This window comes from Chelonia mydas, chromosome 1 (assembly GCF_015237465.2).
Source record: "Chelonia mydas isolate rCheMyd1 chromosome 1, rCheMyd1.pri.v2, whole genome shotgun sequence".
Lineage (NCBI taxonomy): Eukaryota > Metazoa > Chordata > Testudines > Cheloniidae > Chelonia > Chelonia mydas.
Window position 1 is genome coordinate 28,618,221 of NC_057849.1, and position 144,179 is coordinate 28,762,399.

Here is a 144,179-nt window from a genome sequence, read left to right on the forward strand (position 1 = left end):
TGCTTCAGCATGGGTGAAACCATGCAGCATAAACTACTCCCCTTTCAGTAGGCTTTAATTTCTCCTCCTGCTTGACTCCTGTGTTGCCTGATAGAGAAATGGGGGGCAGCTCAGAGAGTTAACTCAACGGAGATGGACAAAAGGACTGGAAAAGATAACTTCAGGCAGGTGGTGGACACAGAAGCTCGGAACATTGTATCTATCTAGAAAGAGGACTGGGGACTCAGAAAAGGGAGGGAACAGAGGTGACGTGGGGGGAGATTCGGGGTCACATACCCCCCAGATTTGCTGCTTGCCTTGTACTAGATGGTCTAGATCAGGAGTTCTCAAACTTTAGCAACCCAAGGACCCCCATTTTGATTTAAATTTTTCCGTGGACCCTCAAGCCCCTAGCTCAGCCCCAGCATGCAGGAGGTGCTGGGAGGGAGGGGGAGAAGTTGAAGGAGAGAGGGGGGTCCACGGACTCCAGTTTGAGAAACGCAGGTCTAGCTAATACTTAGTCCTGCTGTGAGTGCAGGGGACTGGACTAGATGACCTCTCAAGGTTCCTTCCAGTCCTATGATTCTATTGAGCATGCTCAGTAACACTGCTGAACCTGGCTCCTCCCCCCCCCTCCGCCCCACTATCAGCAGGCACCGGTCATCTTTGCCTGGGAACCTTCTAAATTCAGATCTTTCACTCAGTGACCAATCAACACATTCCATTCTTTCTTTACAATGAAAAACTAACAGTGGCGAGGGGATGACACACATTTTGAGGCCACTCAATCTTGTATTTGAATGGGTGTATAAACAAGAGCAGACATCTGACAGGACCATAATCCTTTGATTTACACAGCGATTACAGCAGTAATCCAGGTATAGAGACAATTTATATTAAACAGTATCCATTATCTCCTAGACAAATATTCAGCTAGCCTATGTACTGGTGCTATGTCTGTTCTGGCTGTTTATTTTCAGAGGTCGTCCTCGGCCATCTCACTGCGGAGTCTCCCCACAATCTCCCCAAGCAATCTGTTACAGTGTTTAACTACCTTGACCCTTAGAAATTTTTCCTAATGTCCAACCCAAACCTCCCTTGCTGCAATTTAAGACCATTGTTTCTTGTCCTATTCTCCGAGATTAAAGAGAACAATTTTTCACCCTCCTCCTCGTACCTTTTACTTACTTGAAACTATTATCATGTCCCCTCTGCCCCCACCCCAGTCTTCTCTTCTCCAGATTAAACAAACTCACTTTTTTCAATCTCCCCTCATAGGTCATGTTATCTAGTCCTTTAATCATTTTTGTTGCTCTTCTCTGGATTTTCTCCAATTTGTCCACATCTGTCCTGAAATGTGGCGCCCAGAACGGGACACAATACTCCAGTTGAGGCCTTATTAGTGTGTGGTAGAGTGAAAGAATTACCTCATGCAACGCTTCTAGCATCAGAGCAAATTCATTGGCTGGACACATTCTGAGGGCAGGGCACTTACCTGACAACTTCTGAGAGCTGGTTAACCCTTTTGTGAGCATCATACTCAGGTTTTTGGACTTAATTTCACCATAGTAGTGTAAGCAGTGTCAGGATGAGCTCCACCCTGACATCTGGTGGTGAGGTGTGGCAAGTTGTGAAAAAAAAACTTCAGGGGCCGATCTCATTTGCATAGGCACACCCACCCCGCCTAGACTGAGGCCATAGCTGCCCAAATGGTCACTTCGGCTGCTGTGGGATCCCCAGTGTCTCTGTTATTGGGGCAGGAAGAATAAATTGTTATTACCCTGATTATGGGAACTGTGCTTGGAACTGTACTTGGCCTTTTGCTATGATGGAGGGACTCACCATCAACTAAGTAGCACTCGCTAGGCAAGGGTCATGGGTTCCAAAACTGTGTGAATGGAGAGAGACTTGAGACAGGTATTAGTACCTGGTGGTGTGGGCCCCTTTGTGAGGGCCTGAAGCACCAATTGCACCTCTGTCTCTCTCCACTGTAGAATGTCAGAGCTAATTTTGGGTCTATTAAGAGTCTTGCTGCAGGTACTGTGCTGCATTCACTTTGGCCTTATGGTGCACCAGCACTAAGGCCCCCACTACTATGAGCTGAAATCACTGAGAGCTGAAATCACTAAGAGCACTGTGTCAAGTAGTGGGGAGCCAGAAGATCTAGAGTGCAGTGGTGCTGTTCGTGAGACGGCGAGCTGTGCTGAGTGGAGCCGGTCGTGAAACAGCGGCGTGTTCGTGAGACGGCGAGCTGTGCAGAGCGGAGCTGTTCGTGAGACGGCGAGCTGTGCAGAGCGGAGCCAGTCGTGGTGGAGCGGAGCCGTTCGTGAGACAGCGGTGTGTTCGTGAGACGGCGAGCTGAGCAGAGCTGTTCGTGAGACGGCGAGCTGTGCAGAGCGGAGCCGGTCGTGGTGGAGCAGAGCCGTTCGTGAGACAGCGTAGCAGAGCAGAGCCCTGTGGGGCAGTCAGCTTCAGGACACGTAAGGTGCCCCTTACCTCTTTCCCCCACACACAGGCACATTTTAGCCAGACGGGGGAGTAACACTCTGCAGATGAACTTTTGAACTCTGGGGCTGGACTTTTTGGATTTTGGGTGATTTGAGGATTGCTGGACTCAAGAGACGTTTGGGTTCTGGGACTCAAGAACCCGAGGGAAAGGATGTGGCCCAATTTTCTGGGGTGGGTCTTTCCTCATGGTTTGGTTAATGAACACTAGTTGTGGTGTTTCCCCAACATAATGCCACATTGTTTCTCTCTGTTATTAAAAGGCTTTTTGCTACACTCAGACTATGTGCTTGCGAGAGGGGAAGTATTGCCTCTTGGAGGCGCCCAGCGGGGGTGGTATATATTTGTCCCAGGTCACTGGGTGGGGGCTCGAGCCGGTTTGCATTGTGTTATTGGAATGGATCTCCTAGATATTGAACCCGGCCCTTGTTGCTGCCAACTCTGATGGGCAGAAGGGTTACAGTAGGAACAATCAGTTAGGGTGGGGGGAACATTAAGAAATCTATGGCCATCGAGGACTTCAATGTTCATTCTCTACCGCCCAAAATGGTCATTCTAAACTTCATGACAACTGTGGGACTTCAGACCTCTTGCTCGTAAAATCACAGACCTCTGCACTTAAGCTAAAGGAGAATCTCTTTTAGCAGGGTACAGTTTATGACATAGCTGAGGAGCTCTGATTCTACCCCGCAGAGGGCAGCAGTGAACATACGTTATGGTAATTAAAAGACGATCATTCAACGCAGGACAATTGTCAGTGTTTTGTCCTGCCAACAAAGGTCCTGACAAAGGGCTCTTTAAGAGTCTTACCAGCTATCGCTATCTGGGGCATGACGCTGGGTTAAGGAGCAGCAATGCACACACCAAATACCTTGAGTACATCTGTTCATTGTAAGAGGAAACTCACAGGTCTGGCAGTCTTCCAGTCACCCAGCAGCAGCTTGCCAAAGGCCTGCTTCAAGCACTCCTGTAATTTTGCGGAAGGTACCAGGCTTTCTAATACACTTTGCTCTGCGTTACAGAGAGACCACTTGTTCTAGAATGCTGCTAGGTGTCAGCAGAGACAAGCTAGTCAGCTGCTTCAGCGGCAGGAGAAAGATGAAATATTATTGCAAAATAAAGCAGTGGCAGAGGGAGATGTCTGCTGCTTAACCTGCTCTCGGCATGAGGAAGAGAACCAGTGGTACCTGCAGCTATATGCATGTTACGTGCCATTGGCAGGGTGGGATAAAGGCACAGGCAACCTAAGCAGTGGCTTAACCTGAGCTCCAGCTGGTCCGGTTCAGGCACCACTGCAGAAGCTGGCCCCGTGGCAGCAGCGAGGGGGAGCAGCATCGGCTGGCCCACTGCCCACTCAATTTTGGTCCAGTGTCCTCTCTCTCACGATGGGGTGGAGCAGCATGGCCAAAATTAGTGAGAGGCGCTGCATCCTGCTGCATGGGGTTCACAGCGACACTCAGGTTTGGCTTCATGGGCGACTGTCATGGGGAAGAGGAGGGGCCAAACCTGCCTGGCACTGCAACCGCCATGCACTGGATTGCAACGCCACTCCATCAGTTGCGAGCCTGCAGCCCCCTCCATGATGGAGAGGCTGCAAGGCCAAACCTGAGTGGGCAGTGGGGCGGCTAGCACTGCTCCTCCTCGCAGCTTTTGTGGCATGGGGTGTGCCCTGCCTCGCACCGCTTCCAGCAGCCCATGCCCCCTCTACTCTGCCTGCAGGACTCATTCAGCAACAGCCCCAAGACCTGCTACAAGGATGGGGAGCTGGGGTGAGGGCCTGCAACTGGGAGAAGGGCAACAGGGAGCCCAGGGGTGGCGGTGGGGTGGACACAAGGGCCTTCTGCGTAGTGTAAGATAAAAAAGTGTCTATGTAGCCGCCCTGCTAAGTCAAGTGAGGGTGGTTCTGCTGTGCGTTCTGTGTGAAGAATTTCTGGGGCCGCCCCAGAGCAGAACTGCCTTAACTACAGCTGTGCAATGAAATAGCTGTCAAAGCACGCGTCTCACAGAACTGTACGGAAGGTCATTTTCCAAGCCAGATCTTGTCACTAGCACAGTCACTGCGGCCAGTATGGCCAGGGTCCAGGCAATCTAAAATAAACGCAAACAAGTACGCAAGGAGTCACTGGACTCGGTTCTTCCCCAGCAGCTAGCCCAAGACTAAGGACCTGACTTGTGAAGGCAGCTGGAATGGCCACAGATCTCAGCATTCTCAAAAGCCCAGCCCAGTTCCTTCACTCAGCTTTCCTACAACACCCAGGAGAAAGGAAGAGACGACACGCAGAAAGTCCTGCCCTGAATCTAGATGCAATGTTCATGAATAGGACTCGCTCTATGAACCAATTTGGATCTTGCTATCCAAATACTCACAAACTGTGGGGGAGGGTTATGTGACCCCAAAGCCTGGCCCCATCTGCAGCATGTGCAAAGCTTGACTTGACTTTAGCAAAGCTTTTGACACGGTCTCCCACAGCATTCTTGTCAGCAAGTTAAGGAAGTATGGGCTGGATGAATGCACTATAAGGTGGGTAGAAAGCTGGCTAGATTGTCGGGCTTAACGGGTAGTGATCAATGGCTCCATGTCTAGTAGGCAGCCGGTGTCAAGTGGAGTGCCCCAGGGATCGGTCCTGGGGCCGGTTTTGTTCAATATCTTCATAAATGATCTGGAGGATGGTGTGGATTGCACTCTCAGCAAATTTGCGGATGATACTAAACTGGGAGGAGTGGTAGATACGCTGGAGGGGAGGGATAGGATACAGAAGGACCTAGACAAATTGGAGGTTTGGGCCAAAAGAAATCTGATGAGGTTCAATAAGGATAAGTGCAGGGTCCTGCACTTAGGATGGAAGAATCCAATGCACCGCTACAGACTAGGGACTGAATGGCTAGGCAGCAGTTCTGCGGAAAAGGACCTAGGGGTGACAGTGGACGAGAAGCTGGATATGAGTCAGCAGTGTGCCCTTGTTGCCAAGAAGGCCAATGGCATTTTGGGATGTATAAGTAGGGGCATAGCGAGCAGATCGAGGGACGTGATCGTTCCCCTCTATTCGACACTGGTGAGGCCTTATCTGGAGTACTGTGTCCAGTTTTGGGCCCCACACTACAAGAAGGATGTGGATAAATTGGAGAGAGTCCAGCGAAGGGCAACAAAAATGATTAGGGGTCTAGAGCACATGACTTATGAGGAGAGGCTGAGGGAGCTGGGATTGTTTAGTCTGCAGAAGAGAAGAATGAGGGGGGATTTGATAGCTGCTTTCAACTACCTGAAAGGGGGTTCCAGAGAGGATGGCTCTAGACTGTTCTCAATGGTAGCAGATGACAGAACGAGGAGTAATGGTCTCAAGTTGCAATGGGGGAGGTTTAGATTGGATATTAGGAAAAACTTTTTCACTAAGAGGGTGGTGAAACACTGGAATGCGTTGCCTAGGGAGGTGGTAGAATCTCCTTCCTTAGAGGTTTTTAAGGTCAGGCTTGACAAAGCCCTGGCTGGGATGATTTAACTGGGACTTGGTCCTGCTTCGAGCAGGGGGTTGGACTAGGGGGTTGGACCTTCTGGGGTCCCTTCCAACCCTGATATTCTATGATTCTATGATTCTATGTACATTACTATGCCAAGATGTTAGTGTTTTATGGTGTAATCTGCTCTTGACTGAATATTGGACACATGAATACAGAGATTCAGCCTCAGACATATGAATGACCAGGGAACATAGGAAAACCACTGTACCAGATCAGCCCAGCGGGCTGTCCAGCCTACTGTGCTGGCTCTGACAATGGCAAGTACCAGACGCTTCAGAGAAAGGCGCAAGAAATCCAGAAGTGGACAATTATCTTCCTACATGTCACCCTGAAAAGGAAGAAGAGCCAGATGCTCCCTGAAGTCCAATGGAGACTTTGCTACTGCTATAAATTTTACACAGAAGGCCCCAGGTACTGTAGTGATGAGTCACAGTACAAAACCCTAAAATAGATAGCCTGCTATAAATTATGCCCACGGAGGAGGTTTTTGTCCAATCCCCTATATCAGAGGCGGTCTTATGCCCAGAAGGATGAAAGTTTATCACCTTTCCAACCCACCCCTTTCAATATTCATTTTCTCACAGAGTGGAAAGTTCCTTTCAATTCCTTCACCTGCACATGACCATTCATGATTCCATTTTACATGCACATTTCAGGACCGTTTGTATAGCACGTAGCTCCTTGGGGCTCTGATCCCCTACTGCAACCTGCAGGCCCCACTATACAGAACTATACGTAATTTCAAACAATCACCAGTAGTTGCAGGGAGCGAAGCATGAACCTGGCATGAACCGTCAGCATCGAGGAATAACACGGAGCTGCTTTGCCACAGTGGTGTTTTTGACACAGTTGTGATTCAGCTCCACCTCGTACTGTAAATGTCTGATCCCGAACTGACAACGGCTGGACGTTAAGCCTCCTGTCCGGAGTCAGAGTAGATGCTGGTTGCAGTGAAAAAAACAGCAATGTGTGTGCAAGATGCTGTGCGATACAGAGAGATGTAGAATTAAAGCAGCACCAAAAAACAAATGTTGAGTCTGAAAAGAGTAAAGCTCAAGCCAAGAAATGCCAACAATCGGGCAGCCTCTGTCACCTTAATTTGCCCCCCTTGTGGGTATGTATTATGACACAGTCTTTAGTCACCTGACCACATACCATAATTTCTGCCTCATTCAGGACCCTATTACATTAGTATCGGAGTGCCTCACACTCTTTAATGTATTTACCTGCACACCACCGCTGTGAGGCAGGGCAGTGCTATTATCCCCGTTTTACAGATGGGGAACTGAGGCACAGAGAGACTGAGTGCCAGATTTTTAAAGGTATTTAGGCACCTAAAGATGCAGTTGGGCACCTAGTTGGATTGTAATTATTGGGTCTGCTCAGTGCTGGAATACACCAGACCCCTAGGGTGCCAGGTGTACTGCAATTCAGAGGCAAGCAAACTAGCATAGGTGCTTTAGCAGGTAGGCCTTGTACATGCGAGTCCTGGAGGGTCCCAATAAACACTCAGACCCATGGCTAAGTGAAAGGGCATTTTACTAGGACTGGCAGGGAAGGGACAGGTTGCAAATACTTTGGGTATAGAGGCTTAAACAGTTACAGTTCAACATAGAATCAATCACAGAATCATAGGACTGGACAGGACCTCGAGAGGTCATCTAGTCCAGTCCCCTGCATGCAAGGCAGAACTAAATATTATCTAGACCGTCCCTGACAGGTGTTGTCCAACCTGCTCTTAAAAACCTCCAATGATGGAGATTCCACAGCATCCCTAGGCAATTTATTCCAGTGCTTAACCACTCTGACAGTTAGGAAGTTTTTTCTAATGTCCAACCTAAACCTCCCTGTGACACTACGTCCCATATTCTTCATAGAGATATTATTGTGATATGATTATGGCATAACTATGATGTACTTTATTCAAGAGAAGTCATGTGAGATATCATTGAAAAGGTTATGATTTACAGAATATGATTATCCTGCTTGTATGCAGGTATCATTTTTCTATCTGAAGTTAGGAATATTGACTATATATCTGAAGTACAAATGTGTTTATACCTGGGGAATGCCCACTAGGCAGAATGTAGTCAGTCTAGACGGCTGGCTGGGAAGGGCCGTTAGTGAGAACAATAGGTCTTAGAAGATGCTTATCTCCCACTGGGAGCCTTCCTGAGGATGCTACAAACAGCCTCTCACTCATGGCTGTTATGGCCCTTCACAGGTATGTGACCAAGTCACCTGGTACTGGACTCCATCATAGAATACTAGTGTTTTTCCACTGAAAGGGAGGGGAACTAAAGTTGGAGACAAAGGGTTCCCGCCATACGCAAAAGCTATTTAAGGCAGGGGAGGGACGTCATCATGGTTCTTCACTGATTCCCCACCCAAAGAAGACTCTTGGAAACACCTGAGAAACAAGAGGGAGAAGGGCTGAAGCCAGGCTAAAGGGATTTCTAGCCTGTGAAAGGAATACCTGACGTTTTAAGCTGCAAGCAAGTGCAGCTTGCCCTCAAGAATCTCGGCAAACTGCCTAAAACAACATTTAGGGTGAAAATTTGCTACTCATATCCAATCTCTTTAGTATTTTAAGCTTCGATTGCATTTTCGTTTATTTGCTAGGTACTCTGCTTTGATCTGTTTGCTATCCCTTAGAATCACTTAAAATCTATCTTTTGGTTTTTCCTTTATCTAAAACTAGTGTGTGGAAATCATAACTGGGGGCAGAAAGCTGTTGCATAGCTTTCTCTACATTGAGGGAGGGGGTGAATTTCATGAGCTTACACTGTACAGTTCCCTGTGCAGCACAAGACGGTATAAGGGGGTGCATGCCTTAGGAACTGTGAGGTGCCTTAGCTGAGCCTTCCCATGCAGAGCTGATCTCAGCATCCATGTGTAGCTGCAGCTGGGTGTGCCCCTGCCTGTATGTGTGCTGGAGGGGGCTGTACAGTTCAGTGAAAAGGGAGCCCAGGCTGGTGAGTCAGGTGGGCTCAGTGGTATCCCAGTTCCAGGTGGCACCCGTCACATTCCCTTGCTGCAATTTAAGCCCATTGCTTCTTGGCCTATCCTCAGAGGCTAAGAAGAACAATTTTTCTCCCTCCTCTTTGTAACAACCTTTTATGTACTTGAAAACTGTTATGTCCCCTCTCAGTCTTCTCTTTCCCAGAATAAACAAACCCAATTTTTTCAATCTTCCCTCATAGGTCATGTTTTCTAGACCTTTAATTATTTTTATTGTTCTTCTCTGGACTTTATCCAATTTGTCCACATCTTTCCTGAAATGTGGCACCCAGAACTGGACACAATACTCCAGTTGAGGCCTAATCAGCATGGAGTAGAGCGGAAGAATTAATTCTCATGTCTTGCTCACAGCACTCCTGCTAATACAACCCAGAATGATGTTCACTTTTTTTTCGCAACAGTGTTACACTGACGACTCATATTTAGCTTGTGGTCCACTCTGACCCCCAGATCCCTTTCCACAGTACTCCTTCCTAGGCAGTCATTTCCCATTTTATATGTGTGCAACTGATTGTTCCTTCCTAAGTGGAGTACTTTGCATTTGTCCTTATTGAATTTCATCCTATTTACTTCAGACTATTTCTCCAGTTTGTCCAGATCATTTTGAATTTTAATCCTATCCTCCAAAGCACTGGCAACCCCTCCCAGATTCTACCATTTCATGATCACTTTCACCCAAGCTGCCTTCCACTTTCAAATTCTCAACCAGTTCCTGCCTATTTGTCAAAATCAAATCTAGAACAGCCTCTCCCCTAGTAGCTTTTTCCACCTTCTGAAGTAAAATATTGTCTCCAATACATTCCAAGAACTTGGATAATCTGTGCCCTGCTGTGTTATTTTCCCAACAAACGTCTGAGTAGTTGAACTCTGCCATCACCACCAAGTCTTGTGCTTTGGATGATTTTGTTAGTTGTTTAAAAAAAGTCTCATTCACCTCTTCTTCCTGGTTAGGTGGTCTGTTGCAGACCCCTACCATGACATCACCCTGTTTTTTATCCCTTTTATCCTTACCCAGAGACTTTTAACAAGTCTGTCTCCTACCTCCATCTCAACCTCACTCAAAGTGTATATACATTTTTAATATATAAGGCAACACCTCCTCCCTTTTTCCCCTGCCTATCCTTCCTGAACAAACTGTACACTTCTATACCAATGTTCCTGTCATGCATATTATCCCACCAAGTCTCTGTGATGCCAACTATGTCATAATTGTGTTTATTTACTAGCATTTCAGGTTCTTCCTGCTTATTCCCCATACTTCTTGCAGTAGTATACAGACATCTAAGATACTGATTTGATTTTCCTCCCCCAAGTTCTGTCTTGTCTCTCCCTTATCCCTGCTATCACAGCCCATGCTGCCCCCAAATTCAGACCCTTCTCACAGGTCTCCATGTTTTTGACTTACCAACAGGCTTTGGTCACCTGCCCCCTTCAAACCTAGTATAAAACCCTCCTCACTAGGTTAGCCAGTCTGTATCCAAATATGTTCTTCCCCTTCCTCGTTAGGTGGACCCCATTTCTGCTTAGCAGTCCTTCTTCCTGGAACAGCACCCCATGGTCAAGGAAGCCAAAGCCCTCCTGGCGACACCATCCTCAGAGCCAGGCATTCACCTCCAGGATGAATCTGTCTCTGCCTGGGTCCCTAGACTGGAAGGATCGAAGAGAACACCTCCTGAGCTCCAAACTCCTTCATCCTTACTCCCAGAGCCCTATAGTCACTCCTGATCTGCTGAGGGTCATACCTCGCAGTATCATTAGTGCCCACATGGATGAGTAGCATGGGGTAGTAGTCAGAGGGCTGGATGATCCTCAACAATCCCTCCGTAATGTCTCAGATATGGGCCCCTGGCAGGCAGCTTAGCTCCCGGGATGCCATGTCAGTGACAGATGGGTGCCTCTGTCCCCCTCAGAAGAGAGTCACCGATCACTACTACCCTACGTTTCCTCTTGGGAGTGGGGCTATGATCCTTCCAACCTTGGGGGTACATGGCTTCTCCTCCTCCCACTTTGGGGGTGATTCCTCATGACTCATTGCCAGGGCAGCATAATGGTTTTCCATCACCATGGTGGGTGGGTTGGGAGTAGGGGTGGAGCACTGCCTGCTGCCAGAAGTAACCAGCTGCCAGTGTCCTCCCTGTGGTAGAGCCATATCCTCCTCCCCTGGTGGTGTGACAGCAGTCCTCTGTAGCTGGATAACCTCCTCAGCCTTGGGTGTCTCCATGTGAATACTCTCAAGGAATTCCACGAGGGCACGGATGCTCATCAGCCTAGCCACCTCCTGCTGTAGCTCTCCCACCTGCTTCCTGAGAGATTCCACCAGCAGGCACCTCTCACACTGGATGGTCCCCCCAGTCTAGCTTTCTGTGAGTGGGATATGCAGGCCACAGTCTCTGCAAATCCACACCAGGATCAGGGTAGAGGCATCCAGGGTTAGGTTGTCTGTCTGGATATAGGCTCAGGTGGAGGAGCCAGGAGCAGCGTTGGCACTGGCGATGAGGCCCTTCCTAACCATAGCGATTATATTACATCTCTCTCCCTCAAACTCCCGTTTGTAATCCCCTGTTCACTAGCTCCCCTGCGTCACTTAGCCTCTCTCTTTTAAGGCCTTCCCTCCTAGGTCAATCCTACCCCCTCATAGGGCTTGTCCAAAGGCAAAAGAAAGTTTGCGGAAAGCAGGGAACTAAACTCAGGTTTCCCAAGTTCCAGGCTAGCACTAGACCATCCTACCTCTCCCTGGATGTAATTTGGGGGAGTAGATGGGGCTGGCATCACCGACTGCCAAACGGCAAGCCTCAGGCAGGTGTGAAATTTGCCCTCTCCCCCTCCATGCACAGCCCAATTGGCCTGACTGGAGCTGTCCTCCTACATATAGGAGTCAAACGACGCCTAGCCTGCAGGTGCCAGCAACAAGATGAGTCGTGAGCTAGATTGGGGACTGGCTGGGTTTTAAGAAGAAGGCAGAAATCTGGAGGAGGGCCAATGAGCAGGCGGGGGAAGAGAGCTAGAGAAGGATAATCAGACCTGTAAGCTGTCCCTGAAGGGGAGAGAGGCCCAGAGGGGACTGAGAGCTACTGGAGGAGCAGAGGGCTGTCATGGGGGGTGGGGGGGATGTAGAAATGAGACCTCATAGTCAGAGAAAGCGATAAACAAGGGGAGAGACAAATATGGGGGAGTTTAGTAGGACAAAGATGGGGAACTTGAGGAAGAGAGAGGCCAAGCCCGCCCTGCCAGGGGAAGCAGCTCCTCAAGATTCCCATGGAGGTGAATACTGAATGCACCTACTGGCTCATCACTGTGTAACCCAGTAGAAGGCTCCATAATCCCTCCACTACAGAAGGGGAAGTAATAGCCTGAAGTCAGAGAGGAGATGGCTCAGGAAGGAGCCAGAGGCTGCATGAGGGCTGGAGCAGCTGGGAGGGAAGGCCAGGGAGCAAGCAGCCTGGGAGCTGGCACTTGCATTCTGAGAGTTGGACAGAGATTCACCGGCAGAGGCCAGTAGTTGCTTGCAGTGGAGAGCTACAGAACAGCAGCCGGCAGGTTGGACAGGTTCCACAGAGACTCTTACCTTTATACCATCCAACTGAACTGTCCCTGAGGCTGTGCTAGGAACTGTTGGCTTGAGCTTTGGGTTGTAATTTAAAGCAATTGTGCCTTTTATTTCTGGCTGCCCTACTCCAGCAATCCTATTACTCAAATGCATGAGAGTTAATGGGGACCCAGCCAGGGCTAGAGCCTGGGAAGCCTCATGTTGCCCAGAGCACGCTGCTAGCAGCCGTGAGACGGGATAGGTGTAATCCAACACACACGGCCCTGCTCTGCATGGGGGTTGGCTGTCGTATACCCTTAAAGACATGAAAATAAAATCAGCTGTACTTAGGCAGGCTGTGATCTTTGCACCTGTATGCAAATTAGCAGTAAGATTTATGCAAACTAGACCTCAGGCTTTTGGAAGGCACAACATAGGCAGGTTGGACTAGGCTGCTGCCTGCCGTTTCTAGCTCTTCAGCTCAGCACTGACAGGATGGCGTTTCCTTTTCCTGATTGCTCAGGATCACACAGTGCCCTCTCCTGACTAGATGATGAAGTATGGACCTTTCACCTTCCAGGGTGTCTGGTGGCCCAACCCTTTGAGGTTTTTCTCCAAGGGCTACAACCAATACAGAGCCAGCAGGTTCGTTGCCAGGAATTTTCTACTGACATTTAAACACCACATTAGACTTGCTTTGAAACCCAGCTGGCTGTGAATTCTAAAACAAATCTCCACATTTGGAGCATTAAAGTAAAATGTCGCTGTTTGGTTAAGACGGCGAAACCCTGAAAAATAACAAACCAGGGAGAAAACTACTTCCTCTGCTAAAGAAACTCAAGGGCTACAGCTATTCCCTTCATCTGTTTCTCAATATTGTATCACATTTAGTACAACTAATGTCCTCCCGACCCCTGCAACGGTGGCACGGTGGCACATAGGTGAGGGAAACGCTCTCACTCTGAATGTTAGGTTTATGTGAGTTTAAAGTCAATGCTCGATGCAAAGCAGACTTTTGTTTTCCCATCTTTTAATTTTCTTTGAATTTGGTGCCTGCAAACACAAGGGACTAGCACCACCATCAGGAATCAGACAACAGGCAGGCACTAAATAATCTGGCTAAGGCACCTCAATACTGAGCACCAGTGCCCCATTTAATGCCAGTCCTTGAAGTTATTATTATTTGTATTACCATAACACCTAGGAGTCCCAGTCATGGGCCAGGCCCCCTTTCTGCTAGGCACTCTTCAAACACAGGAGAAGATGGCCCAGCACTACAAACCATGCTGAAAGATACTGAATTTGTGAGGTGGTTGGGATGCTGACAACCTAAGACTTAGAGCTGATCAAAATCTTCATTGTTGATATGTGGGGCAAACTCAGTCCTTCTGTTCTTGATCCAGCTCAACCAACCACTCTGGAGCCTGCTGGAAGCTACTTGGTTATGTGATTGGTCACTTAAGTCATGGGGTATTGGGTTTGTTCCCCAGTTGGATGACAAATTTTTTAAACAGTAGAATAATGAGACAGACAAAAAGCAGCACTTGTAGGATGACATTTGGAGATGTAGTATTTGTGCTAAGATCAGTAAAATGTTCTAAGCACCTTAATACCATGGTGATGGGCACTATACTTCACACTGTTATGGAGACTGAGACATCTGCAGATTTACAACAATCTGTATGGCTCTAGCTGCAGAGCCAGCATGTGTATTTGCAAGCATATTAGTGAGTCTCATATTCAGCATTTAACCAGGAAAATTAGTCTCAGTAGATTTGAACCCAGATTTCAATAGATTTCCAATAGTACTCAATATTCTCATACATTCCTCAATAAATATTTGTTTTGTATTTGAGGAAAAGATTGTGATGATGTAGGCACATATAACACACTTTCTATTCCACTAGTATCTCAGGAGGATGGTAAACAGCAGTTACTAAAGTTAGACATTTTTAAATCAGCAGGTCCAGATAACTTGATTCTAAGAGTTTTAAAAGAGCTGGCCGAGGAGCTCACTTAACCATTATTGTTGATTTTCAGTAAGTCTTGGAACACTGGAGAAGTTCAAGATGAGTGAAAGATAGATAATGTTGCGCTAATATTTAAGAAGAGTAAATAGGATGACCTGGGTAATTATAGGCCTGTCAGTCTGACATGATTTTGAGCAAGATAATGAAGTGACTGATACAGGACTGGTTAATAAAGGATAAAAGGAGGGTTATATAATTAATATCAATCAACATGGATTTATGGCAAATAATTTCAAGTTAGTCTGTCAGGATCCGTTTTTGATGAAGTTACAATTACTGGTTGATAAAAGTAATAGTGTTTATACAATATACGTAGACATCTCTGAGGTGCTTGACTTGATACTGCATGAAATTTTGATTACAAAACTAGAATGGTACACATTAAATGGATTAAAAACTGGCTGATAGGTCTTAAAATGTAATTGTAAATGGTGAACCATCATAGAGTGGGTAGAGTCCTGGAGGGATCGGTTCTTGGCCCTACACTATTTAACATTTTTATCAATGACCTGAAAGAAAACGTAACATCTCTGATGAAGTTTGAAGATGACAAAAGTTGAGGGTGTAGTAAATGATGAAGAGGGCAGATTACTGATACTGTCAGCTGGATCACTTGGTAAAACAAGCCCAAGCTAACATTCTGAATTTCAACATGGCTCAGTGTAAATGCATATGTAATCCTACAATCCCTTTACCAGAGAGGGGGAGAAAGTGGACTGTGGAATTTACCGGGGGCCCAACCAGGGCCAAAGATTGCATCCCTGAAGCATTGCTTCTCCATTGCCAGGTGACCCTCCCTTAAGCAGAGAGGAGGTTGGAGGGAGGGAACTAAAGCAGCAGCCCCCACATGTCCCAAAAGAGGGGAGCTCTGATTGCTTCTTTACCACAGAAACAAGATGCCTGTGAGAGAGGAAGTGACCCTGCCCTGCAGGGTATCAGCTGAAAGGGGCGAGAGACCCAGAGAAAGCATCCAGCTGCCCCCATACATGAACTTTCTTCAATTTTCCCCAATCCTTAGTAACTGACTGTTAGCTAAGGCTGTAGAACAAACTCATTAATCTCTCTCTGACAGTCTCTATGCAAAAGAATAAATGGACACAAATCTGACATAAAAAATTATAACATTCAAAAACCAGCCTGAGAACACTTCAATCTCCCTGGACACTCAACAACAGACTTAAAAGTAGCAATTCTTCAACCAAAAGCTTCAAAAACAGACTCCAATGAGAAACTGCAGAACTGGAATTAATTTGCAAACTGGACACCATCAAATTAGGCCTGAATAAAGACTGGGAGTGGATGGGTCACTACAAAAACTAAATTTTCCCCCTGCTGATACTCACACCTTCTTGTCAACTGTTTGAAATGGGCCACCTTGATTACACTGAATTCATTAGCTCTACAAAAGTGATTTTTCCTCCCTTTTTGTCAACTGTTGAGAATAGCCCACTTCCACCTTAATTGAATTGGCTCCTTAGCACTGACCCCCCCACTTGGTAAGGCAACTCCCATCTTTTCATATGCTGTGTATTTATACCTCTCTACTGTATTTTCCACTCCATGCATCTGATGAAGTGGGTTTTAGCCCACGAAAGCTTATGCCCAAATCAATTTGTTAGTCTCTAAGGTGCCACAAGGACCTCTCTCTCTCTAGATGGGACAGAACAACACAGCTAGGAGGTGTGTGGGTTACACCACCACTGGACATTGAAATGCAATATCTGCTCTTTCCTTGAAGTTACTGGTAACAATAAGTAGTGGGCAAAAATTCATTTGTGGCATTGGGAACAAGTGCTGGCTTTATTGTGGTCCATTATTGCAACAAGCCGCCGACAGAATAAGGAGGCGCATGACTGCCTGTACGAGGTGGGGCAAGGCAACAGCATCGTCATCCCTGCACAAGTAATGCCTCCACGCTGCTTAAGGGCCCAATCTAAGTCTCACTGACATCAAGTGGAGTTGGATTAGGCCCCAGCGTAGGGTGGAATAAATCAATTTTAAGGGTTACTTGGTCACCCTCCCTCACAGTGCGTAGTCCCTTACTCCTCAAGTCAGGCCCACTGATAGCAGCAGCACATAAACTGGTCAGTATAAGGGCAGCAGAATCTAGCTCTAGACGAAGTTCCAATGAATTCTGCCGCAGGGGTGGTGTGCTCACTAGCTAGGGGTGATCATCAGTGGAATTAACATGGTGCCAATAGGTTGAGAGAGGCTAAATCACACAGGGAGGTGACTGCAGAAGGCCAACTGAAAAAAATAAATCTCATGGGGGAAGATTAATTGTTGACCCAAGTCATTTGTCATAATTTGAGCTGGGGAAATTTTTGCTAAGGAGCCTGTAACACTTCAGCTTTTAATCAAGTAACTAGTGCAATCATGCAACCTAATCTTTCGGGATGGGGAATCCTGCTTCAGAGAGCATAACTTTTGTACAATCCTTGATCTTTAACTGTTTGCACCTTTGAATCTGTGATGCAGAATGTAAGAACACTAGGCTGCTTGCTAACAGCAACACAGATTGGGAAACTTTTTTTTTAAAAAATTAGGAACCACTATATTCCTTTAAAATAAAGTCTATATAGCTTACCAGGCATGAACATGATAATGCCATTTTAACAATTATGGCAATTTCCTGCAAACCTTATTGAATTAAGTTAGATCTTATTGAATTAAGTTGAGTATCTTTGGAGTCCATTGTATTAAATGAATCATATATCTATCCTTGTGGGCCAGGGATTTATGCAATTCCATGGCGGGGGGGGTGGGAAATCAGGAATTAAGAACAGCAGGAGGTGATTAGACAAATTTGTAACTCCTTCTGTGAGCTCCCACCACCTGGAAAGACTTACATATGCTGGTTCAAACTGGATTCTCCAGGGACCAACAGACAAAGAAAGGAGTTATGGTTAAATAACCTGAAGTTTAAACTGACTCATCAGGACCTTCTTTCTGATCCAGCAAACAAACAAGACCCCTGGTAAACTGAGGTCCCCAATCCTTAGGGAAGGGTTAGGACGACTTTGGTCTACTGAGACTCCATAAGACTGGGCTCTTGTTCTGGGCAAAAGTGTGTTATGAACTTGAAACCACAGGAACACATCCGTGTGGGGTTTTGAAGGACTGCTCAGCTGCCAAAGCCTGTGATGGAGGGTCTTTTTGGTTTGTTTGGGTTTTTTTTTGGGGGGGGGGGGGGGAAGGGGGGGAGAAGAATCTCTAGTAAGCTCGATAGCATATGTGTATACTCTGATTGTTTTTCATGTTTTCTCTAATGCTTTTACCTTAAGAAAAAAATGTGTTTGCTTAGAAAGAGCTGTGTGTAAGTTATACCTGTGGCAATTACACTGTGTACCATCTCTGAAGAGAATGCCAAAGCAGCCTGTCTTTTCCTGTGAGATTTCACAGTACAGGCAGGGGACTGTGCAGCATGGAAATATCCTGGTCAGAAGGGAGACATGCACATCTCCATCCAAGAGAGGCAATGGTGGGGGAGTGGGAAGCCTAGAGTGGGTGCTTTTGCTGGATCAGCATGGAATACAGGTGCGGTTGCTCTGAATTGTGACAGCCATATCAGAAGTGGCAATCATGGTGCTTTCATTATGAGTAATGATAGTGACTTAAGCAATGACCACGTTTACCACGACCTATGTTCAAAGGACTAGGGCACGCATCAATATGATAAACAATGCCAACACATGGCAGTGGAAGAAAACCTACACAACTGATACTGCCTTTCAGAAGGCAGATTTCTGAAGGCAGGCAGGAACATACCTCTGCAACAGAAGTGTTTTCCAAACAGACATTAAATAAAAGACAGAACAGAGCACAGTACAGTTTTGCCAGTTTTATTGAACCAATAAAATTCCTACTGATAACAATGAAAGAAATTTCAGCAAGTATAAATGCAATAGTTTAACAAACCCCATTGTTCCGTACCTATAAATAGAATTTTCAAAACCTCATAAAAAGTGCAGATTTATGAATTGCTGTTAACACGTTAATACACACGATTCCTTTATTTAAAAAGGTGTTTTGTCTCTTAATTCACTAAAAAGTTCCTTCTGCATCTATTCAGATGAATTCAAGTCATAACTAAAAGCTAAAAAAGAATCACACAAAAATGGATCCAGCTAGGTCAGTTTATCCAAAAATCAGCGACACAGAGGGAAAAAAGTTTGCTAAAAGCTCTTGTTGAATCCTGCAATGAACTCCAAACTACTCACTCATCTAATGGGCGTGCCATTTGCAAAAGTGCATGAGCATTCAGGATCAAAGTGAGGCCCAGTGTGCATGATTATCACCTTCTGCCCCGGTAAGATGCACACTTACTCTTTTCTGCTGGCTGCCCATAGCATAAGTTGCAGCACAGGACAGCAAGAAGGCTCTGCAGAACTGCTGTTTCCCTCACACCCTACAGATGGGTGGGCAGAGCTGGGTCCTTGACTCCAGCCCTTCAGCTTGCCTGCCTAGCTGCACTGGTACATTGGGGAGAGTAGGTGGCATAAACCTGGCAGAGTTTACTTCCTCCCTGGAGTATGAGGCCCCAGGAGGGGGATTTGTTTCTTTCCAACTCACAATCTCCCTCCTGGGCTGCTCCACAGGCAGCACAACTCCTTATCGCTCTTTACTCCAAGCAGATGATTAAGTCACAATCTAGTTCCAACTAAATTAGACCCATAACAACCTTTGGAGACCTAATGTCAATTGGAAAGGAACACTATTTTCTCCTGCTGAGCTGGGCTTCTTGGACATCAAATTAAAAGTAATGTTGCTATTTTCATAGTTTAATAAAACATAAAAGGAATCTAGGAATCTCAATAGACTAACTAGAGAAGATAATCTTGACTTGCAGGTCAGCACAAGGCCTAGGCAATACTTAAATCCCCCCATAACCCTGTTTCGAGTGGCTGCATGTGGAATATCGACAGACTCCAGTTGTCGGCAGGCGGGATCAAACCTGGGACCTCTGGAGCTAAATGCATGAGCCTCTAGTGCATGAACTAAAAGCCATATGCCCCTTAGCTAAGGCTGTAGAGCAGATTCATTAATCTCTCTCTAAGTGATCTTGGTGCCACTAGAGGAGACAGAACACCACACCCAGGTGCGTGGGTTACATGTGGAACATATAAATGATAGGGCTGTCAATTAATCGCTGTTAACTCATGTGATTAATTCAAAAAAATTATGAAATATATTTAGATTTTTTCTACATTTTAATATATTGACTTCAATTACAACAGAATACAAAGTATACAGTGCTCACTTTATATTATTTTTATTATAAATATTTGCACTGTAAAACTAATAAATGTTTTTAATTCCCCCCTTACAAGTACAGTAGTACAATCTCTTTATCATGAAAATTGAACTTACAAATGTAGAATTATGCAAACAAAAATGCGTTCAAAAATAAAACAAAGTCCACTCAGTCCTACTTCTTGTTCAGTCAACTGCGAAGACAAACGAGTTTGTTTACATTTATGGGAGATAATGTTGCCGTCTTCTTATTTACAAGGTCATCTGAAAGTGAGAACAGACGTTCACATGGCACTTTTGTAGCCAGCATTGCAAGGTATTTACATGCCAGATATGCTAAACATTTGTATGCCCCTTCATGCTTCGGCCACCATTCCAGAGGACATGCTTCCATGCTGACGATGCTCATTAAAAAAATAATGCGTTAATTAAATTTGTGACTGAATTCCTTGGGGGGAGAACTGTATGCCTCCTGCTCTGTTTTACCCACATTCTGCCATATATTTCATGTTATAGCAGTCTCAGATGATGACCCAGCACATGTTGTTCATTTTAAGACCACTTTCACTGCAGATTTGACAAAGCGCAAAGAAGGTACCAATGTGAGCTTTCTAAAGATAGATACAGCACTTGACCCAAAGTTTAAGAATCGAAGTGACTTCCAAAATCTGAGAGGGACAAGGTGTGAAGCATGCTTTCAGAGGTCTTAAAAGAGCAACACTCAGATGCGGAAACTACAGAATCTGAACCACCAAAATAGAAAATCAACCTTCTGCTGGTGGCATCTGACTCAGATGATGAAAACAAACATGTCGGTCCGCACTGTTTTGGATTGTTATCGAGCAGAACCCATTATCATCATGGACACATGTCACCTGGAATGGTGGTTCAAGCATGAAGGGACATATGAATTTTTAGCACATCTGGCACGTAAATATCTTGCGATGCTGGTGCCATGCGAATGCCTGTTCTCACTTTCTGGTGACACTGGAAACAAGAAGCAGGCAGCATTATCTCCTGAAAATGTAAACAAACTTGTTTGTCTGAAAAATTGGCTGAACATGAAGTAGGACTGAGTGGACTTGTAGGCTCTAAAGTTTTACACTGTTTTATTTTTGAATGCAGTTTTTGTGTGCATAATTCTAAATTTGTAAGTTCAACTTTCATAAAAATGAGAGACTGCACTACAGTACTTGTAATGGGGAACTGAAATACTATTTCTCTTGGGTTTTTTTAGAGTGCAAATATTTGTAATAAAAAATAAATCTGAAGTACAGTTTGTATTCTGTGTTGTAACTGAAATCAATATATTTGAAAATGTAGAAAACATCCAAAAATACTTAAATAAATGGTCATTGTATTATTGTTTAACAGCGCGATTAATTTTTTGTTAACGTGGAGGGTTTACAATGTGCTGTAAACCACAGCTCTTCATGCTAATTGGAAAGATTTGTGATTAAATGAATAGTAGTCTCTTTGCCTGAACTTTAAGCATCTCACTGGAGATTTTTTCATTCATAGAGAGGGACTTTGACCCAACCACAATCTATAGAGAGTCCTCATGACACTACCATTAATCCACTCCTCTACTATGCAGATTTACAGCGGTATTTTATCTACAGCAGGGTCTGTTTCGCAAGAGCAGTTTAAAGTGGCTATGTTTATCAAATTTGCTAGTTTACAAATTAAAACCTATAAATACAAAGACTCTCACATACTGAACATTGTAACTTGTGTGAATCCTAAACTGCATCAATTAACTGTTAAAAGCTTATTCTACTTAAAACCTTACATAATACAAGATTGATAAGTGGCAGTCCTGTAGGATCACACTGCCTGCCTCACATTAGCCCACAGTCATGTGCTTCACAAAAATAGAAATGTTACAGTAACAAAGCACAGGCCCGCAAAGGCATATCACAGCTTCTGATTACATTGGATAAAAGTACCAAAGAACACAAAAAGAATAGGTGTTAATACTGATGAATTAAAGAATAACTATAAAGATCAAACATGTTCACAGCATGCTACATATACTGCTCAACTTAAAATAAGGTGAATACAATGTTGAACAAAAACAAAAGTAGTTGGCAGTGTGATTTTTGAATTGTGTTTCAGATACAAAGACATAGCATATACATTCATGATGTGGCTGTCCAGCAAAAATTGGGGTACAGATTTCAAGTTAAAATCCTATCTTGTAAGCTACAGTTTATAACCAGTTCTGTCATAATCAAGAAAGTATTTTGTGGCTTTGTGTATTTTCTCAGAGTCTCAAGACTGGAGCCCAAGTTTACAAGATCTTAATATTTATCCTACTTTTGGAGGTTTGTTGAGGGGCTCTACCTGTCCTATCAGCATTAGTATATTGTTCCCTGTAATCACACAATACCTTTTCATTTATCACGTGTATTGTTGGGCGGCCCTGTTTGAATCATGGTGACAAAATGAATTAAACATGAAGAGGCACAATGTAAAACTGGATGAGGCAACGTGTAGATTGATTATAGTTTGTTTGGATGAATTTGGTGCCATTTTATCTACATCTTTAAAGATGGACAGGCATCTGATGCTCCATAATTCTTAAAACTTTGCCTTAAAGAAGGTTATAACAACCAGAAAAGGAGATTCAAACACACAGTTTGTTTGTGCTTTCAAAAATTAAAGGCTGGCTCCCCCTACCCCTTTCTACTGCAGGGGTAATGATAAAATGGACAAGATACCACAATTACTCCATTGCAACCAAGCAACTCAAAGCCGTACCTTTTGTAAGGAAATCTCATTGGTAATCTTGGGGAAAAATAAAGTGTTGCCAACATCTCCCCTGCATACAGAAGTACAATCTGTGTATTTTTATCCATTTAATGCTATTTTATTTTAGGGAATAAAAACACTGATTTTCCTCCTAATTTTATTACTTCCTTCCTGTTAAACAGCCTCATATTTGCAGATGCTTAAGCATGTGAGTAACTTTATTCATACAAGTACATTTACTCAGGTAACAGTATTTGCATGGTTAGGCCAATTATTTTATATATTCATCAGTATCATAAGGACGTTATAATGGTATCAGAATAAGGAGCAAAAGCTCCCACTGATTTCAGTTAAAGCAGAATCAGGCCCCCTTAAATGGGGGTAAAAAACCTTCACTGTCTCAAGTAATCATGAGATGTATTTATGCTTAGCAGTTGTCCCACAAGAAGTAAAAAGAAGATAATTTGTTCTAAAGGCCATTATGAAATCTACCCCATTTTAAGGGTTTTTTCCACATAGTCTCAAGTGATTCCCTGTTGAAATTCATTTTAGTCTCTTACTCAGTTGTATAAAAGGTATGTGTGAGAGAACTGAGTGGTCTAGGTTTAAAGCCCTTACATGGGCAAAACTCCCAAAGTCAAAGAAAGTTTTGCCTGAGAAGAGCCTTCATGAGTGGGTCAAGTGTAAGTACTAGTGGACTTCTTTTATTGTAGACACAAGATGGGTGAGATTTTTTTATTGGGCCAACTTCTGTTGGTGAAAGAGACAAGCTTTCAAGCTTGCACAGAGCTCTTCTTTAGGCCTTTTATTGTAAGCACAGAGCCAGAATCTGATCCCAGTTGCCCATACTGAGTAGCACCCCTCCACAAGTGGTCCAGTTGGTTCATATCATAAGGATGGCAGAATGTGACCCTTAGAAATAAAGCTCTGCTCAGCTAGTCTCCCTCCTTGACAGTTAGTGTGATTTCACTATTTAAAATAGGTACTCAGTACTGAATTTTTAGAAGAGATGTAATTTCCCTGGCCAGGAATAAAGGGAACATTTGAAGTCAGTGTTGCTGAAAGTGAGGAACACTGAATATGACCACAGAACTCCAGCTAGCTTCTAGGTGGTTGATATGGGAAATGAATGCAATTTTAAGATCTTGAGCCTGGGAGCTCATCCCTGAAGCATGACATTTAGGCTTTGACAGGTCAGAGACGAGGACTGGGAACTTATCTCAACATTTGGTGGGAGGGAGGAAGAGAGACCTTTTTGTAGGCAGGGTTAGCCATTGAAAAGAGGGGGTCAGAGACCTTGGTGAAAAACAGGAGATTTATACAGCTGGATGGGAGATGGGAATGGGGTGCCTGTGGGGACCGACTGCATGGCCAAGTATAGTTGTCGTAAGGATTAAAATAGCATAGAGCAGGCAGATTCTATTCAAGCATCCGCCCACTGCTCTGCCAATGCATCAGTCCTAATCTGGGACACCTCTGCTATTCTTGTCCTACATGTCTCCCATGCCTAAGGGGTGTGTGATTTTGTGATGTGTACAGCTTGCCAAACTTTCACTTGGGAAATATTTCTTGATTTAAACCTTGCAGAAGTAAAGAAACTAGTGGCTGCACCACTTAGGATGGGGTCTTTCCGTCTAATTTAAAAGCGGATTCTGAAAAATTTGACTCTTTTGGCCAGGTCTTGTGGTTGGCAGCATTTGTATGCCACAAGCAGATCAGCCAGGGCTAAGTTTCATTTACAGATGGTTGATCCATTTCCCTCTCTTATTTATGCACTAAAGTCAACACAAAGTCAGTGGGTTTTGGATCAGGCCCTATGAATATGAAGCCCCGACACAGGCTAAACGCCCACTGAATCCAAAGGGTGCTTCGTGCAAGTGGAGGCTGCGGAATTTACCCCCTAGAAGACAAGAATCTAAACTGGTCAGTCTGAGCACATCTGTTAAATGCATGTACTTACGATGAACAAATGCATAAGCAAGAGAAAGGATGTCAAGATTTTGCTCTACAAGGGTAGCAGCCTACAGATTAGGATCTTTTGAAAAAGTTAATAGAACGTATGTATGTCAATAAACCAATGCAAATCACATTATTACTTTAATATCCAGGGAAACTGATTTCTACCCTATTAAGTTTTGGCAGCTGAATACCTTTAAAAATCTGGTTCAGAGATGGAGATAGGAACCTATTGGGATTTTACAAAGTGCCTAGGTACCTAACATCCATTGAACACAATCGTAGTAGGCACCTAATCTGCGTCTTTAGTTGCCTAAACTCCTTTAAAAATCTGGCCCTTTGTCCTTTTCAATTTAAGCCTCTCTTATTATTAAAAATCTTGTTTTTCTGATTTCTAATCTGCCTTAAATTTACGGTAACCCTAAATATGTAATTTTTAGATTTGTAGCTGATTTTGTAGCTCCCTTTTGCTAAAACATTGAACAAATTAGGTTTTTTTTTTAAATTTGTTTTTTAAAAAAAAGCTGACCGGGGAAAAGCTCTCTGGCCCAATTCTCCATAAATCCCAGCAATATTCATGGAGGCATCCTATACACTAGAACTGCAGCACCATGGATCTTGATGGATATAAGTGAACTATAGAAGCATTTCAAAAATTAGTTCTCATGGGACTCTACAACAGTTTGAATCACCTGCTGTTAGCATAAATTGTTGTTTAAAATGAATCCTGCTATTATATGACTACAATCCCATGATGTTCAATTGCCAGTTTTATATTCCACAGAATACTGAGCTAATGCAAATGGCTTTTCTAATTTGTACTTTCCCCACTTATTACAGACAAGCAATTTCTGAGAGTATTGTTCTGCACCTGACCAGAATACAAAATACTTTTAAAATGCTCTTAAGGTTAATAAGCACTCCAATCTCATAAAAAAAGCGATTCCCTATTACAGCATTTCCTACGATATGTGGTTAGTCATTACCCCAGTGAGCCAATAGTTTCGGCCTTTTCTTCAGCAGACAGGAGATGATGCATTTGTCTTTTTACCTTGGTGAAGATTGGGATTTTGATGACTAAATGTTAATGCTGGTAAATATAAACCCCCAGCAGGGGAAAGCAAAAAGTCAATATCTGTGCATATACTCCCATTAAGGTACATTTCTGACAAAGGAAGTTAACAAGCAATGAAGTTTGAGGATTCACATTCACACGTGCATTTTTTTTTTAAAACAGTTGCACATTTAAGTTTGGCACAAAGTGAGCCTAAGGTGTAGGTAAAAATATACGGTATAATCGTATACCTTTAACACCTGTCCTGAACAAACATCTATATTTTAAAAATATCACATTTTGAGTATAAAAGCTAGGCTATAAATGATTATACAGTAAATTCAATACTCTGAAAAAGTGGAAAACAGCATTGTTACTTTTAAGTTTGCATTTTATATAGAAAAGTTACAGCAAACTAGTTGTCAAATGACATTTCCCAACATGGAATGCCATGCGGGCCATATTAGATTAGATATGACACCTTCTGAAATCAAGTTTTGTTGTTTGTTTTTTTTTAAACTGATTCACTATGAATAGATCAATTCATTTACAGTTTATGTATTTCAAAATCTAATCACATACTTTGCTGAGAAGGCAATTCAGCTGGAAAAGTAAATTCTATAGCGAAAGATTAAAATAAAGGCACTAAAGTTTCCACAACTAACACTCAAGCTACTTTAAAATCCTTATATTTCAGAAGAGGAATTAAGTGGTTATGATAGTTACCTAAAACTAGTTTCACCTTCCTTCCAAAACTTAAACTGTTGTTGAGAAATACCTGGCTTCTCATACCAAAGGAATTTCACTGTACAGTTCCCGTCACTTAAAAGGCAGAGTTACTAACTGAAGAACATCCTTACCAGATATAATTGTTACAAGCAAAAACTCACTAAGTGCAGCCACTATAGTTAAGTTGAAAAAGATTATAACAAGTTAAAGAAGTCAAATCTAAGGTTATGCATATCAACCTCTCACCACTTTGTCTGAATAATCTTTGTAGTTAGCTATATGAGATAAATAAATCTTATTTATGCAATGTTTTATATAGGAGAGATTCTGATGCAGTTTGATGGGTAGTTTCTTATCTTGGCTTAAAAAAATTAGTAATTTCTTTCTCACAAGGCTTTTTATGCAAATAGACTGCCGTCCAAAAGTGCAGAAAAAGTGTATTTAAATGTACAATCATTTAGTTTTCCAATCTGGAACAGACAGCTAAAGCAAAACCTCCCAACATGTGGTGTCATAGCAAGTTATTAAGAGAGGGAAGGAGGAAGAAAAAAAACTAACTTTAGTAGCATACTGGTCCATGTTTGTTTTCCCTCAATGAAAGATGTAAAAATATGACTACTATGTTAAAAAAGCTATTCTGCAGTCTTCAATGGAAAGGCCTTTTTACATCTTCTACAATTCAGAGGAACTTTAAAAAACCTAACCAGTTAGTTTCCATTACATGTAAAAGCAAAATAAAGTCACCCTTCTTACAGTGAAAACAAAAATCAAAACAAAAAGATTTTTAGCAGTGATAGCTGTGTCCTACTGAGAAAGTTTAAGCATCAATTTAGGCACTTCACTGGTTCATTAACACAATCCAAAGTAAAGCTATAAACACTGAAATGTTGGCTCTTAAAATCAGTCTAGTCAAGCAACACAAAATAATGCAAAAATGTGACATTTTTGGCAGCTTATTTCTTCCCTTCCCCAATATTACCAGTTGTCCAAGTAAATTTTATTTTGTGGCTGCTTTGGCACTTAAATATCAGATTGCTCAAGCCATACAAGCTAAAACAAAAATGCTAAGCCTTGGACAATAAAGAAATTGTTTTAAAATTTCTTTATGGTTGTATAAAAAGGGCACTTCAGTAGCGACATACTAGGGAAAAGCTTGCTTTCTTTTTAAATATTGCACTTTTCTTTTGTTCACAAACATTAATGCATAGAAACACAATTTTAGCTTTGAATATTGAAGTGTTCAGACACTATGAATGAAAAAATTCTAGGAAATAAATTTCTATAACCTATTAGGAAAAGAACAGGTATGATAGCCTTCCTTAATTAAAAAATGCACTGGAGAAAGGAGAGTGCAAACATTTTTTTTTGGTCAGTCTCTGTATTACGTTTACAGGCGCCAACTAGGTGAACTTGCAAGAAACACTATGATGCGCATGCATGTTGTAAAGAAGATTGAGGGTGACTGTCAGTAAGACAAGATTATTCATGATTGAACCATAATATGTACAACAAATGGATAATTATGAAACCTCTTCTTTTGGAAAGAGGAAAGGAAAAAAACAACTGAATTTTGCATTTCAGTAGCATTCTGTAGAATTTATCATGATTAATGTCACATTAAAATGTGGACAACGTTGGCATTATATTTCACATCACCTTCAACTGCTGTAGTAAAACAGTGCCTGACAAGTAGTCTCCAGGAGATAAAGAATCCAGTAGCCAGTTCAGTTTAATACATCACATGCTTCTCTCTACTAGCGTTAGGACATTGCATTAAGATCTCTTAGAACATCCAAAAAACCTTTGCTGAATTCCACTAATCTGAAAAATGATTGCTGGAAAACACTTTTTTCCTGTGTTTAAGAACAAAGCGCTAGAGTTGAGTATAACAAAACTAGTTTTAGGATTTTGACCAGTATCCTGAAATCCAACCAGAAAAAGTAGTGCTCCTCAGTGTTATTTTTGCTATCATTAGTAATGTTAAGCATCAAGAAAATAAAACACGTCATTGCACATTACAGCCGCCAAAAACACGGCTAAACTTTGACACTAGAGATTTGAGTAACTTGATGCTACATCACATACAGCTTCTGGTGTGTATCTATTTCAAAAAGGTCTTTACATATCAATTAAACTTCCTTCGCCCCCTCCAAATTGATACTTCAGGTCAAGTGACGAGTTATGGCACGAAGGGCATACAGAAGTTCTGCTTGCATACGGGCTTCCATTAGAAGTAGATTTAAGTGGACCTATTTGAAATTAAAAAAAAAAATTAGCCATTTAGTTCACCATTACATATCAACAAGCAGAGACATTTAATCACTTAATTATCTTACAGATTTAGATTTTTGTGCCAAATGAAAATAGCTGCATCACTTCTCTCTACATTCTAGTGCCACGTACTAGACTGAAGTGTTGCCATTTCTTCTCCAGATGGCTAATATGCCAATTTTATATGACATTCTGGACTCCCAGGTAACAAGCCTTAATTACTGCTTTAAGCAGCGTTCCATCTGCTTTAACAGAAGTCACAGCAAAACAATGCTGTACAGTAATGGAAATCATGACAGAAGACTTACCATTCACCATCACTGTAAGCATTATACTCTGAGGACTAGATTTCTGTTATCAGTATTATTATCAATCCACATGCCACACACCCTATGTACTATCTGAAGTCAACTGTCAAATAAATGCAACCTCAGGGACGGCAAATTATTCCAATGAAGACTGAGGCTGGTTTCAGAATGACATTTACTTAACAACAAGGAACAGAAATGCACATATCACTGCCCACTGCTTTAGCATCTGGCCTTACTGCACAACTGTCTCAGGAACTTCTAGCAGCACGTCTCCTGGTACAATGCTGGGGCATTGGCATGTATCCTACCCAAGTATTGACCAGGTCTGTTCTGGCTTAACTGATGATATGAGACCATAACAGTTATAAATAAAAGGAAGATCAACAATAGCTTTATCCTATCTTATCTATTACAGGTCTTTAAGAAAGCCTGCTTGTATCGAAGATCTAATCATCATGATTGGAGGCATCTACAGTAGTAGTTTAGAGAAAGAACAAATAATGGGCAGTATTGTGTGTCATCTCAGGAGTGCAATTTTTATGTCATTCCTGTTTATTGTATCATGCACAAGACACAGTGGCCACAGGCACAATATGATATTTTGTGTAATATAGAGCATAATTTGTATGCCACTCATACTAAAAAGGCATACAAGTATTATCAATGCTTGGTAGTTAACTTAAAAATAGTGTGTATGTATATACACACACACACACACAGATGTATATATAAACAATGTATTTTACCACTGAAAAGCAGTATAGATACAAGTTAATTTATCTTCTCTATAAGAATCAAGTAGTATCAGAACAGTTGACTACTTCATGATTTCCAAAACTGCCCATTTTTCTATATGCAGATCTATGGATCTAGCTTCATGCAGGAGTCACTAGAGACTGTCCACGGTGTGCTCATTATGAAAATGTTTTGGCAACAGTGACATTTAATATTTATTGAACTAACTTGTAAGGCTCTACTGTACAGTATTTAAGTTAATTCTTTAAGTTTTTTCTTTATTGTTAAGAAGGTTAACTCTAGTATACACACACACACACACACACACCCCTCCACCCTTTTGCAAGCCACCTTATTATTTGCATTGTTTACATAGCACAGGGCCTCTTGTGTAATGTTTGGCTATGAAACACTTACCTTCTCTGAGTGCTTGAACTGACGCCAGTAACTATCGTACATGCGCTTGGTAGTTCTCTCTGGGTAGCAGGTCACTGTCTTAATGTAAACCTTCAGGCTGCGTTCAAGTAACTGATTAACTTCCCCATAATCATAATCATCATACCTAAGCAAAATAAGGCAGACTGAATATTTTGTCTGGACCCACATGGCTTTTTAAATTCTGAAACTACACGTATTTATGAACTGAAATACTAGAAGGAGCGGTTACTTATCTTGTATAGTAACTGGAGTTGTTAGAGATGTGTTACCCTATGGGTGCTCCATGTCAGGACGTGCGCATGCCTGTGCACTTTTGATAAGAGATTTTGCGAGCTATGTCCGTCCGCAAGTCCATGCTTGCACCCCAGACACCCTCATGCTCTGGTACGAGAGCATATGGGGAGGAGGCAGCAGACCCACTGCCAGGCCAGTTCCTTCTCAACCATGGAAGTCCAGTGAAAGACTTTGAGGCAGAGAGGAAGAAGGGTGGGAAGTAGAAAACCCACAGGGACACATCTTGAAGAACTCCAATTAGGCTCCAGGAACTTCTCCTGTTTCGAGTAGCGTCCCTATGGGTGTTCCACATCAGAAAATTCACGAGCAGTACCTCATTTATGGAGGAGGGTGCTGAAAAGGCGGATTCAGTAGAACAGCATCACTGAAGCAACTTCAGCTCTGCAAGTCGATACAAGAGCATAGTGCCGGGAAAACGTGTGTACTGAAGACCAGGTGGCTGCCCTGCAGATGTCAAGGATAGGTATGTTTTTCAGTATGGCTACAAAGGTAGACTGAGCCCTGGTGGAATGAGCAGTGTGTGAGAGAGAGAGTGAGTGTGTGAGTCCCCTAAAGGGCCTGGTCTTATATAGGTAAAAAGCAAGGACTCTTCTTATGTTCAGTGTATGGAGGCTCGTTCCTCCTCTCAAACAGTGAGGCTTGAGATAAACACCAGCAGGTGAATCTCTTAATGTGGAATTCTGGAAAACCTTAGTCGGAAGGGAAGGTGTGGTCATAGTGTCACCTTGTTCAACAGAACACTATATAGTGGAGTCAGCCACCAAGGTTCCAAGCTACCATTACCTCAGTCAGGGGGCAGGACATGAGGAATGAGGTCTTAAGGGATAGATCAATATTTGCCTTAGGTTCGGCTGGGTGTTTTCTCAGCGCATTGAGAGCTAAGTTGAGGTCCCATGATGGAGTTGGTTCCTTGACAGAAGGGAAAAGGTTAAACACGTCCTAGCAGTTGGGAGACATAGTGGTATGGTAGGCCTCCTGTGGCTCTAGAGCAAGAAAATTCCTGGATGGCACTGATGATGAAGAAGCTGTGTGCCTGGAAGAGATTCAACGTCCAAGATGTAACCCTGCAAGCTGATGACTGCAATGGAAGCTCTGATCAGGATGTCGTTCAGGAAAGGGTCCCTGCAACCTGAGTCTGGCTATTATCACCACCACCATCTTTGTAACAACCCTGAGGGCAGAGGACAGGCTAAATGGGAGTGTTTGCTACTGAAAATGTTTTCTGAAGTTTCCCCCAGGATAGGGGTGACACTGTAGAGGACAGGGTCTCCATCCAAAACTTCATTTTCTTCATCCATTTATTGAGCCTTTAGAGGTCAAAAATGATTGATAATCCCCCCACACACATGCCTGTGCTCTTCTGTAGAATGCAAAAAAATGGATTAGAACCCAGAGAATCTTTCTTCTGAGGAAACACACTCCGTCAGTCCCATGTCCAGAAGAGGAGATGTTTTGTTCCAGATCAGATTGTGTTTTATGAGGTCATTGGAGCTGGATGAGTGGATGAAGAACAGATGGGGTGGTGTCTCTGGCTCATTGTTTCCTTGATGCACTTGTTTGTGGTTGATGAAAACCATTTATCTAGGAAATGGGAAATCCTGTCCCTTCACTTCAGCTCTGGGCAGATGCCTATGTGATATTTAACATAAAGGGGATTTGGGGGCTGAGGTCCCTCTGGACTTGTGACTCAGACCTTGATTCCACTGTTTTCCCTTGGGGAATCTGTTGTCCCTTTGCTAGTACCTCTGAGAATGGGGAGAGAAAGGACAGCCTCTGTTTGAAGGTTGACTTATAATTCACTCCTTAGAGAACTTAGTGGGAAGGGACAGTGTGTTTGGATTTGCCACACTCTCAGCCACCATCTTCTCCAATTTTTCTCCAAAAAAAAAAAAAAAAAAAAAAAAAAAAAAAAGGGGAGCCTGTAAGCTTGGCTGAGCATATGACCTGCTTAGATTGAGTATCCATCTTCCAAGGTGGTGTCTGGCTGGAAACCATGGCTCAGGCTGAAAACCTCATTGCATCCATTGAGGCATCTGCTACAAATGCTGTTGCTAGCGAGACTAAGGTGGCATCAAAATCAGGGCGATCTCTGTCCTTAAGGGCTTTGAGATCTTCTAGCCAGGAAAGAGATGCTCTTGCAAAGCAGGTAGCTGCCAGGGATGCTTGGAGGATGGTGGAGGCGGCTTCAAAATTCTTTGAGAGTGGGCTCCATCTTTCTATTTGTGGGTTTTTGTGGTTTCCTTACAGTACAACTCCCCTGATGAGGGACACTACTGCAGCATCAACCTTCAGTATCTCAGCAATAAAGCCTTTTGGTTTTTAATGATATATAGCCTCAGGTAGATCGTATTAATATGCTTGCCTTTATCATGCTTATTCCATTCATCCCTAATCACTTCCTCAAAGAAGAAGTGAAGGGATACTGCAGCACCAGGAGAAGAAGATTCTGAGGGAAGAAATGTACTCTGAGGCTTACTCACAGGGGCTTGCTCAAGTTTCAGAGCCAGACAGTTCACCTTCCTCAGTGGTGATGGAGGATGACTCATATCCTCCTGATTTTTTTGGGATGTTTCCCCCTTCAATCCCCCCCCCCTTTTTTTTAAATTAAACAAAAACCTTTTTTGGATGCTTTAGGAGCATGGACACTCAGCTGTGGCTTTGGTGAGGCCTTTTGTAGCTTGCCTTTCTTAGGGCCTGGTGCTCTCGAGATGTCTGCCTCAGAATCCTCCACCACTGCTTCCTATTCCCCCTGGGAGAAGGGTGGGGACTTGCTGTCAGAACCTCCTGGTCAGCTTGAAAGAGAGAAGAGCTGATTAGAAACCCTGTTTTCTTCCCAGGGTGCTCAGGACCCACTTTATCATGGGGATTGGGGGGCGTGATGGACACTTGTGGTCCACAAGCCTCCCCTCTTTGTTCTGCAGGGGTCCTCCAGGACTTACCCCCCCTAGTCAAATGGTCTGGAACCTCTCTGCTCTACTGCAGGGTTTCTGGTCCAAATTTTCCTTGTTGAAGCTGTGGCTGCCTTGGTGGGCAGGGAACTATACCTGCTTGTCTGACTTGCAGCCTTGGGACCTAATGCAGTTAGGGATGGAAGGCTGGGCATACCTCACCATGTTCTAAGCCTGCGAAGGCTGCCTCACAAATAGAGCACTGCTTGGATTTAACCTGGTGCTTTTTTGGTTGCTCTCCCATGCCTGTAAAGGACAAAGGAGCCAGCAGAGAGACACTACAGCAGAGGCTCAGAGAGAGTTAAGCCCCCAAAAAGTTAACTGATCCAGGGAGGAGAAGGAATGCTGAGGAGGGAGAACACTGCTCCCCACTGCCCAAAAACAGGGCAGAAAAAATTAAAATAGAAGGAAAAGAGGTGAGAGCAAAAGAAACCACCATTGTCTACCTGCTCCTGCAGAGTTAGAGAATCTGGCAGCAAGTAGGAGCAAACTGTACAACGCCAAAATGCTTATCTTCAGAGAGAAATAGGCTTGATGTCCAGAACTGTGGGAGACACCAGGCTGCAGAAGAACCCTTTTCCAATGAATTTTGGTGGAACAGGTTTGATTAACCCCAGTGTTAGGAATTATATTTTCTATCTCAAATGATTCTCATGAGAAGGGTCCCTGAAGAGGGAGGGAGGAAGAAGTTGGGGGTGGATGGGGAGGAGCACACTGGATGGAGTAACCTGTAGAAACTATCTTCAGAATTCACCTGTCTGAGGTGATGAGCTCCCAGGAAGGTAGGAAACGGAAGACAATCCCAATGGGGGGAGTGGTAAGGAGGGGAATACACGCAGTGTAGGATGAGGAGCAGGACAGAGTTTGTAACCCTGGACCAAAGGTTCGAAAACCAGTTCTTTCAAGAATGTTGCTGACTGGAAGGCTATTGTAAGGACATCCCTTTTTCTTCATTATCCTGGCTTCTTTCTTGGGGGCTCGGCCATGCTGGGTAAGACCGTTGAGCCATCTGCAATTTACCGTACTTTCTCTCTTTGCCACAAGCGTACAGATGCCCAGAGATCATAATGTCGCCCAAGAGTCTTTAAGAGAACAAAGAGACCTGGCTTCACTAAACGACTTGGGTCCTTCAAAAGAAGGTCCTTAACTGTGTTTTCTACTTCCTGAGGCAGACCAGAGGATTGCAGCCAAGAAACTTCTGTAGCCATGGAATGTTGCAGCTATATCGGCGGCATTGAGTCAGGCCGGGAAAGATTTCTTGCTGATTGTCTGGCCTTCTGTTAGGAGGGCTTGAAATTGTTCCCTCTGATCATGTGGCAGGAGTTCAATAAAAGATGAAAACTTGCAATAGTTTGTAAAATTGTCTTCTGCTATCAGGGCTTGGTAATTAGCTACTCTGAACTGCAGTGAAGCAGAGTAGCTCTTGTATCCCAGAAGGTCCAGTCTTTTGAGCTCTTTGTTGGATGGTGTTGGGCAGAACCTGTTATCTGTTCCATTTAATAACTGCCTCTATGAACCAAGGAGTTGGGTTCAGAATGGGATGTGAAAAAAATATTCTGACCCTTTGGCTGGGAAGTAGCATTTTCTGTCAGCCCATCATCACATAGGTGGTATAGTAATTGGAGTTTGCCACACAGACGTCAGCTGAACAAGGTGGGCAAGGTAATTTTGCCTGCAGCAGATGTATGAAGAATGTCCAACAGGGAATGTTGGTATTCTGGTGTCTCCTATAATGGAATATGCAGGGTTTCTGCCACAGAAAGGTCCTGAATGGCCTTGAAATCATAAGCATAAGATAGTGGGGGAGGCAAAATAAGAGAAGGGGGTTACACTCCCTCCCCCCGCAAAAAAAGCACAAACAGTGCTAAAAAAACAAAAAGAAAGAATATACGGAGAAAAGAAAGGATTATTGTGAGAGAGGTAGCAAACTGCATAGCTAGCTAACAGACATAGCAATGTTCCACCTCTAGCCATAGGTGGTTGAGAAGGAACTGGAGTGGCAGTGGGTCTGCCTTCGAGCTATATACCCCCATACCAGAGCATGAAAGTGTCTGGGGCGCAGGCATGGATCCATGGACACTGCTGACAAATCACTGATCAACAGCAAATGTGTGTTTGCACCTCCTGTCATGGAGAACCCATAGAGACACAACTCAAAGAAGAACAAAAGTTACTCAGTTCCTAAGAGCCTTTTAAATAGGGTGGCATTTCCTTTTTTCCTGAACTGACAATGTTGTCCATGAGTTCAGAGAAGACATATTTCTGTAAAAATAGCAATCCTAATTTGATTCTGTAATACCAATTCATTTTTTTAAAACAGAGAAATTAAGTTATACTACCACCAGTATTTGTACCAATTTCACTGCAGAAAAATTTAAAAGCCACAGACACCAATTTTTAAACACTGCTTTAGTGTGATAAAAATCTAATGTGTTCCTGTCCCCAAGTAAATATACTTTGCTTACATGCTTCCAAATACACTTATTAGACAGGTCAATTTGTTACATACCTGATTCCAAACATACAGTGAACATAGTTAAATAAAGCTCTTCTCAACATGGTTGTGTCAACATCTTCGTGTGTAGCCATAGTGTTGTAGGTTAGATTGTAGACCATCCGAAACTTCTCATCCAGGAGATGCCCAATATCAGAATAAAGCCTGTTCACAAGGGAGAAGCCATGATTTTCCCAGGTATAGTCCTGTAAGAGCACAAAGAAATACATCAGCGATGCATAAATATGCAAATAGTGCCTTCCCACCTGATCCTCCCTCTGGTTTCTTCCCCAGTTGAAGATCTTGTTCTCTGTTTTGTGTCTCATTCTGCTTTATTAATTCCCCTGCGCGTCCGTCCGTCCCCACCTCCAAATGGGGTATTTTAATCAATAAGTTTTCCCCGGTCAGTTCTGCTTTAGTCCTTAGGTCCTGCAGATTTGGTTCAGACTGGAAAATATTCACACTGATATTATTCAGAGACTGCTGCTTTGGAAAGCTACGAGCCAGAGTGGAAGCACGGGGATGTGCTGTTCCTTAGAGACATGACTTCACTCTTGCACCAAGGACGGAGGAAAAGAGTTAGCAGTTTGAGAAACGCTGCCAGCTGTGCCCACGCAGCAACACTTTCACAGGCTACTACTTCAAACATAACCTCTCTGGGCAGGGATTAGCTTATCCTATGTTCATGAAGTGGCTAGTGCAATGAGGCCTTGCTCCATCACTGGGACCTCTGGATGCTTCTGTAATACAATTGTTACAATAGAAGATATGATTTGGGTAAAAGGTCTCACATTCTACCACCACTCAGCTAGGAAACAGTTAAACAAGTTAGCTATTCTGGAGGAGGTGAAACTTTTGAAGTTGGAAGTCAGTAACTGAAAATCCTTGCCTGTACGCAGAGACATTTCAGTTTCAGTGCAACCTTCCATAAAGCTCTTCTGAAGCAGTGCTGTACATGTCTAACATTGTCTCAAGTCAATGACAATTGTCAGCCTTCTCCCAGAGGAGCCTTCTAAAGTTCATAGAAAGGTCAGCAGTATCTTTGATCTCAGACACAAACTTTGCCTTATCCTTGTCCACAATACACACCCAAGGTGGTGTTTGCGTCACCTTCCAAAACATGGTTTATTGCAGCATGAATTCATCCTGATCAGCACAGACTGTTGTAAATCTAAGGGCTTGTCAACACAGGGAGTTAGTTATTCAAGAATAGCTACTGTGCTTTAAATTCACACCCTACTTTAATCCAAATTAACTTTCAAGTGTAGACTAGCCCTAAGTATGTCTGCTGACAGGAATCGTGACTCCTTTGCTTTACCAAGGAATTTTTTTACACCTATTTTGGTTTGTCTACACCTATTTTGGTTTGTTTGGCTCTGACATGGTTCAAGATTTTCCCATAACTTGCAGTTTATTAATATTAGATTCCCAGGAGATCAAACTGACTTTAGTCAGTGATCTGCTCTAAACACCTAGAGCTGTCCCTATTTTTTTTTTAAATTTGTATTGCAATAGTGCATAGGAGTCCTATTCGTGGATTAGGGCCCCACAGTGCTAGGCACTGCATGGACATAACAAAAAGATGTCCGTTACATACACTTGTTCTGCTAACACAACAGAAGACCTAATACCCCCTGGCCTGAGGTTTACAATTAATAGAGGGTGGGCTAGTCACCCAGCTGAAGCGATGGAAGCCTCTTCATTTGAGATATTTAATAGTTGACTGAACAAAATGCTACAAATATAAAAATATACCATAATGAGCAGTTATCTACCTGGGCTATGTCTACACTTAAAACACGACAGTGGCACAGCTGCAGCACTGCACTTCAGTAGAAACACACTACAGCGACTGGATGGGTTCTCCCATTGCTGTAGGTAATCCACCCCCCTGCAAGGTGGTAGCTAGGTTGAAAGAATTCTTCCATTGATCTAACACTGTCTACACCAGGGGTTAGGCTGGTTTAACTATGTGTCTCAGGGGTGTGGCTTTTTCAACCCCCAAGGAATTTAGCAATGGCAATCTAACTTTTCAGTGTAGACCAGCTCTTGATCCTCTACTTGGACCTGGACATTTAACATGGATGTCCTTCTACTACATCTTATTTTTCCAGTAAAGAGAGACTTAGGGCATGTCTGCATGAACACTTGCTGCAAAGCAAGCTGGGGCATAAACCTACAGTACACCAAAGGGCACTAGGGAACTTTTAGCGTGCAGCAGCACAGTCCACACAGAGTTAGAGCAAGGTATGCTGGTGTGCTATAGATTTGTGCCCCAGCTTTCTGCACAGCAAGTAGTCATGCAGACCTGCCCTTAAAATGTTGGGGTTAATTTATTTTAAAAAGTAAGTGCATTTAAGTACCTGAGCTCGGAATGTTGGCAGATGTTCTTCTCCCCGCCTGGCAAAGTCTTTGTACCCAAAACCAGGATCTTCGATATAGCGGGAGACATCCGACGTGGAAACCATTTCATCATCAAATGCTGAGAAGGACAGCAAAATGCTGTGTTTAAGACAGATAAGTATGGAGGCCGTTGTAGCCTTCTGATCCTCTCCCTCAACAAAGACTACAAGGCGCGCTGAACACAATATTTAAAGTTTGCAACTAATTCTGTGTACAAAGAAGAGGATAACATGTTGGTGTAGGAAGAGTATTAGGAGAATTTCAATCAATTTCCGTTCAGTTTATGATATTACGCTTGTGTACATTTGTCAATGTAATTCATAGTAATTGGCTTGATTTACTTCGCACCAGTGTTTCAATTTTTTATTCTTAATTTTGCAAGTAAATATTTAAATTTATTTTTATACTTCTCCCTTTTTCAGAGATTTTCTAAAACCCTTCATTGAAACAATGGGCAAGATGTTTTTAAACAGATTGCAGGGTGGGATGAGGGAGTGAGGTTAGTAACAAGAAATCCAGAAAAGAGGAAGATTGCAATAGTAAAGGTTTGAGATGACCTGGGAGTGGATCAGTAATTTATTTGTTAGAATAGGGAGGAAAAGTTCAATTTTGGAGACGAAGAAAGAAAGGTTAGGACCTTAGTCATAGCTTGGTTGAGGGGGTAGATATCGAAGATGACCCTAATGCTGCCTAGAGTGTTAGGAAGAATTAAGGTGTGACTCAATTAACGGGGAATGGAGATAGCACAGGGCTTGGGAGAAAAGGCAAGTTCAGTTTTGACTCTACTGAATTTGAGATTACAGCAGGCTATATAAGACTGAAAGGAGTGGTATGTCTTACAGTACTGTTTATAACAAAAAACCGTAAGTTACAACACACAACTGTAGTTCATGTTTTTCTTACTATATACAAACTAGCAAAGTGTTAAGAGAGCACATGCCATATAACAAAACACTTGTGAGCTGTGGTAAGCATTCATACAGACTTAATGAGGGGCAAGGGTCAATTAACTAAACTAACTAACAACACTAACTAAATATAGTAAAGAAAGAAAACACTAAATATGTACATGGACAAGTGTTCTCACAGACAAGTGATGAGCACAAGAGGAACAAGGATTCCGACCATGCAGCAGTAAGAGGGAACTGAAAGGGGCATCATCCCTCACAGCCTCATAACTTTGCCTGCACCACGAGGCTACGTACAATTGCATGTGAGGGCCAATGAACATTGCTGCAAAACCTTCCAGCTCCAGCACATGGCATACATGCACACCCGTGTTTGGAATACATATAGGGACCATCATTCAAAGAAGAACTAAATCATACAAGACTTGGCTTGTAGATACCAATTCAAAACTATATGAAAGCAGTGAATTCTACAGTTCATCAAGATCCAGGCTGAACTTATGCCAAGAGTTACAGTAACTATGCATCTCTGAAGAGCTCCAACAATGTGTTACTAAATGAGGACAGGTTCTCTAGCAGGAATCAATTTATCTCCACTGAACAAACAGGTGGCTTGATTGTGTAACTACCTTTACAGGAGTTGATTACCACATAGCTGACTGCATTTGACCCTGATATTAAATCTTGGCTCACTTCCACATGAACTGACAGAAAAATTGCCAGATGTCCACTGTTCACACTTAAAACAAAAACAGTTCATCTAAGAATCACAGGGATGCTTTATCTTCTTTCTGGCTCATTAACTAATCAAGACATAACTGTGTAGGAAGAAACTTGCATGGCACCTGCCCTTGGTAATCATCCCTGAAGATTATTTCAAGTTAGATTTAATTCTCATTGGTTTACAGTTTGTATTTTCCTATTTGCTGCTTCCTGCAGCTATAAGACTTAAACTCTAGCATTAGAGTGTTTTAGTAAAACTATGGGAGTCTCACAGATCAGTACCTATGAAGTACCCTTTGAAAAAAGAAAAAGCTAAGCTAAGAAGCATAGCATCTCTAGCCGTCTTCTCTTACTACAGTTCCCAAGAAATACCAATACAGTACACCCTTGCCATAATGAACCTCTAGGGATCCAAACCATTTGTTCGTTATAGCCAGCGGTTTGTTATAGTGAAAGAGCCCTGCTGGGGCTGTGGTGGACGGATCCAGAGAACAGGTTCGCTTTAGCCCAAGGTTTGTAATTGTGAAGGGTGTTATAGTGAGCATCTACCGTACCACACTGTGACGATCTGTACCATTATGTTCATCCCTTTTACAGAAACTACAGTGTTAGGATATAGACATTCAGGCCTGTCTGCAAAGGCCTGTACTTTAAGAATTTAGGTGTATTCTTATCACTTGGCTAGTTAGAGGTATAAAAGAAAGAATCAAAATCACTGTCTGCCAGTGTAAGGTCCTTCTCTTACTGTGACAGTCTGAGGCCCTGTTCTTAGGCTAAGGCCTTTGGCTAAGCAACAGAGGCAGCCATAAGCTGGGAAGTGACCGGTCACATCCTCACATTCCAAACTAGTCACATTGAAAGAAGGTGCTACTGGGCTGTTAGGAATACACTCCTGTCCTGATAATGCCTGTCACCTCCAGAGAAAGGGAAGTGCCTAGAAGATGTAAAAGGAAACTTAGTTTGATAGCATCCTGTCTGGCAAGAACTCACTTATCAATAGCTGGGATGTAAAATCCTCACTTCTGTATTGTTTTGTCATTACAGTTCCCACTTTGCTATTGTTTGTCTGTATAATCTCTGTCTGGTTCTGTGATTGTTTCTGTCTGCTGTATAATTAATTTTTGCTGGGTGTAAACTAATTAAGATGGTGGGATATAATTGGTTACATAATCATGTTACAATATGTTAGGATTGGTTAGTTAAATTTCAGGAAAATGATTGGTTAAGGTATAGCTAAGCAGAACTCAAGTTTTACTATATAGTCTGCACTCAATCAGGAAGTGAGTGGGTGGGTGTGGGGAGCGGAAATGGGAACAGGGAATGGGGGTGGGGAAATTGGAATCATGTTAGGCTAAGGGGGGAAATGGGAACAAGGACACAGGTGTAAGGCTCTGTGGTGTCAGAGCTGGGAAGGGGGACACTAAGGAAGGAAACTGGAATCATGCTTGCTGGAAGTTCACCCCAATAAACATCGAATTGTTCGCACCTTTGGACTTCGGGTATTGTTGCTCTCTGTTCGTGTGAGAAGGACCAGGGAAGGAAGTGGGTGAAGGAATAAGCCCCCTAACATACGGGGATGTGAGTGATTGCTGGACACAGACTAGGAAAGAGTCTAGTCTGTAAAAGAAGCTTATTGGAACATCTCTGAGGGTGAGATTTACCTGCATTTAGTTTCCTACTGTATTAGGCTTAGACTTGCGTGTTTTTGTTTTATTTTGCTTAGTAAATTTACTTTGTTCTGTCTGTTATTACTTTGAACTACTTAAATCCTACTTTTTATACTTAATAAAATCACTTTTTGTTTATTAAATTAACCCAGAGCACGTAATTAATACCCGGGGGAGCAAGCAGCTGTGCATCTCTCTCCATCAGTGTTATAGAGGACAAAAATTTATGAGTTTACCGTGTATAAACTTTATACAGAGTAAAACTGATTTATTTGGGGGTTTGGATCCCACTGGGAGCACTTCTTAAGCTGTTTTCAGTTAAGCCTGCAGCTTTTGGGGGACGTGGTTCAGACCTGGGTCTGTGTTTGCAGCAGGCTAGCGTGTCTGGCTCAACAAGACAGGGTACTGAAGTCCCAAGCTGCCAGGGAAAACGGGTTCAGAGGTAGTCTCAGAACTTCAGTTTTGGCAGTTCACAGGGGGGTTTCCATGATCCAACCCATCACAGGTATCATTTGAAAACTCAATTTGCTGATAATTGTCCAAGTAAATTATATGGCAACATTGTAATAAAGTTATAAAATTCTACTGTATGACATTACTGAGGCATATTCCAAAGTTCAGAAAAGCAGGCACAAACCAGTTCCTTAGAGACAAAAGGCAAACTGATGCCTCAGCCAGGTGTGAACAAAATCAAATGGACTATCACCTGGTTAAAGCAGCCATTCTCTGGCAGGAAAAGAGGGTGCGAGCAAGAAATTTACTCCTTGGAAAAGGAACAGCTGGTGGTTCCTACCCACAGACTTTCTGTCTCTTGAACCTCAGCTAGAGATCATTTCTCAAACAGGAGGAAAACGTATGAGAGTGGGAAACAAACACCAAGTGACTCCTCCCTTTCTCTCTGCCCACGGCATTCAGAAGTACAAGGAATGACATATTGGAGTGGGGAGAGGGGTCCTAGCTTGTATTGTGCAAGAGAGCGTTGGGCAATACAAGAAGCACGCTTCTGGGGACAAGTCTACGACTGGGAATTTGCTGCTGTTGCTCTGCAATATAATTCAGGAGTGGCTGGCTACAGCATTCACAATACAGCTGGGAGTAATCTACATGCTGGAGGTTGTGTTGTTAGCAGTCCAGGACTAGTTGCTCTCACAGTGAAGCAGTGTAAAAGGCACCCCAGGTTGGAGAATTGAGGGGACACAGCTGTTCAACAGTCCAGATTGTATGCTGGATAATGTCACACACATGTTATACTCCTCGGGGAATTCTGCACCACTGTGCACATGCATATTTCACGTGCCATGCATATTTTTAATTTTTTCGCAGAAAATAGCTTCTGCTGAAAAATTGATGCAATTCCATCTTTTGCCCACCAGAGGGCACTGTGGCACAGGCAGCTGCTCCTGGCAAGCCCCAACCAGCTAGGGAAGAGAAAGAGCCTGCCTTTTTCCACAGTGCCTGTTGAGCCAGGTCAAGAGACAGGGGATACAGGGAGACAGACAGCATGCGGCTGCTGGGAGGATCACAGACAGGGGCTCATAAGGGCTAGTGGGAGAGGACAGACTGGGGCACGGGCTGAATGGGAATGGAGGCGCAGGGCCACAGAGTGGAGGGAGGTGCAGGGCCACATGGGCATAGTGGAAGAGGTGCAGGGCTACAGGGGGAAAGGGGATGGCTGAGTGGGGGCATGGAGACACATGGGAACAGGGGGTGCACGGACATATGGGGATGGGGTGTTGTCATAAAGGGAAGGGTAAACACCTTTAAAATCCCTCCTGGCCAGAGTAAAAATCCTTCACCTGTAAAGGGTTAAGAAGCTAGGATAACCTCACTGGCACCTGACCAAAATGACCAATGAGGAGACAAGATATTTCCAAACCGGGGGGGGGGGGGGGGGGGGAAGAGAAACAAAGGGTGTGTGTGTGTGTGTGTGTGAGTGAGAGAGAGAGATATATGCATTTGCCGGGAACAGAAAGGAATGGAGTCTTATAACTTAGTAAGTAATCTAGCTAGATATGCATTAGATTCTGTTTGTTTAAATGGCTGAGAAAATAAGCTGTGCTGAATGGAATGGATATTCCTGTTTTTGTGTCATTTTGTAACTTACGGTTTTGCCTAGAGGGATTTTCTATGTTTTGTATCTAATTACCCTGTAAGGTATTTACCATCCTGATTTTACTTTTTCTTCAATTAAAATTCTTCTTTTAAGAACCTGATTGCTTTTCCTTTGTTCTTAAGATCCAAGGGTTTGGGTCTGTGTTCACCTATGCAAATTGGTGAGGATTTTTATCAAGTCTTCCCCAGGAAAGGGGGTGTAGGGTTTGGGGAGGATTTTGGGGGGGGGGAAGACGTTTCCAAGCGGGCTCTTTCCCAGTTATATATCTGTTAGACACTTCGTGGTGGCAGCAATAAAGTCCAAGGGAAAAAGGAAAATAGTTTGTACCTTGGGGAAGTTTTAACCTAAGCTGGTAAAAATAAGCTTAGGATGTTTTCATGCAGGTCCCCACATCTGTATCCTAGAGTTCAGAGTGGGGAAGAAACCTTGACAGGTGTCTGAGTGGGGGTGGAGGGACACATGTGAACAAGGGGTGCAAGGACACATGGGGCACAGAGACACAGGAGCAGATGTGCCTGATTGAATGGGAGAGACTAGGGGTCAGCTAGGGTCTGCACAGGTACACTCCCTAACAATCCTTCCCTGCCCCCTGCAAAAAACCTGTTCCATATTTTTCCCACCCATACACAAACAACCCTTCAAGTTCATACCCAGGCTCCTTCCCAGCAATTACTTCCCTCTCCTTCAGCTCCTCTGTTACCCCTGACTCCCGCAAGCCTCTGCATTGCTTCTGAGAGGTCCAAAAAATATGGTTCTGTTCTGTAGTTTAAATGAATTATTACTTAAAGAGTTCTGTATTAAATATGCCTAGTGAAGGAATCTATTTGTCAAAAAATGTTTCCTGAATCTTTTTTGTTGTCCTTATTGTTACAGCCATACTTACTGACAGGTATTTTGAAATAAAATTACCAAAAAAATTGAAACTGATGTGATTATATTGTGTTATTTTGACAAATAAAATATGTGGAATTTTAAAATTGTGTGCAGAATTTTTAATTTTTTGGTGCAGAATTTTTAGGCGCAGAATTCTCCCATGAGTAATGTGAAACAGACTTCAGCTATTCCTTGTCCACGGATGAAACTATTATTCTCAGGAGTTTAAAAAAAGAGAAACATAGCAAAGCAGACTCCCTAATTCTGAAGTTTGAAGGATAACTTAGAAATAAATTAAAAATGTTTTATGAAACCTTCATCACAATACAGGAAAGGGCTATAGGATAACAAAACAACACCTCAAAAATAGATAATTTCAATCCATCCCCTTCCCCCCTCTCCTTGAGATTGTCCCTTCAGGAGAAGGTTGAAGCTCAATGATGGAGTAATGTAGGGAAGTCTGTGCTTCCACATTCTGTCTTATACTTATTTCTGGAACAGAAAATTTTTCCTTCTAAGACTATTAGCAAGGGACTTTCCAGAAACACTATTTGAAAATGTGACAGAAGTCTGCTATTCAAAAATCTTATTAAGGAATGAACTGGGATTTAAAGATAGGCAGCACTATGAAAAAGCAGTTTCTCCTGAAGTTGTGTGCAAGTTTCTTACTGACAAAAGATGACTAATTTCTAGTAACAATGAGGATTAATATATTTGAGAACCAAGAAATCTGAATGAGACAGGCAGTGACACATGAGCCAGCCTTACTACCCTGTGAAAATCCAGATCAGTATAACTGCTAAAGTCCACTAATTGGATTGGACTGTAGAATTCTAGTTATAATGGAGCAGAGAAAGAAGGGGAGGCAGAGAGGGTTAAGTACCTCCAGTAACTACTAGAAGACTCTCTTTCTTCTCCTTTTCAAAGCGAGTTGCCATTTCTTCCTGTGAGGCCTCCTCTTCCTCCTTTTCTTCTTGCAGCCTCTTCATTCTTTCCATTAAGGCTTCCAGCTCACTCAAAGAATCTGCAATCTGGAAAAAACCAAAAAGAAACCCAAAAACCAATCATGATATTTTGGAAAATTAAAAAGTAAATGGCATCATAGTTGTCTAGGAGTAAAAGCTCAAATTAAATATTCTCAAAAGTTATCTCTATCCTTGAAAACACAGCATATGGTACATATACTTTGAGTACATTATAGGTGATGCATCTTTGAAAGTCTTTCACAAAGGCTATGTCTATGCTGCAATGTAAGCCCAGGGTTAGTGGGACTCGAGTCAGCTGACCCTTGTTAGAGAACCCTGGGCTTGAGCATCTACACTGATTCTAATTGTATATTAAGAATTTTGTAACCTAGGCTCAAAACTGTGGTTCTGATGTCCACACTGCAGCACGCTGATCCAAGTCAAACCAACCAGATTCCAAGTCATTCGCCCAGAATCCCTAGTACCCTCCCAAAACATGGCTGCTCTAGCCCTTTGACTGTGATGCACTGTCAGAAAATTTTATTGCCCATGCTGCACATTAAAGTAAGTTTAAACAGCCTGCCAACATAGCCAGCCAGAGAGACATTTTGATATGTAGGCCCCCAGCTACCAGGGGCAGGGTGGATGTGCCTTTTGAAAAACTTCTTGCTTGCATTTTCACTCCCATGTCAAGAAACAGGCAGAGCTTGTCTGAGGCACTGGTGGACGTTTTAGCAGCTTTTTCTGATCTACCAAAAGTACCTGACAGGTTTCATGATGGAGCAAGTAGGAGGTGGCGGCAGAGAAGTATCCAGGCATGGCAGACGCTGCTCAGTACAAGTCAGCAGAGTCACTGATGCCCCCTACATAATTCGGCGCACGCCCACAAGCAGAGATTGGTGGGATCATGTAGTCATGAAGACCTGAGATGTCAAGCAGTGGGTCCAGAAGTTTTTCATGAAGAAAGCAGCATTTCGGAGCTTTGTGAGCAGCTTACTCTGACTCACCAGCGTAAAGAGACACACAAGGGCACCCTTGCCTATCCAGAAGCAGGTTGCCATAACTGTCCGGAAGCTGGCTACCCCAGACCGCTACAGGTTTGTTCTCAACCAGTTTGGTGTTAGAAAGTCAACTGTGGGTAAAGTGAGCTTTCTGAGGCAATCAGGCACGTGGTTTGCCACAAAGTGGCAGGCATTAAAGCTATTCCGGAGGTAATTGTTAGCTTTGAGAAAATGAGGTTTCCAAACTGTGCTGGGGCCATTGATGGATTCATGTGCCCTTAGTTTGCCCTCCTCAAGGAGCACGATCACCTATGTTGCAAAGGTAGTACTGCAAAGGATACTACTACATTGTTATGCAGGCCCTCATGGACCATGGAGGCTGATTTCATGAATGTCATAAGGGGCTGCACTGGAAAAGTTAATGAAGAAAAGTTTTTCACGGCTCGAGAGTCTACATTCATGGACAGGATGGCACACTATTTCCTAAATGACACTCTATTAAACAGTTATTGTCCACACCGTTATTCTGGGGCACTCTGCGTCTTACCCCCTCCCCCCCCCCACCTTTTGTCTTGGTTTATGAAACCATACCCTGATTTCAGAGGCCCTGGCAAAAGGAGGTTTAGTTACACTCAGCAGGTGCAGAATGGTTGTAGAATGTGGGCAGAACCTGCTTTTGGCAGGTTAAATCCCATTGGAGATCTCTACAGATCTGTTTGGATGCCAGTGTCATCAGTGCTGTCCGCATTACTGTGGCTTGCTATGCTGTTCACAATCTTTGTGAAGCCAGAAGTGAGCCATTTCACCCTGAATGGATCTATGATGGGCTCAGGTGTGGCTTCCGTCTCCTCCAGGTTTGCTGCACGTTTTGCAAAAGGCTTGGTCTGTTGGGCCTCCATTGCAACCATAGAAGGCTCTCTGATGGTGTGTTTGCAGCTCCATGATTAGAAGACAATGGAAGAGTAATGAGGACTCACTGAGCTACTGCTGTATGCTGGGGAGGGTGGCTTCCAGTTTCAACGGAGTCAACTACAGATTGTTGGCAGAGAGAGGATTAAGGAAATTAGCCCATGGGATTGTGGGATACTTCTGGCAGACAACCAGAACAAGAGTTAAGTGAGGCAGCAAAGCAATAGGGCTCGAACCCTGAGTCCCGGTGTGATTTAGGCTTGTTCCCTGAAGCCCTAGGTCTTAGCCCTCGGTTAGTGCGATGTGTGTAGATGAAGGTGTGGGGTTAGACTTGAGCCTGCACTTACACTGCAGTGTAGACATACCTAAAACGTTATAAGGAAAAGCAGTGAAAAGGGACGGACCCGGTAGCACTATTCAAGGCTATCAGACTACTTTATTGCAGCAGGGGTAATTGAGAAATACAGACATTGTTTGAAAGAGGAAACTGTATCCATAATGTATGTTGCAACATTCTGAAGGTTCAGAAAAATTCACTTATCCCTGAATAAACACTGACATGTACTCCGGAAGACAGTTTTAAATATTAAAATTGACTTTTCTGGTTTTACTGCTGCTGACAGCTGTCTTACTAACGAGTCATATTGTCTATGACACCAACAATACAGAAGCCCAACCTAGGAGAGTAAATCAATATTCTATTCTATTTTAATGTTTTATTAACCCAAACTAGTTGCTTATACATATAAAGATAAAAATATTACAAGGAAGAACCGCATATTAGAACTACATCTTGTAGTGACAAAAAAGGATTCAGATATGCATAACCTAAATCTGTTATTCTCTCTCCTTTCAACCTCTTACTTGTGAAAAGTTATTTTATTTTGTTAGCAGTGAACTTAACTACTACTAATTAAATTGCACCAAGGGTCTCCCCACCCCCAAAAAATAGCCTAGCACATCAACCTGTAGTACAATTTAAGGCTTCCTTTTCAAAGCATTGCAATATTAGATTTGTAATAAACCCAGGTTTACACAATATAATTAACTAGAGATCAAAATTCTTTTTGCTGGTTGGTTCAGGGAGGAAAAAAAAAAGGTTGTTTGAAAAAAAGTTTATTGATCCTGGAAGTAAGTACTTGGTGTTAGGATATAGATATTCAGGCCTGTCTGTAAAGGCCTATATGCTAAGAATTTAGGTGCATTCTTATCACTTAGCTAGTTATAGAGGTATAAAAGAAAGAATCAAAATCACTGTCTGCCGGTGTAAGGGCCTTCTCTTACTGTGACAGTGAGGCCTTGTTCTTAGGCAGCCATAAGCTGGGAAGTGAACGGTCACATCCTCACATTCCAACCTAGTCACATTGAAATAAGGTGCTATTGGGCTGTTAGGCATTATCAGAACAGGATTGTATTCCTATCACCTCCAGAGAAAGAAAAGTGCCTAGAAGATGTAAAAGGAAACTTAGTTTGATAGCATCCTGTCTGGCAAGAACTCACTTATCAATAGACAGCTGGGAAACCCTTATGTTTTTATAGATGTAGTTGTGAAATCCTCATTTCTGTGTTGTTCTATCATTGTAGTCCCCATTTCCCTATTGTTTGTCTGTATAATCTGTCTGGTTCTGTTATTGTTTCTGTCTGCTGTATAATTAATTTTGCTGGGTGTAAACTTATTAAGGTGGTGGGATATAATTGGTTAAATAATCATGTTACAATATGTTAGGATTGGTTAGTTAAATTTCAGGAAAATGATTGGTTAAGGTACAGCTAAACAGAACTCAAGTTTTACTATATAGTCTGCAGTTAATCAGGAAGTAAGGGGGGGAAATGGGAACAGGGAATGGGGGTGGGGAAACTGGAATCATGTTTGCTGAGGGGGGGGGGAATGGGAATAGGGACACAGGTGAAAGGCTCTGTGGTGTTAGAGCTGGGAAGTGGGGACTCTAAGAAAGGAAACTGGAATTATGCTTGCTGGAAGTTCACCCCAATAAAACATTGAATTGTTTGCACCTTTGGACTTCGGGTATTGTTGCTCTCTGTTCATGCGAGAAGGACCAGGGAAGGAAGTGGGTGAAGGAATAAGCCCCCTAACAAAAAGTGTTTCAAACATTAGCCTGTTTTGAGATCATTGACTTTAAACAGATCAGAATTCTGATTACCATGTTGCAATTTTTTCCATTTTGATTGCAGCACCCTCTATTTCATGAGCCTCCGGAGCTCAAACAGTGATTTATACTATTTAAAAGTTAGGGCTTCCAGCTTTCTAAGAAAAAGAAGCATTAATCTACCCCAGTAATTCAGGAGATCAGCTATTAAAAATCACTTTGCAACTGAAGCTTGTAATCAGAATTATGTGATTTTGAATCTGATATATTGCAAACTGTCAGGGCTAAAATCTTATATGCCACCAGAACCCTAGCATTCCAACAGTATATACAAAACAAACAAAATTTAGGCTTAAATAGGAAAGAGTGGAAAAAAACCTAATACAAAACAGAAGCAAGCAAAAGAATACTCTTGCAACACTAACCCCAAAGTTGCTGCTTGTGAGGGATGCATTCTCTATGTTGTTGTCGTTGGCAAGATCACAGACACAGAATTTGTTGACTGCTATAAGTCTGAACCCATTAGAGGTATCTGGATCTCTCTCTGGATTAATGCCACTACCAAATACAAAACTTGCCAAGGCATGATAGTGTGCCAATAGGACCACAGCATGTACCAATTCAGGAAGAGACCAATTATTTTCTCCAGTCTTGACAAGTTTCTGAAATGAGAACAAAATAGAGAGTGAGTAAATATGAGCTCTAGAGACCAAGATAGAAAGCGTATGAGAATGTATATGGATGGGATAGCTCTGACTCCGTCTCCAAAAATGATTTTTTTTTCATCCCAAACCACCCCCAACCAAATAAAGGCACATATTCTGTCCTATTTTCTACTTACAATTATTCGTGTTAATTCCCATCTTTGGGGAGGGATACAATTATTTAATATCCTAATATCTTCAGAATGTCTACTAAATATGTAGATTTCTCATTTAATAATGAAATTATAAAACAAAAATATTAAGCCAAAGTAGATTTGCATATTATTTAGCACTTTTCATTAATAAAATTACACTGCTAATCTAGATATATTTTGATGGGTACCTGAATATGTTCTTTTGTGATCAGCCAGGGTCGGTGTGCAAGAAGTTTGTTTATTTCATTCAAATTTTTCAGTCTTTGTGGGATATATTCCAAACCATTCAACCATTCTGCAATCCCTCCAGTCTTCAGAAACTCATCGACATGCATATTTACTATGTAGGAACACTGATGTCTGGCAGCAGCCTAAAGTAGTTAAAACAGTCAGGAAGAGGTATTACAAGGGCAGCGGATTTAGATGTCTATGTAACACCAACAAACCCCAGTCGGCGGTGGGCAGGATTGAACCTCGGACCTCTGGAGCTAAATGCATGAGCCTCTACTGCAGGGGTGGGCAAACTTTTTGGCCTGAGGGCCACATCTGGGTATGGAAATTGTATGGCAGGCCATGAATGCTCACAAAATTGGGGGTTGAGGTGTGGGAGAGGGTGAGGGCTCTGGCTGGGGGTGCGGGCTCTGGGGCCAGAATGAGGAGTTCAGGGTGTGAGAAGGGACTCTGGACTGGGGCAGGGGGTTGGGACGTGCGGGGAGGGAAGTCAGGGGTGCAGGGTTTGGGCAGCGCTTACCTCAAGCAGCTCCCGGAAACAGCAGCATGTTCCCCCCTCCAGCTCCTACGTGGAGGCTCGACCAGGTGGCTCTGTGCACTGCCCCATCCACAGGTACTGCCCCCACAGCTCCCACTGGCCACAGTTCCAATTAGGGCAGGAAATTGGGGTGTGGGGGCAGCGTGCTAAGCCCCCTGGTTGCCCCTATGCATAGGTGTGGGGGGGGGGGGGGGGGGGGGGGGGGGGAGGAAAATGCGCTGCTTCTGGGAGCTGCACGGAGTGGGGCAAGCCCCTGACCCTGCTCCCTGGCAGGGGCTCAAAAGCCAGATTAAAACATCTGGAGGGCCGGATGTGGCCCCTGGGCCATAGTTTGCCCACCCCTGCTCTACTGCATGAGCTAAAAGCCACATGACCCTTAGCTAAGGCTGTAGAGCAGACTCATTAATCTAAGTAGTCTTGGTGCCACTAGATGGGACAGAACACCACACCCAGGAGGTGTGTGGGTTACATCTACACCGCAAAAACACCCCAGCAGCAAGTCTCAGAGTCTGGAGGCCTGTCTACAAGTACAGTTCTGCAGCTATGCCACTGTAGCACTTTAGTGAAGACGCTACTATGCCGACAGGAGAGCTTCTCTTGTCGGTATAGTTAATCCACCTGTGCAAGAGGCAGTGTTATGTTGACAGGAGAACTTCTACATAGTGCTGTCTACATTGGGGACTAGGTCGGTATAACTACATTGCTCAGGAGGTGTGGATTTTTCAAACCCCTGAGCAACGTAGTTATACAAATGTACGTTTGTAGTGCAGACCTGGCCTAAGTGAACTGACTCAGGCTTGCAGAGCTTGCACCATAGAAAGAAAGGAAGCCAAGTTGTTAAGGCAGGTCTACTTATAAACAAGGTTTGGGGTTTCTTTTTTTGGAGGGGCATTAAGGAGATAGGCAGGAAAATGTGTGTTAATGTAAGGATTCTTGGTACATACCATTATAGCAATGTAGTGCCTATAAGGCAAAGGAAGGGGCCCATCCATACGCAACATATAGAACTGGCTGCGGAGGAAAGACTCCAAGTACTGAGTATGTAAACTCATGACCTGTGTGATGTTGTCCAAGCGACCAGATGTTGAGTATTCTTCCACAAGTAGGTTAGTACGTTCATTCAAACCATTTGCTTGCATCACCTTAAGAGCGAAGTAGGCAATGTAAAACAGATAAACTAAGATAGACTTCCCCTCACTCAAGTAACCCCAGATACCTACATAATTCAATTGTGCATGCAAATCCCAACTTCTGTGGACTTTGGGATGTTTGTGCACATATATTTACAGAAAATGCTTAACAAAATTAAAGAATAAGAAGCTGTACACTCAGTTTGTTACTTTGACATGCTTCCATAAAAATGGAGTGAAGTTTTCCATAAATCCTTCTACAGGTCATATTGTCAGTTGGTGAAAGTCAGCATAGCTTCACTGAAGTCAACGTAACTATGCTGATATACCAACTGAGAATTCAGCCCCAAAATGTTACTTCAAAGTTAATATGGGGAGGAGCCGAGTTAGGTAACTAAACCAGAGAATAGGTCTGTCTGCCGCTTCCCAGTTTTATGTTTGTATAATTAAAGAGATCAAAAGCTAGTTTCTTTTAAAAGCTCGCATTATTTAAATACAGGAATTTAATGCTTTCTTTAAACTGTTCTTTACTAACCATTCCAGCCAACCCTGACCTTGGGCTACAAGATGAAATCATGTGGTAGAACGGTAGCTCTTGAAATGCAAGCCTTAACAAAAAGCATTAGCAGCTATTAGAGCAGTGTTTTATCACCAAAGAACAGCCATTCTAAACATGTTCATCTGTGGAAAAAAAGTTACAAGAAAGGGACTAGAATACCAAGAGTTATTCTTTAACTCCCTATAACAGAACATTAGGGTAGCTAGTTTATCATTACAAATACCATGACCTTCTTTTCTACTCCAACTGGTTTACCAGGAATTAAAAGATAAAATCCCTGCAACTATCGAACATAGCTCTGTTGTTGTTGAATTTGATTCCGTGACTACATCACCAACTAAAACAAAAATCTTGAACTGGCAAAGAGAAAAATATTTCTCAACAAATCAAGTTTTATTCTTAACGAATAAAATATACACACTTGAACAAGTTACTGCACCTTCTCTTTTTACCTCAAGGTTTCCTTGTTTTGGCTTGTAGAATCAGAAGGCAGAGGTAGAAGAGAATATTTTCAGTCATCTAGTTAACTAGTCCCATCACCTTTCCATGAATAATTGTTCCCTGCAATGCCTCTTTTTGTGCTTCGTACCAAGCAATGGGCCTTCCACCATTCTTCCTGGGAGGCTGTTCTGACCATCAGAAACTTTCTGTTTTTTCAGACTAACTGTCTGCACAGAAAAGCTACAGTGGCAAACCTGCAATGCTGTAGGGTAGACACTTATTACAAGCGACAGAAAGAGTTCTTCAAAAGCTGTAGTAAATTCCACTTCTCCAAGAGGCAGCAGATAGGTGGACAGAAGAATGCTTCTGTCAACTTAGTGCTGTCTACCTTGAGACTCAGATCAGCTTAACGATGCATGTGAATTTTTCACACTCCTGAGCAATATCAGTAGGTGGACCTAAGTTTTAGTCAGAGACTAGGCCTAAATCTGCTCTTAATTTTATCCCATTAGTCCTTGTTATACCCCTATAGTCCACTCTAATAATTCCTCTTTCTCCTTGGTGATTACACCCTTCAATTATTTATAGACGTACGTCCCCGTTAGTAGTCTCTTAGGAAAACTATCCACATGTGTCTCAATCTTTCCTTGCATGTTTCTTCCTCCAGTTCTGAGAATCTTTGCCAGTTTTCTCTACACTTCCTACAGCTTGTCAGCATCTTTCTTGTAAGGACGTACTCGGAACAGAAAACTGATTTCAGGTGCAGTTACATTTTTCTGTAGAGAGAGAGGACTTGTCATGTATTGTTGTGCCTTGCATAGAAGGTACAGAACTACACTCTGTTTGAGCACTACTGCTTCCCTAGCTTATGTCCACAATAAGTGTTTTTGGATAATTTTCCCCTGGATATATCAGCTTGCATTTTCCAGGCCGACTATGTATTTTTTGACTGTTTGTGTGTCTAGTCCAACATGTATTACTCTTCTGCTCTAACAAGTATCTGTACTTCTTTGCAAATTAGTAGCATCTATGGATTCAATAAAATGCCCTTCCAAATGTTTACAGTACCCTTACACCTTCTGATTCATGCTTGTCATTACCTTTTTCTTCACTTCTTCTGTTTTCAATCTATTCCATATCGCTCTTACCAAAGTCCGTTTTATTTAATTTCTCAAGCTTTGAGATGTATCAACATGTTTTATTAAATTACAATTATATCAAGTGTATTCCCTTCATCCTTCATTGATAACTATCACCAAAACAAAAAGTCAAGCCAGCCTAGCAATTTTAGTCTTTATAACACTGCTTATTGTTTATAGTTCTAATTTTGCACAAAGTTTAGTGATTTGTTTGAATATTTGTTCCACTATTTCCTTAGCGATAGAAGCCAAGCTTATGGAGTAGTAACTGCAGAATTACACTCCTTTCTGAAGACTAAGTCCTGGTCTACACTAGGAATTTACAATGGTATAGCTACACAGCTATATTGACCTAACCCTGGTGTACACAGTGGTAGGTCAACAGAAGAATTCTTCCATCGACCTAGCTACTGCCTCTCAGGGAGGTGGATTATCATGCTGACAGGAGAGGTTACTAGTGTCTACACTGAAGAGTCACAGCGGTGCCACTGTACATTTTAGACATACCCTAACTTCTTTTATATGACCTTCCAGGACCCTTCCTGTCATGCTGGACTTTAACTGATACAGTAAGCTCATTAGACAATTCTCCCAAAACTTACATGTTCAGATTCAAAATATTCACTTTTGCTTTTTATCTATCTTTATGGCGTTTTTCTTGCTTTCCAGTTGTCCAAGCTTCATTGTTCTCATTACAGGTTTGCTTTTAAGTTCAGCTTCTCAGATCCCTGTGTGATATTAGTGGAAGCCTTTTCACTCTCACTCCCCTTTGCAACTTTGACTAGCAGTGACTCAGTCTGTTTTTTCTTGCCTTGATTTTTTCTCTGCAAGCCTCACTTTAACCTGAATCCTTGTTTACTTCTTCCCCATCTCTCCATTTCCAGTGCATGTTTTAAGATTTCTTTTTTGTTTGTTTTTTGAGATTCAAATATTTGAGCAGGATTTCATGAGATTTAGTCTTTATAATGCTACTTATTGCTCATGAGTCTAATATATTATAGCCTTGGAAATTCATATTTTGGCACACATTATTAGACATGATCCCTAAACATAGCGACTAGAAATTACCCCTAAAACAGGGGGCAGATTCCCACTTACTTAATCCAGGAAGCCACATTAATATGCAATGAAAATAATTCTGTGACTTATTATCCATTCCCCATCTCAAGCCAGGCAACTCATGTCATTGGGAACATTCAGCACAAAATTTAAAAATTGCAGTATGGTTCATTTGATTATTGGACTGTCCCACAACAGCAAAACTAACCAAACATATCCCACTGGGGGCCATCAAAGATCCTAACTTGCTGGACATGCAGCGCAGGCTCCTACAAGCCAAAATGCCCACAAAAAAGACGGATGTTGCAGGGTGCCTAGAAATGAACAAATCTGAGTTCTGGCAGACTACAGGATGGGGAGCAAATTCCAGAGCCCAAGACCCCTCATGAGTCAGAAGCACTCTCCCTTTTGAAGTGCCTTTGCTGATCTTAACTGTGTACTGCTTGGGAACAGCATCATCTCAGGAACCATATCATCAAACCATTTAGGGTTTTCTAGATTTAAAGTGTACACAATACCATTAAAAAGTCTTTAAAAGACAAAGCATAGTTAATACACACACATCTTTCCCTAATAAAAATCAAGCCAGGGACTCATTCCAATATTCTTCTCTAATCCCCACAGACAGGATTCTGTGAATAATCAATACTTGTACCATCCTGAGTAATGGGTGGGGATCCTGCAATTTCTTTTCCTTCTGCCTAGGAGTGGAGAGCTATTCCAAGAAACACTACAGCCCAGTGTGACGCTATTGATGGAGACTGTGACCACATAAATCACTGTTGTAACCACTGTTATATATTTGCAGCAAATATTGTACAAAGGTTGTAGTGTGAGGTGTGCAGGACAAGGTTATAATTTGCTGGTTATGATTATGTTATCTGTATGCATGTATCATTTTTGTATTTATAGTTATAAGTATTGGCTCTATACTGTTTGTATTTCAAACTTGTGCTATGCTTCTGGGTGACACCCCAGACAATTTGGTGTCAGCACCACCTAGCCTGCTTGATAGCCCATTAAGGACCATCAGCTATACAACTGACCTATTGAGAGAAGGCAGACACACCTTGTGACTCAGCAAGGCATGCAGGGACATGCCTATGGACAGAACTCTAAGGTTTTTCCATGCCATGTGCTAGATTAGTTTGTCTTTGGAACAAAGAAAGCAGAAGCCACATGGCAAGAGACTATAAAAGGCTGCTGCAGCTCCTCCATTTTGTCTTCAGTCCTGCTTCTTACTTCTGGAGGAACCTTGCTACAAACTGAAGCTCTGAACAAAAGGACTGAATGACCCATCCCAGCTGTGGGCATAGGTGCTGACTTTTGGTTTTGCCAGCGGGTGCCCCATCTTGGCTCCGCCCCTTCTCCAAGGCCCTGCCCCCACTCCACCTCTTCCTTCCCCATTCCCCTCGACCCCCCTGAATGCCTCCTTCTTGCCGACCCCCTCCCCTAAATGCCTCCCACCTGCCACTCGCTCCTTTCTGCCCCCTCCTGCCTTAAGGGCGAGGTGCTGTGCGTGCTCTGCCAGTTTTGAGGGGAAGCTATTTTCAACATATTTATATACTTTCAATAACTAGAATGAAAGTGTATCTCTGGTATCTCCCCTTCCTGATGTTACCAGTTCTTGCTCTCCACCTGTGTCCCTTTTCCCCATCTCTCTCTCTGCTCCCCACCTCCTGGTGGCTCTGTTTAGTGCTCGCTCCCAGCCACACACTCAAAGCAGCTCTGTCTCCCCCCAGCCCCACCCCCTGCAGCCAGCCCAGAAACTGCCCACCCTGAGACAGAGAGAGAAATTTAATTCAACAGCCCAGCATAGAAATAGCCCATTCATTCATCCTGCTGTGTGGCTGCTGTGCCACTCCAGCTCCTCCCAGTCTCCCAGACTGCAGCTCCCTCATATACTCTGCAACTTTTGTGGGAGGGGAACCCCTGGTGGGACCATGGCCAAAGGCGGGGGGGGGGGGGGTTGCTTCCTCTACCAGACTTCAGCAGCCCAGCACCCTGAAGCAAGATGAGCTCAGGTGTCCCATGGTGAAGCAAGGCAGTGTCTCCTGACTTGAAGCTGATACAGGGGGGTGAATGCAACGAAAGGAATTCCCTGGGAGCTGCGGGGGGATGGAGGGGAGGGGTGGGAATGGATGATGGATCCAGGGGAAGGAAATCAATCCTTCCTGACACAGGGAGGGGATAAACTTCTTCTCTGGGAGGAAAAGCCCCTCAGGCAGGATTGATCTGGGCGTGGGGGAAGGGGAGACAGCACTGAGCTGGGCAAGCATTACTTTCCCAGGCATGAGAGCCGGCCATGGAGAAGAGCCCACGGGGAGGATGCGGCTAGAACAGAGGTGGGCAAACTAAGGCCCGTGGGCCACATCCAGACCGTGGGACTGTCCTGCTGGCCCTTGAACTCCGGGCCGGGGAGGATAGCCCCCCCTCCCCTGCAGCTATGCCACTGCGCGGGCAGCACGGCTTGCGCCCGCCCACCTCCCAGGCTTTCCAATAAGCCAGTCCTGCCACTCTGAGCGGCATGGTAAGGGGGCGGGGAGTGGGGTGGGGTTGCATAAGGGGCAGGAGGTCCCGGCGGGAGGGGCAGTCAGGGGACAGTTGCATGGGGTGGAGGTTCGGAAAGGGGGGGGGGGGGGACAGGATGCTTAGGGGACAGGGGTGTGGATAGGGGTCGAGGCAGTCCAGGGACAGGGAGCAAGAGGAGTTGGATAGGGGAAAGGGAGCAAGAGAAGTTGGATGGGTCGAGGATTTTGAGGGAGGCAGTCAGGGGATGGGAAGTGGGAGGGGGTGGATGGGGGTGGGGGCCAGGATGTTTGGGAAGGCATAGTCTTGCAACTCTAATGTGACCCTTGGGCCAAAAAGTTTGCCCACCCCTGGACTAGAAGTAACGGTGGTGCGTTGCCCCCTCCTGTCCCCCCACGCACAGGGGAAGGGATGCGGTAAGCCCCGGGACAGAACCGTAGTGGTTGGTAGCTCCCAGAGCCTGCATGGGAGAGGTCCAGGCACAGGCAGGGTCCAGGCTGGGGGAGGCCACTCATTTGCACCTGGGGCTGTGGCTGCAGTGAGGCCCCTCTCACCTTTTGGCCGTGGCTGGACGCACCCAGCTGGCTGGCTGGAGCATGGGGAGGGGGCAAGCTGCTGGCCCCAGACCAAGTTCACTCATCAGACTCACAAGGGCAAACTTTTATTAAAGGAGCCATGTCTTTTGGTTTGTCCCCGTGCCCAGCACTAAGGGGGTCCACAGCTGGTTTCTCCTGGCAGGAAGGAGAGCACAGGTCCTGGGGGAGACACCAGGGTGAGCTGAGAATAGCTGGCTTGGTCCTTGAGAAACCCCCCGGGCCCATACTCCGCCAGCCGAGAAGCTGCCCACCCGTCTCTTCCCCCAGTCCCCTGCCGAGAGGCTGCCCACCCCATCTTCCCCACCCCTCCGCAGCTAGCCCAGGAGCTGCTGTGCCCTGGCTGCTTGTCCCACCTAACCCAGCCCCCTCTGCCCTGAAAATTAAAAGGACTCACACATGCCTGCGGTGGGAGCCCGCTAGGAACTTCAGCAGCAGCAGGGGAAACAGCTGATTGGCCGCAGCCAGCCAAAGAGCTGATGAGGGCTGCTGCGCATGCTAAATCAGCTGATTGGCAAAAAAAATCCACTAATTTTTTTCAGTGGGTGCTCCAGCCCCGGATGACCCACAGAGTCAGCGCCTATGGCTGTGGATGTACTCCAAAGGCTTGATTTGAACCTGTAGCTTATTCCATCACTGCTACAAGCCTGAACTAAGAACCATGCTATTACTGTGTACAATTGATACACTGTAACCAGCTTTAGCTCTCATCTGTATCTCTTTCTTTTATAAATAAACCTTTAGATTCTAAAGGATTAGCAACAGTGTGATTTGTGGGTAAGACCTGACTGGTATATTAACCTGGGTCTGAGGCTTGGTCCTTTGGGATCAAGACAACCTTTTCTCTTTTACAGGGGTATTGGTTTTCATAACCATTCGTCCCCATAAAGAATGGCACTGGTGGTGATACTGGGAAACTGGAGCATCTAAGGAATTGCTTGTATGACTTATGCTTAGCCAGTGGGATGAGACCAAAGTCCTCTCTGTTTGGCTGGTTTGGTGTGCCTTAATGGTAAAGGAAGCCCAGCCTTGGGCTGTAACTGTCCTGCTCTAAGCAATTTGTCCTGACTTGATACTCTCAGTTGTGTCCTGCCAGAGGCTGCATTGTTACACCCTGCCTTTCCTTTATTTTGTTTTAACTTTTACATCCTTTATTATTCTAATTGCCTGGCTTTAACAGCTACTAGCTCTTTTAAGAAAACAAGAATCAGGACTTGCCTTTACAATTTGCTTTCACAAACAATCCCTCAGGAAATAGTGTTCCTGTAAAGATCTGACTCCTAGAGAGAGAACTATGCATGCAAGTTTTACATATACTGTACTGAGCTTTATATATACTGCAGCAATCTGCAATCAAGACTTAAACATTTAAATCACAGGAACCAATCTGAGTTTGCACCTTTGCAACTATAAATTTTATTATGGACATAGTTGTGTACTACAAAATTAATCACACTTTTACTTTTGTGAAAATTGAAAGTCAGATCCTCCTCATATTACTAAACATTTATACTGCAGTACCGCCTAACGACTACAGCAAGGTATGGCCCCACTGTGCTAGGTATTGTGTAAATGATAAATGAGTCCTTCTCCTAAAAAAGCTTACAGGTGTTTGCAGGTCCCACAGATTTAATGGGAGTTGCACGTCTGCATCTGAAGACAGAAAAGTTAGTCTACAAGTCAATGGGTGCTACCTGAAGATAAGGAGCAAACTTTGACTTTTACTCACTGAAGGCCAGATTCTGATGCTCACACTAAATGGCCCTTTAGTCCACAAATAACTGCACTGGACTCTCAAGGGGACTCCACATGGACTAAGGTACTGCCCAATGGATGTAGAATGCCTGAATCTGGCCCTGAATATTTTTGTTATGCAGTTACTACTATATGCAGAGTAGTTTTAGTTTGTAAACTTACTTCTTTTTCTGGTATAAAGGCACTTGGTCCTCTCGTTAATGGCTGAGAGACTCGGATTCTTTTTTCCTGCAAAGAAACGTCACATGGTTTTATTAGAATTAGCAAGGATAACATATTAACTTACTTTATCTTACAAGATTAGATGCTGAAGGCCGTGACTTAGTTATCTTTAAAAGACTGTCTGCCTGTTTTACAACTCGTTAACAGATGAGGCTAACATGCCATATCAGTTGGATTGAGTTAGCAGTCCTTTATATTGCTCTCAGACTGCACTAAATTTGGCCAGTGACAGGACATAAAAAAATAAAATTAAAAAAATCACTCAGAAATCTAACCTCGACTACTTTACAGAGCTATACAAGAACATGTGGCAGTAGTGCTCAAACTTTTGACACAATACTTCAGAGCAAACAAACTGTCAGAATAGAGAGAAATACTGAACTCAAAGGAAATTCTAGCATGATACTAGACATAAGATTGACAAGGCTGCACATGAGAGATAGTCCTCAACTACATTTCCCTCAACATTGAATTTGATTATATAATGTTTGCGAAGGGTTTTGAAGATTAGAAATGCTCTGGAAGTGGCAAGATTCTTACGAAAACAGCTATTACCCACACATACAGCAACCAGAGTGATTTAAGAACTTGTACTAGAAAAACTATGCCTCCACTCTTTGAGGAAGAGATGACCTAATTGAGCTGTATCCAGTTCAGAAGAGACTAGAGGTTACAAGGCCTATAAGGCACAAACTAAAGCTAAGGAAGAGCCAGGCCCCCAAAGAATTAATGTCAAGTTTCTTTGTACAAAATTTATTTACAACATAACAGGCAGTGTATTTCCCCCGCCCCAAGAAGAGAATTGAACTAAGATTTAAAGAAAACATATGGGTCTCAATCCAGCTTCCACTGACTTACATGGTAGTCTTTCCACTGATTTTAATAGGAGCTGGATCAAGTCCAAGATGGGTACGACCAAATGCTAACACAGTAAGAGATGAGTGAACTACATGGTCATCGTCCACTCCTGTAACTATCTGCACTCCTATTACTATCAGTGTCAATAAAGTGCCTGGGATTTTGTGTCAGCATGTTATAATAGGTTTCAGAGTAGAAGCCATGTTAGTCTGTATTCGCAAAAAGAAAAGGAGGACTTGTGGCACCATAGAGACTAACAAATTTATTTGAGTATAAGCTTTCGTGAGCACCAGCTCACTTCATCGGATGCATTCAGTGGCAATGAATGCATCCGATGAAGTGAGCTGTAGCTCACGAAAGCTTATACTCAAACATGTTACAATAGTACATCCCATTGACTGAAATTCACTAGCAGCTTAATCTTCATAAGAATGAATAAGTTTTGATTTACTGGTTCAATAATAGTTAACTAATAGCCCCCGTAAATCACTAACCTTGGGAAAACGGTTTTAGTCTGTTACATCAGTTCATATATGCAAGATGAAGATTTGCATGCAACTGCATACCTATGAACTATTGTATGCCTTGCAAACAACCATGAAGTTTGGAAATAAACAGATGCTCTACATCAAAATGTGTAGAGCAGTTTCATTGCCAGATGCCAACCAAGTCTGAATGCTTGGAGAAAAATAAAATCAATCAATCAGTCTTTGGTCTACAGAGCTGCATTATTGCTTCTACCTTAAGTAAAATGAGAGAAGAGGCTTTCCAACAGCAGCATAAATACCTTCCCCTAATACTTGTGCACCCCTTAAAACTTATTGTTTATCAAATGGCTCATATCCATTCAACTACTTTCCTTCCAAAAGCATTAGTTCTTATTCTCACAGGTACATGATTGATTTCAAAAGGTATGCAATTACCCATCACCACCAGTATTAGATTTGCACTCAAAATATTTTGTTGACCTGAGAATCAAGTCTTAGATGCCCTCAACAATGCCATCAGAGAGGAGTTTGAGAAATATAGTAATTTTGTAAATGAATATGTGCACCATTCTGAGATTACTTTAAACACTAATCTTTGCAACAGATTGCAGCACAGGGAAGTAAACACACTAGAGGTTCATATTATTGTTACATTTCTGGAAAAAAAAATCCCACCTACATTGATTTTTCAGATGATCAGAAATAATGTCAGTGCAAATTATTCAGGAAAGAGGTTAAAACAAGAGAGTTTGATGATTTAGGAGTTATGTTCATTACTTTGGCAGAGAAGTATCTACCGCTGAGGAAATGCTGTCACCCCTTCTGAAATAATCCGAGCTGTTCACGAGAAAGCCAGTTGTAGGGAGACAGTTCAACAATTTACACCCAGTAAATTGCAGTAAAGTTCCAGGATAATTTACAATATTTATCAATCAAATTTGTTAATCCTGTGGAAAACAGAAGAGGTAAATACTTTATTTGTTTAATGGGAGATGAGCACATGCAAGTTGTTTTATTGTATTTTCTTACAAATTTAACTCAGAGAACGGAGCACTGAAATACCATTGAGTAGAAAGATAGAAAGTATTGACATTTTTGATAATGAAAACAAACACGTTTCCCAAAGTAACTACTATGTCCACTGTTAGAATTGTATTTGATTTGTTCTGTTTTGAAGTTATTTTAAAATCCTAATTTTGGGATAATCTTCATTTCAGAAGGGATAATTGGGACGGGGTAGCTCTCCGGGCTTAGAGGATTAGTGATAATTCAAGCTTCTATTGATAACTAGGCTAATGCCTCCTAAAGGGTTGCTATGGGTTAGAAGATGAGCATAGTTCCTATAAAAAGTGCTCCAAATGGTCAGAGTAATACCACCTAGGTGACAACCACACTCCTGCCACTTGCTTTCTCATGGCAGAGGTATTCCAAACAGGGAGTGGGGATGTGAAAGCTGAGTGCCTGGTGGCTTAAAACCAGGCTGCTCAGTGGCCCTTTTGCCATGACAGAAGAAGGAAAATTCCAATTTAAACTCTCTCAAGATGGGAGATAAGTTTTTAGAGTCTGGGACAGGGTCAATACTTTTATGGAGACCTGGAGAGACAAACAGAAATTGCAATACACTCCTGAGGACCAATTGACTGGTGAAATACCCCGTGAAAGGAAGGGCAGCATCTTTACTATAAACTAGCTTTGAGGATCCATCATTTTTCGGATGGCAGGATCTACATGCTCCCCTTAAAAAACTGTGATAAAATGACACACTGGTTAAGTTGTATAAAGCACATTAAAACTAAGTGCTAAATCATGTGACTCCAGACACAGCACATGTACACATACGTGTGTACACAACAAACCTTGGATTAACTGTACATATAAACATGTTCATGAATGTTGCATCTTCCATTGAAACACACCTAGTGAAAGCAGTTTACCCAATAGAAATAAAGCTATTGGAGCAGAATGATTTAATTCTGAATTCTGGCAAGCTGATCAATTTACCAACCTAAAGTGAGTTACCAAGTCCCAGCAGAGGGACCCAGAAACTACATGGAAGCGAGCAACTCTATAAAGAATGAGTTTCAAATAGAAAAAAGCATCTAAAAAGCTCTCTCCTCCCCTCCAAAAAGCTTTTGCAATATAGGATTAACAGCTGTATTTAGTTGCTATTAAGTGCTTAGTTACTTAACTAACATTCATCCTGCTTCAATAGATTTTCAACTACAGGCAAAACTGAGAAATAAAACTACTAAAATTCTAGTTTGTAAGTCATCAAAATGGCTTCACATTAAACTGGATATTTCCAGTGTTTCTTTGGAGTCTAACATGGCAAAAGTTACAGAAAAATCTGAATTCTGTTTGCCAACATCAGGAATGTGGCAATATGTATTAGACTGCGCAAAAGAATTTGGAGACAGATTACAAAGAGAACTAGTCAAATAATTTTAGCCTGAGCTGTTGTCTGTTTACTATACATACATACAGTTTTCTCAATCTAAACTTGAGGGAATACGTGGATTTTGACAAAAATTTTCTGTGAAAAGAAGTCAAAACATTTTGTTTTGATGGTATTTTGATTCAACTCTACACATTAAATATGTTTATGCATACATTTAATATAACATTAAGCATCAAAGACAAAATGAAATATTTGAATAGTCCCAAACCAAAAAAAAAAAAAAATCTGGGAATTTGTGTTTTACAGGAAATTTCAGCATTTCATTCTGAATTCGAATGAAAAAAATTTAGAAGTGTCAGAACTTCCCATGAAGTAAAATTCCAGTTCCTGACCATCTCTAATTACAAACAATGAACTATTTCAATCTCAAATTGATGGAATAACAGAGGATTTTGGAGCATAAGAGTTTTCACTATCTTATTAATAGCAGAGACAACTTTCTGCTAACCAGCTCATCTGTAATCCCTCTAATTAGAAACCAAGGTTATCACTTATACCAGTATTATGATGGATGGAAAGATCTTGTAGCCTTCCCAATATAATTTCAGGCAGTCATGCACCATACATCAGTAGCGGAGATTTCAAAATTCTTAATCTCATCAATTTGCATCCTAGAAAATACTTTACAGCCTAGCTCATCTTCATGAAGACAAAAATCTTTGGTGAACGTCTTTTCAAGAGACCCACTGAAGAATAATTGTGTCTCATATAAACAAAGGAAAGATAAGCGGTTTGGTTCTTTGTATGCAGTGTAGTTATAGCTGTGTCAGTCCCAGGATATTTGAGAAACAAGGTGGCTCAGGTAGTCATTAACATCCTGAACACAAATAACCATAGAAAACTGTTCAGTCACTGGCAATTGGGTATATAAGCACCATGCTGCATAGTAGGTAAAAACAAAACCAAGTATCATCATATGGTTAGAAATAGATGACTTTTTGGTTTGGATTTTGAACTCCACAACCATCTCAGGGTCTCGTTATATGGAGACCTGCGTATCTCTCACCCCACCCCAGGGGAGATGTCTCTTGAAAGTGTTTCTTTAGATTGCTTAGCCCTTTGGGGTTCCTAGCTTACTTATGAACCAGGCATTATTCACACACCTCCTTTACGGCAAAAGCATCCAGCTTGCTGTCGATTATCAGCAGTAAAAAGAGAGAACGATAGAAAGATAGGTGTCATGGAGACAGAGGTGAGGCACAGCCGACATTTATCTTCCCACATTGGACTTTTGAGTAAATGGTACAGCAATCAAAAATCCAGCTCGTCCAAAGTTAGCGCTCATTAAGATATCAATAGCTTAGGACTGGCAAGGTCAGCTTCCTTTTCCTAGGCTTTTTATCCTCAGAAAAACATAGCTGCTTATAGAAAACTATGATCAAGGCCTTCCAATATATGCTGATCTGATACTGTACATAACTTTGGCGTAACAGTGAAATTACACACTGGATGATACTAATATTTGCTACTGCATCTTTCTTTGGAACCAGGCTCTATGGAATCAAAGATTAGCTCCGCCTCCTTCAGAGAGGCATGCAATGGTGAGCATTCTGAGTGTGTTCAAGAGGCTCACTGCAGCCTTAAAAGGGGAGCCTGTGTAACTTATCTCCCTCTCCCCACATTGTTTTGACCAGGGAGGGAGGATTCATGCTACAGACTGTACGCAAAGGACAGCTTCCATGATGCAAGATTTTAAGTAACAGACTGCTGCATCAGTAACATTAATATATGACTTTTAAAACTACATAGCTGTTGAGTTCTTAAAAGGAGATTGAACTGGTAAAGAGGAATTCCGGGGTTCTAATCCTAGTTCTGACATTAGCTGTGGGGGGCTTCAGAAAGTACTTGTGTTATTTCCTTTCTATAAAACAGGGGTAATCGCTAGCAGGATTTTTTAGGAAGAGTACTTAAGAGTTTTAGAGCACTTAATCATTATGTAGTAAGGTATAAAATAGTTTCATTCTGCAGGTTACACCACATGATCAGAGGTTCCTTCGTGCTTGCTAATAAATCTAGCATGCACACTGCCAAAACAAGATAGATCCAAAGACTGTCTGGCATGTAGTTTCGAAATTTATTTTTAGTAACTACAGCAAGGAGGGTGTCTGCTGTCAGATGCCAAGTGTTGAGTAGACAGTGGAATATGGCAACTATTTCCAACAATTGTATCAACCAGACTGTCAAAGTAAAGGCGGATGGGGTCGCAGGAGGCACAGCATCATTCTGAGGCTTTGTACCGCTCAAAGGATCTCCCCCTTATGCCAAAAGTATTCCATAGTGGCCAGTTCTTCCAGCTCTGGGGCCCCATGAACTGGTGCAAAGAGGCCAAAACAGAAGAGAAAATCTGGCTCACCAACTCATCACCACCACAAACTCCTCTGCCCTTCCTACATACTATCAACCATAATGTAATCATCCATATATTAAATAGCACTGGTCCGAACACAGACCCCTCTTCCCCACAAAGCACCCCACAATTAATCTGTCCCCACTTTCCACTATCACTTTTTCTTGTTCATAAATCTTTCATAAAGTTCCTCACATGTGTCTATTTACAATTTTAGTAAGTTTTTCAAAGAAAAAAACCAAACAGGTGACCTAGTAAAGTCCCCCCTCCCCCACAAAAGCTGCATTGGTCTGACCATATCAAGTTATACTCCTCTTTCTAAGATGCATACATTTGCCTATGACTTAAGTAATGCTTACCCATCTAATTCCTAGGATCTCCCTTGGCACTTTAAGACAATATAATAGAACCTCAATTTTACGAACCACCAGTTATATGAAGTATTTTTCCTCCATTGGTGGGGGGTGCGAGTGATATCAATTAAGAACATTTTAAGGTCTTCAGTGCACTGGAAATCACTTTGCAGTAGTTTTAAAGACAACAAAACGATGTGGTGCGTCATAATGCAACTTATGCACTGCACCTACTGTCATTTTGAGATGTTAGATTTTATGAATTGTGATTTTATGAACTCCTCAGTTCCCAATTAGTTTGTAAAGCAGGTGCCCTATTGTGTATCAGCAACCTCATTAATAGCTTTCCAAGCTTCAGGAGATATAGCTGCTATTTAAGAATATACAAAATTTGCTGATCTTCACTATTTCACACTTTATATCCTTCAGAAAACACCAGATAAATACCATCCTGCCACCACTTTACCGCATTTGAGTTTCTGTTTCTTTGTAGCTTCCTCACAAAGTTCAGTCTCTGTCAAGGCCATACTCTGATCTAACATAAGAAGTGCCTCTGAAACAGGAAATTCCCCATAATCCTCTACTGCATAGGACATGGACAATTCATATAAGTCTCTACTAGTTCATCACCCTCTAGTTTCCCCCTTGCATTGCTAGCTTATTTCAAGCATATTATTTTGTATACTCTGATGTTTCTGCCTCTATTCTTTGCATAAACTTTTTTCTATTTCCAATTTTCCCCCGTAACTGACACTGCCTGTGTTGTCTTGGTATGTTTGACGTTTTCCAGTTTAAGAACGATTTTAACCTTAAATCCATGTATTTCTTTACTTAACCATGCACATTTTATTGGTTTTCCCAACAGCATCCAAACTATATGTACTTCTAGTGCAGTGTTCTTAAATAGCCTGTAAGAAGCTGATTCTACAGTCCATATGTATTTTTAAACTTTGCCCTTCAGTATGTGATGAGATTTTCAGAGTTTTAAGGATGTGCCTTTTTAAAAATTTGTCAGAGTGACTTCCTCACCATGTCATGTTCAGTTATTGCATCAAGTCCATCTGTACTGCTATCACTGAACCCCCTGGAGCTCCTACATCCATGCTCTACATTAACCCCTTCTTGCTACTTAATGGGACACTCAACTAAGGAAAAAAGTCAACTGTGTCTGAAAATTTCGTTAACTATTATAGTTACAACTGACAAGATTATCATCACTGAAGAGTGGAAGAATAAAGTTTTGCTGTTCATTTACTTTGTGCATTCGATACTCTACAGTCATTTTCACTGTGTTCCCTTATACAGTTTTTTTTCTGGCTGAAGAGACCCGTAAACACCAACAGGGAGTACTGAAGCACTTATTTTTAAATTAATTTTTGCACACATTATTTAAAAAGGTGCTTTATGAAAAAAAGTTTTATTTTTAATATCAAATTGACCATGCCCCTTTTAATACATCCCTTCTAAGTACTAAGATAAGCAGCTATAAAAACAAATCTTATATGGTATCTATAAAATGCTCCTCCAAGCCCTGCCCAAGTGATGAAATTCAGCCAAGCTCATACTGCAGTAGTTAAAACCCCTCATTATCCTATCAGATTTAACAGCTTCCCATACTCAAATTCTTGTCTGACAGATTCGCAGTATGCACCTACAATTAGTATTTATTACTGGAGGTTTGTGACTAGATACACTTCATCCTTCTTTTGATGGGCAGATCTTTTCATGCTGTCTCTATTTATTTACCAGCACAACCCCTTACCTCATTGACATTTTAACCTTTCTTATAGTTTATAGCCAGCTAAAGTCATTTTATAATGTACTCAACACTGTAGCATTTGAAGTCTAAAAAAAGTTACCACCACCATGATATTGTCACAATGTGGGTTTATTTTAACTCAAGTTTAGCCCAGTTGGACTCTCAAGAGGTCAAACACTACAGCTCTGCCATTTTGGGGGAGAAAAATTATACTTTAGTGCTAACAGAATAGCTAGTATTATTGGCCCCAGTTAAAACCCCAATAGCATGAATTAACTTCTACACTTCTATTATCCTTGCTATCAGATGCTAGGGCTATGTCTAGACTACAAGCGCTACAGCGTCAAAGCTGCAGCCATGCCACTGTAGTGCTAAAGTATAGACTCTTCCTACATCAATGAATGAATTTGTCTTTTGATGTAGGTAATCCTCATCCTTGAGTGGCGGTAGTTAGATTGACAAGAATTCTTCCATTGACCTAGCCACATCTATGCCAGGGATTGGGTTGGCCTAAGTAGGACACTCGGGGGTGTAGCTGAATGGTGCAGCTACGTTAATCTAAATTTTAAAATGCTGACCACTCCAAATGTTTCCCAGTTCTTTGCTCTTGGATCCTGACAGCACCAATACCTGCTTATTCTGACTGTGATCATACCTTCTGGTTTTCAGTAAGAATAGACTAGACTTGATATCAAAGTGGTCTTAAAATCATAGCAATTTGGTATCCTTCAGTTTTACCAGTTTTTTTCCACAATCCATGCTCCTACCTCCCCATGAAAAGGCCAGAACCATGCCTTACTTTGCCCCCAAGGAGGCTAGTATAATTGCTTTTAAACAAGATGGTAAATAGGGAAAGAAAAGTTATATGAGCAGTCATTTAGTAACAGTTTGTGATTAACAAACAGACTATATCTATGGGGAAATACCGCCCCCCCCCAAAAAAAAAAGTGCCCAAAAGCTGAATGTACAGAATACGTGCAAGAGTATATTAAAGCTTGATTTGAGAGCATAATTCTGAATCTGGCAGAGGTTTTCCTGGGTGTATGTGACAGTATTCTATTTGTGGGGAGGGTGTGGAAACACCGTGGAAGGGTCACTTATTCATTTAACTGCAGAACCGGAAAACCCAACTGTAACTCAAACTATAACTTCATGGGTGGATTAAATTTCTGAAGTGATCAGCACTTTCGGACTGTGGCAGCAGTTCTGGAAGCATCCAATTTATTAAGTCATAACTGTTTGATGCTTTCAGAAAGTTTAGTAATTACTATGTTATTTGAAGCTATGAAATAGTCCTTGTTCATTAAAAGGAAAACCTTTCTTCCTTTTGCATGACAGTTTGATACTTTTGCTTTTATAGTGAGACTCTTCTTTTGGTTGTAAGAAAAATATTAAAATTTAGTCTCTCAACTAAGCGTTTCATTTTTATAACAAGTAACACTTGTTTAATATCTGGCTGGAAAACTATTAATCAAGACAAGAAAAAGAGGAGAAGAGAGAGGCGCCATGAGAAAAAAGGCAGAAACATCAGAGAACCCAAAATAATACGCTTAAAACAAAAAAAGCAGATAATGTTATGAAGTTCTGAAGTTTCCTAATTTAGAAATGCAGACTCATAGAAATGTAGGGCTGGAAGGGACCTTGAGAGGTCATGTACTCCAGACCCCTGCACTGAGGCAAGACCAAGTATATCTGTATCAGTGAACTCAGGCCTCAAGGCTTCAGGAGCCAAAATAGCGATGGAGAGCCACAGTAGTGTAAATTCAGTGTTTCATTTACTATTTTTATATTATATATATATATACACATATATATATACACACACACACACAGTTATTCTGACCAAGTATTATTAATTTTACCTACTACAACTGATTAACAGTTAAGCATCCTGATTGGTTAATAATTAAATAAGTGTTTTACTATCATGTGCTGCAAAAAACTGCAGGCAGGACTGCCACCCTTCTATCTAATTGCTGGCAACCAACCCCACAAGGCCTCCACCCCGCCTCTTCCCCCCCCCCCGACCCTGCCCCCGCCCCGCCTCTTCCCCCCCGCCAGGCCCAGCCAAGGTCACGTGCTTCTCTCCCCTTCTCCCCCACATTGCTCGCCTGATCATCTCAAGGAGCCTGCCTGCAGGTAGGAGGTGGCCCCAGCTGAACGGGGGCTGGCACGGGTTAAGGACCAGCACCTCCCTCTCCCTTCGGTAACTGGACTTTTGGTTCAAGTGCCATTTAGGGTTTCCAAGGACCTTGAAAACTGGACACCCAGCAACCCTAAATGGCACCCAGACACAGAAGCCAAAAACCAGACTGTCCAGGTAAAACCCAGACAGGTGGCGCACGAGACATTAAAAAGCCACTTGCAGCTTCCCAGCCTCAATCCGAGTATCTCTGATCTAGACTATTCCTAACAGATGTTTGTCTAACCTGTTCCTCAAAACCTCCAAATGATGGGGATTCCACAACCTCCACTGGAAGCCTATTCCAGAGCTGAACTACCCCTATAGTCAGAAAGGTTTTCCTAACATCTAACGTAAATCTCCCTTACTTCAGATGAATTCTTGTCCTACTTTCAGTGACATGGAGAACAATTGAACACCGTTCTCTTTATAATAGCCCTTAACATATTTGACAAGTATTATCAGTCCCCCTACCTCGACACACATTTTTTAAGCCTTTCCTCATATGTCAGGTTTTCTAAACCTTTATAATTTTTGTTGCTCTCCTCTGGACTCTCTCCAATTTGTCCATATTTTTCCTAAAGCAAGGGGCCTAGAACTTGACATTATTCCAGCTGAGGCCTCCCCTGTGCCGAGCAGAGCAGGACAGTTACCTCCCGTATCTTACATATGACACTCTTGCTAATACACCCCAGAATATTAGCCTTTTTGGCAAATGCACCGTATTGTTAACTCATTCAATTTGTGATTCACTATAACTTCCAGGTCCTTTTCAGCAGTACTACTGCCTAGCCAGTTATTCCCCATTTTGTAATTGTGCATTTGATTTTTTCTTCTTAAGTGTAGTACTTTGCACTGGTCTTGACTGAATTTCATCTTGTTGATTTCAGACCATTTCTCTAATCTGTTAAGGTCATTTTAAATTCTAATCCTGTCCCACAAAGTGCTTGCAACTCCTCCCTGTGTGGCATCATCTGCAAATTTTATAAACATACTCTTCACTCCATTATTCAGGTCAATAATGAAAATACTGAATACAACAGAGTCCACTTACTACCAACCTCTGCATTGCCAGCAAAAAGTTTCCGTTACCTAGCAGCTGCCAATAAGCAAAAGGCCAGTGTGTGAGGCTTCAGCCAGGAAAGACATGTCCCAGTTCATTCCCTAACTGCAGCCCCACAAACCTGCTTGTGGCTGGGTAGGTTTACCACTTCTGAAATGCAAAAACCTTGGCAATCTCCTCTTCACAAGGCAAGCCCGTTGCAAACCCAACTCCCAAATCACAAGGCAACTTTGCAAACACCACCCCCGCCAACAGTCATTAATAGTATCTAGAGAGATAACATCACATGCCTCCTCACTCTTGCATGACTCAAATCCTCTCGTGCGCACACACACACACACTGTGCTTGCGTGCTGGTGGGCAGACAGCTTCTGTATTTTCAACAGTTTTGATCTGTTATCGCTTAAACTGTGAAGTGGGAACACTGCAGCATCTTTGGCTGGACACAGAAACTTAACATTAGATATCCCAGTGTATTGTGATAATAATGCAAATCCTTAGACCCAGGTAGAAAAACCCAGCAGATTAAATTATTTTTCTGGCAACTCCATAAAAATACTGGCCAGGTGGTAACCCGATGGCCGGGGACTTTCTTAAATACAAGTTCCATAAGCAGCATCTGAATCCCCTTAATAATAAAGTTAATGGGATTGGTTCCTGGCAAAATATTGCTCTGAACCAGAAGTTAATATCAGGGTTGTGCTATTAGCAGCATTCACTGCAGTACCAGACCCAGGGCAGACCCTCACAGGACCCAGTAAACATGTCCTCCCAGTTTGACAGCAACCTACTGATAACTACTCTGAGTATAGTCTTTCAACCAATTATGCATCCAATTTATAGTAATGTTCCATATAGACCACATTTCCCTAGTTTGCTTATGATTACTTTTCTACTTGTGCATCATTTTGTATTTCTCCAACATTAAGAACATTTATATATTAAAAAACTCCAGGACTTTAGTTGCTTAAGAATTTCTCTCTTCACACACACACACACACACACACACTCAAATTATAATCCATTTGCAATAAATTCACACAGCAACATATTGTGACATTCCACTCATAAAAGTAAAAAGTGCAGAACGAACACCAAAAGCACAAACTCTTTAAGAAGTTCTATTTTCACAGAAAGCGTCCTTAATAGAAGAAAAAGAAATTAGTAAATATGATGTGAAGCAGAATGCTTTCTGAATGCAGAAGAATTTTTTCAAACCTTTCAATTTTGCATGAGTACCTTTTTAAAGCTGTCTAATTCCTATAGTAAATTCTTATAATTAGTACCCTATCAAATTCACAGCCATGAAAAACCCATCACGGACTGTGAAATCTAGTCTACCCTCGTGAAATATACTCTTTTGCGTGCTTTTAACCTATACTATACAGATTTCACGGGGGAGACCAGTATTTCTCAAACTGGGGGCCCTGACCCAAAAGGGAGTTGCAGGGGGGTTGCAAGGCCACTTTAGGGGGATCGCAGTATTGCCACCCTTACTTCTGCGCTGCATTCAGAGCTGCATGGCCAGAGAATGGTGGCTGTTGGCCAGATGCCCAGCTCTGAAGGCAGCACCCTGCTACCAGCAGCAACGCAGAAGTAAGGGTGGCAATACCATACCATGCCACCCTTACTTCTGAGCGGCTGCTGGCGGCGGCTCTGCCTTCAGAGCTAGGCTCCTGGCCAGCAGCTGCCGCTCTCCAGCTGCCCAGCTCTGAAGACAGCACTGCCGACAGCAGCAGCGCAGAAGTAAGAACAGCAGTACAGCAACCCTCTCTACAATAACCTTGTAACCCCCGCCCCACAGCTCCTTTATAGGTCAGGACCCCTACAATTACAACACCAAGAAATTTCAGATTTAAATAACTAAAATCATGAAATGTACAATTTTTAAAATCCTAGGACCGTGAAATTGACCAAAATGGACCCTGAATTTGGTAGGGCCCTACATATAGTTATTAGATTTTAGCAACAGAAGCAACAAAGTCAGCAAGTATGAGTGTTCAGAGCGGACTATTAAAGCAAATGATGTCCAGATTCTTTAGTTTATATATTGTAACCCTGAAGATTTTATCATTTACCGATGGAACTTTAGGCACTTTGGCAACGAAATTTGTTGGCCCTTTCACCCTTTTAGTCTTCCTCTGCAGCATGGGGCACGGTCACTTACAGGTTTCAACTAGTGTAAATGGTGAATTCTATGTAACTTGAAGTCTTTACCCATGATTTGAGGACTTCAGTAACTCAGCCAGAGGTAAGGGGTTTATTACAGGAGTGGGCGAGTGTGGCCTTCAATATGCAGCAGGTCAGACTTGATGATCATGATGGTCCTTTCCGACCCTAAAAATCTATGTCCCATATTCTCCTTAATAATCCTCCTTCAGTCCATGCTACACCAAGTACTCCATGGGAGACAACCATGCCAAAATGCACACCACAGAAGCATCATCTAGGTCTCAGTGATAAAGAAAGAGGCACCTGCATGTGTGCATTCATGAATGACTGATGTTTTATTATTCACCAGCCTTGGATTCGATATGGATCGGAGACCATGACCCTTGTTTGATACTCTGACTCCCCAAGAAAAACAGACAAACATCAATGGAATAGTGACTAAATGTCTTGGTTTGGGTCTCCACCTTACACAAGCTTTTTGCCTATATGTGTGGTTTTGGGGGGAGAGAAATTAATGGTGTAATTATGCTAAATACAGGTTCATGAAAGCAATTATCTGTGGAAATTGCAAAGAATTTTCAATTGCCTCCCCTTTCTATTTTATTCTTGGTTCTCTTATGTGTAGCTTCCATCAAAATACACTCCTTTCAGCTACAATGGAATAAGGAATAAGTTATCATCTTAACGTGATGCTGTTGCTCTTGGTCAGAGTTGTCCAGAGTCTACATTTGCAGGGCCTTGAAACAGATACTTTCTTGACAGTATTTCCCGTATGACTTCCTGAGCCACCATAGCAAAACTGTTCAAAAGAAATAAGTGTCAAAAATAAATAAAAAAAAAAATAAAAAATAAAAAAAATAAAAGTACTTTACATTAAAAAACCTCAAGCAGTAACATACTTATCTCTCCCCGCCCCTGCAAATCCCTTTTATCCATCACCAGCTATTTCAACATGGAATATTCGATTTCACAAATTGAGGCCATTGTGACACACTGTACCTCAAAATTGCACCCTGGAATGCCCATATTCACCACTGTGATACGATTAGGATGTTTTGTACAAAGTATGTCTTGTGAGGTATCATTTGGGAAGTCATGATCTGTTGGACATTACTATCCTGTTTAATTGTGTGTGTTACCATTCTATGTGAAGTTATGCTATGTGTGCACATGCATTACCAAAATCTGTTGTGTGTCTGGGAAACATCCACAGCTGGCTTTTTCGGAGCAACAATGGAGCAACTAACACCCCCAAGACAGATTTACATTAGGACTAACTGGCCACGTGCTGATGGTCCATTAAGGAGAATCTACTCTCCCAGTGGGCCCCTCCCGAAGTATACAGACAATGGAGACCGCTTAACTCACTGACTCAGCTGGGGATATAGAATATGTTTGTGACTGTATCTTTCCCTGCCCATGGATTGGGGGGTATAAATTGGAGTGTTTGACACCAGCCCAGAGCCTCTCTCCCTCCCCCCCACCCCCAACCTACTCTAATGGCAACAAGAACGTTTGGAAGAAAATATTTTGAACTGGGGAGACTGGTCCCAGGCTGAGCAAAAAATTCAGCCTGTGTATTAAGAACTGTGAACTGCTTACAATGCTAGTAGGGTGAGCAAAACTGCTTGATTCAAATCTTGCTTAGTCTGAAAGTTCAGAATTTAGAGTGCGATTTTATTTCTTAAGTAACCAACTTTGACCTCTCTGTCTAACACTTATAATCGCTTAATTTTTCTGTAGTTAATAAACTTATTTTAATGTTTTATCCTTACTAGTGAGTTTGTCTAAAGTGCTTGAAGAATCTGCTCAGATTACAAAGGCTGGTGCATGTCCACTATCCTTTGACCAAGGGGTGAACTAATTCATGGGCTTGCTTTGTTCAATAGAAGGTTTTGAGCAGTGTAAGATGGTATATTTCTTGGGTGCAAGGCATGAGGGTTCGGGGGGCTTGCTAGTGTCTCTCTATGTACAGTTCAGAAGTGTCTTAGAGCAGTGGTTCACAACCAGGGGTATGCATACCCCTGGGTGTATGCAGAGATCTTCCAGGAGGTACATCAACCCATCTAGCTATTTGCCTAGTTTTACAACAGGCGACATAAAAAGTACTAGCAAAGTCAGTACAAACTAAAATTTCACATAGACAATGCACTTGTTTATACTGCTCTATATACTATACACTGAAATGTAAGTACAATATTCATATTCCGGTTGACTGATTTTATAATTATATGGTAAAAATGAGAAAAGCAGCAATTTTTCAGTAACAGAGTGCCGTGACATTTCCGTACTTTAAAGTCTGATTTTGTAAGCAAGTAGTTTAAGTGAGGTGAAACTTGAGGGTACGCAAGACAAATCAGACTCCTGAAAGGGGTACAGTAGTCTGGAAAGGTTGAGAACCACTGTCTTAGAGAGCATTCATGCAGCTTAGCTGGGTGTGTCCCTGCATATTGTTGGCCGAGTGTGCACAGCACCCAGAGGAGTTTGCTGCTTGCCACCAACACAGCACTGTGACAGACAGGCCAGGCTTGAGAGTTCAGGGGGTACAACGGTCCCACAGTTCCAGGTTCTATCCCGGGGGTCCATCACTGCCATCGCCTGTTCTGCCTACAAATTCTGCTTCAACTTTAAGTGTGGTCAACTAAATTCATCTTATGATTTTCTACAGTTCCCAGAACCAAAGTATCTAAGCACGGAACTTAATGAGCTGGATTCATTTGACATAACTCCATCAAGTCCATGTTGCAAATTGTTGGAAACAGGGAGAACAAACATTTGATATAATCCAGGTTCCGCTTTATTTGCGCATTAACAAGCCTGAATTAACATCTGAACAAAAGTCTGACAGCAGTCCCAGTACAATAAAGTGAGTCCATTTTTAAATATGGATATAAATTAAAAAAGCTAAAGAACTATCAGGCATACTGCTAGCCTCAGATGTGTAGCTGTTAGATACAAAAAAATGGGGGTGGGGGGGTGAGGGAAGGGATCATCTAATCCATCTCTCAATTTAGCAAGATTGCTCACAATAATACAAGCAATGTTATGAGTACCCTATGAGTGCTGGAAAGCGAAGTGGCATTCACCCATCCTGCAAACAAAATGGCAGCTTCCTACAATAAGACGACTTCCTAATGACAAGATTTTTAAATTATTTCAAATACTCTAATCAAAATTTCAAATATTTAACAATAATCATTAAAAAGCATTGAATGGCAAGACATCATAAACCTCACAGATTTTAAGAGAGCACTTGACAGCCTTCACCGGAATTCACTCTGGATCATCTTTAGGTGTTACGGTATGCCAACAAAAAAGGAACATCAGGGCTTTATTTCAAGGTGTAATTTGCAGTAAAAGTAAATGCAGAATTGAGTGAACGGTTAAACAGACAATGGTATCAAATAAGGGTTTATCTTTGCACCTCTCCTGTTTGGCATCACCACTGACTTCCTTATGGGGGAAGAAAAAAAAAGTGTACATGGATACAACAGACAGTACATGGCTTAACAATACATTTGAAGCTGAACTAACACGCAAGTGGAGAACAAAAGACTGTCCAGAATTGCAAAACAGATGGGGTTAATTAGTTATGAAAAAACAAATCTCCCCACCCAAATAATTTGCAAACACCTAGATAATAAGACTATAGGGAATAGACAGCATGGATTTGTCAAGAACATATGTCAAACCAACCCTATTTCCTTCTTTGCTAAGGCCTAGCAGGCGGGACGAAGCAGTAGACGCAATATATCTTGAATACAGTAAGGCTTTTGACATAGTCCCACATGACCGTTTCAAAAGCAAACTAGGGTCTAGATGAAATTACTATAAGGTGGGTGCACAACTGGTTGAAAGACCATACTCAAAGAGCAGTTATCAATGGTTTGCTGTCATACTGGGAGGGAGTATTTAGTGGGTCCTGGTTGCGGGGGGGGGTGTCAGTCCTGGGTCTGGTACTATTCAATATTTTCATTAACGACTTGGATAATGGAGTGAAGAGTATGCTTATAAAATGTGTAGATGACACTAAGATGGGAAGGGTTACAAGTACTTTGGAGGACAGGATTAGAATTCAAAACTATTTCAAAAAATTGGAGAATTGGTCTGAAAATCAACAAGATGAAATTCAATAAAGAGAAGAGCAAATATTTCACTTAGGAAGGAAAAAAAATCAAATCAAATGCCCAACTGCAAAATGGGGAATAACTGGCTAAGTGGTACTACTGCAGAAAAGGATCTGGGGGATTATAGTAATCACAAATTGCATACAAGTTAATAATATGATATAGCTGTGAAAAATGCCAATATCATTCTGGGGTATATTAACAGGAGTGTTGTACATAAGACACAGGAGGTAACTGCCCCACTCTACTCTGTACTGGAGAGACCTCAGCTGGAGTACTGTGTCCAATTCTGGATGTCACATTTTAGGAAAGATGTGGAGAAAGTTCAAGAAAGCAACAAAAGTGATAAAAAGTTTAGAAAACCTGATCTATGAGCAAAGGTTAAAAAAGCTGGGCATGTTTAGTCTTGAGAAAAGACTACTGAGGGGGGAACCTGATAGTCTTCAAATATGTTAAGGGCTGTTATAAAGAGGATGGTGATCAATTGTTCTCCATGTCTTCTGAAGGTAGGACAAGTAGTAATGTCCTTAAATCTGCAGCAAGGGAGATTTAGGTTAGATATTAGGAAAAACTTTCTAACTATAAAGGTAATTCAGCTCTGGAATAGGCTTCCAAGGGAGGTGTGGAAAACCCATCATTGGAGATTTTTAAGAATACGTTGAATAAATACCTGTCAGGAATGGTCTAGGTTTACTTGGTCCTGCCACAGCAGAGGGATGGACTTGATGACTTCAAGGTCCCTTCCAACCCTACATTTCTATGATTTTATGACTGCTCAGTGACTTTCCCTAGTTCTGAGCCAAGAGATCCACAACCAGAGGTAGAGAGATGGGCAGCCAAATTGAGCGTTGATGTAGATCTGGGTACCTGTATTGCCTTGGCTATGTAAGTACTCTGAGAATTAAGATTGCCTTGTCTCTTTTTAGTTTCCTGATTACACTTGGAATTCGAGGAATTGAAAGGAACACATACAGCAGATGACAACCAGGGAAAAAGACAGACAGACATCTGTCACGGAACCCGGGCTGTAACCTGCCCTAGAGAAGAATTTCCTGAATTTGTTGTTCAGGTTCATTGCCAAGAGGTCTATAATTGGGTATCCCCAATAACAGAAAATCCCTTGCAGGATTGGCTCCTTTACAGACCACTCCTGATAGCCTGCTGAGGGAGCTCACAACAGCGTTTCTCGCACCCGGGAAGTAAAATCTCTCTTTAGGAAGAAGCCCCACAATTGGATCACCTCTTGGTACAGCTGAGTCAACTTTGTACCAGCCTTCTTGTTTAGATAATACACAGCAGTGGTGCTGTCAGTCAGAACCTGAATCACCCCATTTCTGATCATGGTAATCAAAGTCTTGCTGACCCAACAAATGGATTGATGCTCTAATCATTTATATGGAGGAAAGCCTTCTGTGGTGTCCAAAGTGCCTGAGTCTTAAGTGGCCGCAGGTGGGCACCCCAACCCATGGAGAAAACACCTGTTATAATAATTACTGTTGGCTCTGGTGGAAAGAAAGTAACCATTCTGCAGATATTCTAGGAATCTATCCACTAATTCAGGGACTGAAGAGCTCGTACAGACAGACATTATCTGGACTTGCTGATTTGTGTGTTTGGACAACATACTGAGTAAAGCCAGGCTTACAGACATCTGATGTGAAGTCTGGCATGCCGAGTCACATACATTTACAAGGCCATATATCCCAAAAGTTGGATGCAAGAATGTACTGTTTTCCTTGGGTCAGATATGAGGCTTTTCTACAGGTGGCTATGAACTGAATGTGTCCATAGGGAGGTAAGCCATTGTGAACCACTGAGATCCACTCTTATAAAATGTATCCATTGTTATTAGCCCCAGTGGAGAGAACAGATCTCTGATGACAATGTTGTTGTTCTGGATGTGAAGCTTCAATGTTCCTCAAACTAACCAACCATCTAGATATTTCCCTATCTGAACTCTGGAACGAAGCAGATGTATCACTATTACTGTCATACGCTTGAATGCCTTTGGGGCTGAGGACAAGCTGGAGGACAGTAGAGTGTACTGGTAGTGCACATTGCCGACCACACATTCAAGATACTACAGCCGGGACATATTGCCATATGTAAATAAGCATCCTGCAACTCGAGGGCAGCATGTCTATCTCCCAAAAGAGAAACAGATGCAAGGGCGATGATTCTGAACTTGATTTTCTTGATTAATCTGTTCAGTTTTCTTAAATCCAGAACGGGTCATAGACCATCTCTTTTGAGAAATCAGGAAGAAGTGAGAATAGAAGCTTTTCCCTTTGTGTTGAGAAGGCATTTCTTCTATTGCTCCCAATTCCAAAAGAGCACTTCCTGAAGACAAACAGCTGTGTGAGACAGATCCCTGAAAAGGGACAGGAAATGTGGGTTGGGAAAGGAACGGGATGACACATCCCTCCTTTACTGTGCTGCACACCCATCTGTGTGATGCAGTCTGTCTATGCCCTGAAAAATTGCCTCTTTCACAAAGGGAGGTTCTAAATCCAGAAAAAGAGACATGGTCGGTGTGCTGTGCTCAATCATAATGTCAAAATGACTGCTTCTAAGTTTCCAAAGTCTGGTGAGAAGGACATGCTATAGAGAAGATGTTGCTGGGCAATGTCTCCTTCTACAGGCATCCTGAGGTCTCAGCTAGTAATATAACTGCCTATACTGCAATTGAGGCTCAAACTGTTTTCTCTATTACTGGAGAGTAAGACACCCAACGAAAGCAGAGGCACACAGGAATCCTAATATGCTCATGGCATCTTCAGTCTTTTAATAAAAAGCTTGGAGCCTTCAAAGAGAAGGTATTCTGTTGTGGTTTGTGACTCTTTAGGAATGCCTGAGGCCTGCAATCACAAAGAGTGTCTCACCAAGATGGCTGTAGTCACAGAGCATAAAGTAGTGTCTAAGACACACATCTGGGCAGCGGTGTCCTTCAGAGACCGAAGCCAAGAACTTCCTCTGGAAGGCTGTCCACAGACTTTGTAACCTCTGTCCAATGACACCCTCATTTGCACGTGGGGGTGGTATAGGCCCTTTTACCATATAAAAGAAGTCTCATGTACTCCTGTCCTTCGAGGTAGTCTTACCCCAAAGCTAGCTTAAGAGCTTATTTCACCACCATAACCACCAGAGTCTGGGACACCATGGGTGAAGAAAATCAAATTTCTGCAGGGTAACTTGATACTGTCTCTTTACATGTTTAGCATGTGGAATAGAGGCCAGGGTTGGCTAAAAGGTCTCAGCAAGGTCTAACAGGGCCTTATTAATGGGAAGGGAAACCCGTCCTGCAGTTGGACTTTTAAGAATATCCACAAAGGTGTGTGGATTGCCCTACATGCCTTCTGCTTTCATTCCTAGCAACGTGGTCACCCTCTTCATGAGATCTTGAAAGACTTTAAAGTCTTCAGAAGAACGTGACATATGATTCTAGAGTTATGGCCTCATTTGAGGAAAGATATTTGTAGATTCTTCCCAAGATGCCTCTTTCTCTGTGGGTTCCAAAACTGGAGGATGCTGTCAAACTGGAGGAAGATCTTCTCTAACAGACACAGGTGCTGGAAAAGGTGACTCTCTCCTGGATCGTGCGGCCAATGGAGATGTGGATGCTCTGGTAGCAGTCCAAGAGGCCCAATCTGGACAATGTTGGTAGTCCAGTCTTTGTACTGTCCATGGTGGTACATAGCACACAAGCATCTTTCCAAATAATGTTCTTGCTCTGTAGAACAGGTGAGAGTGTCTCTAGAGTGTGACCTGTAAGGAGACCTGAAAGACCTTGAGGGAGAGAGGTCTATCATGCTCAGAGTCTGAAGAAAAAAATATAGCTTTCTTCAAAGAATGGAGGCACAGTTCCTATAGGTGTTGGTGGAAGTCTTGGGCACAGGTGGTACCAATGACAAAGATGTATCCATCGGACTCAGTGGAAGCAACTTAGGCAGATGGAAGGCAGATAGATGAGTCAATGTCACCAATGCTGCTGGCAGCACCAACAATGCAGGCAGAACTGATGGTGTAATGGAAATAAGTAGTGTTGACATGGTTGAAGCTGCTGTAACTGGTACCAGTAAACGAAGAAAGCGAGTCAAGGAGAGTGAGACAAAAGGTCTTTTGCCACAAAGAAAGTCCATTGTGTCAACAGTATAAATATCAGAGGCACGTGTTCTTCCGATAATGTCAGTGGTACCATACATAATGGCATCAAGGTTGAAGATCTCTGTGGTAGAGGAAGTAAAAGCACTAATTTCAACAGCCCTGCCAGAGAGTCAGTGCTGGCAAGCATCTGTGTTTGTGACTTGGGCCCTGGAGGACTTTTTAGAGGATCTGTCCTTCTCAGACAAAAAATGAGACTGATGTCTGAGAATCTCAGAGAACGAAGGCAGCAGCAAAGGAAACTGTGGAGAGCAAGATGAACACTCTTCTCCCCCAGTTTCTGTTCTGGGGCTGGAGCAGCCAGAGGGGCACTCCTCATGGAAGAGGTCTCCATGCTTTCATGAACAAGGTCACTTTCTGAAGAGTTTTTAAATTAATGTACCTTAAGAATGAAAAAGCAAAGGGAATTGTCAGAAGAGAGGTACAAATGGGACACGTATCCTCCATATATCCCTTGCCCAAACAAATCAGTTAACTTTTGTTCCTATCACTCACAGGGATCAATAAGAAGGAACTGAGAGGGAGGCGGTTGACGTACTCGCATGCGCCACCTGCTGGTACAGCTGGCAAAAGTCTCCGACTCATATGCCTACATACACCTACAGTGAAATGTACATGTACACTTATCACTCAATAGGAGAACACAGTGATGTAAAAGATGAAAATCTAGAGAAAATTTAGACAGATGTCTAAATGCCTTCAAAAGAAAATGCCTTGGGAAGATATTCTATTAAATATATAACACATGCTTGGATTGGTCAGCGTTCACATTTCCCTTATCTCTAAAATTATCCAGAAAAGAAGATGGAAATATCTGGGACATGTATTAAGAATGAAGCCAGAGCACCTCCCATTGGCAGCTAGAGGAACATGTAAAAGAGGACAACTGAAAGAATCCCTCTGAACAGTACCAGAGGATGAAAACTCATGGATTTAGCATAGAGGACATCTAAAGTATGGTCCAAGATAGACTGGGATGACAGAGCCTTGGTCATGCCTTAAGTGACATTTGACAGAGCAGGAAGGATCAGAATCAAAAAGTTCAGGTTTTTTAATGTCTCTACTTGCATCTAATCATTTGTTTCAAGGTACTTTAACAAAGCAGAAATGAATTTCACAACATCAAGTAGCAAACAGCACCAAAGGCACATACTAAACACCACTCTAAATTATGCCTCTGACTAAGTCTATGATATTGTGTTCAATACACATCTACGAAGCTCAGTTAAAGTGTAGTTTGTTTGCTCAAGAAGCAAGCAAATATTTATGATTCTGTCCAGATTATTTTTCTGATTTTATGTACATTCACATGTGTTCAACTTTTTTGGCAGTAACATTTCAATGACAAACTGCAGTTCTAATCTGAAAAATGATTAAAGTTAGAAAAGTGCCAATTTTCTGAAGAGATCTGTTCACTACAGGGATTCAAAAATCATACCCCTTTATTTACTGACAGTTTTACTATATTTTACTCTACTTAGCACCTCGAAGCCCAAAACAGCCAAGAGGAGGGATCTGAATTCTAGTCCCTTTTCCTGAATCGTCAGAATTGTTTACCAAGTTTCCATGGCGTTGGTACAATTTTTATAGTGGGAATGCTAAAAGCCACTGAACAAAAATATAAACCCTATACATGATAGATACCACTTCAAGCCAGGGAACACTACCACACCCCCAGCACCCACAGTTCCAGCACTCCTGCCAAGTTCCAATTATGTCCATGCAACCCACTGAAGGTTGTACAGATGTCCTAGAGGGACTCATCTGACCCACAAGGTGTTTTACTAATTAATGATCCGAAGGAAAGAACATAGCTTGACTGCCAAGGGCTTAAGTTTGAAGGGCTGGAAGTTAGACCCCTTATTCGTAAAATGCGCATATTTTATGTGGAAGTCACAAGAGGACGTAAGTACACATCTTTCAGATACTGGGGGGGGGGGGGAGAGGGGATCCTGCTGCTTGAAAGGCAGCTGTAAAAGAATGGAAGGTGAGACTGTATACTCCAAGACCACACAGTGAAGTAATTGGTTAATTGTACCTACCATATTTTCAGCTATGAAGTTAGATAGTGCAGACACAGCACTGTTATGGCTCTTGCTTCCTACCATAGTTCTCACAGCATCAAGCATCTCTTGGCATTTAAAACTAAATTGAAGAAATTTGTCTACTCTTGCTTTATTTTGCTTTTAAATCTGATCACTGTACTAGTGTTTTACTGTAAACCCCCAGCAGTTCTCCTATGAAGACTGCTATATAATTGCAGTTTTTATTGACGTTTGCGTGGTCATCTAGCATTGCTTGCTTGTCTTTACCCAATGTTCAGTCAACTACTGTCAACCATTCAAATTGCTGTTTGAGTAGCATGTTTGAGAGATGCTTTTTTGGCTACTTCTCCACAGATGTTCGGGTGGAAGACTGAGAAACCATGGCACTATTTGAATAAATGAAACTGATAATGTGTGTCCTGACCAACATAGTGTCTCAATAAGTCATCTTCTAAAGTCCACAACTCTGCAAAAACTATTGCAGTGTGGCCCAGCTCCAGCTGGGTGGCACGGCTGTAGCGCCATTAGCCACCGGTGCATCAGACAGCGCGATAAGAGGGCACAGAGCAGGGGGGTTGGATAGAGGGCAGGGGAGTTCGGGACGGTTGTCAGAGGGCGGGGGTGTGGACAGGGGTTGGGGCCGGAACAGGGATTGAATGGGGGCAGTGGTTCCAGGGGGGCAGTCAGGAAGGAGAGGGGGGTTGGATAGGGCAGCAGAGGGCAGTCAGGGGACAGGGAGAAGGGGTGGTTGGATGGGGCAGGGGTCCGGAGGGGGCGGGGGGCAGTCAGGAATGAGAGGAGGGGTTGGATGTGGTGGCGGGGGGGGAGGGGGCAGTTAGGGGCGGGGTTCCGGACGCGGATAGGAGGTGGGGGCCGGGCCATGATCCCCTCCCCTAACCGGCCCTCCATACAATTTCCAAAACCCGATGAAGTCTGCCAACCTCTGATCTAACTTGTTGCTGTCACTGGAAAATGTTTCAAAAGTACCTTTCATTTGCTGGGTGCTGCATAAAACCAAATTCTATTTGGAGACAGGAAAACATGGCAAGAGCGGGTGGGTTTTCTAACAGTCTTTTAGAAAGCTTTTTATATGACAATTATGTCGATTTAAGACTGTGTGGGAACCCTCTTAAAAATAAATGAAGATGAACTCATCAAAATACGAGGGAAGACGGGAACCTCTAATCTCGGTCATTAAAAATGGGATGAGTTATATAAACCAATTCAATTTTACAGTACCTCCCACAGCCAGCTTTCTGCTTATAAACACCCTTCACCTTTTGGAAAACATCTCTGAATTACCGAGCTTGGTGTTCCAAGCATGTCAGATATTTTATTAATTGCCGACTGGCCGGATGTTACTCCATGTGCAGTGTACTTTTATCTTCTTTTGTACTAGCCACAGAAGTGATCATGATTTGGTTTAAAATTAATCTTGTATAGCTGAGTACTTAATACAAATTAACCCATTCTCTGCCAAAGTTCAAGTATGTCAAATGCTCTCTTCCCTAGTCTTGCTGGATAACTCCTTGGAGGCCTCATATGTGGACTGGGGGGTCCCTCGGCCTTTGACTGAAGAATTAAGGTGTTGAATTTTTAAGAAAGGCCTATTTTCTCCCAATTGCCTCTCAGGTATTAAAGTTAAATAGGTGTTAAAGATGGAAAACCAGTTTTAAACAGTTTGAATGCAAGTTATTCCTCATCTCTTCTATTTTTTCAGTCCTTCCCACCAATTAACTTTATTTTAAAGTTCATTTTATTAGCAAATGTTGATTACAAAGTGAGTAGTAGAATTACATAAGAATCCAAGAGGGCAGACAAAACAGCATGGTTAAAAAGTTTTGAGGAAAAAATAAAGCTGGAGACAAAGCTATAACCTAGTTTAAGATATTTTGACAGATTCAGTCTTCACTATTATGGAGTGAGACTATTAATTTAAATCTAACTTATTTTAAAGGAGATGTACACCCAACATGCTGCTTCAATGCATCTCTTTCCACAAAGACTTAAAATTTCCACTCAGGAGTCACATCACTTAAAAGACCCAATAAAAAAGGCATATGGTTGCAGATTCATCTACATTAAATTGACTTAAAACTGGTAGCTGGATATCTGTCCAGCCACCATAAGGTGTCTTATTTCTTGTACTACTACTAGAAAGTGAGTTAAGTAGGAAAAAAAAATAGAATGGGAGAGTAAATTAAGTTCAATAACTTGGCTCCCCTCACTGATTAATGTAGTCAGTACTGCAGATAAATGTTACTAGTAGAAGTTAGAACCACATCTAAGTCTGAAAAGCAAATCTGTTACCTTGTCTTCAGCCAGAACTGGAAGTTGTGACGATTTGGAGGTTCCCTGTGATAATTTATTGACAATATGTTGGCCTGATATATTGAGAGATTTTCTGGATGACTATATTGGTTTAACTCACTGGGGGGCTGCTCTGGAATACAGTCAGAAACAAAGAGATGGCTCCAGATAGCCATCCATCAACAGAGAGACTTGAGAGTCTTTAAGAGACAACGCCAGAACTGTTAGCTTTGATAATTCTCACTAGGAATGACCAATGATCTTCCAAAAACAGGAGAACAAAAACACACTGGCAGGATTTAAAGGGACATCTGAGAGCCATCTGTTCTGGTGAATCAGACAGGGACCCACTGGGAGGGAGAGAGGGAAGGAAGGGGCGTTCAAAGAAGTTAGTCTACATGCGCCATGAATCCTGTTTTAAAATCCTCCCTCCCCCCCCCCCCCCCCCCCCCCAAAAAAAAAAAAAAAAAAAAAAAAAGCTTTGCTCCCAGTGCTAAAACAAACAATACTTTGGTTTTCAGACCTTTTTTGGTCACTATGCACCACTGGTCACAGATTCCTCACAAGACGACTCTTAGGTGCCCCAATGCAGGTCAGACCTGCAAGTTAAGAATGGTGGATACACAGATAGCCCAGGTCCCAGTCAGAGAGTTGGAAAACTGGTAAACTTCATCCCAGGATACGTAAAGGCCTAACACTGGAGGCGGTGCACTCAGAGATCAGAAAGGGAACAGAGGTGTAGTAGTCCTGTAACCATGACCAGAGTACTCTGTATTTAAAAATTAAAATTGTATCTAAGCAAAGAAAAGTGGCCTGTGAAAATCTTTCCAATCAGGTTTAATTTTACATATCTGTTGTGTATGTAACTATTTTAAAAAGTTAACTTGACTTAGAGTTAAACACTATTGGTTTATATTAAAAATAGGTTTGCCCCACTTTTCAGCTTCTAAATTAGGTATCAGAGTAGTCTAGCAAATGTTCAGTAGAGTAAGAAAGCCCAGATGCCATCTTTCAGAGATCAGGATTTACTCTGGCCAGCTAGCAGGTATTTGCATGTTTGATGTATAGTTGATTACAAGACATGAATGTATTGTAGTACAGCATCATGTCAAGCGTTCTTTCAACCTGGATGAGAGCCAACTATTTTGACTGTATAGGATCCTGGTTTCATTAGAGATCTACATAAAATTTCTAAATTCAAGAGCAAATTACTATTTCCACTATTTGATCAACAAAGGAGGGGATTTACAAACTGAAAAGTATTTCAAACAAATCTGAGGGAATGATTTTATTAAAGGCTTTTTCATTTAAAAGCATAACTATATTAAAACAGATTTAGAACCATATGTTTAAGAAACTCTTCAAATATATTAATGAGTAGCAAAGGGAATATAGTTAAAGTACGAAATGTTAAACATATTTACAAGTATACACTGTTAAATTGGGTCTGGTTCAGTATTCCGTATGGGTGCTTTCATATTTAATCATTTCCAAATGCCAAATTCATACGAACAAGAAAGAATACATATGACTTTCAGTTCTATTTGTTGATATTCAGTTAAAGTGACTCCAATGTAGTCACAGCAAAGACACTATACATAAATTGATTCTGAGTACAAAGTTGGCAGTCCTTTAAAAAAAAGTTTTAGATCAAGACAACTCATTTTCTTCCCCAATCACTAACGCTATTTTTTGGCTGGTGAGCAACTCTACAGATTAAATAAATTTAGGAATTAAAAACTATAACGTGACTAAGTATGTGTGTGTGAAAACATTAGATAGTTGAAACGAGTCCTTGTGACACCTTGGAGACTAAAATTTGTTTGGGCATAAGCTTTCGTGGGTTAGGACCCACTTCATCAGATGCTTGGAGTGAAAATACAGGAGCAGGTATAAATACATGAAAGGATGGGGGTTGCTTTACCAAGTGTGAGGTCAGTCTAACGAGATAATCAATTAACAGCAGGATACCAAGGGAGGAAAAATAACTTTTGAAGTGGTAATAGAGTGTCCCATTACAGACAGTTGACAAGAAGGTGTGAGTAACAGGAGGGAGAAATTAGTATTGGGGAAATTAAGTTTAGTTGAGTAATCTTCATGTCCACTCCTCCCTGGTGAGTGTTAAACTTCAGAGTTTATACTAATTGGACTTCTATGGTGTGAAATATAAAGATGAACCAAGTTCTTTTTAAACATTCTAAGAAAGTCAGTTATATTTCATCATTTTGATTTGAAGTGCACTAATCAAAATATACATTGTGTTTATGAATATTTAACTCAATCAGTTATGGAAATCCTGAATTTTAAAAAGAATTATAAGTCAGTTCCCTATGGAAATTTTCTGCATCTCAAAAGATAATCTAAAGAACTATTCTACCCCTCATAACTTTTATCCACAAGTCTGGATTTCTCCTGGCCTTTGTACTTAAAGACAGCATAGGTTTTTTTTTCTTTTTACATTTACAAGAATTGTTGGTCTAAACCTAACAGTGATCCATGGACAAATGGTAGCCTGCAGAGCCCTGTGTTATGGTATACAAGGAGCTCGAAAGACAATAAGGCACAGGGTAGGTCTACGCTACAAATTTACAATGGTATAACTGTGCCGCTGTTGCGCTTCTGGTGAAGATGCTCCAAGCTGACGGGAGAGAGCACTCCATCGTCTTAATAACTCCATATCCACAAGAGGCAGCAGCTACGTTGGAGGAAGCAGCTCACGCACTGAAATAGTGCTGTCTACACTGGCACTTAGGTCAGTATAACTACATTGCTCAGGGGTGTGAATTATTGACACTCTTGTGCAACAGTTATATTGAACTAATTTTGTAGCGTAGACCAGGCCGCAGGTTTTCCTGCTAGTTTCCAGCTAAAGCACAGTAAGAGAAGTTAGAAATATATTAAGCACTTCCCAAATGTTACCTTTCCATGTAATCATTTGCTGTAGCAGTCTTGGACACTCTGCTAAGGGCACCCAGAACTTAAGCTACTGTGATACCTCTCTGCCTCAGCAAGGGAGAGGTTTGCTAGAGTTTAGACTGTATGTCAGGTCCCTGCCACACCTGTCTGTCTACCTTATCAACAAACTCCTTGAGACTGTACCAGGCTAAATCCTGCCTTGTCAGTAACATTCAGTGAACTCCAGTTCTAGAGTTGCCCAGAAATGTCTCTGCAGCAGCTAGTTCCTCTCACAGGACACTCTCAGAAGTTAGGTTCACTACCTCCAAAGATACAGCACACACACCAGCCTGTTGGCCCACCGTAGACACTATCCTAAACACAGCACAGAGATGGTTTATAGTAAAATTAAGAATAAGTTTTTTAATAAAGAACAGAAATTTAAGTGATACTAAGCAGAGGTAATAAACAGTAAAAGGTTACAAAAACAACACACACACTTCCTAGTGTCTAATACTTAACTTTAGCAAGCTACAATTTGTATCTAAATAGCTTTCCTCACATCAAGGTAGAAGCATCTCCAGCCCTTCCAGGAGGAGGATCCAATGTCACAGAATCAGAGGGTGCTGTCCCCTCTGTCCTTTAAGTGATGACTAACTAGAACGTCTCCTTGCTCCCCTTATATTTCCCAAAGTCCATTATCTTTGTCTCAAGATCCCGGAAGATCCAGTGGGGGTTCAGACTCCAGTGTCTATCTCGCTGTGCTCACCAAGCTGTTGCCTCTGCCACTTGACTAGACTGCTTTGTTTATCTTATATGTAAGTGTACCTTCATGATCGATGGCTTACAAAGCTTGACTCAGATACACAAAGGAATGTAAATTTGCCTAAGACAAACTTGTTCACTAAGTCTGCCCCCCAAAACATACTTTAGGAACATATTTCCAGCACATATAACAACTCCTTACAGGCCACCCATACATACATCACACAGTTATATTTATGACCAGTGTGTCACCAGTTTTTATATGATACCTTATACAATACATTTTTATAGTACAATAATATTGTACACAATCAGTTGGTTCCACTGATTTTATTCTTTAGTGATGCTTATTCTTTAGTGATTCTCTTAAGTGATTCTCTCTGGGCCCTGATTGTCATAAGCCCACAGGGACATTATGTGATTTAAAACAGGAGTAGTAGTACAAATGGAAGATGTTTCAGAAGACACTCTTAGGATGAGGTCCACATTATGAAAAAGTTTGAAACCCTGTTTCAGACTGTGTTTTAAAGATACTTTGTAATTTTATTCTCTTTTCATTTTGAAGGTATGTTTAAAGTATTCTTTAATTCCAGTATTCAGATCCAGTTCTCTTTACACCTCCCCAGATTTTTTTTTAAAAATGCTTTTCCTTGAGACAGATCTCATGGAGTGGCCCTGTGAAAATGTTTCTTTTTTGCGAGTACAGTGCGAACAAAATACACAAGCTACATTTTATACTTCCAACTGTTCAGACAGTAATAACTTGTATCCTCATGCAAAAGTTATACCACTGTAACTACACAGGTACAGTAAAATGATACAATTATACTGGTATAGAAGTATTTAAACCAGTATAGCTTATTCCTGTGTGAGAAGGGGAATAAGCTAACTACATCCAGACTAGAGGTTATACAAATACAACTATCAGTTTAAAAAAAAAAAGTAAAAAAAAAAGTTACACTCTTAACTGAGTTATACCAGTACAAAATTTGCATGCAGACCAGGCCTGTTTTATATATTGAGAAACTAAATATCTGAAGAACTCAAACAATTATGGAGCTGGAATATTTCACAAAATAAACTAAGTGGCAAAAAAAAATTTAAGTAAGATTTTAAAGACATGGAGTCCTCTTTCAGGCCAGAGAGTGGCAAATTCTTATTTGACAAAAGTGTATTATTTGCTTTGCATGTGCATCAAGTAAAGAAGCATGTGATATCTTTATCTTACTAGAAAATGAGTTAACTGGTAAGAGGCATCAGTGCGTCAATCAAACAAAACTCCCCAAAATGGGTCCTCCAATCTCAGTAAACTATGAATTAGAGAAAATATGAATGAGTTTGAGCCAGTTTGAGCTAAGATAAAGGAAGCTGTTAACCCGAGAGTTCTGCAGTAGCTTAACTATGCAGCATTACAGGCTAAAGACCTTGCTTACATTCATAATCTGCCCCAAATCCAGCAACTGAATAGCCAGTCACCAACACAGCTACACTCGTTCACAAGATAGAATCAGCATGGAAGTTCCATTGATGCTAGTCAGACTACTAGCAGATCACAGCTTCCTCATCTGCAGTTGGGGTCTGCACCAGGGCAGTTATAGTCTGTGTCAAGCCACGAGTGTATCAGTAATTTGCCCTACTTCTAGCAAACAAGGCCTACAGCATAGGCTTTCTTCTTAAAAATCCTTCAGTCTGCACTGATCAGTGAAACTTGATTGGTGGGACAAAAAGTTCTGCATAAACACTACTATGTACAGTATCACTTGAAATTAATTTAATTGAGCATATTGAAATATTGCAACTCCGTATCAATAGTTGCTTCTACTAAACCTTGAATATTTGGACAGCATGATCCTGGAGAGGTGAAATATTGCATGGGATCTAACCCAAGTTTACAACTCTTCATTTGCATTAAGAAGCCAATCTCAAACGACTAAGCAGATTGGTGGGTTAAAACAGACATTTAAAGTAAATATTCCTTTAACAGTTTCTTTAAATTAAAGTATTCCTCCAGTTACCAAATCTCTTGAGGATATGTCAGTACTGATACAAGCATGGGACTTTCGTACAACAGTTTACTTTCTGAATGAAAAACTTTCTTTAGCCATCTATCAAGCAGCTGAACAATAAGCAGACAGAATCCCACTATTGATTTTTGGACATAACTGGTCGCTATCTACCTAGAGAAAGATGCTCCATAATGGAAATGGGTTTCACTCTTATGTAATTTCTGTTAAATGCTCTACTTAAGATGTGGTGCAGCAGCAAATAAGCCAAGACGCAACCCCTATCCTATTCTGGTCTGTTTAGAAGTTCACATGTAATGATCTTGAAGCACTGGGGGGGGGGGGGGTGGGGGGGGGGGGGGAAATCCTGCATTCATATGGAATATGGTCTTCAAATCAAACACATGCCCACCTTGTATAGATTTAGTTTAAAAGTGAATCTTTAAAAACATTTTTAAACATGGCAGCCCATGTTACCACCAATACTAGCGCAAATGTACAGGGAGTAAAGTGCCAAAAAGTCCTTTATCTTGTGATGAATTTTAATAGGGAAAACTAATTTTGGTTATGAAAGAACATCATGAGTTTTTTCTCTAGCATGTTTAAAATATTGGCTCAAAGTTAACTATCCAACAAAAAAAAAAAAAAATCCGTTTGTGGATAATGCCTCTGTTCTTGTAACATAGTTCCACGCAATATTGCAGTTATCTGCCTAGCTTTTCTGCAAACTCTACCTAAGGTGGCATATGCCACCAGGCTCTATTGAGGAGGAAACCCTAGTAAAGAGATTTTGAGATGGATGGGATTACAGATGCAGACTAGGAGAATCAAATATAAATTACCATTTAGGTCCCTACAGTGATGGTTAAGAAGAAGTCATAAAACTAAACTTCCTTCCTTCTATAATTTGAGCTTCTTTTCTGATGGGCAGGACTATAGTAAGGACAGACTTACCCACCCACAGAAAACCAGATACTCAGCCCCACAGAGTGAAACGTGGAGTGTTACGATCTCTAATAGCCCTATTATCCATAGTGGAAATGGGACGCAGACAATAAATGCACAACCCAAACCACCTCAGTTAGCAAGATCAGGGTAGAATGGAGAATTCAACAACTATTCTCTTCCTCCAACTTCCCAAGCCAGTCAAAATGAATATCCAAATAAAGAGCAGTTTTTGACCTCTCTCTAAACTAGAAAGGAGAAAGTTAATACTTAATTTCCAATGGACTTTTCTTCTGCAGATCTCAAAGCACATTCTCACAGTAAACGAGCATTAGCCCTGTTCTACAGATAAAGAAATCCCTGAATTTCTCTCTCAAATTCCCTGAAGTCATAGTAAAACTAATTAACACTGCAGAGAACAAAACCCAGGTCTCCTAACTCAGTCTGGTGAGTTAATAGATTATTGGTATGTTCTCCTAAGTACTGGAACATATCACTTATTCCTGTTAGCAGTAATAGTTAAAACAGTAGGTAAAATAATTTAAACAGTTAATATAGCCCAGTGAACAACAGTGGGGGCCTCTTGTGAAAAAAAATTAAACCCCTCATTGCCACCAATATTTCCTTGCTTCCCTGTAATTCAGGCAATGAATGACTGATGCACACAGGGCAATTATAAGTGATCCACGCAGTGTTGTCTAGTCCCAGCTTCTGGCAGTTGGAGGTGTAGGGACATATGGAGCCCTGTTTTGCATTCATGACCGTCTTGGCTAATAGCCTAAGCTTAGCTAATGCTTTTTGGAACTCATTTATACTTCTGCCTTCACAACATCCCTGGCCACAGTTCCACAGGTTGACTGTGTTGTGTGAAGAAGTACTTCCTTCCGTTTATTTTGAACCTGAGGCCTACTAATTTAATCGGGTGAGTCCAGGCTATTTTGTTATGTGAATGGGTAAACACCACTTCCCTTCTCTACACCATTCATGATTTTAGACACTTCTATCATATCCACCCTTAGCTGCCTCTTTTCTAAAATGAGCAGACCCGTTTTTTTTAATCTATCCTCATATGGAAGCTCTTCAATACACCTAATCATTTTTATTGCCCTTCTCTATACTTTTTCCAATTCTAAGATCTTTTTGAGATGGGGTAACCAGAACTGTGTTTTCAGAGAACTATCCACAATGATTCTGAAATCTCTTTCTTGAGTGGTAATAGCTAATTTAGACCCCATAATTTTGTATGTAATTTTGGGATTAGGTTTTCCAAAGTGCATTACTTTGCATTTATCTACACTGAATTCCATGTACCATTCTGTTGCCCAATCACCCAGTTTTGTAAGATCCCATCGTAAATCTTTACAGTCAGCTTAGGACTTATCTTGAGTAATTTTGTACTGCCTGCAAATTTTGCCACCTCACTGTTCCAGATCATTTATGAATACACTGAACATCATAGGTCCCCGTGCAGATCCTTGGAGGACAACATTATTTACCTCTCTCCATTACGAAAACCTACCATTTGTTCCTACCCTTTGTTTTCTACCTTTCCCTGATACTGACCAGTTACTGATCCATAAGAGGACCTTTCCTCTTCTCCCGTGACTCCTTACGTTGCTTAACAGCCTTCGCGAGGGACCTTGTGAAAGGCTTTCTGAAAGTCCAAGTACACTATATCCACTGGATCACTCTTATCAACATGCTTGTTGACACTCTCAAACAATTCTAATATAGACTGGTGAGGCATGATTTCCCTTTATAAAAGCCATGTTGACTTTTCCCAACATATCATGTTCACCTATGTGTCTTAGAATTCTGTTCTTTACTACAATTTCAAACAATTTGCCTGGTAGAGACATTAGGCTTATTGGCCTATAATTGCCAGGATCATCTCTGGAGCCTTTTAAAAACTGATATTATAATAACTACCTTTCAATCACCTGGTATAGAAGCTAAATTCATTTAGGTTCTCTGCAACAGCCTTGTCTTCCTTGAGTGATTGTTTAGCACCTCAATCATCCAGTGGCCCCACTGACTGTTGGGCATGCTTCTAATGTACTCACATTTTTTGCTGTTAGTCTGTGTGCTAGTTGTTCTTCAAATTCTCTCTTGGCTTGCCTTATTTTACTTTTCATGTGACTTGCCAGAGTTTATGCTCTATTGTTTCTATTTCCCTCACTAGGATTTGACTTCCAAGTTCTAAAGGTGCCTCTAACCACCTCTTTTATTCTGCTGTTTAGACATGATAGCATTGTTTTGGTCCTCCTACTGTTGTTTTTAGGATATACATTTAATTTGAGCCTCTGTCATGGTGTTTTTAAATAGCCTTTATGAAGTTCGCAGGTATTTCACCCTTGTGACTGAAACTTTTAATTTCTGTTTAACTAGCTTCCTCATTTTTGGGTAGCTCCCGTTTTTGAAGTTAAATGCTACTTAGGTGGGTTTCTTTTACATTTCCCCCGAACACATTATGGTCATTATTACAAAGAAGTTCAGCTATATTCACCTCTTGGACCAGATCCTATGGTCTATTTAAGACTAAGTCAAGAATTGCCTCTCCCCTTGTGGGTTCCAGGACTACCTACTCCAAGCAGTAGTCATTTGTGGTGTCTAGAAATTTTATCTCTGCATCCCTTCCTGAGGTGACATATACCCACTCAAGATGCAGACAGTTGAAATCCTCCATTATTATTGGGTTTTCTGTTTTTGTAGCCTCTCTAATATCCCTAAGCATTTCACAATCACTGCCAACCACCTGATCAGGATTGTGGCGGTATATTCCTACTGCTATACTCTTATTATTCAAGCACGTAATTTCTACCCAGAGAGTCTATAGTATAGTTTGAGTCATTTCAGATTTTTACTTTGACTATGCTCTTTCACAAATGGTTCATGCTGGTGGGGATGTGGCACTATTACCATGTCCCACTGATTATTCGCATTCCACCAAGTTTCAGTGATGCCTATTATATCAATATCCTCATTTAATGCCAGGTACTCTAATTCACCCATCTTACTTATTTAGACTTCAGCAGTTGTCTATTAGCACTTATACACTTTGTCAATATTCAGTCGATTGCCTTCGTGTGTTAGATTTGAATGGGATTCTTATGTTTGACTATTCCTCACTAGCTCTCCACATCAACTGTGTGCCCCTCCACACCTGACAGCTATCCCCCTGCCCTTAGTTTAAAAAATTCTCTATAACCTTTTAATTTTACTTGCTGGCAGTCTAGTTCCATTTTGGTTTTCGGTGGAACCCATCCTTCCTGTTTAGGCTCCTCCCTTCCCAAAATCTTCCCCAGTTCCTAATAAACCAAAAACCCTCTTCTCTACACCATTGTCTCATCTGTGTATTAAAACCCTTCAGTTCGTCCTGTCTTTCTGGCCCGGTGCATGGAACTGAAAGCATTTCAGAGACTGCTTGCATGGAGGTCCTGGACTTTACTCTCTACTCTTACCTAGCAGCCTAAATTTGGCCTTCCGGTCCTTTCCCCTACCTTTCCTTGTATTATTGGTATCTACATGTACCATAGCTACCGGCTCCTCCCCAGCACTGCATATAAGTCTATCTAGACATCTCATGAGATCTGTAACCTTCACACCCAGCAAGCAATTTACTATGTGGTTCCATCGGCCATCACAAACCCAACTATTGATATTTCTAATAATCAAATCCCTTGAGTTACTTGCTCCTGGTAGTAACTGTGGCTCCCTCTCTCCCTAGGAGGGGTATCCATAGACTGAGGATACCATGACATCACCTGGAAGGAGGTTTACAACTATGGAACTGTTGATTTTCTCTATCCCCGAAACTTTCACCCTCTCAACAGCACAAACTGTCTGACTGGGGTGTATTACTGCAACCCTGAAAGTCTCCTCAATGTAGATTTTTGTCCCCCTTACCTCCACCAACTCAGCCACTCTAGCCTGTACTGAATCGGAGGGCTATGAGCTGCTTGTATCAAATGCACACATACAATAACTGCCCGCAAGGCAAGTCATTGTTCATGCTACATTCAGTGCAATAAACTGGATACCCTCACTTTGCTGCTGGACTTCTGCCTGCATTATTTTTACTCTTGCAAGTTTTTGTTGTTTTTTTTTGGGGGGGGGGGCGGGGGGTTGAGTTGGTTTGTTTGTTTTTGTGGGGAGAGGGTGTTATTGACCTAAATTTAGAGTATGTTTGCTACGTTTCTTCCTGTAGTTAGATTATACTACTTGGCCTCCCCCAGGCCACTGAACTCTCCCTGCAGCCAAACTCTCCTTACATTAGTAGCTCTCTCACTCCCTCTGTATTGTCTGTTGTAGCTGAATTTTGCCCCAGAGGACAACATGTTCTTTTTATTGCAAGACTATGACATTTCAGTAGAGGATAATTTCTTCTCAGACCACCAATGAGAATTTAACGGTCCATTTTCTGACTTCCAACAATTGAGAGTAGAAAAACAAAAAAATTTTACTCATGGGTCATGCGGATCATAGGCTGGGAGAGGCTGAGCCTCCCCAAACAGTCTGGCATGGCCCCACCCACGCACCGCCCGATGCTCTGGGGCTGGTGGCGCTCGGGCAGCCCAGAGCTGGGGGTCTGGCAGCCACGGTGGGGGTGCTTTGGGCTCCGGTGGGAAGGGATGGAAGGAGAGGTGGGTTCTCGGGCAGAAGGGGAGGGACCAGGGGCTAGCCTCCCTCAATGGCCAGTTCACCCACCACCCATGTTTTTATTCCACTTTTTTGGAATAAGTGGAAGAACACAGGAATGCTCAATATCAGTGTACATGAGCTGAGAACAATAGCACTGTGATACCGCAAAGCCAACAATTAAACAAGGAAAAAGAGTACAATTATCCAAATGGATTGCAGTATGGAAAGATGCAGAGCAGTGCAAACAGTCAGAACACTATCAAAGACCATTCTTGTCTTTTCACTGCAGTTATTAGAGGAAAGGAGTTGCCGCTTGCTGTGTACAATTTTGTAAATGTTTCCTAAAAAACACTAATAAATTTGAAGTAATAAAATGCTTTTTGCCTAAAACCAGAAATATTGTGCCAGCAAGCCAGGTGTATACTACAGGATAAGAAAGTATGGCAGGTGGAAACATTGCCAACTCCAGGTGTTCAAACGTTATGCCTCAGACCCTCAAAAATCGTGAGATTTTTTAAAGAAGTTATAAGTTTGGCATTCTATTAAATTTGCCTTCTAGTTTTTGAGCCTTTAGGGTTCACATTTCCAATCTTTTCTTTGCAACCATATGTGCTAGAATTTTTTTTTTTTTAAATGAAAGCTAAAATTCTCACATACTAAAAAAGACTTAAGGGGCTGGGTTCTAAGACAAACACTAAATATCACAAAACTTATATTTTCATGTGAAGTGTGCTAATTCATTCTGAGAGCTCCTTAAAAAAAAAAATCCACAGAGATTTCAGCAGGTGACTAATTTTAAGAGACCATAAAATTAAAGAGCTGTGATATAGCTCTAAACAGAGAAGTGACACATCATGACCACTAGGAAGAGTGGTGCACATATAGGAAGTATACAAGTTCATCTGAAGTCTTTAAAAATTAAGTGTAACATTGTAAAATGAAGAGATCGATTCATGTCACTAGTACTTTGACTATTAGGTTCCTTTAAAAAAAAAAAAAATCACACTGTACAATCCCTTGACAGTACACAAGGCAGTGTGTGGTCTGGCAGGTGCTTCCCACTTCCCAGCCTGGTTCAGCCTACTCTGAAAGACAGTCAAATCCAACTGGCTGTACTACTGTGGCATTTCCTTAACTTCCCTGGATGACATTCCTGAAAATCCTCTTGAATTCTACAAAGCAAATATCAGCATTTCCACCCAGCTCTGCTACTGAAGTGGTATTACCTTGCCTTTAGCCAGCAGCGACAGAACTAGCTTGCCAGATCCCTGCATCCGATGAAGTGAGTGGTAGCTCATGAAAGCTTATGCTCTAATAAATTTGTTAGTCTCTACGGTGCCACAAGTACTCCTTTTCTTATAGCAAGACTGCATTTTTATTTATTTATTCATGCTAACCTTTGTACAATGGGCTCTCCCATATTGAAAAAAGCATTGTTTTTTCCAGAGATTGAAAACATCTTTAAAAAGGCATAACTTTGATTAATCTAAAATAAACAGACTATGCACTCTAAATCTAGTTTTTCTCCATTTACATCTTTCAGTATAAGATACCCCAATTCACCCAAACGAGTCTACATTTAGTTTGTCTGTTCTGAATTTCATTGTAAGCTGAAAGGCTTGTTTTCCCTCACTGCCATATCACCCCATCCACCAATAATTGTTGCTAAGACTATACTTTAGCAGTTTAAAATACAGACTCAAATAGACGAGAGTAGGAACTGATTAAGAATGTTTTATGAGCAGTTATTTTTCCAATGCATTGTCATGTTAGCTTTAAAAGAATATTGTCATAAAACAAGGTGAAGCAACAACAATCTTAAGGGCATTTTAGCATATACATTGAGATCCAGATCAAAGTTTGCATCTCATTGACACCTGAGAAGAATTCTATATTTTCTATTTGTAAATTAGCTAATGTCATGCAAAAGGTTAAAGTTTACACTGACTTTATTACAACAAACATATTAAATGCTTACAGAGCAAATGAGACAAGGTTTATATTGCTATCAAGTATCAAAGGGGTAGCTGTGTTAGTCTGTATCCACAAAAACAACAAGGAGCCCGGTGGCACCTTAAAGACTAACAGATCTATTTGGCCATAAGCTTTCGTGGGTAAAAAACTGCCACCAAACTCCTCGTTGTTTTTGTATTGCTATGTTTGTTGGTTAGCCTGAAGGCTAGAGGCCATAACGTCACAATCAATTCAATCACAAAATATCCCTCTCAAGTCACTTGCTCTTAATTTAATTTCAATAACTGCCACTGGAATTATGAATCCTCCAGCAAGAGTAGCACAGTCCACCAGCAGGGAATTCATAAGGCAGGCCAGCAAAGAGAGCTGCTCACATCCACTTAACCAACTAGGTTCCTTTGCAGTGCCCAGCACCCCGATACCTAAGCATGCCACCATTATTCTCCATAATTTACCTGAATAGCAACATTTCATCAGAGGATACGTTGGTAAATAAACATCATTCACAATCATTACTAGGAAAGTAATGCATATTTACAGGCTAGCAGAAAGTATATTACAGCCACAGTTTCTAGTATTAAAAGGTATAAAACAAGAGACCTACTCACTAGTTTGAGACTATGGCTTTAAGAAATTTCAGATCAATTTAATTTTAGAAATACTAGGATTGCCAAACACCAGTTTATTAGTCAACAAAAACTGTGTTTATTTGACAAGAACAACGCAAGTTCCCCTCCCCACTCTTTACATAGACGAGTGATTCTCAAACTTTTGTACTGGTGACCCCTTTCAAATAGCAAGCCTCTGAGTGCGACCCCCCTTATAAATTAAAAACACTCTTTTATATATTGAACACCATTATAAATGCTGAATGCAAAACAAGGTTTGGGGTAGAGGCTGATAGCTCGTGACCCCCCGGTGTAATAACCTTGTGACCCCCTTGAGGGGTCCTGACCCCCAGTTTGAGAACCCCTGACATAGACCAATTTGACACCGATTAACCTGTTAAGCCAATCCTTTAAACATGTCAAATCTCAGAGAGAGCTTCAGGCTTTTAACGTCTCAGAAGTTTTTCTGTAAGTGTCTGTTTTCCTCAAAAAAATTAATTAGCAAGTTAAAGTTTGGCCCTGCAGTGAAATAGTTAACATCAGACTGCAATGATATGCACTTCTCTGACCCATTAAATTTCTCACAAGCTGCGCTACAATGAGCTGAGTACCAAGTATCAACTGTAATATGATCTAAGAGTTTATGGAAAAAATAACTGCACATACCAATTGCACACATTTAATAAGAGTTTGTTTCCCTTAAAATATTCCATAAACATGATTAAGACACACCCCTATCTCTCATGCATTTTAAATATGCTCCCCCCTCCCTCTACACACCTCTTTTCCAAAAACCAACCCCTTTACAAAAAAAAAAAAAAAACAGCAGCCCACTGCAGCAAAAAGAGGCTTGAAAAACAACTTTGATTGGCACTTGGCCTGACCCACAGAGGAAGAAAAACAGTTTTTGGACAAAGAGCGCAAATATTTGAGCTCGCCGACTTACATGCTTTCTTAATATTTACAAGAACAACCCTGGTGCAAAATGTATTTAGAGAGATAGATGAGGGAAAAAAATATTGCATTTTTCTCAGTCTTCCAGTCCTGATGCATTTGCACAGCTCAGCAATTTTAATTCATTTGCACTGGACAAACAAAAAGCACCTCATCTAATGTTCCCAATTAATCAGATGTTGAGAGGAGTTAGTAAAGCATTAGAATATTCGCAAAGGACATTCTGCAGGGGACCTGTTAATAACCAGCTGATTTTTTTTCCCCGAAAGCTTTACGTTTCAGAGAGGCAGTCTGAAAATAAGGTTTTATAAAAATCGTACTGATATATTTATTTTTACTAAGTGATATGTGAATAAACTTTCTAAGCCGCTCTCTATGAGAATCAACCAGAGCCAGTGTTTCTGATGATCCATCCAAGTAAACACTTTTGCTGAAAAACATACATACACACACCCAACACAAATCCCCACATATATTTTATGTCTCAGGCAGAATCGCTAACAAGGGAAAGGCACTACAGGGGGTGGGGGGAGTGCGAAACACGAGAAACTAAGAACCCCGCTAATCGGAGCTGTGGCTGAAGGCTGCGTTCACGGGGTAACAGGCACATCAATGGGCCGGGAAACATCCCTCACACCGGGCAGAAGCAGATGCAGAGATCAGCGAAAGCGGAAAAGAGGGACCTTCGCCAGAGGGCCAGTGTCGGGTGGGAAGGACGATCTGCCCATCCCCTCTTCTCTACCATGCTGGGGCTGGTATCCCCCTCCCATCCCGGGACAATGCCCCGTTCTCCTCATACTCACCCACCTGCCACCCCCCAGATCCTCCCGTGGCCCCTCGCCTTGCTAAAGTACCTGGCTACCCCGCTCCTTCCCCTCAGATCTACGGTTTCCCCCTCTCCGTCTCCCGTGCGCTGAGGGGCCCGCAGCTCCTGTGTTACCCCCCCCCAAACACACCAGCCTCCGCTCGCGCCGCCGCCTGGGTCCCGTCCCCCTCGCACCCCCCGAGTCCAGTATCCCGCCTCGCACCCCCACCTCTTCGGGTCCGACCCCCCCGACAGCCGGCCTCGGACCCCCAGCGCTCCCCACTGGGTCGCACCCCAGCGGCCCGGCCTCCCCCACACCACATCCCGCCCCCCTGGCGTCCCCAACGGTCGCTCACATCCCCACGGCTCCGCCACATCCCGGCTCCACCGCCGCCCCCCTCACGCCAGCAGCGCCCCGGCCCCCCGGGTACCTGTCTCAGCACTTTCCGGCAGTTGCTGCAGACCCGGTACTCGCTGGCGGAGGCGGCGCTGCCGATGGAGCCGGCGCTGCCCCGGTTCATGCTGCCGCGCCGCGCCTCCTGGGACGGGGAGCGGGTGCGCCCGGGTCGGAGGAGCTGGCGGGGCTGGTTGCGCTCAGCTCACTGACCCGCTCCTCCGGCCGTCCCCATCCTCCCGCAGCTTCCCCGTCCACCGCTCGCGGGCAGCGCACAGCCCTCCGCCAATCACCGCGCTCCGGACACGCCCACTCTCGCTACGAGCCACCAATCGACGAGCTCGCACGACGCTGACCAATTGCCAGAACGCTCGCCGGCTCCCGTCTCCGGGCAGCCTCCAGCCAGGGGCGGGCGAAAGGGCGGGGCCGCAGCACAAGAGGGCGGGGAAAGCTCCTGTCTCCGGGCGGCCTTTCGGCCAGGGCCCCAGCACGAGGGCGTGGCTTCTTCCAGCCAATAGAGGGCGACGGGCGAGGATATGCAGAGGAGGCATAGGAGCCCATGCTTACCAGGTGTCAGTCACACACACCCCTTTAAACTTTGGCTGCTGCTGCTGCTGGGATGTGGGCTGACTCAAGGAAGAGCTTGGAATACGAAAGAGAGGGAAGAAGGATCGGAGAGAGGGGGAGCTGAAAGGAGGAGGGGAAAGGGAGAGGAGAGGAGAGGAGGAGAAAGGCCAAGAGGAAAAAAAGGGAAAATATAGTGCTCATAAACACCCCAGATACCAAACCACCATTTCCTCATGCAGAAAAGGGGAGGGGGAATCTGAGCCTTGCACCATGCCTGAAAAGCTAGCAAATTCTGAGGCTGTCAGACCCATGGAGGAAGTCAATCCTAGCGTCAGGCACGACTGTTTACTCCAATCAGGGGTCTTTTCGGTCAAGCAGGTCAACTGATCTCAACTGCTGTCATTGGGAAGGGAGAGAGGAGTTGCTCCTCATAGCCACGACCCAAATCTTGTACAGTGCAGGTCAACAGATGAGAGTCATCACTTTGAACTGTACCCCAAACGTAATAGGAAGCAAACACAATTGTGCAGCAGAAGCAGTGTGATATGCTCTGCCACCAAGCAGACATAAAGTAGTTCTGTCCTGGCTGGAGCTTCAGAGTGGCTGTCCAGTACAGAGCGCATTGCAGTAAACCAATCTAGAATTTTAAAAAGTCATGGAGTACCATGGCAAGCTTCAAATCCCAGAAGTCTGGTCATGACTGCAACCAGACAAATTGCTTTTTGCCTCCAAATTTCCTGGTTTGCAGGAGCAAACAAGGGTACAAAAGCCCCCCCCCACACACACTGTAAATCTCTTGGGCAGAGTAGACACAAACCCCTTCTTTGAGGAGACTACAAACATCAGATTCTTCCCCAGTTCATTAGCATCAACTCCATTTTATTTGGATTATTGTCCATTTCTCCCCAATGTGCATTAATCAATTATTTATCAAGAGAGAGATACAGCATTATTACCGCCTTCATCCTAAAAGTGTACAGATCAGAGTATCTGGAGAAAAAATTGCTTTCTGGAAAAACATCCTGCTTTAAGGCAGTTGCTTGCACACGTAGAAACAAGACTGCTGTGCTGCCAGGCAGGATGAGATTAGATATTTGCTTTAGGGGAAGTTGGGACTTGGGAATGTTTGGAGAGTATGTGTGTTGTCTCAGGTTGGGAGGATTATTAAAAAATGATGAGTCAGGTTTTCTAGCCTCCATGCTAATACACAGAGAGACAGGGGATATAATTGGACAAAGACAAATCTCGTTTACAGGGCAGGTGGGTGGGATGTAGTCCCCATTTTTCTGATAATAGTGGTGCACATGTTTTATACCATGTATCACTATAATTTCCCCCATTTATGGGCTATCATAACTTTAGATTTTACGTTCTAAGCACTTATGGAAGTGCATTAAGCATGTGAGTAATCCTGTTGACTTCAATAAAATTCTGGAAATTAATGATAGGATAGTATATGATCTCTACTCTGAAAAATATTACTATAAAGTCATTTGATCTATCTGTTACAGAAACTTAGCACTCTAATATTATAGCCCTCTGAAATCCCTAAGATAGGTTTTACTGTTTTGTTATGTACATTGTTTTAAAGTTTTATCTTGTCAAACTAATTGTAAATTGGCTGTAAACGAATTACGATCTGGTTCCTATATTTTTATCTTTGATAGTGTTATTTGTTTTTGCAAAGTTAAGCAACATAACATTTAGCTAAGTGATTTGCATAAAGGGACACTGTCAATCAGTTTATGTCTCCAGAGGAGATTAAATAAATACAAGGTCTGACTATCTTTAAAAAATACTGAAAATCTTCACGATTTGAAAAAACAGTTCTACCATAACCAGAACATCATTCACAGCATCAACCACTCCCATTATTGCCCTTGTCCTTCCTCCTGAAAAAGCACAGAATACTTTATGCTAAACATACTGATGTAAATAAGGCCCCAATCCAATAACCATTTCACATGGGCAGACCCTGACAGACAGTCAGAGCCCCTTTGGCTTCAATGGGATTCAGTGCAAGTGCATGGCTTCTCCTCCATGGATCAGTTTGCATAATCAGGGCCTAAATCTGTTATTCATGCTTATTATGCAATTATTGACATAACAGATACAACTTGAGACATATAAAAGCATACCTAGGGTCTTCCACATCACTGGAAGAATTCTTTTTTGCACTAACACAAAATCTAACAATAAATGAAAATGTTATAGTAAAGTATTATTTTATGATTAATTATCTTTATTGGACTCCAAATAGCCAGAAATGCCAACCAAACAAACCTTGAACCAAAAACCTATGCCAGAGATAAACAATTGTGGGCTATGTAATGCAGAAAACACTATCTTATTACATATGCTGTGGAATTGTGTAAAACTACAGAAGCATCACAGTGATTTTTGAAATGATACAACAAACAGTGAATGGATTGTTAAATTATAAGAAAATTTTCTACTGAATCACGAGGAACGTTCTCTTGGGTATCTCTTCTGAAGCTGACTGCTTCTGCTCACAAACAGAAATTCCTACATATTCTTTTTCTTGGACAATTTTATGAACCATGGTAATGAAAATCAGCAGGGGCATGCACAAGCGGGGACAAGCTGTGGCATGCCCCCCCCCCCCCCAATAATCATCAGGGGCACATAACTCCTCGAGCCCCGGGGCTGAGGTGGTGGGGAGAGCGAGCTTCTCTGGGCCCTGGGCCTTCAGGGAGGAGAGTGAGCTCCTGCTGGAGCCGGGCTGGGGGCGGAAGGGAGGGAAAAGCAAGTTCTTGCATGGGGGTGGGGGCACAGAATGTGCCCACTCAAAAGGGGTCAAAGTTAAATTTTTGCACATGCCCCTCAGGAAAGCCCTTGATGGGACATGAATGGATTTCTCATCCTGTGCCACTAGTGGGGCTACTGGTTTATAGAGTAAGAACAGAAAAACTTTTTAAAAAACTGAAATATTTGACCAAATACCATGGAATGAAATGGATTATATCTTTCATTGTAGCCCCAATCCCACAAAAATGTATGCATGTGCTTAGCTTGAAGCCATGTAACTTCAAAGTCTTGCACACATGCTTAATTTTAAGTGTGTGATCAGTTCCACTGATCTTAAGTGAAGCATTTGCAGAATTGGGGCCTTTATAAAAAACTGCCTTTCTGATAAATGTTTCAGAAATCTCTAGGATACTTCTTTTATGTACACGAATATACATGTATATAGTTGAAATGGTTTTTTTTCAGTGCAGCCTCCACCTTTGACTGGCAGCTTTCACAGTCCAACTGCCCCCTCCTTTTCACCCACTGCTGTGATCTTCATTGGACTTTTGTCTAATCATCAAACTGGTGAAAGTTACTAAAGTCCTTTACTTATCCTGTATTTTAGCTTATGGCATTGTGCATTGGCAGAGGGAGTTTAAATTTACCCACACAACTTTAATCTTGATATAGGGGTGAGAGTGTAGTTCAGTTTGCAAATTCCTTCAGTTCTTCGTCCTTCTGCTGAGACTGCCTACAAAGGAAGCCAGTTAGTACCATATGCATTGGGGTGTTTTTCTGACATAGATACTTGTCAAACAGAAATTGGAATGAGACCCTCAAATTGATTTCACAGATTATTGAACAGCAATAAAAGGGCTGCATTTTTGGTCTCTCCTAATCTGGTTTACATAGATTTTATAATCAGTGGTCACAATTTTTGCACAAAATTTTAACAGTGGAAGTGATTAACCACTAGAACAAACTACCAACAGAAGTGGTAGATTCTCCATCTCTTGAAGTCTTTGGATCAATACTGGATGCCTTGCTGGAAAATACACTTTCATCAAATATAAATTATTGGGCTCACTACAGGAGTAACTGGATGATATTATATTGCCTGTTATAGGAGGTCAGACTAGATGATCTAATGTTCTCTTCTGGCATCAAAAGTCTATGAATCATACATTAACACTGCATTAAACGTGGAACAGATAGCAAAAGCAAGCAAATACAGTTAAGAGGAGAAATATACATGGTTTCTCCAGAGCACACCAAGAAATCCAGCATGGCACCTTGTGACCATAGGTGCTGTGTGACAGGGTCTACCTGGCCTTTACGGCTCCCTGCAGGAGGTCCCACAGTCCTACTACATCCCACGCCAGGAAAGGACCAGCAAAGTTGACTCCTCCAAGCCTGCCTAGAGGGGCCTCATGGAAGAGCCAATCAGAGCCCAGCAGGTTCCTATTAAAGGAGCTGTAGGGGCTAGCAGCTTAGCTGAAGACTAGGACTGGGGGAGTAAGGAAGGGTGCTCTTTTCTGGCCAAAGGAGCTTGATAATTAGTTAGGTGTTATTACTGGCTGAATTTACCTAGTGGGAATTATAGAGAGAGAAGAACCTGAGATAAGGATGGAGATAAAAGGGCCTCATTGGAAGAGGTTTAGGGAAAGTGCAACAAAGAATTGAGTTAAGTGGTATGTGGCTGTTGTGTTTAATGTCTCTGGGTTGGAACCTGGAGTAGTGGATGAGCCTGTTTCCCATACTGGCTACAAGTAAAGCACTGTAAAACCCATGGAAAGGACAGGACTGAATTGGGAACCCAAACAAAGAACTGTATTTAAAGGGGCCTGAGCCAGGACTGATGGCCACAGAAGGCTGGCCTGCAGAGGGTGCTTGCGTGAGAAAAGGACTGCACTACCACACCTAGCTGCTAGAGGTACTTGTGGTAAGTTCCCCTGTTACATGCTGAAGGACCTATAGTGCTGCCTTTTTGATTTGTACATTTGTTAGTGCATTGCTTTAATGTTTATGCAGGCTTTATTTTAAATTCATCATGGGAGAAAAGATGGCAGTTAATATTTGTGCTCTGAATAATATTACATAAATGTTTTAAATTACAAAATGAAACTTTCTGACTTTATAATTACATATCCTAATTTGCAAAATGATGGTAGAGATAATTACATGAGACTGTGAGAGCTAATAGATTGTGGAATAGTCCCTCCAGGGAAATGGTGCAAGCTTCTTTATCTGAGGCATTTAAATCAGGACTAGATAAAGCACTAAAAAGTATGTATGTCATAGGAAACAATTATGCACTGGGCCATGAGATGGACTAGATGACCTAATAAGTCTCTTCCATCTCTAATTTCTCACTGCTGTGTAATTCTATAAAACATACAAGCACTTCCTAGCTGTGAAATCTATTTTCCTCTACCCCCTCTATATTTTCTGTTTTTTGCATTATAACTTGCTAGGTATTCTAATGTTATTTACCTTGCTCTACAGCTTTAATACCATATCAACCAACCCTGTAAAACAATAAATAGGGACGTTTGGAGAGCAAATAGGGTCATGCTAAGTTATCTTTGGAAATCTTTTAGTCTAAGAAGTTTAAGGATGACAGTGTGGGGAGGAAAAGGCCAATATATTGGTTTAAAAGGTAAGGACTGTTGGCATTTGGCTGCCCCTTACTCCTACACGAATGGCAAATAATTATTTGTAATGTATTTGCCTCACTGTTGAGGCCACTCTGGCTTCTGGTTAGAGACAGGGTCTATGCAATCAGCTGGGAGTGAAGTCAGGGAGTAGGAGTGGCAGTTTGGGCTGGAGACTAGGGGCCAAAATTCTGTTTACATGGGTAAATATGGAGACTCTAGATTTGCATTGTGAAATGAGAGCAGAATTTGGCCCAATGTTCTAAAAGAGGGGGTTACAAGAAGAGTGAGATAGGGCTGGAGACAGAATGTTCAGGGGCTGGAGTAACAGAAGCTACTGAAGGAGGACATAGAGGGAAACTGGACCAGTGAAAGACAAGATCGTCCTCTTGAAAGACCAGGATGAAAGTAACAGTTGGGAGATGGAGAGGGGGAAGTACCACACAACAGTAGCCATAAGCTTCTAGGCAGGTTCTCATATCTTATCACAGACGGCTTTAAGATGCCAAATTCACAAAGATTTTGAACAGCCCCAGCACCCCTCTTTCCCCAGTGGTGCATGTACTCTAAATCATTTGCCTCCATAGCACTCCCAATGGGAGCTAGGTGCCTAAATACCTTTGAGGAGCTGGGCCTATGAGCTGACATATGCATTCAAAAGCATTCACACTGAGGGCTGAATTCTGTGCTGAAGTGCAAGGTCTTAGCTCCTTGCAGGATGTGGCCCAATGTAAGGATATTCGGAAACCTAGAATTTGATTTTGTTTTATGATCATGTAAAAAGTCAAAACCACTCAGTCAATGGGTGGAGAGGGAGATTGCACAAATACAACACAGATTCCCACCACCAACATTCCAAAATTAATGCATGTGTCATGGTTACAGCTGGGGTAAGCTGCATCTTCCTTTCCGCAGAGCTAACCTCCCCAGATATCGGGCTTCTGCCTACTTCTGTCCCGGAGTCCCATGATTCTCCTATTCAGACAGGTCCCTGGGCTGCAGCACCCATCTTTACCAACTGTGATTACTCAGCAGGTCTGACTGGGTTTGACACCTGCAAGAGATGTCTCTTCAGGAGCTGTGACTAGTAGGTAAATGCAGTGACTTGGAACAGCTTCTTCAAAACAAACAGGAACATGCACATGAATTGCCTTTGTGTAAACACAGATTACATAGAGCAAAGTGACTCCAAGCTTGTTTACCATGAACTCTCCATGAAATTCATCATGTCTATTACTATAGCTAATCAGGCAAAAGGGAACCTGTCTGTTCCCTTCTTGCAAATGAAACACATTCTGTAGCATACCACCACATTCAGGATGGATCTGATCAGTGTAGTAAGCCTGCTGCGTTCACTGCAGAACTTACGACGTCTATTATTTTCACAATCAATAGAACACGCAGCAGCTTTCCGGATTTGGCCCATAATTAAGGTCTGGTTCCCATTGAAGGCAATGACATTTTATTCCAATATATTAACAAAACTACACTGGAAGATCATGCTGAATTATGGGGCAGTTTTAGTCTTTGTTTCTAGTGAAGAAAAATTGGAATGCAGAAAGGTTTGCATCTGTCGTGCCCTTGCCTGTATTTTGGCTTACAGATGTTTCTGTTTCATTATTTCCTTGATCTTTATATCATGGAAAGACAGAAGTGTCAATTTTTCTCAAAAGGTGCCACCATTTAAAGAGATAAGATCAGGAGAGTAATTGAGGGGACTGAATGCAGATGTACGAGAGCTGGGTAGGCTTGGGTTTGAGGGCTAGAACTTATTTGCAGGGAGTCTTTGTCTTTGCATTGAACACTATTGGGGTACCAGGAACGTTCTTGAATGTGAGAGGGCCCAAAATCTAAAACTCAAAAGACTAAAAAACAGCTTCCAAGGCAGCAGAAAAAAATGACTGATCTAACGAGAAATGGAATGTGTCTAGCTGACTAGTCTTACATTTCTGTTCCCCTCCCCCCCCTTGTGAAGTCAGCCAGTACCTATTATGATACACAAAAATACAGACTGGGGCAGAGCCATTGGCACGATTATATAGGAGAAAAGGAGCAGCAACATTTCCTTCCCGCAACTAACGTCAGCAAAATCCATTTCCCCCCTCCCCATGTCCTTTTAATTTGTGTATTCATTTAGCTATAGGACCTTCACAAATCCCCTCTGAAAGCTCTTTGAACAATTTCACTTCATAGAGTAGTGCAGCTTCTGCAGAGGGATAGGACTCTTTATAGGCAAGGGGGAGGAATTCAGACTGCAAAGAGAACGGTGGGTACAAATTCTCCTCAGTTCCACCAGAGCAGCCCCAAAAAGAGGTAGGATGGTATGGTCCAGTTGTCTGGGACTTGAGACCTAGGTTAAATTTCCTACTGTATCAGAGCCTACCTCGACAAGTCATTTAGTCTCTTTGTGCCTTAGTTCCCCATCTTTAAAATGGAGTAATAGTATAGCCCTGAAACTCTGTCTCATAGGGGTGTTGTGAAGATACACTAAAGACTGAAAGATGCTCAGATACTATAGTAATAGGGGCCACAGAAGTACCTAAGACAGAAGTCAGTAGAATTGCACTGATATAACTGAAAGAAGAATTTGGCCCACGGTATTTTGCAGTGGGTTCTAGGATAGTTCTGGAAGCAATTAATGTATTATATTGGCTAAGAGCCTGATTTTGACACCCTTAGTCCTGTTCAGTTGTATGTTCTATCAGTTGCCTCATTGAAATCTAGAGGTAGAATCCAAAATGGACACAATTAAATTGTTACTCATTCACATTTGAATTGACAGTTGTGAGGATATTGGGTAGCAGAGGCACTAATGTGGATGTCTTAAAACCATACCAGCTCCCTGGTATAAGCAGGCAATGAGCTGAGATGTTACATAAAAGCACTGTATTTCAACAGTAAGGTCATGTCTCAAGAATTTTATTTATCCTTGTTTCTAGTATAGTGTCCTGCTACAGGGAGAAATAATATGGCATTTTTAGCCATGCTGAATAACTCCTGAACTTTAACTTTCTTTAAGTGTGGTTTATGAATCACTGGAAATAGTGGATTTTCTTATAAACAGACTAAAGATCAACTTACATTTTTGTATTATTTGGCTCCATCACTTAAACACAATGGGCCAAATTCTTTCCTGGCAAAATTCCACTCCCAATATTCTTTTACAAACACTGGGCCAGAATTCTGATCTCAGTCCTCTCAGTGTAAATCCAGGGTAACTCCACTAATCAGTAGAGACACTGGTATAAATGCTGTGTGAAACAGTGAGCAGAACCTAGCCCTCTATTTAAATGCCATTTTGAGCAAATAAGGAGAAAACAGTACTGAATGTAGATAAAACTATTACTTGTGGTGATGAAAGATTAGTTAGTTCACATGGCTTAATTTTTTTTATTTCAATGTTTTGTCAGAAAAAAATCTGGCTGAAATAAGGAAGAGAAATTAAACTTATTTCTTCTAAAAGGTGCTGCAACTCACTGTCTGTATATAAATGTTGAATTTCATGGAGAGTTCATGGTAAACAAGCTTGGAGTCACTTTGCTCTATGTAATCTGTTTACACAAAGGCAATTCATGTGCATGTTCTTGTTGGGCAAATAACTTGTTTTTCTTAATCGGTTTATGAAAACTGAATTGCTCCAGTGTAGGATATTATTACCTTCAAATAAAAGCAGGCAGTTATGATACCATACAAGCAATATATCAGCCAAAAACACTGGAGACAGAGGGCTACTAAGTCTGCCACGGGACAATGGCATCATTTTGTAAGAGCAGTGGAGGTTCTGTTGCTTTGAGCTAGTGACACTGCTCGGTTAGCTAATGGGCAAAGCATTTTCTCTAGAAACTGAGGATCCTTCTAACCTCTTCAGTGACTTCCCCTCATGATAAAATATGGTATGTATTCACTTACTTAATCAGAGAAATGGGACATAGGCATGGAGTCCAAACCTTGTTGAAATATAAACCCTGTATTTACAAGCTGTGTCTGCAACATAATTAAACTAGTTCTGTTTCAAAGCCACGGGAGGGAGAAAAATGTAATTGGTACTATATATTGCTACTGTTTGTCATTCTCACTAATGACTTGCGAAAGTGCCACCTAATTTCGTCTGTTTTGAGTTTGCATGTGCGCTCATGTAGCATAATCACTTACAATACGTTAAACACTCAGAGTTACAGGGAGCACAAGTGAACAAGCCACATGTTTGGAGAAACCACAACTTTAATCTTCACTGATTTGGTATAGCATGCACTTGGACTGAAAACGACTCGATCAAATAACAGGCTTCTAATAAACAAGAAATGCTGATTCTAAACCATGTTTATGCTTTGCCCACTAAGACAATGAAGGTAGAAATTAAACACCTGGATTGCTGGAGGGGATGCTGGTGCAGTTACCAAGGAATCCATTATTGATGGATATAATGCCAGCAACTAATCTCATCCGTTCTAAACATTTAATCTTTTTCCAAAGTCCACTGAAGCCAGTTAGTCTTTCCATTGACTCTAGTAGGCTTTGGATCAGACCTGGAGCAGGGGACTGAGTGGGACATCTGAGTTCTGGGTTCTGCCACAAACTTCTTGGGTGACCTTGTGCAAGTTGCTTAACATCTACAGGACTGATTCTCTTCTGCTCGCATCTTGTTTAGTCATTAAAACCATGCAAAGAAAGTGTAAGATACTAACAAATCAGAATTCTCCATTCACATGAATGGTAACATTTTGCTCTTTGCTCTTTTTGCACTTTGCATGCATGTAAAGGATTACACAAGGCACATGGCACTGGAGAATCAGACTCTATCTCCCTCCCATTATCCGCCTGCAGGATTTGAGACTTTTTTGCAAAGTGCTTTTGAAATTGTCTGTTGAAAGGTGTTAACAGTGTGAAAATAAGCCACAAAAGAGCAGCTTACTTCTCGAGGCACGTAATAGGCAACATTCTAGATCTGAAAAGTTATGGGGAAAGTAAATAAGATCTTCATATTGAACATGAAGCAGACATGACTACTGAGCTCTCAACCATAGCATTGGTAAGAGAAGTTATTGGTATCATGCTTTTTTGAGTCATTTAAAATATTCTATGCAAGTGCTACCTAGATGACTGGTGGAAGTGAGTATTTATTCCTCTTCCAAGGAAAAGTGTCTGATGGAGTGTGACAAATACAGAATGATCTCACTTCTTGTGCTAGAAGAGTTCCCCTGCAGGCCATCCTAGAATGATTAAGGATGATAGTAGCTGTCCTGCTGTCAGAACAGAAGAATATATGCTGCGTTGGGTAACACAGTGTCAGATCTCTAACTTAAGACCGTGATAAAAGGAGATGCAAGCAAGAACATCCAGCAATGTAGATGATTTTTAAACCAATTACCCAAGGTTCTGGACCACTCTTCTAGAGACTGATTTATCCTGCATGTGTGGTCCAACTGCTGCAAAATTCCTATGGTAACCAGAACATAATAGCTCAGGCCAATTTCTAATGTGAAGTTTCTCAAGTTTAAAGGGATTTGAATTGTCTGCCTATATTTTGGTCTCTTTACTGAGCCGCAGAGTTCAGATCTGGATCCAAACCTTAGCATCAGAGGTAGACTGATTTGGGGTTTCAATCCTGGCTTATAGCCATCATAACTGAAAACTAACCCTTAATATCAAAGATGTATCCGATTGGTCTGACAACATTCAAGGAAGATGGTAGAGATGAACAATCTGTTCCGCCTTCATATGGAAATGATCATACTTCACTCCTTATATTTATATTTAAAGGGGATGATAGTAGGTGCTACAATCTGCTTTACACAAATGGAGGCACCAGCAAAGGTGAGGAGTATGTTGAGGAGCTATTAAAAGCTGCTGGCTACAGTTAGTAACATTTGTAATGAAAAACAAAGGGGTTACATGTCAAGTGGAATACCCCAACCAGCATCACTATAACAACACCTACTGCACAGATGCACAAATGTGTCCCTGTGCAAACACTCCACCAAATGACTGATGAACTGTTTTAACCCTTTCCAGTTCCCTTTGTGTAATGATTCTCTGTACCCAAAGAACAGCCATATACTCAGTCTAAATGGCTTTTTTTTTTATTTTAGAGTAAGAGAATCCAATGGATGGAGAGCACGGTGTTTTCTGCTGTAGTACACAGCATCTGAATGGGATCACAAAATGCAGCCTCCAGAAACTTTAAGATGCACTACACAAATTGAAATCATAGCAGCTACTTGCAGCACAATTGCAAAAATGAAAAACAAGTTTAGTTCTGCTACCTGGGCCCCATATGGCATATGAAGAAGGCCCCTATAGTGTTAGACCATACTCCACATTCTAAAGATTATTTGAAGTGAGCTGAGCCAATGATCATTAAGGTCAGTCTGGTGCAATAGTTTTGAGTTTTTTCTTTAATAAAGCATCAAGACAGGCAATGAGGAACAGTGATATTGAAACTGCCTCTGAGAATGTCACAGGTTGAAAAGATAAAATAAGCAGTTATGGCAGCAATGTGGAATGGAGCAATTAGTTGGAGAAGCCAGGATACTTCAGGCACCCATGAACCAGGGGCCATTTCAAAAAGAGGATGCCATGGAAAGATGCCAGGGCAGAAATTGCAGTGAAGGCAAGGAATAAGGTGGCTGGCTATCAATGGCCAGGAACTGCAATATGCATCTCTGTACCTCCATTAGTAAGGCAAACCCTAAAGTAAATAGGTGTCAAGTATCAGGGGGTAACCATGTTGGTCTGTATCCACAAAAACAACAAGGAGTCCGGTGGCACCTTGAAGACTAACAGATTTATTTGGGCATAAGCTTTCGTGGGTAAAAAAACACTTCTTCAGAAGCTTATGCCCAATTAAATCTGTTAGTCTTTAAGGTGCCACCGGACTCCTCATTGTTTTAAAGTAAACAGGCAAACTCATAATATTGGGCCAAATTTTGCTCTGATCTGAGTTGGTGTAACACTCTTGAAGTGAATGGAGTTGCACCTGTTTACACCAAGATTGAATGTAGCCAATTATTTCTAATGTAACAATACTTCGCCTTTGTAGGCGTGAAAAGCATTATAGCAGAGGAAGTCAATAGGTGGATTGAAGACCAAATCCAGACTTCCAGATGCTTTTGAATGGACCCCAGAATCTTTATGTACTTATCATTGTTTTCTCTGGAGTCTGGACCTTGACCATACCTTGACCAAGAAATTTGGACCTTGACAAAAAATAGATTACCCTGCACTATATAGTGCACCTTGGGGAATTTTACCAGGGTGGTCTTGTGGTTATGGCATGAGTCTGAGATTCGGGAAGTCTGGGATCAGTTCCTGACTTTGCCTCAGGCTTCCAGTGTGACTGTAGGCAAGTCACTTTCTCTCTCCATCCTCAGTTCCCAACCTGTAGAACATTTTTGTGTCTTTAGACTGTGACCTCTTCAGGGCAGGGACTGTTTCGTACTATGTTTATACAGCACCTAGCACAATGGGACCCTGATTTAGGTTAAGGCCCCCAGTTGCTACTGTAATATAACTAATAATTGTTATGCATTAGTCTCATTTCACAGACAGGGTAGGTTATGCATAAAGTGACATGTCAAAGATCACAAAGCAATTCAATGGCAGAATCAACAATAGATTCCAGGTCTCCTGATTCCCAGTCCTTTTCTCAGCTCACTAGAGCACAGCTGCTTCTTATGTAACGTCTCAAAGAGAAATGGCTGATTTACAAAGGTATCATCTGAATGTATTTAATTGTATTTTTGTGGAGGGGGAGCGACCAGTCTAAAAGCAACAATTGAATCATTAAAGTTTTAGAAGTCACAATTTGCCAACAAATTTCTAAAGTTGTATGTGTGAAGTAATCTGGTTTCACTGGAAAACACAGGCTATAGAGCAAGTCATCTTCCCAACTTGCTGAAAGCAGTATCAACTGCTATGCTTCGGAGTTTTCCACCCAGCAACAAGATGATGTCAGTGGTAAAGGAAAGTGACCAATCAGAGGTAAGAATGAATCTGTCTGAGCAAAATCATAGCACTGTTTCCTAGCAAAGCGAGCTCTCCTGTGGAGTGCAAGGGCTCTTTGCACTTCCCTTGCACTTGCAGCGTAGACAGGATGTCTCCAGACACTGAAAATGTACAAAAGAATGACCATACATTTGACATCATTTGCATCAAGACTAATAGGCATGGGGGTGATAAGTGCTGATTCAGGCTTCTTAGCAAGCTGAGGTTTGCAGAGCACCCGGGCAATGCGATAAACAGGGCTAAAAATATTTCCTTTGAATAGTGGTGTCTGTAAACAAAATATGCTGTGATATTATGCAACTCCTGGCAAGTTAACTGTATTTCCATGCTCTTAAAACATGATGATTAGATGTTTGCTCTCTTAGTGCCTCTGCAACATGAGCACTCTTACTGTCCACTGGTATTTATTTGTATATCAGTTGTATTTATTCTGTCCGAGCCCTGCCAGCCCTAAGGATTTAGAAATGAGCCTGCTCTTCTTGGAAAAAAAAATACATTTGGGGTTCTTATTTGCTGTCTGGCTTCTGAGTCTCTTGTGCTCACATTTTCAAGTTTTCTCCAAGACTGTGAGGGCGAAAAATTATTATTTTAAAATGAAAGTTGAGATTCTTACAACCACAGGATTCCAGGAAGTGGGGCTTTAAGAAAAGCAACAAATATCATAAGACTCACGAGAGCTGGCAACACAACCAAAACAGCAGCTCTGTTGTAGACAGCCAATGTTATCAACTGCTTAAATAGACAAGGCAAAAGGCAGGAGAGGAAATAGATACAGAAAGATGAAGTGACTTTCATAGAATTGGCCAAGGTCACAGAGCAGTTCAGGGTGTTTACCAGTCTGGTGTAGGTGGAGCAATACTGGTCAGAGCAGACCCACAGGGCAGAACTGGAGGCATGGCTAAGAGGTAAGTCAAAGACTGGAATCAGGAGTTCAGAGGCACGAAGGGTCTAGGGCTGCAGCAGAACCGGCAAGGGTGGAGCAAGGGCTGGGCAGGAAGCAGGTCTGGCTCAGCTGTAGGTGATCTCTTGGTCCTTTTGTCCAAGAAATAGGGCCCTACCAAATTCACGGCTGTGAAAAATACATCACAGACCATGAAATCAGACCTTCCCTGTGAAATCTAGCTATTGAAAGGGGGAGAGAGGGTCAGGGGTGGGGGTTCCTACTATTCACCAGGCTCCAGCTGCTAGTACACCACGCTGGGGAGGGACAGGACCTGCCCTGCATGGCTGCTCTCCGGGGGAAAGCAGACCTATCTCAGGGTACCTCCCCTGGCCACAGGAAGGTCTGCAGTTGCTCTGCCTTCAGAGACTAGCTCTGAAGACAGCACAAAGTGAGGGTGGCAATCCCGCAACCTCCCTACAACAACTCTGTGATCCTCCCCATGATCTCTTTTTGGTTGGAGACCCCCATGGTTATAACACCATGAAATTTCAGTTGTAAACATCTGAAAATGTGAAATTGATGAATTTTAAAACCCTCAGGCTGTGAAATTGACCAAAATGGACTGAATTTGGTAGGGCCCTACCTACCAATCAGGGAGCGCAGTCACTTGGTGTGGGTTTATTGGGCCCAACAGAGCTTATTGGGTTGTCAGGCCACCTAGCCCAAAAATAGCTGAGTTCCTGACAAGTGGCACAACTGGGAAAAAAGCCAAGATGTTCTGATTCCAGTCCAGTGCCCTCCACTAACTCTTAGACTTAACTGATTATTTTAATGAATGGTGGCTCCATGCTCTTGCTTTGGTTACATTGTGAGATCTACCATATGTGACTGCCTGAAGGGGCCAGTGGAAAAATCAGTTGCCTACCAGAGATGGATGTTAGCAATATTGTACTAGAAATCCTGGTGATACTGGAAAGTAGTTGTTTAAAGCTTACATCAGGTATCTGGTGCCAAAATGTAGGTTTTCTGCAAGAACTTTGCAAAACCCAATACTGTAAAGTGTTTTCATTATGTGGTTTTGTTTCAGTGAAGAAAGTCAGGATTTAAACACTTCAGTTGTATCTCTTGCAACATGCATACTTTGAAGAAAACACAAGCACAGTTGGGGCCAAAAAAACATATTTACTGAACATGTAGGGCCCAGCTACATCTATATGCTACTGCTCTGGCAAGGTTTCTGGTAGCTTCTGAAAAATAGAGTGAGGACCACAAAAGGGTTCAAAGGTATTTGAAAGTATGCTACTCAATTCCTGAACTCTACACTTCCTCTGTAGCACTTGCAATGCAAACACTGCTTTCCTAGGTGTGAGAACCAGAAAATTAAACTCAGGTTACTTCTAAGCTGAATAAAATGCTAAAATGGAGATTAAACTTTCTAGTGAAAGCAAATTCATTTTTTACATGTGACCTCATTTTACTATAAACTTCACAATGCACTGCATCAAGATTTGCAGTTTAGGACAGAAAGGTAACCTGTTTTAGTCCCCTCAGTGAAAATTTTAGCCATATTCTTTTGCCTATATGTAAACTGGCATATGCCAGAAGTGATCAGAGAACAAATATTTTTCCTCAGACTGGGCATATTTGCCTTTCCCTGTGCACATGCAGTCCCCGTGAACAAAAATTTCACTCCAGAGTTACCCTAGGTCTGGGCATTTGGGTATGGGAATCCAGGTCTGAGCATCTACTGTAAGTGACATTCAAGTCATATCCATGTAGCTGCATCGACACTGGCACTGCACTAAACCAGGTTAAGCACTAGGTTTTCTGGAGGAATATCCCAAGCCTATTAGCAAGCTGTGCCACTCTATGAATTGTTTTGCAATGTATTGTGGATAAAACTTGTTGGTCCTTCCTGGGCCTGTGTGGAAGTGTTCTTAGTCCACCAACCCAGTAACTTAAAGCAACCCTGTAGCCTCCATTCCAGCTGGTAGCAAAGCATGGCTCCAGGTCAGGATGATTTTTTTCCCCAATAAAAGGCCTGTGATGTTAATATGAACTGTGACTGTATAGATCATTGTTGCAACCAAGGTCCTATAGTGGCACCAAATCTTGTACAAAGGAGGTCAAGTAAGGTGTCTATTAAAAGGTTGTAATTTGCTGGTTATAATTATGCTGTCTGTATGTGTGTATCATTTTTGTATTTGAAGTTATTGAGAAGGGACTCTTCAGATTAAGTGCCCAATCAAGAAACACTTAACTGACAAGGGACCTTGTGAGACTCCAATCCACATCTAAGAGCCTTCCTGGGAAAGTTCAAGGTAGCATGTGAGCAATGGCTGCTCTACCTGTAAAGAACTGAGTCATGCATGGACATGTGACTTGCCCATGTGACTCCAAACTCCACCTTGCTGCTGTGATTTTCTACAGTAAGAACAAAGGGGTGTCCTTCCACATGGCAGAGAATATAAAAGGCCCTGGAAACTCCTTCATTTTGTCTTCAATCCTGCTTTTAACCTCTGGAGGAATTTTGCTACACTGAAGCTCTGAACAAAGGACTGAATGACCCATCCAAGCTGTGGATGTACTTCAGAGACTTGATTTGAACCTGCAGTTTATTCCATCACTGCTACAAACCTGAACCAAGAACTTTGCCATTACTGTATGTAATTGATTCCATTTAACCAATTTTAACTCTCATCTATATTTCTTTTTATGAATAAACCTTTAGATTTTTAGATTCTAAAGGATTAGCAACAGCATGATTTGTGGGTAACTGACTTGTCTATTTACCTGGGTCAGGGGCTTGGTCCTTTGGGATCAGGAGAACCTTTTTTTCTTTTACTGCGGTATTGGTTTTCATAACCATTCATCCCCCATAAGGAGTGGCGCTGGTGGTGATACAAGGGAACTGGAGTATCTGAGGGAATTGCTTGTATGACTTTTGGTTAGCCAGTGGGGTAAAACTGAAGTCCTCTCTGTTTGGCTGGTTTGGTGTGCCTTAATAATAAAGGACACCCAGCCTTGGGCTGTGACTGCCCTGCTCTAAGCAATTTGTCCTGCATACTCTCAGTTGTGTTTCGCCAGAGGCCTCATCATTACAAGGGCATTAATGCAACTCTCATTTTAAGTAAATCCAATAAGACAGGGCATGAGATGTGATGGAGCGCATTTCAGCAGAAGCTTGTTGCCCTAAGAAGGGGGTGGCTTTTCTCGGTGGGGAGATCATGCAGACAGGGCAGAGCCATCTGAGGTGGATTATAATAGCTGTGGGATTTCCCTATGCTGACCTGTAGTTATAGTGTAGGACTGGGGTTGTCAACTTGGTGGTAATTAAAAACTAGACACTCCAGCAAGAGTGCTGGAACTTCCCCCACCCTGCCCCTTCCCCGACCAAGGCTGTGCTCCACCCTCCCTCTTCTCCCCTCCCTTTTCCCCCATCGCTTGCTGCTTCCCCCCCAGCCCCAGGTCAGGAGGGACTCGCCTACAGAGCCGGGGCTGGGAGCCGCAGGTAGGAGGCAGCACCAGCTGAGTAGAGGATGGCATGGGTGATGACCCAATGCCTCCCCACCCACAGTAACCAGACTTTGGGTATCCGGTCAGTAGATCTGACCGGACTTTCCAGTCAAAAATTGGGCACCTGGCCACCCTATGTAGGAGGTAAGCATAGAGTGGTGTGATTACATCATGCAGACCTCGAATGTCCAGCAATGGCACCAGAACCTCTAGTATATTTAGAGGAGATAATTCCCCAGAGTCCTCACACAGCATATGGTAAGAAATAAAAGGTGAACAGACTTCCCTTTGGGCCCAGTTTTATGTGGTTCTACCTGACCTTGACTGCCAAGGAAGCCAGTAGACACTAGGGACACTCAGAGCTTTGCAGGTATTAAGCAAAGCCATTAGCAGGATCAAGTCCTTAGAAAATAAGACCCTTACATGATGACATCTGTGACAGCAAGTGGGCTTAACACAGGCACTAGGTCAAATTCTGCTCTTATTTACAGCTTTGTAAATGTGGGTAATAAATCCAGATTCTCACTAGTAAGTGAGAAGAAAATGTGACCATTACTTTTATTGTTTTATGTGCAACACAATCTGAGTGATCTCACTGGGGCTCAGTCCCAGCAGAGCTGGTCCTTGAGGGGGAGCCAGGCATTCACAGGCTCTGCTGAAGAGAATGAGCTAGCCCAGATCCATCTGAGGATGAGTGATTTGCCTAAGTAGCTGGGTAGTACTTAACTAAGTTACAGCTGGGCCTTAATTAATTATACAGAGTTATGTGGGCTCAGACTGGATAGGGCACAGGGAAGAAGCACCTGGGGAAAATTCCTTTGGGGGAGCTGGCTATAAAGCTACTACTAGTGGAATCTCCATCAAGAACAGGGCTCCCAGGGAGAGGGAAGTTTCTAGAGGAAGGCTTCTTGGGGGTAGCTGTTGAGGGAGTGCTCTAGGAAAGGAAACTAAGGAAGAAGAGCTATCAATGCCAAGTCTCAGCAAAACTGGTCCCAATGGAAAGACTTCACCAGGTAGCAGCAGGAGTGCCAGGTCGGAGAAATTAATGTTGTCCTGAGAAAGGGTTGTCTGGGTTTGACCTCTGGAGACCTCAGCCCAAGAGGAGAGACCCTTCCACAAGTGATGACAAAAGCCCGTGTCTCCAGAACAGTGCTCTGTATTAAGAGGACCTCACTTGTAAAGGAGATGGATGTAAGTAGAGTTGATGGACTAAGGTTAACTTGGCCCTTCCCCCCTCCAGCTAGACAGGCTGAGGTAGAGGCCTGTTTGTCTGATCTGCCTTTGGGCTAAACAGCCTAGACCCCTGAAGGAGCACTGTTCAGTATACATAAATCTCATTGAACTTATTGAAAGCCCCCTGGGGAAACTGAGGCAGAGATGTAATTATGGCACTGCACTGTCTGCCAAGGGGTGCTTCTGGGATGAGGGCCCCCATTACATGCACTCTTAGTGAAACTGTTTGGGGTCTCAATGTGCTACTTCCCTTATATATACATACACAAAAGCACCCTTAATGAACCACCACAGGCACCTGGGCTGATATAAGTGAGGAAGGCTAAAAGACAATCCCATCCCCACTCAGATTTTAAAATGGTTAATTAAGCACTTGAAGGGTCTAAGTTGTACTTTAATTTCTGAATATTTTCTCCTCCAAAACAGGGTACAGTTGTATGATGTTGGGACTGATAATGACTGAAAGCAGGCCCGTCTGTTGATGCAGCCTAATGGCTGTTTTGATCACCCAGCTATGACTGGGCATAAAAATATTGTCTGCCTATGCCAAAAATAAAAAAAAAAAGCCTGTTACCCTGCAACCCAGAGATGGGCAATCTGGAGAATTTTTAAATTCAGTGGACCCAGCTCCCAACAGTGCCAGGCTGGGCCTAAATCACTGGATAAGATCTCCCTATGCCCATTTAATCATATGTAGAGCACTACATTTACATTGTGTCTTAATCTCTGTCTGTAAAGTCCCATGGCCTGTTCTGAAGAGTTTGACCTAAATTAGAGGAATGATGGACCGGTGCTTTAGGGTGGGAGTCTGGAGATCCAAGTTAGCCTGCTCTGCCCTGTGTGACCTTGGGCAAGTGTATCCTAATAAATATCCCTTGTTCCAGAAATTGTTACTAAACCTTATGCTTCAGGATTTAAGCCAATCGGTCTCTATTGGAGACCAAGATGAGATCTGATAGGTGGGGGCAGAATATCCTGCATCCTATTGTGCAGTTCTTATACCTTTCTCTGGAGAATTCAGTGCTGTCTACTGTTGGAGACCCTGGGTCCAGGTCCAAGCCAATGTGGCAATTCTCAGTCAGGCCTGGTCTCAAACAGATCTTGTATTGTCAGGGGTATGATTTTTATCAAAAGTTATTCCTGTACAGCCCCTAGTTAGGATGCAATTATACTAGTACAGTTGAAGTAGTACAACTTTTGTGAGTAGACAAGAACTTAGTCCCTCTCTGCTTCAGTCCTCCATATTTAAAATGGGAATAACAGCACTGCCCTACCTCACAGGGCTGTTGTGAGGATAAATACATGGCAAATCGTAAGTTTCTCAGATATGATGGGGGTAGGGGTAGAATATAAGTATTAGACTCTGGGTGCAGTGGTGTTGTAGCTGTGTTGGTCCCAGGATATGAGCGAGACAAGGTGGGTGAGGGAATATTTTTTTATTGGAACAACTTCTGTTGGTGAAAGTCAAGCTTTCAAGCTACACAAAGCTCTTCTTCAGGTATTCATGGGATGAGGAGGAAAATGGGGAGATTAGTGGATTATACAAACCCCCCCCAGTGACTGGAGAGGTGTTAATGGGCCACTTCACCTTGACCTGTCCCTTGAAATGTGTTAATTATGCTAAACAGTCTGTTCCGCCTTGTGTTTAGCTGTGACACTCTGAAGAAGAGCTTGAAGCTTGTCTTTCACCAACAGAAGTTGGTCTAATAAAAGATATTACCTCACCCACCTTGTCTAATGTAGGCCTGGCCTTCGCTAGAAAATTAGGTCAGCGTAACTAGTCACTCTGGGGTGTAAAAAATCCACACCCCGGAGCAGCATAGTTGAACTGACTGAAGTCTTCCCTCAACCTAGCTATTGCCTCTTGGGGAAGTAGATTACTTACACCAATGGAAGACTCTCTCCTGGCAGTGCAGGGTAGTGTCTACCCTGAAGTGCTGCAGCAGTGCATAACACACGAACTAGGGGTCACCCACTGAAATTGATAGGAAAAGGTTTAAAACAAAAGGAAGTATTTCTTTACACAACACAGTCAACCTGTGGAACTCCTTGCCAGAGGACGTTGTGAAGGCCAAGACTATAATAGGCTTCAAAAAAGAACTAGATAAATTCATGGAGGATAAGTCCATCAATGGCTATTAGGCCCATTCTGTTTGCCGGAAGCTGGGAATGGGCGACGGGATGGATCACTTGATTACCTGTTCTGTTCATTCCCTCTGTCGCACATGATATTGGCCACTGTTGGAAGATGGGATACTGGGCTAGATGGACCTTTGGTCTGACCCAGTATGGCTGCTCTTATGTTATGCTGCTGTAGAGTTTTTAAGTGTAGACCAGCCCTTAGAGGGCTAATGCACCGGTAATATAAGGGCGGAGGTGTAAATTACTCATAAAGTGGGTGTGAATCTGTCAGTCTGAGAATCTAGTGGACGTCCTAGGCCTCAATCCCACCAGTAGTTGTGTGTAGGCAAGCCCATGCACTTGGATTTCCAGAGCCCAAGCCAATATATGGTCTGGATGATGGTAGATCCTCCGACACTTATGTAGACTTTCTGAGCTAAACCATTCCCCCAGTCACAACCTCATTATGATCCAGGAGGTGTCACCAGTGTTGACCTGATTCTGAACCTCTTAGGCCCTGATCCTGCAAGTGGTTTCCACTGACAGATCTCTGAACCCCTATAGAGCCCCACTGAAGTTAATGGGGGATCTGTGTGCATGCAGGTGTCTGTATACTTAGAACAAGTGGCAGGATTGGGGGCCTAGATGCTTCTGAGTTTGACTGAATGTTAAATGCATGCAAGGGCTGGGAGCAGGAATAATTCATGCAGGGAAAGATAAAGGATTGATCTATCCCAAGGGTGGGCAAACTTTTTGGCCCAAGGGCCACATCGGGGTGTGAACTGTATGGAGGGCCGGGTAGGGAAGGCTGTGCCTCCCCAAACAGCCTGGCCCCTGCCCACTGTCTGCCCCCTCCCACTTCCTGCCCCCTGACTGCCCCCCTCAGAACCTCCCACCCATCTAAGCCCCCCCCCCCGCTCCTTGTCCCCTGACCGCCCCCTCCTGGAACCCCCACCCATAACTGTCCCCCAGCACCCCCTCATCTAACCCCCTGCCATTCCCCCCCCCCAAACCTCTGCCCCATCCAACTGCTCCCTGTCCCCTGACTGCCCCCTGGAACCTCCTGCCCCTTACCCAACCCTCCACCCCCCTTACCATGCCGCTCAGAGCAGCATGTCTCGCAGCCGCACCACCCGGCCAGAGCTGGACACGCTGCCCCTCTGCGCTGCAGGAGTGCGCAGCCCCACCGCCCAGAGTGCCGCCCGTGCGGTGGCATGGCGGCGGGGGAGGGGGAACAGCAGGGGAGGGGCTGGGGGCTAGCGTCCCCAGCCAGGAGTTCAGGGGCCAGGCAGGACGGTCCTGCGGGCCGTAGTTTGCCTACCTCTGATCTATCCATCTATCTATTGCTTCAAATTGATCTTTTTCTTCCATCTTTCATATTTAACAGGCTTCAGCCGAAAAGCAACAGTTTGTTCCTCGCACCACTTCTAGTATGCTTCTTATCCCCACTCTAAAATCCTTTCAAGTCTTACTTAAAAAATGAATTGAATTAAACTGACTGCCAGTAAAACACAGTGTAAGCTAAAGCCTCCTTGTGGCTGCTCTAGCTTTGCTGAGCACAGCAGCTAGTCTTGGAGGGATGGCAGCAGTTTCCCTCTGAAATACCACTGCTGTGTTACCAACCCCAAATGGTCAAAATCATGAGATTGGCTTAAAAATAATGAGATTTTAAAAAATGGAAGTTAATTTTTATATTCATTCTTTCAGGTTCTGAGCCATTGAGTGCTAGCAACTTCCTCTTTTCTTACGGAGAAGCCAGTTCTCCTGATTCCAGCATTTGGGACTTCAGAAAAACCACGTGAGACTCATAATAAAATCATGACAGTTAGCAGTACTATCAGTGGTTGGTTTCAGAATCGCAGCCATGTTAGTCTGTATCCGCACAAAGAACAGGAGGACTTGTGGCACCTTAGAGACTAACAAATTTATTAGAGCCAAAACTGGCCCAGCAACAGCATCTAATCAGGTTTTGATAATATATACAAAATAGAGGGTCTCCTCTTTTATTAACTCAGAGTGTTTTTGTTTTTGCGCCAACTGTGAACCAAAAGTTAGGATCCTTGCCTCCTGACAGCTCAGCCTCCTAAGGGGGTGAGACCATAAGTGCAGAAATTAAACATCTTATTCCTGGCTTATACCATCTCCTTACAAGTTTACTTCCTTGTCTCTCCATGCCACCTACCACAGTAACCGAGGACTCCAGGCTCATGCAACCATAGCCCCCATTTTGCAAGCATATGGCATCATTGTCCCCCCTCTTGACCACCTGACAGTGGCCAGTAAAAGGACACAGCTGGGTGCCCAAATAGTGATTTCCCCACCTCCACCCCAGGGCTGGCTGCAAAAGACTTGTTGAATCAAAACACACAAACACCCTCCCCTGCTTCCTAACCCACCACCCACTCACTGTTTCACAGCAAAGGACCTCTGGGAGCCTACAGTGCCATCCCTCTCAAAAATGGGGGAAAAAACAACCTCCCCCCCCATTTCTACAGACATCATTTCTTTTTCTTGCCCTTAACCACACTGGCCCCTTGGCCCAATGGAAAGGAACACCATCATAATCACTCACGCTCTTGGTCTCTGCCACCCTCAGCCGCCAGTCCCACTGCCATGGAATTACCAGAGGGAAGAATTCAGGACTCCCTTGCCTCCTAACTGGAGGGGCCTCTTCTGGCTATAGACACTCATCCACCCTCTTACTTTTACTTCATCCAGCACTTACTTTTTTTTTACAAAACCTCTTGGCCTCTCATGCTGCAGGCTGCCCCCATTTCTAATCCCACCATCACCTGTGGCCAGTCTCCCTGCCACAGAGGCTGTGCCCATAGGTACTGCTCCAAGGGATTCTCATTTTAATGACTTCTTACTCTGCTGGCCTCTCACTCAGTAGGGGAACCCCCTTAACCATAACAACCTGCTGACCCACCTCTGCTCTCACTATTAGCAAGGGAGAAAATAATTCCACAGCCAACCCACCAAGCAGAAGGTGTGAGGTATGTGCCCAGCCAGGCTGTTGAGTCCCTGCTGGCTGTGAAGAGGCCTCGTTACAGGACAAGCACCATAATTGCAGTCTCTGCCGGTGATGAGGGGGCAGGGCCAGGCTGTGAGGTTAAATTAAGTTACAAATCCAAGTTGGTATTACTGCAAATCAAAAGGAGAGTTTTTTTTTTCTCCCACCACCATCACCTCCTTGCTAATTCTTGTAAATCTCTTACTGTGCATCACAATTGAGTCACTAACATGGTGTGCTGCCAAACTAGCACTCTGTGTGTGTGTGTGTATATATGGGGGGAGATGGTCATATTTCACAATTTTTCATCTTCCAAAATAATCTGTTTTCTAAATGCATTGCTAAATCCTTGTTCTAACAGTCTCCCATCTGCTCATTCTTTCAACACACCCATTATGTAGTCTGCTGTTTTGTTATAGTGCCAGAACTTTGCATGCTGCAACCAAAGCAGTCAGTACTTTCAAATGTAAGATGTTTTTCTAATGTCACTGAAAAACTTCTGCAGTTAGCACCAAATTGAAGTGACTCCTTTGCCACTGGGCTTGATCTCATCCTAGAGACTGATGTAATCTCAACACCAGACATCTGAATTATAGGGCTATGATTCCATCCAGAGGTTCTGGTGATACCCTAAAATACCAGTTTGGAGGGCAAGTGTTTTGTGTAGTTACCAGAATGCCTCAATGGAATTATAAATCTGTAAATCAATGTTCATCATATTTAATATGTAGATCCAAGTCCCAGATCCAGGGTCCTTTATTTTTCTATGTTCAGCCTCATCATAATTAGCTACTACACATTCAATGTGAAACAATGAAAACTAATTTAGTGCAAAAAATAGCATCACTGAAGCACTAAAGGTCTGATCTACAAAGCATTTAAGCACATGCTTAACTTTAAGCACATGAGTGGTAGCAAAGGGAGTATTCACATGCTTAAAGCTAAGCATGTGGTCAAGTACTATGCTGGATCAGGACCTAATTTTGAACTTTTAACATCTCACAATTCAGGGCATTCTAAAAGCTAAGGTCATTTTTGCTCTTGTGCATATACCATAGTATGTAACAGTAGTCTTTCATATTTAAAGCATTGTGAAAATATTGGGCTACGTCTTGCTTGCCTCATTCTCAAGAGCAGTCCCGTTTTCTTTGGTGGGACTATTCAGGTGAGGAGGACAAGGACTATTATCTAATTAAGTTTCATAACAGGCCTGGGAGATATTGTAGGTAGGTAGGTACCATTGCTTGCCTTTTCCATAAGGGAATCTGAGGCACAGTGGTCAAATGACTTGCCCAAGGTATGCAGAGAGTCAGTGTCAGGACTGACAGGAGACTAGAATTTGGGATCGATGGATAGCTCAGCAAAATAAATATTGACTTTGGCCCAAAGTAATCTTGGCAATTCTAATGGCATTAACAGTTACCTTTTGATCTGAAAGGACACTAGCTGGTATGATGGCCAGGGCTGCAGAACTATACAGACACCAAATAAGCTGGCAAGGGCTGTTGAAACTGGTCCAAACCAAAGCTGCCCTGACCCTACAACCAAGATGAAGAAATCAGGAGGATCAGTGCTTCTAGAGGAGCATTAACACAGCTATGATAGCACTTCCTTGACAGAAATGAGCATAACTAGAGAATAATTCCAGAGAGTTGGTTTGTTTACAGATAGGGAACCAAAAAGGTCCTGTCTCCTTAGGCTTTCTGACTCCAACCATCAAAGCAGGGGTTTTCTCTGTCCTGCTCCAAATAGGCTTCCTTCAGGCGTAGCCCAAACTCAGGATGTGTGAAAGCTTCTCAGTCAGATGACACACTTCGAGTATGAAAGACATGGGCTTTCTTCTGCTATAGTCCTTTCCTCCTAACCTGGTCTCTGTTACTCACGTGGGTTCCGAGGACCGGACTGAAGCACAGTTCAGCAGCTGGAAAGCCTGTCCCCAGGTTTCAACCCTGACTCTGATGAATTAACAGACCTACTGGTCAACCAGTCTTTCCCCAAGTGCTCGACTCTTTGTACACCCCTTTACACGAACTAAAGTACAGATTATAATCCAGTTATCAAGTAAATTGAGAATGGCAAGGGGGACTGTGTATAACGTTTTATTCTCATTTTAGCTAAACAGTTATATGCTCTATAAGCAGCAAGAGATTGGTACACTGCTTAAAGGACAGTAAGATGGATCTTAGCAAGAAAGGCCAATATTACTGAGGAACTGAACCACACCTTTGATCACAATCCACCATATGAAGAGTGAATGGCTTGCTTGAAATGGGTTCCCTAAAGGACGGAGAGTAGTGTGACTGGATTTTCTTTTAAAAAGAGCAGGATAATGTTGCCATTAATTCAGCAAGCCACTTAAGCATGTGCTTAACTTTTGGCATGTTCTTAAATCCCGCTGACTTCAAAGGCTGCAGAATTGTGGTTTTTACAACCCATGGTTATATTTGAGCTACCACCAAGAAAGTAAATTAAACCAGTGGCTTCAATGTATAAGCTGATTCGAGGGCTCAGGAAAGATTCCCCTTCCACTTTTCCCAGCACACCTCCCACAAAGGGGCCATAGCGTGGGACCAAATCTGGCTCTGTCTTTTAAATGATGCTTTATAGACTTGCTATAAATGAACTGGATTAAGAGCTGCAATGCTCTATCATAGAAACCCCATCTCACCATACCACTATTCACCAGCCTTTCCTGGTAACCATTACAGATGTGATTAAACTATGATAAAAATAACTCCTTTAATGCTGAATGCTGTTATTTGGGTCATCTGCTGTATTGGAGAAAATGTTGTTTATGTCCAATTCCCTTTCCCCCCCACAAATGCTTTTCAGTTCAGTCCTAAGTGAGTCACAGATCAAAGCATTTCTTCTTCATTCAGCTTTATAGGCCAAATTGCAATTTATAATGTCTGTGGTTTTAGCTAATCTGTCTCTGTGTCATCTCACTTTAAATCAACAGACTCTAACAGAAAATAACTCATTTAAGCATGCCCTGCTGAACTAAGAGTTTTAACTTGGGCATCCTGTTACTGATCCTTCCCAAAGGTAGAAGTTTTGTGGGGCTTTGTTATTATAAAAAATAACCTTTTAAACAACTTGTTTTAACAGAGCTGAAACAACTGAGGTTCTTGTTAGAGCTCAGCTAAAACTCCATTTTGCTTCTTTCTGCAAGTTAACTGTCAAATGGCAGCTTAACACTATAAAAAGCCTTTTATTTTTCATGAAGTGAAGGAGAGCAAACATACTTTTGCCTAATTTCAAACCCAGTTGAATAGCCTGGGTTCAAAAGTTCAATTCAAACTTTTATCTTATTGGTTCTGTGTTGGAGAGATGGTGGGGTAAAATAGGGAGCAGACAGGGAGAGGGGAAGATACTAATGGAAAAACAAATGCTGTGGCCCTGAATCACCATTGTGCATCTCCAGTTTTGCACTTGTATAACACCACTGAAATCACTGCATTTACACTGGGGTTAAATTGGAATACCACTGTGATGAATCAGACCCCGTGTAAGTAAAATACATACATAGCGACGAGGTTCTCTGCTGGAGTAAATCAGCATAGCTCCATTCATTTTGAATATACACATGTTCTGGGCCTGATTCTCTTCTCATACCAGTTTTTCATCCATGTAACTCCTGATTTACCTCAGTGTAAGTGAGAGGAGAGTCAAACCCACTGTATCTATTTTCCCATGAAATTTCTTTCTCCTGTCCTCGTTCTTCGCTCCTTTCTCTGTATCTGTATTGTTGAGCCTGCCCACTGCTCTATTTGTCACCTCGTGAACCCGTGCTATTATACACACACCCTGTGTAGGTAGGTACTTGGATACACCATCTGTTGAATACTCACTGGAGCAGCTTCAGTGAATAGGACTTGCTGTGGTACCCCCAGAAAATCCATCTATTGGGATGGAGAATTTATCTCCCTATGCTGCAGCTCCAAGTTAGCTTTGTTTAAGCAGTTCTTCTCAACTGTCTTAGGGCTTGTCTTTACCTACAGTGCTGCAGCGATGCTGCTGTCATGCTTAGTGAAGACACTACCTATGCTGATGGGAAAGCATCTCCCGTCAGAGTAGATACTCCACCTATGTCTACAGGAGAAGCCCTCCCATCAACATAGTGCTGTCTACACCAGGGGTTAGGTCAGTATCACCATTGCGCATCTCCAGATCAAAGCATTTCTTCTTCATTCAGTTTTATAGGCCAAATTGCAATTTATAACGTCTGTGGTTTTAGCTAATCTTCTAGCTATGGGGGTGTGGATTTTCCAAGCCTTCGAAATAAACCGTACATAAGACTCCCACTTGTGCCAGCCTGGCTTTTGGGCCGGGTTCTCCTAACTCTAATAAATAACACAATGTTCACTTTAGCTGAAAAAAAAAATATCTTTTTTAAAAAAATGCTGACTCGCCCTTTAAAAGAACATGAGTTACTCAGCAACTCCCATTGTTCTCAAAATACAGCCCAGCATCTGTTCACTTGTGAACTGAGTGACTTTCAGACCAAACTGGCTGAGTCAAATATTACCATTTTGTATTTTCATTAAAGTAGTGCCTAGAAGCCCTAATCTTGATTGGCACCTTCTTATGCCAGGTGACATAAAAACACATGGGGTCCATGCCTCAATCTAGAAGACAAGTAGCATATGAAGGATCAGGGAAGAAGGATTCAGTCAATTATATGCAAATTGTATATACATTTAAACACTGTCAATTAAAAATAATAACAACTAGATAGAGGAGCCAGCTTACTTCCAAGGCAGTACTGTTCCCCCCCCCTCGCTATCTATGGTAGACACACACCGGACACTACTCCTGGTTTGGCTGGTCCCTATGTCCTAGGGCTGTAGGCAGGTATGGGTGCCTCTCCTGCCTGAGCTGTAAATTGTTTTCCTGTCAGGAAATGAGCTGCTGCTACAGACTGGCTCTTTTCTGATCTCCAGCAGACCCCTACCTGGGCAGGAAACAGGGGCTCCCACATGGACTGGGACTAGTGGACCCCCCCCAAATCTAGTGAATCCAACCTACTCCCCGAACACTACCATGTCCTCCAACCCTATAATCCAAAGTCACCCTCCCTCCACTTGCTTTTTCAACCCCCAGAAAACTTTTTACATTCCCACCCAGTGGTCCACCAACCTTTCCTCCTGACTCACTAACTCCCTTAATGCAAAAGAACCCTCCTGCTCCTCAACCCAGAGACCCCTCTATGATGGGTTCGGTCACAGAGACCCCCTTGGAACTGTCACCTGATGTGCTGAAGTTACCTCTGAGCCCGTTTTCCATACCAGCTTGGGACTTCCAGAACCCTGCCTTGTTGAGCCAGACACGCTAGCCTGATGCAACACAGACCCAGGGTCCCTGCAGGCTTTAAGTGAAAACAGGTCTGCAGGTTACCTCTCCAGCACCCAGACACACACAGCTCCCAATGGGATCCACACCCCAAATAAATCCGTTATACTCTGTATAAAGCTTATATAGGGTAAACTCATAAATTGTCCACCCTCTATAACACTGATAGAGAGATATGCACAGTCCTTCTTAGTTCCAGCAGACATCTTAGATGGAAAACAGGGGCTTTCTCATGATTGCCCACCGCCCTCTGTTCTCTTCCACCCACTTTTATAGCTTTGGCACAAGGCGGGAATCGTTTGTCTCTCTGGGTCCCCACCCCTCCTTCTAAATGGAAAAGTACCAGATTTAAGATGGATTCCAGTATCCTGTGACATGGTCACATATCCTGTGAGACCCCAGCCTCCATTCTTCCTGGACTTGCCCACACATACACAGGAAGGTTTGCAAGTAAAGAGAGCCATTTACAGTTAATTGATTCTGAAGCACCCTTAATGGCTTCCACTTAAATGTTTACATCAGTAATACAAGTTTATATCTTATTCTCCTAACTTCAGACATAGAAATAATACATGCAAACAAATAGGATGAATACACTCAGTAGATTATAAGCTTTGTAATGATACCTTACAAGAGACCTTTTGCATAAAGCAGATTTCAGTTGCATCATATTCACATTCATAAGCATATTTTCAGGAAGTATATGGAGTGTAACATCACACCTGCCTCGTGTCACCTTTTGCCTCAGTAGATCCCAGAGCCCTGGCTTCTTCATGGAATTCTCCTCGGAATTTTTCCCATAATGCTGGCAACTGTCTCCATGAAGATATAAGAGGGAACAAATTGTCCTCTAAGTATGCTGGTGCTAGTCCATTGTACAGGAGTGGTACAGAAGAGATATGTTGGTCTGTTATTTCAGGCAGTCTGCAATGGGTACTGCTACTACCTTTCTCATAGTAGAAATCTCTGCCTAGTGCCTTCAGGTACTGTCTGTTTCACATATTATCCCTTTCACATTAGGGTGTAATTTAAACAAGAAGCTTGTAATAGTCCACTCACGGGAGTCAATGGGAGCAGAATCAAGCCCTGAATTATCTGATGTCAACAATTCTGCTCTTTAAAAATCGGGGTGTATCTTGAGAAGGTATCCAGTTCGTCTGGTTTGGCAGGGGCTAGAGGAGTGCGAGGGAGGAGGGCAAACCCTCATTGAAGTAGGGCCAGCATACAAAGGAGTGTATTTGACTAAAACGGAGCAAGAAACATTCTCCCTGTCAATAGGGGAAAAATAATCCATGTAAGATTGAAGGATCCCTAGCATCTCTCTAATTCTTGTCACTCTCCATTATCGGAGATGCTGTTAACAGACTAGCTTGAAGCTCAGCTGATTTGGTTTGCACAGACTCATATCTCTTTGATTGCTGTGGTTCTTAAGTCTTGCTTTTAGGTTTGATTGAAAGCAAAATCCAAAGAAAATGTAGTTAAAACTGATAAACTTCCACTCAGTTTTGCCTAAAAGGGTGAAATCCTGGCCCCATTGAAGCCAATAGCAAAACTCCCCTTGACTTCAATAGTGCCAGGATTTCACCCCAAATGTTTTGTTTTGGTTGATTGGTTTTGGGTTTTGTTTTATGCATGGTTTTTATACCAAAATTGCTTTTTTCTATTGTAGTACTATATTGGGTACTATAGAATGGATAGGTCCCAAGATCCTCAAAGGTATGTAAGCACCTAACTCCCACTGAAGTCAACTACTTTTTGAGGATCTGTGTTTGCTTTACACAGAAACATAGACATTGCTAAAATAAAGTCAGACCAACTAGTCTGGTATCCTGCCCCTGGGAATGACCAACACCAGTTCCCTTAAAAGATGCTATAAAATCTGCATAATGTACAATTCTGTTATAGTATGTTCCTGGTGGAAGATCCTTCTTAACCAGAGACCAGGAACAGCTGGTTTATGTCCTGAATCTGAGAATTTGTATAGCCTCTATAAATGTTTTTGCTAGCTAGTGTAACTGCAGATGATATTCTTATTAATATACTTAGATAATCACTTTTTGAATTCTGCTAAGCTTGTTGCCGCAATATTATCTTGTAGCAATAAGTTCCGCATGTTGATCATGCAAAAAAGTATCTCCTTTTAATCAGTTTTAAATTTGTCACTTTTTAATTTAATTGAATTTCCCTTTGTTCTTGTTCTGGGAGCATGGCTTTCTCCAATTCCATTCATTATCTATCATGTCACCTGATATTCACCTTCTTTCTGTGGTTTCAGAGTAGCAGCCGTGTTAGTCTGTATCCGCAAAAAGAAAAGAAGGACTTGTGGCACCTTAGAGACTAACCAATTTATTTGAGCATAAGCTTTTGTGAGCTACAGCTCACTTCATCGGATGCATTCAGTGGAAAATACAGTGGGGAGATTTATATGCACAGAGAACATGAAACAATGGGTGTTACCATACACACTGTAGCCTTACTCTCCCCTTATGAAAGTCTTTCTATACCTCCAAACCCTTTTGTTGCCTTCCTTTTTGCTATATCCTTGACATGACAACAAAAGCTGAATCCAGTATTCAAGGTAAAGCCACTGAGTAATATAATAGGCACAACAGCAGCTAGATTATTTCCTGGGTGGTTACAGTTAATTTAACCCCCCCTCATTAGTTCAAATTGCTCTTTCCAACAAGGATTACCTTGTACTGATGTAGGCCCAGTGACGGGCTATATAAATCCCATACAGGCCAACAAAGAGTTAATAAGAGCCTGAAAGACCAGCTAACCCACCTGGTTGCTCAATTCAGGCTCAATTCAGTATTAGATCCAACTGGGGAAGAGCTGGGTAGTTTCCAGTGCTTAATTTGTGCCAGGGCATGCCAGGGCTGAGCCCCGGCACCTGTAGGCTTGGCGGTTCATAGCCCCAGCACCTAAGGGTTTGCTGCTTCAGTTATGAAAGTAAAAAAATTGCTTGAGCCCTGGCACCTCTTTCATTACAAATTAAGCACTGGTAGTTTCCATAAAGGAAGGAGTTCAGCGCAATACTGAGAGGAGACCTAGGGATGAGAGGGTGGTTTTCAGTCCTCTTCTAAGGAGAAGGCCCAGGGGAGAGGCAGAGGGGAAACCTCTCCTGGGTGGAAAGGCTGAAGGAGACGCAGTCATAGGGTGGGGGGGAAGTGTCTGCACTGGGCTCATAACAGGGGGGGCAGGACCTAATAGAAATGGCTCTGCTGTTTAGTGTCCTGACAATAGGACAGAGGTCACATTTTGGTCACATTTTGTTTGTGTCTCAGTGAAGAGACTGAAAATCAAGTAAGACTGCAGGTGGGGCAGAAGATGTTTTAGTTTGCTACCTGTGGTTTAAAACCGGCGAAGGACATTATTTAGGACACTAAGAACATTATTCCCTGGAAGGGGTGGAACTTCAGCGGGATCTGGCTGGAGAGCCAGGTTCTGAACACAGGAGTCAGTTGGAAAATGCCACCACAGGCACTCCAGGACAGTGAGGTCCATTACAGCCCCAGGTCTTGCTGATACCATGGGCACCAGGCTCAAGGATTATACTTGTCTACATTTAATTTCATCTGCCATCCCGTTAGCCTGTTGCCTAACTTTGCTAGATTCTTCAGAAGTTATTGTTTATCATTTATATTGCACTAGTGGAGAGAGCTTTCAGCTGCCTCAGGGCCTCATTATCCTAGGCACTGTACAAATACAAAATTACAGCCTGTCTTCAAAAGACAGTCTGAAAACAATACTATCTCGTTTTGACTAACCTAAATCACTTTGAATCATCTTCAGACTTTGCCAACTCACTCTTGAGCCCTTCCTCCGGATACTCCTCTATCCAGCCACCCAAAACCTACATATCAAGGCAATATCAATTGTGTACATCAGATATACGGTACATGTTCCCCTGCCAATCCATCTGTGGAACACGCAGCTTGCCAGCTGACTTTACCACCCTCGTAAGAGAGGAGCTGAAGAGGAGAATTCACTAGACAGAAAATATTTATCTGTTCTAGGAAACCATTTTAACTTCTCACTGCTCTTCTCTGGTTTATTTTTTTTCTCTTCTTGTTCCCGTATGGCTGAATACCAATGAGATAGTATTTGGCCATATATCAACTGTTTATTTTTATGTAATTAACTAGGCACGGATAGCAGCAATTAATAGTCCCGGTTTTCTCAGAAGGAAGGTGACTGATTAAAAGGCCTCTCACTCTAATACATGTTCCTTTTTTATATATATTTTAGCCCAGCATACTTGCTGATTTTAGTGTTCTCCCCATCAGTGTCTTGACCCCAATTATTGGCAAAACTACCAGTGGTTCTAATGGGAGCAGGATTGGGCTCTAGCTAAACTAAATTTTGAAACGAGGAATAATAGGAGGGGTCAAGAGAGGGTTGACCTTTGTGGTACTTTAACCAGCAATATCTAGCCATTAGTGCTGGAAAGCTGTATTCAGTGGGAGCCACAGTGGCTCAGCACCTTTGAAAATCAGGCCCAAGGCAGCTCAAATTGGGCATCCAAAACTGGAGGAACCCCAAATTAGAGAGGGTGCTTTTTAAAATGTTGTCTTAATGTGTTGGAGAACTGTATGTACATCACCCAGGACATGAGAGCTAATTGGGAGGGTGGGAGGCAGGAGGCCGTTCCAGGGGCTGGAAGACCTCTGAAGGAGTTTGTTCTTAGTGGTAGGGGGGGGTGTGTGTGGGAGGTCATGTGGTTGTATCTCTTTTCAAAGTTGTGTAGGAACCTAGTGATTTTGACAGGCATAGCATCAAAGGTGGGTTGGATGGGTCAAGTCTCTTCTCCAGAACAAGAATACACCCACCTTCAGAGCAGGTCCAGGGGTGAGATCCTGGGTGCTGCTGTTGGAGAAAGCAGACACAAACAGTTTGCAGTTGAAATGTGTGGGAATCAGAAGGATGAGATTTAAGGTCTGGTACTTCTCACTCATGATAGGTAGCCAGAACAAGCTGCTATAGTCATAAAGCTAGAAAAACAGTTTTGGTTGCATCCTTAATACATTTGGGCATTCCCCAGTGCATAGAGAGCCTGATTCAGAGTCTACTGAAGTCACTAAAAAGACTCCCATTGATTTCAGTGGGCTTTGGATCAGACCCAAAATGAACATTTCATAGCTCATAGGCTGTCTCTTTATAACAATAATATTCTTTTGAAATTATATTGACCAACCAAATTCTGGAGGATCTGAAGTAGCTCCCAATCCAGCTTTCTAAAGTCCCCCTCTTAAATTCATTTTAAATCTTCCCATCCTCCTTATTGCTTTGCTTCTATCTGTGACTCTTAATTCCCACTGCCCATTTTTAATCTCATATAAACAAAGTCTTTCATACACACCCCAAACAGAGATACACATGATCTGCCCATACCATTACAAAATTATCTCGAGCAGTGAGATGAGGAAGTAAGTAAAATAGAAAAACAATATGAAGGTATTGGGTTTTTTCCCCCAGCTTACAGATCCTTTTTCAGTTCCTTCTTGCGGGAGTTGCTGCTCTTAAACTGGGTGACAGCTGATTATTCCTTGTGTATTTTAAATAATGCTGAATGTACAAGAAGTAGATAATCAGCATTCTGATGACTGCAAATGGATATACAGTAACTTTTTCTACATGATGAAAGAAGTCTAACCAAATACTGCAGTGTCTAGTCTAGTTTTTGTTCATCCTATTTCGATACAGGCCTGTGTAAGGTCAGTGACTCTTTTAAAAGTAAGGAAAACATGGATACATGCCCAGCTTATATCCTGCTGACAGTGCAGTTCTCTGTAGCATGTACAGTACATTGCTGAAACATTGATAGTGGTTTTTCACAGAGGTCTGCAATCTATTACTCCGCATTTACTGGTACATTTAAATGTATAAATTGATCCAAGGATAAGCAGATCACAAAAATTATGAACTATTTGGCTATATGGCAATGATCCTTTTAATCAACAATGTACAGTACACAGATACATAAATATATACACACGTGCAATATATGGTGATGATCCCGATAAACTGATCAGGCACCTTTGACTACTACTGACGCACTCAGTGCGTTAATCCATCTCCTCAATTTACTTCTAACGTTGCAAAACCTCTTGTCCGCTGCCAGGAGCCGCCATTTCTTGAAGAGAAATCAACCTGCCACAAAACTACTTCCTTTCTTCCCCCAAAGGAAAATTCCTTCCCCACCCACACTGCTGGTAGTTAAACAGAGCTGACGTGCAGCATGGGCAATATTCATCCTGGACCAGGATGAATCCAATTATCTTGGGATCTTGCAAGGCTAGAAAGGGTAATTTTTTCTGATTGGGAAAGAGATTCCCAGCTTCTTAAATTGCACCATCAGCACCAACTTTTAGTTCTGCAAAGTCCTGAGATATCAGGCTTTAAAGTCATGACATATTTACAGAAAAATTTATGTTGTGTGATTTTTAGATGTGTTTAAAGTGTATTATTTATGTTTTTTTCCTACCTCTCAGCCCTCTACAATTACATTCGTGGTAACTAAGGATCCTGGCTTTCCATGAGGAAGGATGCAAGAAATAATTGATACATTATTTTTTAAACTCTAAATTATTAGGAAAATAATTGTGGTTGTAGCATGCACAAAGGTGGCGTGATGTGGTATAAAAGTTTTATTGGCATTAACTGAGGATGACTTGCGTAACTCACCCCAGGCCTGATCCAAAACCCATTGAAGTCAATGGGAGTCTTTCCATTGACTTCAGATCCACTGGGGATGCACACAGCCATCAAAAACTTATGCTAATAAAACCTTTGTACCACACCATTCATTTCCTGTATATGATATATTCCAAATGGAGTCTGGGCATGTGGTTACTCATGAAAAGAACTTTATAATAACTAGAAGAACTAAAGTAGTGCAATAGCTTAATTTTAATATTTGCAATTCAAAAACCAGTTTGTCCAAATAGTGAGGGGCAGCCTGAACAAAGAGCCAGGTTGCCCTTTCTAACTTGTTTTTGCTCATCACGGATCTGATAGAACTGAACTGGTGTCAAACTTGTACTGCTGTTAATTCTTATAGCTATTCCCATTGCTGCTGGACCTCGAATGGGATTGCAAAATTGATATTAACATTATGTCTGCTTCATTTGTTCACCTATTGGCAGTTGCCTGGCTGAGATTATTGTGGTTTTTTTCCTCTGTATTTTTAGCTCTGCATGCTGCCTTCAGCAGGCTGGTTATCAGAGCCCTGATCACTACATTTTGTAGTTTAACAAGTCCTTCTTTTGCTAATCATGAAAAACTAGTTTCAACCAACTATGCAAGAAGGAAACTTCATCTCTACACTGCAAGCACAGATGTATAATATGTATTGATTTGACAGTTTGAATTCTGACAGGCACGTAATGGTTTGGAAAATATTTAGGACATATTTTACTGCTTTTAAAACCAGAGTGGTTAACATGCACATTTAATCTTTTTGGGATATGAAGGCTCCCACCAGTATTGATTTTGTGGATCTTTGTACAATCTAATCTGCAGTCTTGGTGTGGGCCTATGGGTAGTTTCAAAACTTTGGGCCTGATTTCTCCATAGCCTGGCAGCCACAGTAGATGCCATGTTGTCAAATCTCAGTTTCATTGCAAGGTTCTCAGAATTTGCTGTCTGTCTTAAAACCCCAGCTCCTGGAATCAAGTGCTTTTGTGCAAATCTGTTTTCATTTTTTTTTTTAAAGAAGGAAATTTCTAGCCCTTGTAGTTGTGGAGAAAAGCTGGAAAGCATGAAGCGGGGGGACCCTAAACGCTTAGGAGACCAGAAGACAGACAAAAAGACCACCAAATTTCTTATTTTTTAAAAAAACCCTCCTGATTTATTTTATCTTGACTCCTGAGTTTTGAACAAATGTGTCATGTAAACCTGTATTCTGCTGGGGTCAGTCTGTGATCCTCGAGAAGAGCCTCCACTGCTCAAGACCTGTGTCAAGTGGGTGCCAAACACTGTCATAACAGAGCTCCGTGAGAATCACAGCTGTATGTCGAGTGACACACACTGCCCTAGATCTGTAGCACAACTTCCCTTGATGACAGCAGGCATCAGGTTCATGGACTTGGAGGAGAGGAAGGTGATCAGGAACAGTCAACATGGATTCACCAAGGGCGAATCATGCCTGACCAACCTGATTGCCTTCTATGATGAGATAACTGGCTCTGTGGATATGGGGAAAGCGGTGGACGTGATATCATATACCTTGACTTTAGCAAAGCTTTTGATACGGTCTCCCACAGTATTCTTTCCAGCAAGTTAAAAAAGTATGGATTGGATGAATGGACCATAAGGTGGATAGAAAGCTGGTTAGATTATCGGGCTCAATGGGTCTAATCAACAGCTCAATATCTAGTTGGCAGCCGGTATGAAGCAGAGTTCCCCAGGGGTCTGTCCTAGGGCCGGTTTTGTTCAACATCTTAATTAATGATCTGGATGATGGGATGGATCGCACCCTCAGCAAGTTCATGGATGACACTAAGCTGGGGAGTGAGGTAGATACACTGGAGGGTAGGGTTAGGGTTCAGAGTGACCTAGATAAATTGGGGGATTGGGCTAAAAGAAATCTGATGAGGTTCAACAAGGACAAGTGCAGAGCCCTGCACTTAGGACAGAAGAATCCCATGCATTGCTACAGGCTGGGGACTGACTGGCTAACCGGCAGTTCTGCAGAAAAGGACCTGGGGATTACGGTAGATAAGAAGCTGGGTATGAGTCAGCAGCGTGCCCTTTTTGCCAAGAAGGCTAACGGCATATTGGGCTGCATTAGTAGGAGCATTGCCAGCAGATCAAGAGAAGTGATTATTCCCCTCTATTCGGCACTGGTGAGGCCATATCTGGAGTATTTCTTCCAGTTTCCGTCTGCCCTCTACAGAAAGGTTGTGGACTAATTGGAAAGAATCCAGCAGAGGGCAACGGAAATGATTCAGGGGCTGGGGCACATGACTTATGAGGAGAGGCTGAGGGAACTAGGCTTATTTAGTCTGCAGAAGAGAAGAGCGAGGGGGGATTTGATAGCAGCCTTCAACTACCTGAATGGGGGGTTCCAAAGAGGATGGAGCTAGGCTGTTCTCAGTGGTGGCAGGTGACAGAACAAGGAGCAATGATCTCAAGTTGCAGTGAGGGAGGTCTAGGTTGGATATTAGGAAAAACTATTTCACTAGGAGGGTGGTGAAGCACTGGAATGGGTTACCTAGGGAGGTGGTGGAATCTCTATCCTTAGAGATTTTTAAGGCCCGACTTGACAAAGCCCTGGCTGGGATCATTTAGTTGGGGTTGGTCCTGCTTTGAGCAGGGGGTTGGACTAAATGACTTCCTGAGGTCTCTTCCAATCCTAATCTTCTAGGATTCTATGACTGAAGGTAATATAACAGCATACGCTGTCATGTCTCCTAAGCACAGAGGCTGCTGTCAGACCTTCACAGTGTATGTACAGGAGGAGATTTTATCTAATAGATTTTTCCCCCCATTCATTTTGATAAAGGATTATTTCATCCATTTATTCTTGTTTCAGCACCAGCTGTGATTTAACCACAGAAATGGATTCTTTCGGAAATACTTGACCTCTCCTTAACAGTTCCCCTTTTTCATACCAGTCTTACAGCATGTCCACAGCCATTTGCCAGCAGTCAGCTATTTACTCCCAACCTGTTGTGGGTGGGGAAATAAAAAAAATGACAAATGTCAGCTCCTCTCCTCTTTAATTATACTGGCAGCTGGTTGGACTACAGGAAATTTATTCTCTATGCATGATTCAGGTTTCTCCAACAAGAAAAATTTGATTACAAAGCTAACAAAATACTGCCTCTCAGATGATTATGCAGGATGTTCAAGGGCAGATGAAGCCAATAAGACATTTATGACAGTGTGATTCTAGTGGACACATGGTGGAACCAGTGCTCTGATTGCAAGGAGCTGGAGCTGGCCTTTGTTTGTACATCTCAGGCTTGTCTACACTTACAGCACTGCACTGGTGCAGCTGCACCACTGTAGTTCTTAGTGAAGATGCTACCTAGGCTGATGGGATAACTCCCATGGATGAAGGTATTCCATCTCCCCAAGAGGCAGTAGCTATGTTGATGGAAGAAGCCCCTCCCCACCCTCAACATAGCGCTGTCTACACTCAGGTTAGGCCGGTATAATTGCATCACTCAGGGAGTGTGGATTTTCCACACCTCCTGAGCGACATAGTTATGTTGACATAAATTGGTAGTAGAGACCAGCGCTGAGATTGGCACGTGGAGTATGGAGAGGTGTTGTGCCACAGAGGAGTCATGATTTAATGGTCAAGAGAATGGAATGGAGAATCAAGAACCCTGGGTTCTGTTCCAAGCTTTACCTGTGACTGGTTGCAAGATGAGGGGCAAGTTGCTTACTCACTCTTTGCCTTAATTTTCAAGGGCTCAGTCCTCCCCTGACTCTCATGTGGGAGCCACCAAGGAGCCAGTTCCCTGTTGCTGATCCAGGCTGGCCTGCGTCTCAGAGCAAACCAGGAGCTGCTCTATCTTACGCTGCCAGCATGAGGTCCCTTAAACCATAAGGTTCTTTAGAGTAGAGGATCCACATCCCTGCCCTACCTTTGTCCCACCTGTGTCATGTCTCCTTTCTTTCCCAGCCTGCCCCCTTTTGCCAGGGTAGAGGGTGGAGCAGCTGGCACTGGCGCCACCTCTGGGTTTATGCCAATGAGGAGTTTACCTCTGTAAGTGGAATTTTCCAGTGGCCAGTTATGGCCAGAATCCATCCTCTTTGTGCCACCGTAATGGTGCAAAGTGGCAGGATTGTGTTGGAGAATCTGGACCCCATCTGGTAAACTAATAATACCAGCCTTGCAGGGGGGTTGGGAGACTTAGGGCCAGATCTCCAGCTGGTGTAAATCAGCATAGTTTCATTGGGTTTGCTGAGGAGCTACCCCTGTATGTTTGCAAGCTGCTTTGAGATCCTTGGATGGAGATTGCTACAGATAGGCTAAGCATTATTATTGTGACTCAGCTGCACCCCAGGGCACACCCAAGCATCACAGAATGTGTTACTGCCTATTATAAAATAGCCTTCTGCTGGGCTATAGGGGTGGTTGCTGTTACTCATTTGTGTGTGTCTCTCCAGTAATTTAAGTTTATGACTTGAAGTGGTGAGTACTAGTCAGTGAGGAGGTGAAGAAGGTCTAGCTCACATGGGTTTGCTAGATGTAGGGCCTCATTCTAGAAGCACGCTGTGC

At 42.5% G+C, this 144,179-nt stretch overlaps 1 protein-coding gene across 3 annotated transcripts; it reads right to left on the bottom strand.

Moving 5' to 3' along the window:
• Positions 1 to 18,403: 18,403 nt before the first annotated feature.
• SESN3 (sestrin 3) lies at positions 18,404 to 103,289 on the bottom strand. Of its 3 annotated transcripts, none has more exons than XM_037889745.2 (10): positions 102,884 to 103,289; positions 60,480 to 60,545; positions 52,057 to 52,254; positions 50,532 to 50,714; positions 49,910 to 50,146; positions 45,385 to 45,532; positions 38,178 to 38,296; positions 35,830 to 36,020; positions 30,058 to 30,202; positions 18,404 to 28,572 (listed from the first exon to the last, which is right to left on the bottom strand). In XM_037889745.2, exons 1-10 carry the CDS (start codon positions 102,971 to 102,973, stop codon positions 28,486 to 28,488), a joined length of 1,464 nt encoding a protein of 487 aa, XP_037745673.1. In that variant the 5' UTR covers positions 102,974 to 103,289; the 3' UTR covers positions 18,404 to 28,485. The 3 variants fall into 3 exon arrangements, with proteins under 3 accessions (XP_037745673.1, XP_043385150.1, XP_043385155.1); XM_043529215.1 differs by lacking the exon at positions 102,884 to 103,289 and adding an exon at positions 53,391 to 53,504 and having other exon boundaries at positions 60,480 to 60,540; XM_043529220.1 differs by lacking the exons at positions 60,480 to 60,545; positions 102,884 to 103,289 and adding an exon at positions 53,241 to 53,383.
• Positions 103,290 to 144,179: the final 40,890 nt, after the last annotated feature.

What these genes read in the sequence shown, in the direction of transcription:
- SESN3 (XM_037889745.2), bottom strand. Translation starts at nt 102,973, where the DNA reads ATGAACCGGGGCAGCGCCGGCTCCATCGGCAGCGCCGCCTCCGCCAGC. An exon ending in CACTGTATGTTTGGAATCAG is followed by an intron (nt 30,203 to 35,829) that starts GTATGTAACAAA and finishes TATTTTGCTTAG; the next exon opens with GTATGATGATTATGATTATG. An exon ending in AGTTCAAGCACTCAGAGAAG is followed by an intron (nt 28,573 to 30,057) that starts GTAAGTGTTTCA and finishes AATTTCAAATAG; the next exon opens with GTCCACTTAAATCTACTTCT.